Source organism: Staurois parvus, unplaced genomic scaffold (genome assembly GCF_062004578.1).
Source record: "Staurois parvus isolate SC_StPar_1 unplaced genomic scaffold, SC_StPar_1.0 ptg000387l, whole genome shotgun sequence".
Lineage (NCBI taxonomy): Eukaryota > Metazoa > Chordata > Amphibia > Anura > Ranidae > Staurois > Staurois parvus.
Genome location: NW_028318183.1, coordinates 8,309,935 through 8,454,113, shown reverse-complemented (window position 1 = coordinate 8,454,113; position 144,179 = coordinate 8,309,935). Strand labels below are relative to the sequence as shown.

The window sequence follows — 144,179 nt, the reverse complement described above, 5'->3', positions numbered from 1 at the left end:
CAATACAGCAACTTTACAAGAAGACCTCAGTAAAATAAAGGAGTGGGCAACTACATGGCATATGAGATTTAAGGTGGAAACATGTAAAGTAATGCACTTGGGGGCTAAAAATATGAATGCAAGTCACTCACTAGGGGAAGAACCTCTGGGAGAATCCAGGATGGAAAAAGATCTGGGGGTCCTAGTGGACGACCGACTCAACAACGGCATGCAATGCCAAGCTGCAGCAAGCATAGCTGGCAGAATATTAGCATACATGAAGAAGGGAATTTACTCAAAAGATAAACTATAATCCTGCCACTTTACAAAACTCTGGTTCGGCCACATATGGAGTATACCGTCCAGTTCTGGTTACCAATCCTCAAGAAGGATGCACTGGAACTGGAGAGAGTCCAGAGAAGGGCAAACAAGTTATTAAAGGGGACTGGAGGATATCAGTTACTAGGAACGATTACAATCACTAAACTTATTCTCCCTGGAGAAGAGACGTTTGAGAGGAGAAATTATAGCGATATACAAATACCTCAGTGGTGATTCTAGCATAGGAAATAAACTAATCAGTTTCAGGGACTATAAAAAAAACACAGGGTTACTCAATGAAATTGGAGGAGAAGGGATTTAGCCTTTAACTGCAGGGAGGTAAGGATGCAGAACTCACTTCCACACTCAGTGGTGTCAGCAGGAAGTATTGATAGTTTAAAAAAAACTCTTAGATGGGTATCTTAGTGAACACAATATACAGGGATATTGGATAGGATTTTTGACATGAACCCACACACCCACACAGGCTAAACTGGATGGATCTGTGTCTTTATTCAGCCTTACCAGCTATGTAACTTTGCCTCTGACCCTTTGTTTAGCAGGTCCTGTGGCTTAGTTAAGGATGGCCTCTACAAACAAAAAATAGAGTGTCTCCAAAGAGGAAGGTATGTGACTATCCTATCTGGAGAAAAATGGGGCAAGATCTAGGCCAGCTTGGCAGAACCACTGTCCAATCCAGGTCCCTTACTGAGATAATGTGTAAGTTAGTCTATAGCTGGGGTAGGCAACTTTTGAGAGGTGAAGATCTACCTAAACAGCATAGAAGAGAACAAAAGATCAATGGGGTGCGACATTTTTTTTTTTTTTTAAGAAATTAACCAGCAAGTAAAAAGAATGGAGGGCATAAAGAAAACTTAGATAATATATTAAAACAAAGGTCACTGTAAAAAAGGAAATTTAGCCTACCTTAAAAGCTTCAGTGATAAACTTAGTGTTCAGTTTCAGTCACATTTTTGTTCATGTCTGGAGATCAATTGGTCAGCTCCATTATCCTTGTGCAGGAGTCCATTATGAAGGCAGAACTGGTACGGCAGGCTGAGTTGCTTAACTAGTTTCAAGCCTGGATTTCCTCAGTGTTAGGATATAGGGCAGTGTTCAGGGTCGGTAGTATGTATAGCTGTGTACAGGGGTCAGTAGTATGTAGGGCAGAATACAGGGATCAGCAGGCACAGTACTGGGGGCAGTAGTTTATTGTACAGAAGTAAATTTCTCATATAATTGGAACAGGGAATCTGCTGTGACAGATCTACCTGTTCTGGGTTTCTGATCCATGTAAGTTCTCTTTAATTTATTCTACCTAATGTCAGCCACAAATGACCCCAGGTCTATAGGCTTAGAAAATTAATAGAAAACTGTCTTAACCCCTTCGTGCCTAAGGGTAAAGAAAATCTTAACACCTAAGCACAATTTTGCACCTTTGACATGTGTTAGCAAAACCGTACATATCATCACAACTACTTTGTGTATCCAGGTGGATTATATCTTGTTTTTTTCAGGACAAATTAAGCTTTCATTTGGTGGTAAATGGTAATGGATATCTCCTGATTTGTTTTTATTACCAAAGGAAAACTGTCCCAAAATAGTAGAAAAAACCCCCATAATTTTAAATTTAGATGTATATCTCTTGCTACTACCATAACCTACCACCAAAGAACACCCAAAATAATTTCTCCTGCACCTGTCGACCGCAGTGACACCACATACAGTCATGGCCGAAATTGTTGGCACCCTTGATATTTTTCCTGAAAATCAAGTATTTCACACAAAAAAGGTATTGCATTAACACATGTTTTGCTATACACATGTTTATTCCCTTTGTATGTATTGGAACAAATATAAAACAGAGGCAGAAAAGCAAATATGACATAATGTCACACAAAACCCCAAAAATGGGCTGGACAAAAGTATTGGCACCCTTAACTTAATATTTGGTTGCACACCCTTTGGAAAACATAACTGAAATCAGTCGCTTCCTATAACCATCAATAAGCTTCTGACACCTCTCACCCGGAATTTTGGACCACTCTTCCTTTGCAAACAGCTCCAGGTCTCTCTTATTGGAAGGACACCTTTTCCCAACAGCAATTTTAAGATCTCTCCACAGGTGTTCAATGGGATTTAGATCTGGGCTCATTGCTGGCCACTTCAGAACTCTCCAGCGCTTCTTTGCCATCCATTTCTGAGTGCTTTTTGACGTATGTTTGGGGTCATTGTCCTGCTGGAAGACCCAGGATCTTGGACGCAAACCCAGCTTTCTGACACTGGGCCCTACAGTGCGACCCAAAATCCTTTGGTAATCCTCAGATTTCATGATGCCTTGCACACAGTCAAGGCACCCAGTGCCAGAGGCAGCAAAACAACCCCAAAACATCATTGAACCTCCACCATATTTTACCGTAGGTACTGTGTTTTGTTCTTTGTAGGCCTCATTCCGTTTTCGGTAAACAGTAGAATGATGTGCTTTACCGAAAAGCTCTATCTTGGTCTCATCTGTCCACAAGACGTTTTCCCAGAAGGCTTTTGGCTTACTCAAGTACATTTTGGCAAACTGTAGTCTTGCTTTTTTATGTCTCTGTGTCAGCAGTGGGGTCCTCCTGGGTCTCCTGCCATAGCGTTTCATTTCATTTAAATGTCGACGGATAGTTCGCGCTGACACTGATGCTCCCTGAGCCTGCAGGACAGCTTGAATGTCTTTGGAACATGTTTGGGGCTGCTTATCCACCATCCGGACTATTCTGCGTTGCAATCTTTCATCAATTTTCCTCATCCGTCCACGACCAGGGAGATTAGCTACAGTGCCATGGGTTGCAAACTTCTTGATAATGTTGCGCACTGTGGACAAAGGCAAATCTAGTTCTCTGGAGATGGACTTGTAACCTTGAGATTGTTGATATTTTGCCACAATTTTGGTTCTCAGGTCCTCAGACAGTTCTCGTCTCCTCTTTCTGTTGTCCATGCTTAGTGTGGCACAGACAGACACACAATGCAAAGGTTAAGTGAACGTCTCTCCTTTTTATCTGCTTTCAGGTGTGATTTCTATATTGCCCACACCTGTTACTTGCCCCAGGTGAGTTTACAGGAGCATCACATGCTTGTAACATTCTTATTTATCCGCAGTTGTGAAAGGGTGCCAATACTTTTGTCCAGCCCATTTTTGGAGGTTTGTGTGACATTATGTCGAATTTGCTTTCTTTCCTCCCTTTTTTTGTTTTGTCCCAATACACACAAAGGGAATAAACATGTGTATAGCAAAACATGTGTTAATGCAATACGTTTCGTGAGAAATACATGATTTCCTGGAGAAATATCAAGGGTGCCAACAATTTCGGCCATGACTGTATGTGTATGTTAGTTGTTGTTTGTAGCCGTAGTACAGTCCACAAACAATAGTGCACAATTTGCTTTTTTTATCCTGCCACTAACTGACACTGATACTAATTTAAAAATGTAAAAAAAAACCCTGACCAAAAAAACACAAAAAAACTGAGACTGACCCTGAACTTTGATCCTGACCTTGACCTTTGACCATGACCTTGACCAAAATGCTAACCCTGGCACAGACCTAAATCAAACCTTGATCTAGGTATTTTTTGTTTATTTTTTTATTATTATTTTTATTTATTTTTTACACACTTTTTTTTTCTCTCTGAAAGGACAGTGAGAGACACAATGTATCTCTCTTCTCAATTCAGAGAGAGAAAACAAGGGGGTGGGCTTCACAGTGACTGATCACTGTTGTATCCAATCAGAGGTTATCACAGCAATCAGGTGACCCAGAATCGGGAGATCTGGGTCCCGATCGTTAGAACGGGCCGCGGGGCTCTCAGTGACACTCCAGTCTTTGTGCTGGCAGTGTGCCATGTGATGCGCTCCCAGCAGAAACACGGGTACTCAAATTAGCGGCCCCACAGAAAAAATTCCAGTTCTGTGAAGCAGCTAATTTGTATGCAGTCGGTGACAAGGGGTTAATGATTGTATTTAGAGAATAGTGATTAATGATTCATACTCTGAACAGTCTACATTTATTAGTGGTGTACCCCAAGGTTCAGTGTGTCTCCAGGGAGAAACTTAATATTACCCCTGTACAAATCATTAGTAAGACCTCATCTGGAATATGCAGTTCTGTTTTGAGCACCAGTTTACAAAAAAGGATATTGGGGAACTGGAGAAAGTACAGAAGTGGTATGGAGGAGCTCAGCTTTGAGGAAAGATTAGCTGAACTGAATTTATTCTCTCTTGAGAAGAGATGATTAAAAGGGGATATGATCACCATGTATAAATACATAGGTGGTCCATATACAGTATTGAACATGATGGACAGTTATTCACCTTAAGATCATTACAAGGGACTAGAGATGGGAAGGCAAAAAAAGGCTGAAAAAATGGGGATAAAAGTTTTTTTTCAGTTTTTATTCCAAGGCCGTATTGTTTTCAGAAAAATTGGGGAAAAAAAAACTAAAGAAGTGTGGAATATGTTCTTTTACAATGATAAATAATATGTATTCAACCTATATAACATGAAGACCTTAATGAAAGATTTCTGAGACCTTATATAAAGTCTTAAATTATTGCAAGTTCTCTCAGCTGAAGACAAGAAAATCCTGAAATACAATTCAAGTAGCACTGTGCTTCTCAATGCAGGTCTCAAACAAGAGAAATATGCATAACGTCCACTAGTGGGCACTGCAGGGGAAGTCTCCAGTTTAGTTTACTTGTGGGCGCTATCTTGTACCTTCTACAGTTGGGTGATTGTTGGGATGCAGTAGATGATGGAGTCTGAAAACATTTCCACAGTGAAATTTCTGCTGAGAGCAAAGCTGCAATTTGCAAATATTGTAAGATTAAATATTCTTTTCCAAATGCTACAAGGATGACAAACACATCCTTGCATGCCAGTCAAACGACTGTACAATACCTTCATTTATAGATAAAATGACACCTGAAAATCAGGAGAAAATGGATCATGTTCTTGCTAGAGTAATATAAACTTATGGATCAGCATTCTCAATAACTGCAAATGCATATTGGCAGGAAGCTTTTAAATTATTAAACTATACCTGTTCTCATGTATAGTTAAAATGTTATTAACATATACAGTCCTTGTTTTTGCATTTGTGTTAAAAAAATACAATTTTAAAAAGCAAGTTTAGTTTATTTACTGAATAATCTGTACTTTCAAGTATAAGTCTAGATTCACACTGATGTGGTGCAGAATTCACAGCGGTTTCTGTGTGAATTCCACACCGCATCACAATCACACCCTGTTCATGTGAACCGCTGCAGGTTTGTATGGTAAGTTAACAGCAGCCAGAAATCGGTCCGCAAAACACGGTACGATGTGCAGAATCAGATCGCATGGGTGTGAATGCCCATGCAATCCGATTCTAGTGGAGACCAAAAAAAGGGTCCTGCACCTTTTTGGTGCAGATGCGGTGTGATTTGAGCCATACAAAATATATGATTCAAATCTCACCGCACAGAATTTGCATGTATTTGCCCAGGAATGTGGTGCGGTCCTGTGCGAATCACATGCAATATGTTGCACAGCACAAGTGTGAACCTAGGCTAATACTTTTATATACTGTCCACTGCATTTCATTTTTCCAGTGTAATAAAACGACTTTCAATTTGTAAAACTACTCCACACTGAATTTGTTTTTTCAATTTCTCCAAAATTTTAATTTAAAAAAAAAAAGTTTTTCCCATGGCTTCAAAATTTCCAGAAATTTTAAATCTCTACAAGGGACAAAGAAACACTATGTCTGGAGGAAAGGAGATTTAACCTCCACACATGGAAAGGCTTCTTCTGAACCAGAGCTGTGAAAATGTGGCATAGACTCCCTCTAGAATTAGTTCTGCCCAACTCAGTATATTGTGTTTTAAAAAGACAGATGCATTCCTGAATGCACAAAATATAACCGAATATTAAAAGAGAAGTATTTTTTTTTAAATCATACTTACCTAGGGATGAGAACTTAGTGATCAGACATGGCTGATCGCTCAGTTCTTCCTTGCCTTTGAACAGAGAGTGGTGACTGTTAGTGATCATTGTCTGCTCTGCCCCCCCCCCCCACCCCCACCCCCAGTGCTCACTGGGGCTCTAGGCTGTGGAAGGGGCTCGCTGAGATTTTGAGCCAGGTACCAGTCCAGACATCTGGGTAGATCCTGACTTTAAGAGTTCATAAGAGTTTTTTGCTTTCCTTTGGAATAAATGAGGGTAGGGTTTTGTATATGGAGCTTTTAATTTTTTTCTATTAGTTGAACTTTTTGTAAACCTATGTAATTATTGTTTGTATTGCTATTACAATGCTTATGTTTTAAACTGAAAGTGTATGCTGTGACTATAGAATTCTTTAAAAATATTTCCTGTCCCAGTAGGTAGGCAGGTAATCTCTTGTTCATGGGTTGTTATGGAGGTTAAGAGATTCCATCCATTGTAAGTTAAATAGTAATGAAGTTGAAACAATACATTTTTAGAATTTCCTCATTGACATGCAAAGGCAAAATTCCATGAGAGAAGCTTGAAGAAAACAGCTGACTTTTCCTTTTGGAAAATGCAGTTGCTTGGCAGTCATGCCTATTTAATGGTGTCAACACTTTTTGAATACGTGCCACGGAACACGTATACAAATAAGAATTTCTGACCTCACTTGCTGCTTGTTCTAGGTCAGTCAAGGTAGTAAAAGAGAAGTGCGGGATTTAAAAAAACAGTCCTACACACTTAGGTGGATGCAGCATTGGTCCAATGCTGCATCTGTACCTTTCCACCTATACACCAAGAACTGAGTAAGCAGAGAGCTTACACCAAGTAAGCAGAGAGCTGGTGACTGTCAATCACCGGCTGTCTGCTCTGCACCTCCATTGCTCACTGGAAGCGGGAATGATTGAGAGGCTGGGCTGGCTGCCAGTCAGGAATCTGGGTGGATCCTGACATTAAAGTTGGGATCGCTCCAGAGTCTGGACCACCTGATTTAAACCAAGGCAAACTGTAATGATAAAAATCTTCTGATTCCTGCTGCAGCTCTGAATGGCTAGGTGCAGCTGCTGGCTCTGCTCACTATAATGATAGGTCGCAGCTATTCCTTGGTGAGAATGACATGTCATAGTCCAGCAGCCTCCTATGATAGACTCGAAAAATCCTGACCGCCCTATAGCAGAAATACTGCTACAGGGCGGCATGGGTGTACAAAATCACATATATATATATATACATGATTTGTGCTCCCGTGGTTTTCCTGCCCCTCCCAGATAGCGTCAGATTGCCTAACAGTACACCAGTCATCACATTTAACCCCTTGATTGCCAGAAGCACGCTCATGCACAATAAACCTCTATTGCTAGTGTAGTGTCTGAATGGATCAATTTCTTTGATCAGATGAGCACTATACCAGCGTTCACATTAGTATAGCATCCCCAAAAAGCAGCGTTAGCGGGACCAGCCCCGGCAGCTGCCAACACCTGCGTTTAGCCAGCCCCTACGCTTACCCCCCCTTCTCCCCCAGCAAGTGCAGTGTCAGTGGGTCACTGTCACTTGATACATTGCACACAAAACCGCAGTGTTTGCAGAATTAGGCCTGATCTCTGTTAGCACTTGTCGGTAAATTTTGAGGACTCTCATATGCAGCAGAGTGCCAGTACTAGTGCCGCGCTACCTTTTGGTGAACTGGCGAGTACCAGCAGTCTAGAACATCTTGGTCTTTCACATACCTCTTAGATTGTAAGCTCCCAAGATCAGGGCCCTCCTAACCCTCTTGTATTGAACTGTATTGTTGCTGTACTGTCTCCCATTATACTGTAAAGCGCTAGCAAACTGTTGGCGCTATATAAATCCTGTATAATAATAATAATATCAACACTGCAGTATGACTTGGTGATGTGGCGAGTCCCATAAGTCCAGTACAAGCCGATGCAGTGACGAGCACAAGTATTGTCCCACATCCACCAAGAATTCGCACACAGGCCCATAGAGCTCCTAGTATCCTTCCGGATGTGCTTGCAAATCCCGATTGACAGCCCACAAATTCTGCAGCACCTGTACTTCCCCCATTCACTACCCAATCCAGAATTCAGGTGGAAATAGCAAATATAACTACTCCCCTTAATTTCTGGAGCTGTTTTCACAGAATATCTGTATGCGTTGATCGTGGATCAAAGCAATTTATATGCACAACAATTTATCGCCTCATTACGGTTTCCGAATTTACATTTTTTTTGGGCCTAACCCTCAACATGGGCATTACTAAAAGAAATTAATTGCGGTTGTATTGGTCCGCAGACCCGATTCATCATATGCCGTGTTCTCTGCAGCCATGGCCAGACATAGATATGAGAGTATAATGTGTTTTATGCATTTCAATGGCAATACACTCTGTCATCCTCGGGGTGACCCTGAATTTGATTGGCTCCACAAAATTCAGCCCCTCACAAATCACCTTAACCAAAAATTTGCAGATGTCTATACTCCCCAGCAAAACATCTGCGTTGATTAGTCCCTGATTAATTTTTCTGGCCGCCTTGCATTCAAACAATTTCTCCCCAGCAAGCGCATGTGGCAAAGTGTGACCTAATGTGTGCCCACCATTAGAAGGGGGTGGATGCAGGGCAGTAAATTCTAATGGTGGGCATACCACACACTTTTTCTGGCAGAGATTTCTTCTCTTTTTTTCATTCAGTCCACAGGCTGCATACAAAAAAAAAATATAGCATATACACCCAACAAGGACCAGAGACGTACTGGTAAATCACTGGACTTTGAATGGTTATAGCAGGATGGTGCCTACAACTGCAGGCATCATCCTGGTATTGTTTTTTTTAGCCGGCAAGCAGTTTTCATGTAAAAGCAATCCTAGTGGCTAATTAGCTGCAGGATTGCTTTTACAAGCAGCGGGATATGATGCTCCCCCTCCCCCGCTGCCTTCCACGGCCTTCTCGGGCAGTCCCGTGCCATCGGGGGAACCTGAGAATGCAGCTGGTGTTTCTGCCAGCTGACCATAGAGCTGATTGGAGACCAGAATGGTGCCATCACTTCAGTTTCGCAGGATATAAACAGCGCCATTTGTAAATTGGGAAAGCATCTGATCACACCGATCTTGGTTTGATTAGATAATGTAAGGGCAGAGGAGATATCTAGAGCCTGATAGACCCCATATTTCTCAAAAAAGAATATATGACAATGCCCATTGAAGTTATAGTGGATATTTGCACTCCCTGTGATAGCATTAAAAGTGATCGAAAAAAAAAATTGAAAGGTACAGTGTAAAAATAATTTAAAAAACCATAAAAACCTTCCCCCTTCCCATGCACGCACACCTGTGTGCACAAGCATTGACCCTGTGTCAGTATGGAAACAGCAGTTGCACCATACATGTGAGGTATCACCGTGAACGTCAGATCAAGGGCAGTAATTCTAACACTAGACCTCCTCTGTAAATCTAAAATGGTAGCTTTTAAAGGCTTTTAAAGCATTGCCTATGGATATTAAAAATGTATGCATTTTGTCGCCATTGCATGGAGCATGCGCAGTTTTAAAGCATGTCATGTTTGGTATCTATTTACTCGGCATGCCATCATCTTTTATATCTTACCAAATAATTGGCCAATATATTGTGTTTTTGTGCATTAAAAGTAAAAAAAGTGTATTTTTATTTTAAAAATTGCTTTTGAAAAATCGCTGCGTGAGTACTATGTGCCATAAAAAATTGTAGTACCCACCATTTTATTCACTGGGGTGTCTGCTTTAAAAAATGTATAATGTTTGGGGGTTTAAATTAATTTCCTAGCAAAAAATACTGATTTTTTTCATGTGAACAAAAAGTGTCAGAAAAGGCTTGATCTTCAGGTGGTTAGAAGAGTGAGTGATGTGTGGCATAAGCCTCTAATGCTGGGCATAAAATACCCCCACCCCCCAAAACGACCCCTTTTTCAAAAGTTGACACCCCAAACTATTTGCTGAGAGGCATGTTGAATCAATAGAAGAATTTATTTTTTTACCACAAGTTTTTGGAAAATGACAAAAACGTTTTTTTTTTTTTACACAAAGTTGTCACTTAAATGATTTACTGCTCACACTATGCCATGGGTATGTGTGGAATTACTCCCCAAAATACATTCTGCTACTTCTCCTGAGTATGGGTATACCACATGTGAGAGACTTTTTGGCAGTCTAGCCAAGTACAGGACCCCAAAATCCAATAAGCACCTTCAGGCTTTTAAAGGACTTTATTTCCTCATTACACTTTCTGACTACTTATCACAGTTTCAGAGGCCCTGAAATGCCAGGATAGCACCTAACCCCCCAAATGACCCCTTTTTGGAAAGTAGACACCCCAAGGAATTTGATAAGAAGTATGGTAAGTATTTTGCAGATCTCATTTGTTGCCACAAGTTTTTGGAAAATGAAGAAAAAAAACAAAAACAGTTTTCTATTCTTTTTTTATATTTCAAAACCTTGTGAGAAAATATTAGATCTGCAAAATACTCACCATGCCTCTTTTTAAATTCCTAGGGGGTGTCTATTTTCCAGAAAGGGTCATTTGGGAGGGTTTGGTGTATCCTGGGATGTCAGGGCCTTCAACACTGTGATGAGTATTGAGGAAGTGAAATGAGGAAGTTACGCACCTTCAGGCTTTCAAAGTGATCATTGGATTTCAGGCTCCTGTATATGGCTAGGCTCCCAAAAAGTCTCACAGATGTGGTATCCTCATAATCGGTAGAAGTAGCAGAATGTATTTTGGGGTGTAATTCCACATATACCCATGGCTTGTGCAAGAAATAAATCATTTAAATGACAACTTTGTGTAAAAAAAAATGTTTTTGTCATTTTCCAGAAACTTGTGGTAAAAAAATAAATCTTCCATGGACTAAATATGCCTCTCAGCGGATAGCTTAGGGTATCTACTTTTCAAAAAGGGGTCATTTGAGGGTGTTTGTAGATGCTATAACTTTCACACAAAGCAATAAATATACACTTACTGGGATTTTTTTAACCAAAAACATGTAGCAGAATACATTTTGGCCTAAATTTATGATGAAATTTTAGTTTTTTTGGATATTTTTTTATGACCGAAATGAGAAAATATATATATATTTTTTAAATTTTTCTTCAAAAATAAAAAGTGCACAGGTGATCAAATACCACCAAAAGAAAGCTCAATTTGTGTGAAAAAAATGACATAAATGTCATTTATGTACCATATTGCATAACCACGCAATTGTCCGTTAAACTAGCGCAGCGCTGTATAGCAAAAAAATGGCGTAAATTGCAGTATCTATACCATAGTTTGTAGACTCTATAACTTTCACACAAAGCAATCAATATACACTTATTGGGATTTTTGTTACCAAAAATGTAGCAGAATACACTTTGACCTAAATTTATAACTAACTTTGAGTTTACTATATATTTTTTATAGCTGAAAGTAAAAAATATTGTTTTTCTTGTTTATAGCTTGAAAAATAAAAAGCGCACAGGTGATCAAATGCCACCAAAAGAAAGCTCTATTTGTGTGAAAAAAGGACGTAAATTTTGTTTGGGTACAGCATTGCATGACCACGCAATTATCGGTTGAATTAGTGCAGCGCCGAGTAGCAAAAAGAGGCCTGGTCATTAAGGGGGGTAAATCCTCAGGAGTTCAAGTGGTTAAAGGTTAAGTTCACCTTTCAAAAAACAAATTCACATATTTTTGCAGGTAAAAATGTGCATCCATGAACAGCAGATCATGGGTGCAAAGCCTGGATCCTGCATACTCTCAGTCAGCTGTCTACCAGTACTTCCCGTATAGGCTGACAATTACTGAATAGCAGACAGAATCAATGAACTATGAGAGCCCTCATCAGCACTCTCACAGTTCATTAAGAACTACAAGTCGTCTGCAGCAGCGGTCAACGGTATTTGTAGATCATTCGTTCACAAGAAATTGAGCCCCGCACAACCATACTGTTTTCAAGAAGTGACAATGGGTATGGGAAGAAGATCCCCCGCCTGCTGTCACAGAACAAGGAGCACTAGCAGCCGGAGTTGGTTTTATAGAAGATGTTACACCCTAAATATTGGTGTAACATGTAACATGCTCTTAAAGGTGAACATAGCCTTTACGTTTTTCTTAAATATGCCAATTTACAAACAGCTAGAGAGATCAGGGATGGCTTGTATAGAATATGTACGTACATGTTATTATCCATAGCTTGCACACTGGTGCACAATAAATAAGGTGCAATATGCCTCAGTTATAAAAAATAACATACAGTATCTCAAAGAAGTGAGTACACCCCTCACATTTTTGTAAATATTTTATTATACCTTTTCATGTGACAACACTGAAGAAATGACACTTTGCTACAATGTAAAGTAGTGAGTGTACAGCTTGTATAGCAGTGTAAATTTGCTCTCCCCTCAAAATAACTCAGCACACAGCCAATAATGTCTAAACCGCTGGCAACAAAAGTGAGTACACCCCTAAGTGAAAATGTCCACATGACTTGTTAGTGTTACAATGTCTCAGGTGTGAATGGGGAGCAGGTGTGTTAAATTTGGTGTTATCGCTCTCACGCTCTCATACTGGTCACTGGAAGTTCAACATGGCACCTCATGGCAAAGAACTCTCTGAGGATCTGAAAAAAAGAATTGTTCCTCTACATAAAGATGGCCTAGGCTATAAGAACATTGCCAAGACCCTGAAACTGAGCTGGAGCATGGTGGCCAAGACCATACAGCGGTTTAACTGGACAGGTTCCACTCAAAACAGGCCTCGCCGTGGTTGACCAAAGAAGTTGAGTGCACGTGCTCAGCATCATATCCAGAGGTTGTCTTTGGAAAATAGACGTATGAGTGCTGCCAGCATTGCTGCAGAGGTTGAAGAGGTGGGGGGTCAGCCTGTTAGTGCTCAGACTATATGCCACACACTGCATCAAATTGGTCTGCATGGCTGTCATCCCAGAAGGAAGCCTCTTCTAAAGATGATGCACAAGAAAACCCGAAAACAGTTTGCTGAAGACAAGGAAACTATGGACATGCATTACTGGAACCATGTCCTGTGGTCTGTTGAGACTAAAACTTGTTTGATTCAGATGGTGTCAAGCGTGTTTGGCAGCAACCAGGTGAAGAGTACAAAGACAAGTGTGTCTTGCCTACAGTCAAGCATGGTGGTGGGAGTGTCATGGTCTAGGGCTTCATGAGTGCTGCCAGCACTTGGGAGCTACAGTTCATTGAGGGAACCATGAATGCCAACATGTACTGTGACATACTGAAGCAGAGCATGATCCCCTCCCTTCAGAGACTGGGCAACATGATAACAACCCCAAACACACCTCCAAGATGACCACTGCCTTGCTAAAGGGGCTGAGGGTAAAGGTGGTGGACTGACCAAGCATGTCTCCAGACTTAAACCCTATTGAGCATCTGTGGGGCATCCTCAAACGGAAGGTGGAGGAGCGCAAGGTCTCTAACATCCACCAGCTCCATGATGTCGTCATGGAGGAGGACTCCAGTGGCAACCTTTGAAGCTCTGGTGAACTCCATACCCAGAGGGTGAAGGCAGTGCTGGAAAATAATGGTGGCCACACTAAATATTGACTTTGGGCCCAATTTGGACATTTTCATTTAGCGGTGTACTCACTTTTGTTGCCAGCAGTTTAGACATTAATGGCTGTGTGTTGAGTTATTTTGAGGGGACAGCAAATTTACACTGTTATACAAGCTGTACACTCACTACTTTACAGTGTAGCAAAGTGTTATTTCTTCAGTGTTGTCACATGAAAAGGTATAATAAAATATTTATAAAAATGTGAGGAGTGTACTCACTTCTGTGAGATACTGTATATGAGTATGGAATGCTGATGGCTATTCTATCAAGTAGTTGCATGCATGTTCAAGGACAAAGTAATGGAATGATTTCACTTTTTATTTTATTTACATTGAAGACACAATTAATACTTGCAATGTGAGGACGTGCAAGAAGTATAATCAGTACATAGCACTCCAGTGATGTCATGACAAAATTCTGCTGTTAATGAGAACAAATTGTGTTGGTTCAAGTGAAGTGTCCATGACCTGAGCTGGATAACTTCATAAGACAATTATATTTGCTGATAAAGGAAATGTATAGGGAAGGCTAAACAGTTATATTTGGACAGTTTCTGCTTTAAAGATCTCCCAGGGTTATTGCATTTTCTGGATCATCTTGTGGGATCGGAAGCTTTATGAAGTCATGAGAAATATTTGTAATGTAGGATTCCTGCTGTGGCAGGAAGGTTCATTCACAGTTGGATACATGTGATGCTATACACAAACCTCACTGGCTTCAGACAGACTTTGTTTTCTGGGTGATTCATGTAGCAGTGCTTTAATTAGGCTCTCGATTGAACACGACACAATACATGTACTCAGAGCAATATTGGCTACTCCTGCCTGCTTCCACTTTCTCCCTTGTATTCCAAACATCAAAACTCTAAATTTAAATCATATTACCATCTCTTTCTTTTTTTAAATGTACTGTTTTATAAAGAAATACCAGTGCTAAAATCTTATCATAGAAAAATCTACCCTTGTCAGTTCATATGTACAGATAGGCTGTGCTTGCTTCTGTGCAAGGACATGCGTAGATGTTTCTTTCAAACTGATACCATTATTGTCTTTGCACTTCAATGGTTTTTATTAATTTTTAAAGAGTTTAACACAGGAGCAACAAATCATGCCCATGCAGAGGCTATCAATTGCACATAAAAAATTAGAAATAACAGTGCTCTAACACCAACAGTGCAAAAGGTGCGCTCACGCAGGGGCTATCAATGGCACATAAATGACAAAAACAGTAATATAACACCAACAGTAACTCAAACTAAAGGCAGCTATCCACTGCCACACCAAAAACAAACAAAAAAAGAAAAGGAAGGAGGCCATTATTGTCTTTTACATAATAGGTAGGGGAGACCTATATATAAATATATGAATACACTTTGAAAGGATTGTATAGCTAAAATATAGTGCAGGAAAGTACTAAATGTTACCACAGTAGTATTGGGGGCAGTAATTAAATAATTTCTAAAATAAAACAATTATTCATGGCCTCAACAGTAAAATGTTCATTGTGAGTGGAAAACAGTTCTGCAGAAATATTTATTTTTGTCAACTGAACATCTTAGTGCAAAAATGAAGTTAAACAACTTAGTAAATTGACACTAAGAGCTTGTAGATAGGTGGCATTTTTTGAGTGTCTCTTTTGGAGCCTCAACATTACTATGTGTATGCCTATTTGAACACTTTATAAGAGCGCCAGCATTATTTGCAATTGATGAAACTGTCTGCTACAGCCATTTTTGGGGCTTTTGACTGCATTGGCACTGATCATGATTACAACTCAGCGCTTCATAACTTAGAAGGAAAAGTAGCTATGTATGTAGATGACATGTTCTTATTTCTACAGGATCCTGGCCCCTCCTTGTGCTCGGCTCTGTCGTTCCTGGAAGAGTATTCTGTTTAATCATGCCTTAAAATGAACTGGGACAAATCCCAAATTTTACCAACTGACTCATTCCATTGGGGGATCGGGATGTAACCCTACTTCTCCAGTGGATATCAAGAATCAAATACCTAGGTACACAGCTGACAAACGATATTACAGACTTTGTTTCCATCAATTTCCTACTGCTTCTACAAGTAGCTAAGACTAGATTTGAGACTTGGAGGTCGCTAACCCTGTCCCATATCAGAAAAGTGAACTAAATTAAGATTACACTACTTCTAATATTCCTACACGTCCTTGCTCAAATCTGGCTTCCATTGGCCCTTTTTAAGCAGCTAGATGCAATAATGTCCTCTTTTCTATGGAACAATAAGGCCTCTCATCTCAGCTTAGCCACTGTAAAACAATCCCCGGCCTCTGAAGGATTTGCATTCCCCATCTTTTTACAGTATTTTTTAGCTGAACAACTTAATCATGCACATAATTGGTTGATCCTAACCAAAACCAACATGTCAGTGGTGTAGACAGCAATTTTAAGCTTGTATGAAACGCTTCAGTTGCTCATTTATAGAGGCTGTTAAGCACCATATCCTCTTACTCGAAACATGAAAGCATGGACAAGAATCAGGATGCTCCCCCTGTCCAACATTCATAAACGATACCCCCAAATCCCTCTCTGGAACAACCTGCATTTTCAACACCTCTTTCAGATCCCTGAGCCGATTATTTGGTCATTGTGAGGAATTAAGATCTTAGGAGACTTGTTCCTAGATGGTAAATTTTCTTCTTTCAGTACCTTGAAAATGAGATACTCCCTTCCCTGATATATTCAAATACGACATGCTTGTTCTGCTCAGTTTCATTTAGCCTCTCTTAGTTTAAGGACAATGAGCATAGAATCTTTCCTGAGAAGTAAGGTTCCTTCCACTGTATACAAGGCCAATTCAATAGCCTGTATAACAGGGCCTGGTCATGTGTAGGGAAAAATGGGTCCTCTCCACCTTAGATAATGATGAGTGGGATGATATTTGAAACTACATTACATTATTTGATCTTGGCTAGAGATTGACTTATATAATTCAATTCAAGATTGTACATTGTTTTTTTACCTTACCCTAGCTAGGGTGGGGAGATTGTAGGCTACTCTGTCTACAGAATGTTAGAGGTGCTCTGCTCTCGGTGAAGACTTCCTCCATATCTTTTGGACTTGTCCAGCTATTCATGACTATCGGATACAGGTCCTACACTCTATACAGTCGCAGCAGTCATGGTGCCTCAGGAGCTTGGTCATTGTTTGTTTGGCCTTGTATACTCCTAGGCTGCTGGGTGTCAGGGAGCGAGGAGCTAGACACAAAGGAGGTGCAATTAAAGGTAGGTTTATTACTTTTGAGGACACTTCTCTTTGGGAAAATGGCGTGTGGTGGATAGATGTCCGCTCTGTTCCGACGCTATGCTCGCGCATGCGCGGTTACAGAGACTACGCCAATATGGCGTCTTTTTTGAGGACATTTCACCTTGGGAAGATGGCGCATGTTAATCATGCATGCATCACTCCCCTATTTAAACAACACAGTGGCGTCGGCAGCTGATAGCCAAATACCCGTTGACAAAGAGCTATTGCTCGAAACGCGTCTGGGTCAGGCTTCAGCTGATTGACGCATGCACCGCCGGCACCACGAGGGGCCCGGCGGTTACTACACATAGGGTCAGTATTCCTTTTTTGCTTCTTCCATACCTGTATTTGCTATATGTGGGAATAAATGTACCCTTGAGACATACTGCACTATTGGCCTCCTTTGCTTTCTTCTGAGCTCCTGAGGGAGCCAGGTATCTTGGAGAGTGGTGATAATCAAAGGAGGAGGCTGATTACAAGGTTTTGGACTAAGAAGGGGACCTGACCAGATCTGACCAGACCCTGGAGGAGGGATTGGAGATCTTATATATGAGAGAAAAGCGCACAAAGGTTGCGCATTTGGTGAGTGCGCAATTTGTACCCCCATTTTTCACCGTGCACACAGTCGGTGTTGCCTGGAAAGCATCAGAACGTTTGAAAGTTTAGTCACATCCTCACATTGAACTCCTGTTTGGATATTATCCTTTCCTCACGTCTACCAGACACATCATTAGTGTTTATTATCTATATGCACTATGTCACCTTGAACTTTTATGTAAAATCATTTTTATTTATTTGTATATTAGCGCTGCACCTTTTATATACTGTCTATTGGGAGGTCTTATATGGTGCCTTTGGTGTACAGCTGCTGTGTTTTTTCATGAGGCGCTCGCTTATTTATATATTTCAAGTCTGTGTTTTTACCTATTTTTAGCTGAGCAGCCTTCTTTTGGACATAATGGCAGACATTTTTGAAATGAGGTCAATGAGACCTTGTATACCTGATGATGTATTCACTATTAATGAGGAAGCTGATGACATAAAAGGGATGTTTATGCAGCTTCGTAATCTAACCTCAGCGGAGGTCAGAACCCTCTGGGACATATCCTTTCTAGATAGGTACATCAAGGAACAGATGGTTCCCCGTTCCCTTAGATGGAATATCTCCCCTGAAGTAGGAGATGTGAATGATGTATCGGAATGGTCTCAGTACTTTAATCTAGCAGGCCTGGATATGCTTAAATTTCTAATTTTACGAAAGAAGAAAAAGTTGAATTTTTTGGATATAGAAATTAATAAGATAAGAGAAAGATTGGTGCCATTTAGAGAAAAGGAAGAATACAAATTAGAGTCAAATAAGCTTAAACTTTTTCTTGATCATATAGAAAAAGAACAGAAACTTAAAAAACGTAAGAAGTACACACGTGACCATAGAGACTATGCAGATAACAAAATCTTTAAATGGCAAACAAGTGCAGAGGAATTAGGAGGTGGTTTTCCAGTACCTATGGACACCACTCCATATACACCTAAACCTAAGAGGAAACAAAAGGGATGGCAGGGCCCTAAAAAACAGCAACAAGCACTTTATAACCAACATCAGCCACCTGTTAACACACGAATTAACTCCAATGTACCTGTCTCTAATTATTTCGAACCCTTGAGACATGTAGCAGACGATAATGTTGGGTCCAGGGGTTATGAATGGTATCCCAATCAGGGATACAGAAATAATCAATTTAAAAAACCTAATAAACCGCCTCATAATAATAATAAGAAAATTCCTAAGAATAATCAAGGAGGAACGTATGGACAAGAAAACAGGATGGCACAGGGTCCTAGGACACCTAGGAATAATGGTGGATGGCAACAATACACCTCACCACATAGGAATAATGCATACCACCCCCCTATGGTAAATAATGTGTCGTATCAAAATGATAACCGGAATATTGCCCCGGTTCATTTTTTAGGAGAGGGGAGCTCACGCAAAAGAAGCGTTCGAGCAGAGGAAAAAGGGGAGGAAAGAGGGTCAATAGACCCAAAAAAGAGGAAATTCTGAAGGGTAAAGGGATTTTTAATCTGAGTGGTAAGGTTTTGACCCCACAGGAATTGGACCTCCTTGATAAGGGATTAAAATATGCACCAGATAATAAGTTGGATAAATTTCGCACATATATCGATCTACATAAATTTGTTAGATCGATATCATTAAAGAAACATTTTTCCTTAAACCCCATATCAAGAAATACTTCAAATACAACAACGTATTCCAATTTGCATAATGCATCTTTGTTTAATCCTCCTCCGCAGTCACAACATTATATAAATGCTTTCAAAGAAACTACATTGAAAGATTTAGCGGCAGTTAAGGTAAAAAATTATAATAATTTTGAGTCAAGTAAAGCTATGGATTCCTTACTAAGTCGGAAAGATTTGGTTATAAGACCCGCCGATAAGGGAGGGGGGGTTGTAATTCTGAGCAAGGATAACTATATTAAGGAAGTCTATAATATTCTTGAAGACAGGGATACGTATTGTCCTTTGTCAAAAAACCCTTTGAGAGTATATAAGAAAGTTCTAAAAGACATTATAGACAGGGGTTATCGGGATAATATAGTAAATAAGAAGGAAAAAGAGTTCCTATGTCCTTTAGCCCCAAGATTACCAATAATGTACATTCTCCCAAAGGTGCACAAAAATCCTGAGAATCCCCCGGGTAGACCTATTATCAGTGGAATTGGGTCTTTGTGCTCAAAAGTCGGTGAATACATCGATTATTTTTTACAGCCGCTGGTACGGAAAACTCCCTCATATCTGAGGGATACTAAACAGGTCCTGCAAGATTTAAAAGACCTTTCTGTAGATGATGATACATTTCTGGTCACTGCTGATGTTACGTCTCTCTACACCAGCATTGACCATTCAGAGGGCATGCAGGCCGTCAAATTTTATCTCGATGAGTCGGTTTTAACAGGTTCACACCAGAATTTTATTTTGACATTGTTGGACTTCGCCATGACCAGAAATTATTTCTGGTTCGATGGTTCCTTTTATCTACAAACAAGGGGTGTCGCTATGGGAGCTAAGTTCGCTCCAAGTCTGGCCAATCTATTTATGGCCAGATGGGAGGAGGATGTCGTGTATGCCAGAGATTGGCCGGAGTTATATTTTTACAAACGATATATTGACGACATCCTCCTGATATGGAAAGGAGACGAACAAGCATTAATTAATTTTTTTGGGACACTCAATAATAATACCCTGAATATCAGACTAACATTTGAATACAGCAGGACCAACATCAACTTTTTGGATTTGACATTAATGAATTTGGACAATAAGATCGTAACCTCATCTTTTTTCAAATCAGTAGATAGGAATGGGTATATTCCTGTTAATAGTTGTCACCATCCTCTGTGGCTTTCAAATATACCAAAAGGACAATTCCTTAGAATAAGGCGAAATTGTACCTCGGTAAATACTTTCCTATCCCAGGCTGAGATTTTGAAGAATAGATTTTTAGAAAAGGGATATGAAGAAACGCACCTTACCCAGATTATCCATAATGTAGCAGATATGGATAGAGAGGCACTATTAGCGGGTAATACTCTAAAGAAGCCACAGAAAGTCTGTCCTTTCATAACTACATTTTCCAGACAATACAAAATGATTTCTAAAATAATAAACCAGAACTGGAAAATTCTTAAAGCAGATCCAATTCTAACCAAGATTCTGCCAGATAAACCGGAAATAATATATAGAAAGGCACAGTCTTTGAGAAGTCTTATTGCCCCAAATATTATCAATCCTCCGCAGTCTGTATCTTTATTTGGTGAAATAAAAGGTTTTTTTCCATGTAATAAGTGTATCATATGCACTTGCAATGGTAAAAGGAAACGAAAAGTTGAGGATTTCACCTCTACTATTACGGGAAAAACCTTTAAGATCAAGAATTTTATTTCCTGTAATAGTAGGTACGTTGTTTATCTTTTACAGTGCCCCTGTAAAAAACAATATATTGGACGCACGACCAGGAAACTTAAAGATAGACTTAGGGAGCATGTTAATAATGTGAAGAGAGGTTTTAAGGATCATTCACTTTCTATGCACTATAGAACACATCATAATAGGGATCCATCATCTTTGATGTTTGTAGGCATAGATGTAGTTCAACCGCATTGGAGGGGCACCAATAGGAAGAGAGCGGTGTCACAGATGGAAACCAAGTGGATTTTCCAAATGGACTCTATGCGACCCAAGGGGCTTAATATAGAGCTAGATTTGAACTGCTTTATAGATAATAGTTAATTGGTAGGTGGTAGTAGAGCCTCATTGTATTCATATTTTAATCAGATGTCGTGCTTTTTCTGTATTTATGTATATGCCAATTTTGGCACTTTTCCTTCGATTTCTGGTTGTGGCGAAGTCTATGGTCTTTTCTTTTAAGTATTTTTATGAATTCATGAATTTTAGGCTAGTTTTTATTTTGGGATAATGCCCATTTCTGTATGGTATTCTCCCATATGTTTTATTTGAGAGACATTGTTTTTAATTTTAATTTATGTATCAGGTATTTTTACCATGTAATTTTACATATGACTACATATATGGTGTCACCGGAGGGTAACATCATAATTGGATGTAAAACATTCAGCATTTGATGAGTGGGATTGTATTTTAGATGTATCCATGATGACTTATCATTGTTGTACATGTGATCATAGTAATATTGCTGCCAGATTAGGCATAGAGGATCACCTAGGGTGCAAGTTGCCATGTGTTGAGATATGGCTTGAGAAATTTAAGGACCTGTTTAATAAAGTCCGCTTTTTGGTGTATATACTAATATTGAGGCAATGCAATATACTGCTGACGTATAATGTCCTTTATATTGGTACTCAGTGTACTGTGTCCCCATGGCAACAATTTCCCCTCGGTGATCGTATTCAGATCTCCGCCCTGTTCCGACGCTATGCTTGCGCATGCGCGGTTACGGGGACTACGCCAAAATGGTGCCTACTTTTGAGGACACTTCTCTTTGGGAAAATGGCGTGTGGTGGATAGATGTCCGCTCTGTTCCGACGCTATGCTCGCGCATGCGCGGTTACAGAGACTACGCCAATATGGCGTCTGTTTTGAGGACATTTCACCTTGGGAAGATGGCGCATGTTAATCATGCATGCATCACTCCCCTATTTAAACAACACAGTGGCGTCGGCAGCTGATAGCCAAATACCCGTTGACAAAGAGCTATTGCTCGAAACGCGTCTGGGTCAGGCTTCAGCTGATTGACGCATGCACCGCCGGCACCACGAGGGGCCCGGCGGTTACTACACATAGGGTCAGTATTCCTTTTTTGCTTCTTCCATACCTGTATTTGCTATATGTGGGAATAAATGTACCCTTGAGACATACTGCACTATTGGCCTCCTTTGCTTTCTTCTGAGCTCCTGAGGGAGCCAGGTATCTTGGAGAGTGGTGATAATCAAAGGAGGAGGCTGATTACAAGGTTTTGGACTAAGAAGGGGACCTGACCAGATCTGACCAGACCCTGGAGGAGGGATTGGAGATCTTATATATGAGAGAAAAGCGCACAAAGGTTGCGCATTTGGTGAGTGCGCAATTTGTACCCCCATTTTTCACCGTGCACACAGTCGGTGTTGCCTGGAAAGCATCAGAACGTTTGAAAGTTTAGTCACATCCTCACATTGAACTCCTGTTTGGATATTATCCTTTCCTCACGTCTACCAGACACATCATTAGTGTTTATTATCTATATGCACTATGTCACCTTGAACTTTTATGTAAAATCATTTTTATTTATTTGTATATTAGCGCTGCACCTTTTATATACTGTCTATTGGGAGGTCTTATATGGTGCCTTTGGTGTACAGCTGCTGTGTTTTTTCATGAGGCGCTCGCTTATTTATATATTTCAGGTTTATTATACAAAAACAAGACAGAGTCTATGCAAGTCCAACAGCAACAGCGGATGACTTGGTAGAACAGTAGCCAGGAAGGATGGTCGCCAGATCCGGGGCCAGAAGCCAGGAAGGATGATCGCCAGAGCCGGGGTCAGAAACCAGGAAGGATGGTCGCCAGAGCCGGGGTCAGAAGCCAGGAAGGAGTCTTGCCAAAGCTGAGTCGGTATCCAGGAGAGCAATGAGAAACTAAACAGGAGCTGCTGCTGTGCAACAGACAGGACACGAATGCAATGCACAGCTACAACCAGCAGACTTATATGTGATAAGCTGCCACCTCCTGGGGGAGGAGCCGCAGAGGGCTGAAAGCATAAAGGATCCCACAATGCTTTGCAGACACCTAAGATGGATGCCAGCACATGGAGCAGCACAAGCCCTGAGGAAAGTTAGGAGCTTAACACTGGGAGGGCAACCAGAACCCTGCTTGGTATTTTACCTTCCTATGCCAGGAAAGCCACGGTCCTTCATTGGAACCACCAACTAGTGATAAATGGAAATTGATAGTGAATAATGTTCTTACCTTAAAAAGTAAAAAAAGAAAGTAAGGCATGTCACACTCATATAACCCAGTATACAAAAACATGTAAAAGTGTTACATATTTACATAATAAATATTGAATCACCACTCTCACACTGCACTTTCATGTGTCCGTGTGATAAACAACTAATAGATTGATAATCTGTCCATAACAAAAAAAATCCCAGATCCCCAAATGCAAGAACAGTCCCACACTATGCAAGTTATATATAGTGCCTTTTGCTTCCACTTTCTTGCAAAATCACTCCAAACTGTGCTCCACTACATGATTACAAAGTGCACACTCACCGTAAGTATCTCTTAGGGTCAAAGAGCGCTTTTTCTATATAGTTTAGTTATTCAGATGGGTAAATTCCAAATCATGCCCCACACCAATGGTCCTTCACAAGAGTGCCATATCTCCTCTCTCACAGAAAGTACCCATTCAGCACCAAGGAAATAAAAGTACTTTCATAGTGCAGTATTTATTGTATAAGAAGATATATGTAACATAAAAACAAACTTACACTCACTTTTGCAGGTGCCCAATACTTCAGCACCAATACATCGAGCCTGCAGTTCATTAACTCTGCCACTCTGCTGTCTAGAGTCGACGTGCATTTCAAAGCCCACAACCCATCTCCGGAAATAACATTACTACATATACTGGAAATTTCAGACGTAGTCCCGCCTCAGAGCGTTTCATCATCACATCATCTTTAGTAAGCCAGGCAAAGATCCTGCAGAAACCCAACTTTGTTAGGTAGTCAAGAAACTGGCTATCACATTTTGAGAGACCCTAATATCTGCTTGTTACAGTTAAAAAAAAAAAAAGTTTAAAAACGTTTAAAAAAACATACATAATAAAAAAGTATTAAAAAAAAAAGTTGTTGTTTTATTGAGTTACTGTTTTATTGTTAACCATTGTTCTTTTCTTTGCAGGAATGTCATTCAGCTGTAGCACCGATCTGTTTAGTCTGACAGCAACAGGGTATTTTTCATCCGCAGTTAAAAAACAGAACATATATTTCTAAGCATGGTGGCCAGTGGGTGGATCACCCCTATACTTCGGCATATATATTTTACAATATTTTTTGGCACGGATTTCAACAAAAAGGTGGTTTTATTGAGTTTCTATTTTATTGTTAACCATTGATGTTTTATTTGCAGGAATGCCATTCAACTGCAGCACCAATCTGTTTATTCTGACAGCAACAGGATCTTGCTCTCGGAACATACGTAAGTGTGTGCAGCACTGTTGGATGAGATTTTTCATCTGCAGTTAAAAAAGAACATATGTGTCCAAGCATGGGAGCCTGGGATGGTCAGTGGGTGGATCGCCCCTATGCTTCAGCATATATTAAAAAAAAAAAACAATTTTGGCAGAGAATGTGATAACACCAATCTTGGTGAGATCAGATGATTTAAGGGCAGAGTTGATATCTAGAGTCTAAGAGACCCCAGATTTCTCAGAAAAGAATACCTGTCACTGCCTATTGCTATCACAGGGGATATTTACATTCCCTGTGATAACAATAAAAATTAAAAAAAAATTAAAGGGACAGTGTAAAAATAATTAAAAATAAAATAATAATAAAAATAAAAACTATAATAATAATAAAAAAAGCACCCTAGTCCTTCCGCGCATACATGCAACGGTGTTGACCCCATGTAAACAGTGATTGCACCATGCATGTAAGGTATCGCCGTGAATGTCAGATCAAGAGCAGTAATTCTAGCACTAGACCTCCTGTGTAAATCTAAAATGGTAGCCTGTAAAAGCTTTTAAAGCGTCACTTATTGATATTAAAATGTCGCCATTCCATGGGGCGTGCGCAGTTTTAAAGCATGTCATGTTTGATATCCATTTACTCAGCATACCAACATATTTTATATTTTAACAAACAATTGGCCAATATATTGTGTTTTTTTGTATAAAATTATTTTTTGGAAATGTGCATTTGAAAAATCCTTGTGCAAGTACTGTGTGACATAAAAAATTGCAGCATCCACCATTTTATTCACTAGAGCATCTGCTTTAAAAATATATATATAGAAAGAGAGATAGGTCGGGGTATTCTCAGAACAGTGGAAAAGGGGAGAGGTGTAGGTGGAGGCGACGGGCAAGGAGGAAAAAGGGGCAGAGAGAAAGAATCCCTGGTAGAAACATCGAAAACAATCACCAGGAGTCAGAGACGGAAATAAATAACTCTCTTACAGGCCCCTCACTTTGCAAGCTTTCAGATATGAAAGTTATTAACCCTTCACACTTCGATCTGAAGGAGAGACATTTAAATCTACTCTGTAAAGGTCTGTCCTTCTCACCCACTAATACAATGAATCACTTTGAGGTATACAAGGATGTCCATCTTTTCCTTAGGATAGTTTATCTAAGATCAGAGCACCAAGGAAGACAGGAGGGGAATATTCACAAAGAATCTAATGTATCTACATTACAGGATAGTGAACAGGAGGCTATTGAAAACCTTATCTCACTGATGGAGGATGATTCCTTTGGGTCACACGCTGAAGTGAATCCTGGCAATCCATGGTTAAGACAGGCTTGTCTACCAATAAGTTCTAGGATGCCTCAGATTTGAAAAAATTGATGGCTGGGTGTTTTCTTGGATCTGGTTCAACATGATCTGTCCTATTTGGATTGGAGACTAACTGGCATGGATAATCTCTTGAGAGATGAGAGGCAGGCTTTGAGAGAACTCAAGGAAGCACCTAATCTAGTGATCAAACCCAGTGACAAGGGTGGAAATGTGGTACTGATGCCAGAAGATGCATACGAGCATGAGGTTAAGAGGCAACTCCAAGATACATCTACATATATCAAACTAGGGAGGAATCCTTTTCCTCTCTTGATCTCGTCTCTTAATCACAAACTGTCCCTGCCATGTGAGGAGGGTCTCATCACCAAGAAAGAATGGGGCTGCTTAAGAGTAGAGGTCTATAATAACCCCATTATATATATTATTCCCAAGGTACATAAAAGGTTGGAAAACCCACCAGGAAGGCCCATTATCTCAGCTATCAGAGGACCCCTGGAACAAATTGGGAAATACATTGATGTCCTAATCAAATATATGGTGATGGCACTCCCGTCACATGTTCAGGATATTAGAGATGTTTTATCAAAGATTGCCCAAGTGGAGGTACAATCGGGGACCTTGTTGGTGGGTATAGATGCAGAGTCCGTTTATACCTCCATCCCCCATAATTGGGGGATTGGTGCGGTAGCTCACTTTTTAGAAATGAACTACCCGAATATTGGAGCCCAAAATAAATTTCTAATAGAACGGTTGGATTTTGCTCTTAATCAAAATTTCTTCCAATATTTGAGCACATCTTATCGCCAAGTTCGAGGGACCTCAATGGGTGCCCCATGGGCACCAGCATATGCCTGCCTTCACCTGGGCTAGTGGGAGGAACAAATTATTTATCCTTCTTCGATGCACCTTGGCCATGGTTCCCTGTGACTTGAGGGCACTGAGCAGGAACTTCATGAGTTCATGGTTGAATTCAACAGTAATAATTGGAACATCAAACTGACATACACCTTTGACCGTAGGGAAATTTCGTTTCTTGACCTCCTGATATCCATTAAGGGGAATGGTTTGAAAACTAAAACATATCGGAAATCCACAGCTGCCAATTCTTTGCTCCTGGCCTCCAGTCATCATCCACGTTCCCTGATTAGAGGAATCCCAACTGAACAATTCCTGAGTATTCTCAGAAACTGTACTAGTGGTGATGATTAAAGACAGGAGGCAGAAGATCTTTATAGGAGATTTTGTGAGAAGGGATATTCCCATGGAATTATTACCCGTGGAATTATTAGACAATCCTGAAAAAAAAGCTTTGCGTAAACGGGAGGAGCTATTCCATACACACACTGACAATGTGTCCTCTCAAGATCATTCCCCTGTACGTATCGTCACCCGCTATGGTACCCAGTGGGAAGAGGTACGGGCAATCTTAACAAAGCACTGGCATATACTAACTCAGTCTCCCTAATGGTCGCAAAAAGAGCTATGAACTTAAGGGATAACTTAGTAGAATCAGAATTTAGACAGACACCTGTGAACACCTGTGAAAGGGATCTAACTCCACTTAAGGGTATGTATCCCTGTGGACGGTGCCATATTTGTAGGTTTGTTGAACGTACAGATAGATTCACAGATGCAGATAGACAGAAGGTTTATCACATTAAGCAGTTTATGAACTGTGCAACGATACGAGTGATATACATGCTTGAATGGCTCTGTAAAAAAATATATATTGCGAAGGCCAAACATCTGTTACGAGTACGTATAGGTGAACATCTGGGTAGCCTTAGCAACAAGAATGATAGAACCCCAATTGCAGAACACTTCGCAAAGTTCCATAACTCATCCCCTACAGGACTTAGGGTTCAGGCAATTTATGTCCTAAACCTCTTCAAATGCAGGGGTGACTTTGATACAATCCTTCTGTGAAAGGAGGAGTGGATTTTTAGACTAGGATCCTTAGCACCTAGGGGACTTAATGTTGAATTTAGTCTGCAGGTTTTCCTGGAATCATGATGTTATGGTCTTACCTTTGTCATTGATTTATTCAATGGCCTCTATGATCATTTGTTAATTAAGCTTGTTAGGTATTCTGTCTCTTAACATTGGTCACTTGTTCAGCTGTTTGGTTCACTGGCAAAAAATATATAAAAGATGGGGCAATACATGCCCTGATATGATAGAGTGATAATCTGTTTGATTGGACATGGCTCACCTTCTACTTTTTAATTACAACTGACAGTAGTAGCAGGCTATAATTGCTGAGATGACACCTATTGCTACGGTTATTTTTGGCTAAATCCAGAATTGACGATTTTGTCTCTGTATAAAAGTCTTCTACATCATGGCCACAGCATCCTGAAGAAGCTCATGTGACTCAGTGGGCAAAACTTACTCATGTCACAGTGTAGTGACGCCCGCGTCCCTGGCATCCAGGCTTCTCACAGCTTTGCCATCCAGCCACGCCACATCGGACATGCCACTGCAATCTCATGCAGACCTACACTCCCACGGACTACCACATGGTATGCCTTGCTATCTAAACCACACAGTGGGAGGACATTGACTTATTCCAGTGATGGCTCTCGGAGCGGTGTGTGGATTCCATTTTGACCAGGTTGTTATTATATTGGGGTGTTCCCCACAGACTCTGATTGCTCTGCTGAGCCTCACTCACCTGATGTCCCTACTTTAACTGCTTGTATGCAGTGAATGGCCATGGCCAAACATCTATACTCACCCACCTGTTGGTCACTGAATCCCTGATTGTTGTGTTCAGGATATTATGCCTGCTCAATCGCCCATTGAGTGATAACAGCTTGTCACCTATATTGGCACCATTGTGACAATTGCTACCACTTGTTGGTACATGAGGATTATCCCTCACAGGAATATATGGGTCTGCATTGATTGCATTTGATCTCTTGAAGGTTTTATGCACTGCCTTATGAACATATTGCCCTACCTCCGCTACTTATTTGGCCAGAATTGATGAACTCTTATGTCTATATCATTACTATTTCCCTACAATATAGACAGTCTTCACCTCTGATCGATCTCATCTATTAGATTATAACAGGGCCTCATGGCCCTTAATTCATCTATTTTCACATAGTATGTTCCGTGGGTGTGGAGAGTATCCCTGTATGCCCAGGAAGGTGTTTTATTACATGAAATTGAAGAATAAATCAGACTAACCTTCACTCGGAACTTCAGGATCCCTTAATACCTGAGATAGATGTCGTCATTAAAGCGGAGTTCCACTCACTGTCAAAAAATAAAAGTCAGCAGCTACAAAAAATGTAGCTGCTGACTTTTAAAAAACAGCCACTTACCTGCCCCTCGGTCCCATGGTGTATCCCCCCGCAGTCCGTTTCACCGGCTGTCCTGTGTTCCAGGCGCCGGCATCTTCAGTGTGGGCACCCGGCTGTGACAGCTTGCGGTTTCACAGTCGGATACCCACTGCGCTTGCACGAGTAGCGCTGTGCTTCATGAATGGTCCTGTAGTCTTCTGTGTCTCAAAAGCCTACAGGGAGGGCGGGAAGACACCTTCCGCTTCCGATCGCCTAGGCGATCGGACCAGAAGTGGCAGTGGGTACCTTTCAAATTTGGGAACCCGCTCCCCCCCGCCCCCCAAAGGTGCCAATCCTTAACGGGGAGCGGGGGAGCAATCCTTAAAGTGGAACTTCCCCTTTTGGGTGGAGCTCCACTGTAAGGGACTTTGCAAACAGCATAAAAAATGAAGTATTTAAACAGAAGATGGCATATCCTGTCTCTGGAATATATATTGTCAACAGTATTATCCCAAGGGGCCTTAGAGAGAGGGTTATTCCCGCTGAACATTTACATAGTGACAGGTTCTTGGATAAATGGAAACAACAATGTATTTACCATGGGTTAGCTGTTATGCGATTAATTGTTGAAGAGGAAAAAACCCAATTACCAGAACTCAAAATTCAAATTGAAGAGAGCACTAGATCACTTGAGCCGCACAAGGATAATCCTGAATTTATAAGATTAAATGACCTCCTTAAGAACAGGAGATAGATAAGGTCCAAAAAAACTTGCGAACTACAAAACAAATAAAATTTAAAAGGGACTTGGATGACTGGGCCAGTGGTGAAGTATTTGATTTAACCAATCAGCATGGATGGAGTAGATCACGGCGATGCCGTTACTGCTCACATGTGGTATCCCCATACTTGGTAGAAGTAGCAGAATGTATTTTGGGGTGTCATTCCCTAACGACCTGCTAACCGCCAAAGCTAATGGCCACTACTCTGTCCTCCTGCTCCTCGACCTCTCCGCGGCCTTCGACACAGTCGACCACCCCCTCCTCGTTTCTAAGCTGCACTCCTTTGGCATCAGGGATGCTGCTCTCTCCTGGTTCTCCTCCTACCTATCCCAATGCTCCTTCAACATTACCTATAACGCTGCCATCTCCCCCTCTCTGTTGTCCCCCAAGGCTCTGTCCTCGGACCCCTCCTCTTCTCCATCTACACTTCCTCCCTTGGCAAACTGATACACTCCCACGGCTTCAACTATCACCCCTATGCTGACGACACACAAATTTACCTCTCCACCCCTCACCTCACCCCCTCACTCTCCGCCCGCATCGCCCACCTCCTGAACGACATATCAGACTGGATGTCGCTCCATTTCCTCAAGTTAAACCTGTCCAAAACTGAGCTCCTAGTTTTCCCCCCAGCCTGCGCCCCCCCCCATTCTCTCCATCACGACTAGCAACGCCCCCATCAATCCCACCCCACACGCCAAGGTCCTGGGTGTCACCCTGGACTCAAACCTTTCCTTCCAACCTCATGTCCAATCACTATCAAAGTCATGCAGGCTCCACCTCCGCAACATCTCCAAGATACGTACATTCCTCACCCCAGACACTACTAAACAACTCGTACACTCCCTCATCATCTCACGCCTGGACTACTGCAACTCCCTTCTCACTGGCCTACCCAAACACATGCTATCCTCACTCCAGTCTATCCTGAATTCAGTGGCTAGACTCATCCACCTCACCAACCGCTCCACATCTGCCACCCCCCTCTGCCAATCCCTTCACTGGCTCCCGACTGTCCAACGCATTAAATTCAAATTACTAACTCTGACATACAAAGCCATTCACAATGCTGCCCCAAACTACCTAACTGACCTGATACCCAAATACCACCCTACCCGTGCCCTTCGCTAATCACAGGACCTCCTACTCTATAGCTCCCTGGTCTCCTCCTCCCACGCCTGACTGCAGGACTTCTCCAGGACTTCCCCCATCCTCTGGAACTCCCTACCCCAATCCATCAGACTGTAACCTACCCTCCTCACCTTCAGGCGAACCCTGAAAACCCATCTCTTCAGGGAAGCCTACCCCACCCTCACCTAACAACCGATCTCCTCCACTCCTCCTACCACCCCATCCCCCACAGCCACTTCCTCCTGTACCACTATCCCCTCCCTCCTAGATTGTAAGCTCGAAAGAGCAGGGCCCTCAAACCCCTCGTGTATTGTATTGTACTGTATTGTCTCATGTTCTGTCCCGCTAGCTAATGTACAGCGCTGAGCAAACCCTTTGGCGCTATATAAACACTGTATAATAATAATAATAATTCCACATATACCCATGGCATGTGTGAGCAACATACCATTTAAATGACAACTTTGGGAAAAAAAAACAAAACGTTTTTGTCATTTTCCAAAACCTTGTGGAAGAAAAAAAATCTTCAATGGACTCAACATGGCTTTCAGCAGATCGCTTAGGGTGTCTACTTTCCAAAAAGGGGTCATTTGGAAGTGTTTGTACTGCCCTGGCATTTTAGCACCTCAAGAAATGTGATTGGCAGTCAGAAAGTAAAAGCTGTATAAATTCCAGTATCCATACCATAGTTTGTAGATGCTATAGCTTTTACACAAACCAATAAATATACACTTACTGGGATTTTCTTTTACCAAAGATATATAGCAAAATACAGTTTGACCTAAATTTATGATGAACTTTGAGTTTAATTGGATATTTTTTATAACAGAAATAAGAAAATATAATTTTTTTCAAGTTTTTTGGTCTTTTTTTGTTTATAGCGCAATAAATAGAAAAACCCAGGAGGTGACCAAATACCACAAAAGAAAGCTCTATTTGTGGGGGAAAAATAGACATAAATGTAATTTATGTACAGCATTGCATGACCACACAGTTTTCAGTTAAACCAGCACAGGGTATTTAATAGGGTCTTAAAAGAAAGGTGTTTCTTTTATGATGAGGGAATTAAAGGAAAAGAAATCAAAAAAACTTTTATAGAAAAAATGAAGGATGATAATGGAGAAATGGTATACTCCACCCCCGATATCACTCATAGGTTCCAAAAATATTATAGTCGGCTTTATAAAGTGAGTTCTAGAGACCCCACCCAAAAAAGAGGAGGAAATAAGGGAAAAGAGGCTAGAGTATTTAAATGAAGTGAAATAGCGACAGAAAAATTAGAATCCCTAGAGAGACCTATTACCACAGAGGAAATTAATATGGCCTTGAAAAATATAGCTAAAGAGCCCGGGACCAGATGGATATATGGCGGGTTATTATAAAAAATATTGTGATCTTCTGGTTCCTAAAATGTGTAGCTATATGAATGCAATAGGAGAAGGACTGGAAATGAGAGAGGAATCACTGCAGGCCCATATAACGATCATACCTAAAGAAGGGAAAGATAGCACACAGTGTGCCAGCTATAGGCCAATATCCCTATTAAATGTTGATACTAAATTGTACGCTAAAGTGTTGGCAACCAGACTAAAAGATCTGATGCCGGAGTGGATACACCTGGATCAGGTGGGATTCATCCCTCGAAGAGAAGGTAGAAATAATGATTTGAGATCATTGTTCCTCTTACAGAAGGTAAAAAGAGAGAAGTTGCTGGCCTTGCTCCTGTCAATAGATGCCAAGAAGGCTTTTGATAGGGTTAATTGGGGTTTTATGATGGATACACTAGAGAAACTGGGGCCAAAAATGCTGAAGTGGACTTTATAGCAACCCATCAGCGGCGGTCAAGGTTAACGGGTCCCTTTCCCAGTTTTTTAAAATGTATAATGGTACCAGGCAGGGTTGCTCAGTCTCCCCTTCATTGTTTGTTATATCCTTGGAACCTATCCTGGAGAGGGTAAGGAAGTGTGCAGATGTAACAGGAATAAAGATGGAACAAGTGGAGCATAAAGTGGATGCTTATGCAGACGATATGCTGTTTTATATAGTAAATCCAAGAATAACATTGCCCAACTTAATGAAATTGTTAAGACAATAAAGGGAGATATCAAATCTGAAAATAAGCCTGGCAAAATCACAAATGTTAAATATTAATATTCCAAAAGTGGAGAAGCAAAAGTTACAAAAAGAATTCACATTCACATGGAGGGATAAAGAAACAGGCTATTTAGGAATAAAACTGACCCCTTCAATGAAAACCCTTTATCAGGCAAACTATATTCCATTACTAAATGAAATAAAAAGAGAACTGGGGAGGCTGTCAAAAGGTGGGGCTTCCTGGATAGGTCATATAAACTTGGTAAAGATGGTGATAGTACCAAAAATATTGTATAGGTTTCATATGCTTCCAATATACAGTTGTGTTCAAAATAATAGCAGTGTTGAAAAAAGTGAATAAAGCTCAAAATCCTTCTAATAGCTTTTATTTCCATACACACAAATGCATTGGGAACACTACACATTCTATTCCAAATCAAAACATGAAGAAAAATATATCAAATTTGTGTTGTTCCTCTAAAAAAATTGAAGAAAAGTGAATATTAGACTGTTCAAAAAAATAGCAGTGTTTGTATTCTTCTTTACAAAACTCAAACATTCACTATATAAACTGAAAAATGTTTGAAGATTTTGTTTGCTTTGAATCACTTAATTAATATTTAGTTGTATAAGCACTGTTTCTGAGAACTGCTGTACATCTGTGTTGCATGGAGTCAACCAACTTCTGGCACCTGTGAACAGGTATTCCAGCCCAGGATGATTGGACTACATTCCACAGTTCTTCTCTATTTCTTGGTTTTGCCTCAGAAACTGCATTTTTGATGTCACCCCACAAGTTTTCTATTGGAATAAGATCCGGGGATTGGGATGGCCACTCCATAACGTCAATCTTGTTGGTCTGGAACCAAGATGTTGCACGTTTACTGGTGTGTTTGGGGTCGTTGTCTTGTTGGAACACCCATTTCAAGGGCATTTCCTCTTCAGCATGAGGCAGCATGACCTCTTCTAGTATTCTGATGTATTCAAACTGATCCATGATCCATAAATAGGCCCAACACTGTAGTATGAGAAACATCCCCATATCATGATGCTTGCGCAACCATGCTTCACTGCCTTCACAGTGTACTGTGGCTTGAATTCAGTGTTTGGGGGTCGTCTGACAAACTGTCTCCAGTCACTAGACCCAAAAAGAACAATCTTACTTTCATCAGTCCACAAAATGTTGCGCCATTTCTCTTTAGGCCAGTCAATGTGCTCTTTGGCAAATTGTAACCTCTTCAGCACATGTCTTTTTTTCAACAGTAGGACTTTGCGGGGGCTTCTTGCAGATAGATTGGCTTCACATAGGCGTCTTCTAATTGTAACAGTACTCACAGGTAACTTTAGACCTTCTTTGATCTTCCTGGAGCTGATTGTTGGCTGAGTCCTTGCCATTTTGGCTATTCTTCTATCCATTTGAATGGTAGTTTTTCGCTTTCTTCCACGTCTTTCAGGTTTTGGTTGCCATTTTAAATCATTTGCGATCATTTTAGCTGAGCAGCCTATCATTTTCTGCACTTCTTTATATGTTTTCCCCTCTCCAATCAACTTTTTAATCAAGGTACGCTGTTCTTCTGAACAATGTCTGGAACCACCCGTTTTCCTCAGAATTTCAGAGAGAAATGCACTGTAACCAGCATGTACAACATTTGCTGCCTTCCTTCCTTAAATAAGGGCAATAATTGCCACCTGTTTCTTCAAAGAATGAATGACCTCACTAATAGAACTCCACACTGCTATTATTTTGAACATGCCCCTTTCAATTAGTGATTCAATTACACAGAATCAGCAGCATGCATGTCATGACTGTTGGGTCTGGTTGGATTTCTATTACTCTACTACACCTGCTAGTAAATTATTTGCCATGTAGAAATATCATTTCTACCAAAAACAGTGATTGATCAGGTTAGTGATGTCTGACTGCTATTATTTTGAACACAACTGTATATCCCAGGATTCTTCTTTGTTATAAAACAGAAGATGATAGGTAGGTTTATTTGGGCAAACAAAAAACCTAGAATTAGGTATGACACATTGAGTAGAGCGAAAGGTAATGACATGAGTAAGACACAGTTAGGAAAGATGGTTTGGGTTCCACATAAGTTTTGCTCACTTGATGAGAACACTAGCTCACTGACAAAGAAAGTTTTTAGTATTTGGGACAAATTGCATAAACAAAAAGAATGGAAATATAATTCGGGTATGATTCCCTTGGTGGGAACGGAGTTCTTCCCATCGGGGAAGGATAATATCTCTGGGAAATAGATTAAAAATCAGAATACATGTTTAACCACATGCCACCCAGCCACTGTAGAAATACGGCGGCAGGGCAGCACGGCTGGGCAAAAGCACATTTTAAAACATGTGTCTTGTAAACAGGTAGGGGGCGCGCGCGAGGCGCGCCGCCGCCCTACCTGTCCCGCTGATCACGGTCGTGGATGTCAGTCGCCGGGTCACAGCCGGTCATTACCGGCTATGTCCCGGCGATTAGCGGCAATCAGTGACAGAGAGCACAGCTGCAGTAGCTGTGCTTTCTGTCAGTTCCCTGACAGCTCCTGACACGCTGATCGGGACAAAAGAGTTTATCTGTCCCGATCAGTGGTGTTCCCTGCAGTACACACCCCCGCCCCCTAGTAAAACAGTCCCCTCACACAGTTAACCCTTTCACTGCATAATAAAGTTAACCCTTTCCTCCCCAGTGCCATTAATACAGTGTCTTTTTTTTGCACTGATCACTGTATTGGTGTCACTGGGGATGTCAGTGACCCCAAGTCAGTTCCCCTCCAGTGTCAGAATGTCCGCTTCAGTCCTGCAGTCCTGCGATAAGTTGCTGATTGCCGCCATAAGTCACTGATCGCCACCATTATTAGTATAAAAAAAAATTAAAAATCCCAGTATCTTTCCTGCCATTTGTAAACGCTATAACTTTCACGTAAACCAATTAATTTACATGTATTGGGTTTTTTTGTAGCAAAGACATGTCGCAGAATGCATTTTGGCAGAAATTTATGGCTAAATTTGATTTTTAAATTTTTTTTTTACTGGACAAGTTTTATAGCAAAAAGTCCAAAATATTGTTTTTTTTCCTCAAAATTGTCAGCTTTTTTTTGTATAGCACAAAAAATAAAAAATGCACAGGCGCTCAAATACCACCGAAAGAAAGCTCAATTTGTGGGAAAAAAAAGGATGGAAATGTCATTTATGTACCGTATTGCATAACTTTCAGTTTACTATATATTTTTTATAGCGGAAAGTAAAAAATATTGTTTTTCTTCAAAATTTTTGGTCTCTTTTTGTTTATAGCGTGAAAAATAAAAAGCGCACAGGTGATCAAATACCACCGAAAGAAAGCTCCATTTCTGTGAAAAAAAGGACATAAATTTAGTTTGGAAGCAGCATTGCATGACTGCGCAATTATCAGTTGAATTAGTGCAGCGCCGAGTAGCAAAAAGAGGCCTGGTCATTAAGGGGGGTAAATCCTCTGGAGGTCAAGTGGTTAAAGGCCAACCACTGACTCCATGTTTTCCCAAAAAGGGCAAAAATTTTGAAGAAAAACAATATTTTTTACTTTCAGCTATAAAAAATATATAGTAAACTCGAAGTTGGTTATAAATTTAGGCCAAAATGTATTCTGCTACACGTTTTTTGTAAAAAAAATCCCAATAAGTGTATATTGATTGCTTTGTGTGAAAGGTATAGCGTCTACAAACTATGGTATAGATACTGCAATTTACGTCATTTTTTTGTTATACAGCACTGCGCTACTTTAACGGACAATTGCGCGGTCATGCAATACGGTACATAAATGAAATTTACATCCTTTTTTTTCCCACAAATTGAGCTTTCTTTCGGTGGTATTTGATCGCCTGTGCGTTTTTTATTTTTTGCGCTATAAAAAAAAAGGCTGACAATCTTGAGGAAAAAAAACAATATTTTGGACTTTTTGCTATAAAACATGACCAGTAAAAAAAATGTAAAAATTAAATTTAGTCATAAATTTCTGCCAAAATGCATTCTGCGACATGTCTTTGCTAAAAAAAAAACCCAATACGTGTAAATTAATTGGTTTACGTGAAAGTTATAGCGTTTACAAATGGCGGGAAAGATACTGGGATTTTTTATTTTTTTTATACTAATAATGGCGGCGATCAGCGACTTATGGCGGCGATCAGCGACTTATGACGGGACTGCGGGACATTCTGACATTGGGGGGTACTGACTTGGGGTCACTGACATCCCCAGTGACACCAATACAGTGATCAGTGCAAAAAAAAAAAAACACTGACACTGTACTAATGGCACTGGGGAGGAAGGGGTTAAGTTTATTTTTCAGGGAAAGGGTTAACTGTGTGAGGGGAGTGTTTTACTAGGGGGCGTGTACTGCAGGGAACACCGCTGATCGGGAGAGAGAAACTCTTCTGTCCCGATCGGCGTGTCCTGGAGCTGTCAGGGAACTGACAGAAAGCACAGCTACTGCAGCTGTGCTCTCTGTCAGCGATTGCCGCCGATCGCCGGGACATAGCCGGTAACGACCGGCTGTGACCCGGCGACTGACATCCGCGACCGTGATCGGCGGGACAGGTAGGGCGGCGGCGCGCCTCGCGCGCGCCCCCTACCTGTTTACAAAACACATGTTTTAAAATGTGCTTTTGCCCAGCCGTGCCGCCCTGCCACCGTATTTATACAGTGGCTGGGCGGCATGTGGTTAAAACAACTAAAAGATACGTGGATCTACTCGGAATTCAAGTAAATTAATATTGAGGGGAACCTGTATGAGTGCCCATGGAGAAGAGGGGACAGGAGAAAGGGAACACAAATATAGATTGATAATGATGAAAATTAGAAACTAGGAAAGTGGTGCGGTTTTGGAGTCTTGTGAAAAATGCGATATGAGTTATTTGGTATGTATGGGAGAAGCTTGTTATTGCATGTGTTTTCTTTTTCCCAACTTATGTTTATTTGATGTTCTCTTTCTTTTTTTTTGTATTCTAAAGGAAAAAAAACCTAATAAAAAAAAAACAGCACAGTGCCGTATGGCAAAAAATGGCATAAATTCCAGTATCTATACCATAGTTTGTAGACGCTAGAACTTTCACATAAACCAAATAATATACACTGTTTTGCCAAAAGAATTGGGACACCCTTCCAAATCATTGGATTCAGGTGTTCTAATCACCTTCATGGCCACAGGTGTATAGCATCAAGCACCCAGGCATGCGGACTGCTTCCACAAACATTTGTGAAAGAATGGGCCACTCTCAGTAGCTCAGTGAATTCAAGTGTGGTACCGTGATAGGTTGCCACAAGTCCATCCATGAAATTTCCTTGCTACTAAATATTCCATATGTTAGTGGTATTATAACAAAGTAGAGGCAACTGGGAACAACAGCAACTCAGTCCATGAAGTGGTAGGCCACGTAAAATGAGCAGGGTCAGCGCATGCTGAAGTGCACAGTGCGCAAAAGTCGAAACTGTCTGCAGAGTCAATAGTTAAAGACCTCCAAACTTCATGTGGCCTTCAGATTAGCACAACAACAGTGCATAGAGAGCTTCATGTTATGGGTTTCCAGCGCCTTGCAGCTGCATCCAAGCCTTACATCACCAAGTGCAATGCAAAGCATCAGATGCAGTGGTGTAAACCACGCCGCCACTGGACTCTAGAGCAGTGGAGACGTGTTCTCTGGAGTGACAAATTACACTTCTTTGCCTGGCAATCCAATGGATGTCTGGGTTTGGTGTTTGCCAGAATTGTACTTGCCTGACTGCATTGTGCCAAGTGTAAAGTTTGGTGAAGGGGAGATTATGGTGTGGGATTGTTTTTCAGTGGTTGGGCTTGGTCCCTTAGTTCCAGTGAAGGGAACTCTTAAACCTTGAGGACAGCCTTCCTAGAAGAGTTGAAGGTGTTCTAGATGCAAAGGGTGGGCCAACTCAATAATGAAGCCTACGGGTTAAGACTGAGATGCCATTAAAGTTCATGTGCATGTAAAGGCAGGCGTCCCAAAACATTTGGCAATATAGTGTACATGTATTGGGATTTTTTTTCTACCAAAGACATGTAGCAGCATACATTTTGGCCTACATTTATGAGCCTGAAAGTGAAGCCGAGTATATGGCAACATATTGCAGGAAGTTACCATTAGTTCCTGAACTCTCATGCAAAGCAAATGGTTAGGTGGCTCCTGGACTGTAGTGTCAAAATGTGGGAGTGAAGTGACAGATCTTTTTTGGGGGAAAGAAGACCCTGGACAGGGCATTATCCAAGATTAGGCCTATATACTCCAACCAATGAGCTGGATATAGCACTAGATTCTGGAGATTTGGGATCGATCTGAATTTCTGCAGGGTCTGCTTGTTCATTGAACCAGCAAACACAAATGCTCCTGCGCTTGGCGATGGTAATGCACTAGGCCTGTGCGCCCTCTGTTTGTTCTTTCCTCATTGTTTGCTTGTTCATTGGCTGACAACATCTGAATGGAATTTTCCTTTAGTAGGAAGTCATCCTTGTATCCAACAACGGGAATGCCACGAGAGCAAGGCAGAGCTAGGACAGGCACTGGTTCAATGGAGTGAAAACAAACATTTGAAAGTAGGCATCCTTGATGTCCACAGAGGTCAGAAATTCCTTGGCTGAAGGGAAGCAGTGACTGACCTGGCAGCTTCAATGTGGATATGTGTAAAGTAAAAATCTACCCCCCACCCAAAAAAAAAAGTTTTTGTTTTTTTTTTTAACTTAACACCTACTCATTACGGGGAATTTTGGCTTAGGTACAGTACCAGCACTTTCTTGTGTACTTACGTAAAAATAACATTGTAGATTGATTTTCTTCTCAGCAAAATTGACGGATTCAATTACTGTATTTAGAGCTATGGGGAAGGGGGACATACCCATATGTTGATATCTTAGCTAGAATTATGGGTAGACTGGTCTGTCACACACTTTATGTAATTCTTAGGTCTCAGCAGTACACAACTCTCATATACTCTGTAAATTTTAGACATCATTATTCCTCGATAAAGAATATACTATTTTGTTTGTATACGTAGGACCTCTATTGTATTAGTTACATAGATATGAAGCTCCAGCTCTGCCCCTCACAATCTATTCACAACATACTGTACAGTCTGCACTATCTTCCTATATGATATTTTATGAATACCATTATATAGTTTCTTACCATAATATGATGGATCTTGGTCACCAGCCAATGATTTGATGTTTTTACCTATGTAACAACAACATTTTGAAATGTTATATCCCTTTTTTGATTGTTGTAACTAAAAAGTCCCACAAACCCACTGATTGTTTATATGCTTCACAGTAGATTGGGGATGTCAGCATCTTTTTCAGATTTAAGTCACATTCCAATTTCAAAAGTATTGTTTCTCACAAAACCAGAGAAAAGACATCTGTTCAACTACAGACACTAGCAAAAAAAAAACCACAGGCTTGCTCAGAGTGGGGAGGGTTATATTAGGGTTGTCCTTACAGTTTGTTTACCAGTCCAATCACCTGAAGGAAGCTGCATAACCCATGGTCTAAGACAGGGACCTTCAAACTACAGTCCGTGGCATATCCTCAATGTGCACAGACCAAGGATTCACATCAGCAGAGACTGCCTATGGTCTCTGCTTTGACCTGATGTAAGGGAGACTCTGATGAGGATCCTGATGCAAGGAGGTGAGCAGAGACTCTAATGGGGGATGGATCTCCAACAACAGTATTCTCCAGCACATAAGTGTGATAGCCTGGTAGGGTATAAATGGGTACTCCACTACACAGAGGTAGTCATTTGCTGCCGTCCAGGACTGGGGATGTCCTGTAGCCACTAGAAACACAAACAGAGAAGTTTAGTGTAAATTCTACTCACAAGCATATGAATAAAACTTGCTCCTCAAGCCACTTGTCTATGATTCAGTACTTCCAGACTCAAACAATCTCCAGAATATAGGAGGAACGTCACAGGGGCTGATGCATTAGGAATTTCTGTGATGGGGACCCTGATGTAAGGAGTGACTCTAATGGGGATCAGGCTGTAAACAGGGGCTCATTTATTTATAAAACTGATTTCTTCATTCCACAATTAGTCTGTAGGGTCAATATTGAGTTGGCCCACCCTTTGCAGCTTCAACTGTTCTGGAAAGGCTGTTCACAAAGAAACATGAGATCCCAGAGGTTTTCTATTGGATATAGGTCAGGCGAGCGTGGGGCCATTCAATGGTATCAATTCCTTCATCCTCCAGGAACTGCCTCCCTACTCTTGCCACATGAGGCTGGGCATTGTCATGCACCAGGAGGAACCCAGGACCCACTGCACTAGCATAGGGTTTGAAAATGGGTCCAAGGATTTTATCCCACTACCTAATGGCAGTCAGAGTGCCTTTGTCTAGCCTGCAGAGGTCTGTGTGTCCCTCCATGGATATGCCTCCCCAGACCCTCACTGACCCACCACCAAAATGGTCATGCTGAACGATGTTACAAGCAGCATAACATTCTCCACAGCCTCTCCAGACCCTTTCACATGTGCTCAGGGTGCACCTGCTCTCATCTGTGAAAAGCACAGGGCGCCAGTGGTAGACCCGCCAATTCTGGTATTCAGTGGCAAATGCCATTTGAGTTCTATGGTGCCAGGCAATAAGAACAGGGCCCACTGGAGGATGTTGGGCCCTCAAGCTACCCTCATGAAGTCTGTTTCTGATTGTTTGGTCAGAGACACTCACATCAGTGGCCTGCTGGAGGCCATTTTGTAGGGATCTGGCAGTGCTCATCCTGTTCCTCCTTGCACAAATGAGTAGATACCGGTCCTGCTGATGGGTTAAGGACCTTCTACGGCCCTGTCCAGGTCTCCTAGAGTAACTGCCTGTCTCCTGGAATCTCCTCCATGCTCTTGAGCCTGTGCTGGGAGACACAGCAAACCTTCTGGTAATGTCATGTATTGATGTGCCATCATGGAGGAGTTGGACTGCCCATGCACCCTCCGTAGGGTTCAGGTATCACCTCATGCTACCACTAGTGACACTGCCCCCAACCAAATGCAAAACTAGTGAAAAACAGAGGCGTAGGGAAAAAAAATGTCAGTGGTCGCCACCTGTAAAACCATTCCTGTTTTGGGGATAGTCTCATTGTTGCCCATCTAATGCACCTGTTAATTCTATTAACACTAAAGCAGCTGAAACTGATTAACAACTCCCTCTGCTACTTAACTGACCAGATCAATATCCCAGGAGTTTAATTGACTTGATGCTATACTCTGATTAAAAAGTGTTCCTTTAATTTGTTTGAGCAATATACAGTTGTGTTCAAAATAATAGCAGTCAGACATCACTAACCTGATCAATCACTGTTTTTGGTAGAAATGATATTTCTACATGGCAAATAATTTACTAGTAGGTGTAGTAGAGTAATAGAAATCCAACAGACCCAACAGTCATGACATGCATGCTGCTGATTCTGTGTAATTGAATCACTCATTGAATGGGGCATGTTCAAAATAATAGCAGTGTGGAGTTCTATTAGTGAGGTCATTCATTCTTTGAAAAACAGGTGGCAATTATTGCCCTTATTTAAGGAAGGAAGGCAGCAAATGTTGTACATGATTGTTACAGTACATTTCTCCCTGAAATTCTGAGGAAAATGGGTCATTCCAGACATTGTTCAGAAGAACAGCGTACCTTGATTAACCACTTGCCCTCCTGAGGATTTACCCCCCTTAATGACCAGGCCTCTTTTTGCTACTCGGCGCTTCACTAATTCAGCTGATAATTGCGCAGTCATGCAATGCTGCTTCCAAACAAAATTTATGTCCTTTTTTTTTCACACAAATAGAGCTTTCTTTCAGTGGTATTTGATCACCAGTGCGCTTTTTATTTTTCACGCTATAAACAAAAAAAAGACCAAAAAGTTTGAAGAAAAACTATATTTTTTACTTTCAACTATAAAAAAATATAGTAAACTCAAAGTTAGTTATAAATTTAGGCCAAAATGTATTCTGCTACATGTTTTTGGTAAAAAAAAAAATCCCAATAAGTGTATATTGATTGCTTTGTGTGAAAGTTATAGTGTCTACAAACTATGGTATAGATACTGCAATTTACACCCTTTTTTTGCTATACAGCGCTGCGCTAGTGTAACAGACAATTGCTCGGTCATGCAATACGATATATAAATGAAATTTACATCCTTTTTTCCCCACAAATTGAGCTTTCTTTCGGTGGTATTTGATCGCCTGTGCGTTTTTTTATTTTTTGCGCTATAAAAAAAAAAAGGCTGACAATTTTGAGGAAAAAACAATATTTTAGACTTTTTGCTATAAAACGTCCAGTAAAAAAAAAAATTTAAAAATCAAATTTAGTCATAAATTTCTGCCAAAATGCATTCTGCGACATGTTTTTGCTACAAAAAAAACCCAATACGTGTGAATTAATTGGTTTAGGTGAAAGTTATAGCGTTTACAAATGGAGGGAAAGATACTGGGATTTTTAATTTTTTTTTTGTACTAATAATGGCAGCGATCAGTGACTTATGGCGGGACTGCGGCAGACATTCTGACACTGGGGGGGAACTGACTTGGGTTCACCGACATCCCCATTGACACCAATACAGTGATCAGTGCAAAAAAAAAAAACACACTATACTGATGGCACTGGGGAGGAAGGGGTTAATTTTATTATTCAGTAAAAGGGTTAGCTGTGTGAGGGGAGTGTTTTACTAGGGGGCGGGGGTGTGTACTGCACAGAGATACACTGATCCAGACAGAAACTCTTCTGTCCCGATCAGCGTGGCAGGAGCTGTCAGGGAACTGACAGAATGCACAGCTACTGCAGCTGTGCTCTCTGTCACTGATTGCCGCTAATTGCCGGGACATAGCCGGTAATGACTGGCTGTGACCCGGCGACTGACATCCGCGGCCGTGATCGGCGGGACAGGTAGGGCAGCGGCGCACCCCCTACCTGTTTTGAAAGCACACGTTTTAAAACGTGGTTTTGCCCAGCCGTGCCACCCTGCCGCCATATTTCTACAGTGGCTGGGCGGCATGTGGTTAAAAAGTTGATTGGAGAGGGGAAAACATATAAAGAAGTGCAGAAAATGATAGGCTGCTCAGCTAAAATGATCACTAATGCTTTAAAATGGCAACCAAAACCTGAAAGACAGAAAAGAAAGAAAAAAAAACTCATTCAAATGGATAGAATAGCCAAAATGGCAAGGACTCAGCCAACAATCAGCTCCAGGAAGATCAAAAGGTGGTCTAAAGTTCCCTGTGAGTACTGTTACAATTAGAAGACACCTATGTGAAGCCAAGCTATCTGCAAGAAGCCCCCGCAAAGTCACACTGTTGAAAAGACGTGCTGAAGATATTACAATTTGCCAAAGAGCACATTGACTGGCCTAAAGAGAAATGGCGCAAAATTTTGTGGACTGATGAAAGTAAGATTGTTCTTTTCGGGTCTAGTGGCCAGAGACAATTTGGCTTGAGTTCAGTGTTTGGGGGTTGTCTGACACAGTACACTGTGAAGACAGTGAAGCATGGTTGCGCAAGCATCATGATATGGGGATGTTTCTCATACTACGGTGTTGGGCCTATTTATCGCATACCAGGGATCATGGATCAGTTTGAATACATCAGAATACTTGAAGAGGTCATGCTGCCTTATGCTGAAGAGGAATGCCCTTGAAATGGGTGTTCCAACAAGACGACCCCAAACACACCAGTAAAAGTGCAACATCTTGGTTCCAGACCAACAAGATTGACGTTATGGAGTGGCCAGCCCAAGCCCCAGATCTTAATCCAATAGAAAACTTGTGGGGTGACACAAAAAAAATGCAATTTCTCAGGCAAAACCAAGAAATAGAGAAGGAATGTAGTCCAATCATCCTGGGCTGGAATACCTGTTCACAGGTGCCAGAAGTTGGTTGACTCCATGCAACACAGATGTACAGCAGTTCTCAGAAACCGTGCTTATACAACTAAATATTAAGTGATTCAAAGGAAAGCAAAATCTTCAAACATTTTTCAGTTTATATAGTGAATATTTGAGTTTGTAAAGAAGAATACAAACACTGCTATTTTTTTGAACAGTCTAATATTCACTTTTCTTCAATTTTTTTTTTTAGAGGAACACAAAATTTTATATATTTTTCTTCATGTTTTGATTTGGAATAGAATGTGTAGTGTTCCCAATGCATTTGTGTGTATGGAAATAAAAGCGAATAGAAGGATTTTGAGCTTTATTCACTTTTTTCAAACACACTGCTATTATTTTGAACGTAACTGAATATATTTTACACATACACACACTACATGTCCCTTGTACTGAAAAGTTTGGCGAGCCCTTGTGGTTCAAGACTGAGCCTGTAATACACGATTAAGAAACAAATACTTTCCTAAAAATGACAGAAGCTAATGGCTACCAACCCCTCTAAAATGATGGTGCTGGTGATTAAGTTTGGCTTTATTAATAAGCACCTTAAAATATTGGTATGCATACTACACAAATAATTAGCCATGATGGTGAATAGCAAGGTGAGATTTCTAGGAGTTCCATGATTCTGTAATTATAACGCTTGGTCAATCACATACTGAACTGAGCGCTTTAAGTTCAGTAAAGTTACAGCAGTGCCAGCTGCAGACTGAAAGACAGTACTGCATACCAAATAATAGACAATTGTAACATAGTAGTTTAGCTACCAGACACCTATTTTGAATGCAAACCTTTTCAGATGTCTTCTGGCACACAGGGTCTTCCTCCAGGAGTGGCCAGTCAACAATGCTGCAGAGAACTGCACTAATGTCAGCCATCAGCACTGCTCTCTGCATTGAGATGTAAAACATGTTTTGGATCTTAGGCCATACACACCCAAGCTCATTATTTGAGAGCTAATCCAAAATATTGGCTAAATGTGCCACACTCATATTTATAACATACTACAAAAAAAAAAAAAAAAAAGTTTAAAATGGGATTTTCAAGGCACAAGTATCTCTATATAAAACTTCCTTTTATTGATATAGAATTTTGAAAATGTTCACTGTACTGAACATATTAAGTTTACATAAATCTTCATAAAACCAATAGACTTGGTTTCCTAGACTTAGTCCTCTTTCTCAAGAGCCAATGTAGAGTTGATCAAAAATTAGTAAATGAAAAATACACACATTACAAACAAGTCTCAATGTGAGGAGGTTTATCAAAACCAGTTACACGTACATATGTCAGACTGCAATTACCGTGGCATACATTAAGGGGAGAAAAGGATGAACATCAACACATCATCCCTTGTGGGGGGCATAGACACAGGCCAACATCCCACCTGGATTGTATACTAACAGTTGTGCCCCATCTTCCCAATATGTAAATTTAAAATCGCATAAGGTTTTCCATAATAAAAAGATTTAAAATGTAATTGAAAAAAAAAAGGGAGAATATCATACTCCCCTCAAAAAAAAAAAAAAAAAAAAAAAAAATTACCTCCATGTGTCTTTTAGAATATATTCTCTTTAAAATACTCTTAACCTCCACTAAACTATACAGTCCATTACCTTCAACAGCAATCACAATGTAAGGGAAGAACTTGGCTTGAAGTCCACAGACTTCCCACGGTTCTAGAGACAACAAAACTCACCCATGCAATAGGAAGATATTGAATAGAGCCCAGGACAATAAAGGAAAAGCAAAGGAGGATCTCAAAGATTCCAAATGGTATCATATAACATATAGTAACTGTGCTGTTAGCTTCTCAAAAGATAGTGAAACAAGCTGGACAGCTCTCGCATGCACCTGGAGGAAGGGGCGCCATAGCCAATTAGCACTCCTGCTCACCAACAATATGGCTGCTGCCAGCACCCAAGCAAATGCCCATGTCCACGCACTGGAGTGGCAGCCTGAGACATGGGCATGTGCCTGGGTGTTGGCATTCACATGCCACCACCGCCTGTGTCTGATTTATAGGGCTTCCGGCAGAGCGAATAGGCATGGACACAGGCTGTGTACAATTCCCATATCACTGAATGGTTCTATGTAGATGTTTAGTCCAACCTGGGGTGAGCAAGAAAGGGTGGCTATATTCACATACACAAGGTGGGCAAGGGAGAATGAACAAAGCTATCCTAGAACAGCAGAAAAAAAATTGCATTTGAGAGATGAAAAAGGAAAAAGGGAAGGTACATTCTAGTTATATGGTAGATTGGTATAAAAGGGTCTGCTGCCAATAGTAACCACTGACAACCTAGAACATTAGCTGTTAAAAGGTCACAAGCCTTCTTGGACACTTATTTTCAAAGACCTTAGTTTGCCCCCACTGGGCAGGAAGAACAGCAGCTGTCAAACATCACAGTTGTGGTAGTATTGTAAACCCAAGCCACTTATTTGGCATTGGTCTTGAATCTAGCACCGGTAGCTGTGGGGGAAGTATAATGGGACTAATGTGCATTAGGTCATCAAGGACTAGTCTATGCTAGTAGGAATTAGTAGTGTCAGAATTACTTGTCTGATAATGTTATGAGGCTTGTACAGAACAGTTAACATTTTATTAAAAAATAAATAAATTAAAAGCATAAGTACACAAACCCATACATTATAGCATATATTTTGCACAGTGGTACAATGTATAGAAAGACTACATACATGTCCCAAATCTCTGCTGAACCATTGACTATCACACCATCTACACAGACGTCATGTAAGAGGTTTTAAACTTTGTGCACTTTTGGGTACAGCAAACAATGCAGGTCTTAAAGGCTCAAGGTTACAAATAATGTTACCATGTGTCGTGGTGCACCGCAAAACGTGTTCGCAAGGTATGTTGGGGTGCCAACAATGAATGACACCACACAAGAAAACGTGTTTTTTTATTTGCTGCAGCACCATGTGAAATGGTGCACACATTCCCCACATATCACCCAAATGTGAAGTTTCTCTTCTTTACACAAGTGGGGACTTTTATACTGGGTCTGAACAGACTAAAGAGGGTAGTTTTGTTTTAAAGGAAGAAAGAATGGATTTGAGGACACAGTCTTCAGTCTCATTACAAGCCCCACTCACTACCCTGAACAGGAAAGTACTCTGGCCACCTGGGAGTTGTCTTGTTCCACTGTATGATTTACATTGGTGGCAGGAAATGGGTTAAACACCCAAGAACCCCAATAATTTAGACAAACTTTTTTCTAGATCCATTTCACATGCACACCCATAGAAGAACCAAAAACACGTTTCAAACCTCGCACAACCCAGTTTTACCCTTGCCTTTTCATTTACTCCTATCCCCTGCCCAGGATGCAGCCTCACTCAAACCTCTCTATTTCCCTTACCTGCTCTTTACAGAGGAACTTCAACCTTTGACAGTTTAAAATGTTTTTCCCTTTAACCCATTCTTCTACGGTACCCATAAAAGTCTGATACATCCATCTCCCTTTACTTCCTGGAACTCTGCCTAGAGTCTACCTCCTGGAACATGTGGCAGGAACTTCCTAGGATGCATTTGTGAAGCCAGGGGAACATCACCAGGCCAGTGGTCCAATACTGGAATATGTATATGCAATTACCATATTGGTTCACATTGTTTGCAATCCATATTCTGGATCACACCAATTAACCTGTTACTCTGAAAAGTGATACGCAATCACAACTCCTGCAGAATACTATGCAACATCATTTAACCACTTGCCTTCTGGGCACTTCTACCCCTTTTCTGCCCAGGCCAATTTTCAGCTTTCAGCGCTGTTGCACTTTGAACAATTGCACGGTCATGCAACACTGTACCCATGACAATTTATCATTTTTCCCCCACACAATGCTTTCTTTTGGTGGTATTTGTGCGCTGCTGGTTTTTTTTTTTTTCCTTCAAATGTACTTTTGTTTATAGCACAAAAAATAAGTGTTTCTATTATAAAATTTTGCAAACAGGTAATTTTTCTCCTTCACTGATGTGCATTGAAGAGCCTGCACTGATATGCAACACTGCTGCGTAGCACCACTAGACACAGGTGGGTGGGTACTACTAGGCACTGATCATCAGTGCCTGTCGTCTCAATTGACGGTTATACTACATTTACCACGGATTTGCTGTGTCAATGGTGGCATTTTACCATGTGATCAGCTGTGTCCGTGATTGGCCTTTTGACACAGATCAGAGAGATTGCTGGGGGCATGTTCAGGGAGGACGTCCTTTGACGCCCTCCCAGAACTGGACAACTGCATTGTAGCAGTCGTTCAGCTATAGCGCAGGCACTGCACTACTTTAACTGGCAACTGCATAGTCCTGAAACACTACCCAAATTAATTATTTTTCACTACCCAAATTAATTATTTTTCACACATCAGAGCTCTTTTGGTGGTAATTTGATCACCACTGGGTGTATTATATAAACAAAAAAATGTTTTGGGAAAAAAACTAAAATTTTCTACTTTGTTATAAAACAGCCAGTAAAATCAAAATGTATTCTACCTTTTTATCAAACCTGGGAAGGGGAGAGTAAAATCAGGAATCCCTCACACTGGTATACAGTGGAGAGAGCAGTTCATGAATTGGAAACCCATTAAAACACAGCCAATAACAGATCAGTATCAAAAGCAAGCTAATCACATGGTACAGGTAGCCAGGTAATTGCTGTGGGCAAATCACAGATAATGTAAACAACCTGTCATGAATAGTTTCCTATTCATGAACAGCTTGCTTACCTTTGTGATGGGATCATTATGACCAGTTCTTGCAATCGCATGATACCAAGTTGCCGTATACCGTAACAGTGATCCACGGTACACAGGAGGGGTGCACTGCATGCTCCTAAACAGGTGCAGGCTCAATCACATACTAGAACTATATCTATACATACAAATACTTTTTCAAGGGTATGTATATCCCTTAACCTCTTGCCGTCCGCCTGCTGTTTATAAATGGCAGGGCGGTGGCAGTCCAAGGTCGGGTTGCCGTTCCTAAACGGCACCCGCCTTTTCTAGCTGTGCGCGCTCCCTAGGAGCGCGCACCACCGCGATCCGGTGTCCGCTGTGTCCTCCGGACACAGTGAAACACCGATCGTCGGACGGGACCTCTGCACGAGGTCCCGGTCATGTGATCACTGATTGGCGAATCAGTGATCACATGCAAAGTAGTAAGCAAGATGTCACTTGTGACATCATTGCTTACTACGTGTGAAATCTGTGAATGATCACAGAGGTCACATGGTACAAGGCTATTCACAACAGCCTTGTACCATGTGACAAGCTGTGACCAATCACAGCTCACTCAGTATTTCTCAATGACTGCAAGAATGCAGACAGAGAGAAAGAGAAATGATTGCTTTTACATCCTATATGGGTGTAAAAGCAATCAGTGTAAAAAAAAAAAAAAAAAATCTTCATCAACCCCCACAAGTAGTACAGTGTCACCATGGTGACACTGTACTGCTAGGGTGACAGTATGTAAAAATAAAAAATAATATAAAAAAAATAAAATAAAAATGTAAAAAAAAAGTTTAAAAATTATAATGTTTGGTTATAAACTAATTTGGATTTTTTTTTTACTAAAAAAATAACGGAATAAATTTTGGACAAGATTTAGGATGAAATATTATTTATTTGCAACATTTTAGAAAAAAAAAATTTTCAAAATTTTTGGACTTTTTCATTTACATAGTAAAAAAAATAAAAATCCCAGCGGTGAATAAATACCACCAAAATAAAGCTTTCTGTCTAAAAAAAATGGTAAAAAATTCATATGGGTACAGTATTGCATGACCGCGCAATTGTCATTCAAAGTGTGATAGCGCTGAAAGCTGAAAATTGACCTGGACAGGAAGGGGGTAAAAGTGTCCGGACAGGAAGTGGTTAAAATGTTGTCATGTTACAACCAAAAACCTAAATGTATTTTATTGGAATTTTATGTAATAGACCAGTGGTTGGCAAGCCGCGGCTCACGAGCCACATGCGGCTCTTTACACAGTTTAATGCGGCTCTTCTGTGTGCCGGGCACCCGCTCCCCTCCCTCCTCTCGGGCGGCCGCCCCAAAAGTCAGGACTCTGCAGCTAGCCCAGCAATGGGCAAACTACAGCCCGGCGGACCTTTTAATCCGGCCTGCGGAGCGTGGCAAACATTGGCTTTCAGGATGTAGGCGGGGCAGCGTGACGAACTCCTCTCCTCTCACAGTCCGCCCTGAAGACCAGAACGGCGTGGGAACACGGCGAGAGGAACGCGCGGAGCAAAGGTAAGTGAATTGACACAATATGGGGAATGAATTACTATAGGGGGGATGTATTTTCAGTTTTAAAAATGTGGCTCTCAAAATAAAATTTCAATCGTGGTTTTGGCGAGATTTGGCTCAGTTGAAAAAAAAAAAAAAGGTTGCCCACCACTGTAATAGACCAAAACACAAGTGGCACATAATTGTGAAGTGGAAGGAAAATGATAGGGGGCTGAATATAAATGCATGGCACACTTCACACATTTTTGTAATTTTTGAAAACCATCTGAGCCAATACTTTGTAGAACCACCTTTTGCTGCAACTACAGCTGCAAGTCTTTTCGGGGATGTCTCTACCAGCTTTGCACATCTAGATTTAAATTTTAGCCCATTCTACTTGTAGCTAATAGCTCAAGCTCTGTCATATTGGATGGAGAGTGTCTGAACAGCAATTTTCACGTCTTGCAACAGATTCTCAATCGGATTTAGGTCTGGGCTTGGACCATTCTAACATTAATATGCTTTGGTCTAAACCATTCCATTGTAGCTCTGGCTGTATGTTTAGGGTTGTTGTCCTGCTGGAAGGTGAACCTCCGCGACAGTCTCAAGTCTTTTGTAGATTCTAACATGTTTTCTTCCAAGATAGCCCTGTATTTGGCTCCATCCATCTTCCCATCAACTCTACCAGCTTCCCTGTCCCTGCTGAAGAAAAGCATCCCCACAACATGATGCTGCCACCACGTTTCATGGTGGGGATGGTGTGTTTAGGATAATGTGCAATGTTTGTTTTCAGGCCAAAACGTTCAATTTATATGACCAGAACACCTTCTTCCACATTTGCAAGAAGCCATGTGGAGGATACAGCAAACTGCAAATGGGACTTATGGCTGCTTCCCACTCTTCCATAAAGGCCAGATTTGTAGAGTACACAACTAAATAGTTGAGCTGTGGATCTCTGCAGCTCCTCCAAAGGACAAGTGGGAGAATCTGCCCAGAGTTACCATGGGCTTCTTTGCTACTTCTGATTAACCACTTCCTGTCCACCCTATAGCAGATTTACTGCTACAGGGTGGCACAGGTGAGCAAAATCATGCACACATGATTTTGCATTCCCAGGTAGGGGGCGTGGGCGAGCCCTACCCGCACCGCCATTCGCATCCTCGGCTGTCAATTACCGGGTCCCGGCCAGTGATTACTCGCTGGCACCCGGTGATTGCTGAGCATCTCTGGCTGTGTTTCTGCTTCACTGTAGGCATACTCCCGTCACACAGTTGCAAATGGTACACAGTTAACCCTTTCCTGCCCAGTGCCATTAGTACAGTGTCAGTGCTTATTAGCACTGATCACCATTTGTGTCACTTGGGATGTCAGTGACACCAAGTCAGTTTCCCCCCCCCTCCCCCCCACCACCACTACTAGTAAACAAAATCCCAGCATATATACACCGCCATTTGTAAACATAATTTTCACGTATTGGGATTTTTTTTTTTTAGCAAAGACATGTAGCAGAATACATTTTGGCTTAAATGACAAACATGTCCAGTAAAATTAAACAAATTTCAATAGCAAGAAGTCAAGTTTTTCCCCAAAAGGATGATGGATTGAACAGTGCTCCGTGAGATGTTAAAAGCAGGGTAAGGTTATAGTACCAAAAACAAAAAAAAAAAAAAAAAACCAAAAACACCACACACGTAAGGTTTTCTGGTTTTATATCTGCCCAGTAAACTGAGCCATTTTTTGTTCTACCTTATTGCTGGTAATTTTATGAACAGAATATCACACAAAATTATTTCTTGTATTCTTTATTAAAAAATACTGCTGTACACATGAAAACTGTAGGAGAAAAAAACAAAACAAAACATGGGTAACATCTGTGTTTGGAGGGGGGGGGGTTGGGGGGGAAGACACTAGAACTTAACATAGGTGCATTATAAAGTCCTTGACAATACAGGATGCACTCCAGGGCATAAATTTGTACCCTCATGTAATATTTACAAGGCAAAAGAAAAAAATTACAAATATACAAAATGTAAAACAAAACTCGCATGATTTGTTTTCTCTGTGCTTTATCTCTGTTAAAATGGAGGGATGCAGTCATCCCTTGTATGATAAAGTTACATTGCTTGGGTGTCTTACATTATTTGCCTCCAGGTTTTATTACAATTTGGGAGGACATGTTATCTTGGAAAAATAAATTGCATCCATAAAAACTGACACCACCCTACCAAAAAAAACACAAAGAAACTTGTGGGAAATTCAAGACTTTTGCTATAAAGTCTTGAAAAATGTGACTGCAACAAACCGGTGTGAGCATTAACCTCCTGAATTTTTTTTTTTAATTTTTTTTTTGCACTTTAACATTTTAGGCAATTGGTTACATCAGGATTTAGTATAGAGGGAAAAAAATGTAAATGAAAAGGCGTTCTTCTAAAACATAGTAAGCAAATGCTGGTTTACTACCATTAGAAAGCCCTGTTACCTAGTTTTGGTCCCACAAGTAAAAAAAAAAAAAAAAAAACACAAGAGAAGCAACCAAATGGCTAAGGATATTTGTATACTACCCCAATGGAGCTTGTAATGGTACATTGTTTCCAATTATTCCAGTATCCACTTGTATGGGATTGGGGGGGGGGGGGGAGAGGAGGGGGGGGTAGGCCAAAAAACCCAAAGATAAAAAGTAGTTTGTACACTGTCCTTATCCCTGCGATTCCCAAACAAAAATGCAGTCTGCTTATAAATTAAGCATATTTTTCTAGAATACAAGTATTTGTTTTGTACAAAAATTGCAATATGATTTGTCAAAAACATATAAAAAGACAGCTGCTTTTGTTATCTCATATACAGAAGCTAAAGATAAAAGACAGTTCTTAAACTCCCCTTAACAATGGTGATTTACTGAGTCCTTGTGGTATTTTGTAACAATTTCTCACAAATGGCAATTTAGATTTTTGGAAAGGAAAAAAAAAAAAAAGTTAAAAAAAAAAACAAAACATGAATTTACTTCCATGCTGAAAGACTGACAGCACCCAGATGATCTGTAATCTTTAAATCCTGCTATTAGAATGAAGACACTTCCACATTCTCCAGCATTTTGATGCCCAGTTCTCAAACTCCTCTCCAACACAGGTTCCTGGTGGGTACACCTTAAAGCTTAAAACAAAGTACAGTGGAGATGTTATGGACACAGTTATGAATCTGTTAAAACTTGAGTCAGCTGTTCGGATGTAACATCTAAAGTCTTGAGATTGGTTGGGAGCATCAGTGTCGCATTCAGTCATCTTCTGGCATAGCACAACAAGATATTAAAATATATGTATTTATAGATTCAGTGCTAAGAGGTTACAGTTACGCCTCTTCTACCAAGAAATAAATCCTATATATTTGGCAGTCTTAATTTTTTTTTTTTTTTTTTACCATTATAAAATTCACTCTGTGCCACAGCTTTCAAGATGGAGGAAAAAGGGAACTCTTTAAGACCATTCTTCTGGGGAGTTCAAACAAAATTTCTAAACCAGATACCAAGCTGTAATGTCCCCTTGTGTTCACCAAGAGGGCCTGTCACCAGAAGAACATTGCATCACATTCATTAACAGTGTCTCTGCATCCAGTGTAACACTAGTAAAGCTGTGGTTCTGACAATAAAACATTTACGTGATGTATTCCTGAAACACTGTGGCTATCAGAGCAACAGACCATACAAAAAAAAAAAAAAAAATTGCATAAATGTTTAGGACAAGCAGGAGACCTATGTACATCTTGCAAAAGGCGCTGGTTGTGTTTCTAGAGAAGACAAAGTAGCTCGTTGAAGGTGTTTTGATGGTTCTTGGTGTTAGACAAAAATATGCTTCAATGATGGGAGAACATGGAGTTGATCCTATGCGCCCAGATCAGTCTCTTAAAGAATGAGGTTTGCACAGCATAATTCTACAAAGGGTTGACAAGAAAGGGTTTATGGAATTGTTGTACCACCTGGTCCACTTGTGATATGATGGACAAAAAAAAACAAACATTTTGCTGTTAGTGACGATCACACTGTGCCCCTGAATTTAGGTTTAAGAACAAAAAGGAAAAAAAAAACAAAAAAAGAAAAAACAGCTTTTTCCCTTCAATGTCAGAATCTTCAAATTAAAAAGTAGTGCATACAAGTGGAAAACAAAATAACAGTAGGAACGTCATGCACCGGATGCAGTTCCTGAATTTAAAAAGAAACATCTTCACAGATAAAGCCTCCGTTGGCAGCCATAGCGCATGGTTAAACTCAAACAACCTTCTCTTCAAGTAACAGTGTACCTGACTGAAGTGCAGCAGCTTTTGCTCATCTGTTTGATTCCCAATAGTGAAATGAGATGACGAGGACAATTCAGCTGTAGTGCAATTTGCTATTGGTTTATTTCCTCAATGTTCTGCATGCGTTAGGCAAGTACTACAACTGTCCATTCGCGGCTGCCACCAGTTCCTGAAACGTATTTTCAAAGCAGCGTTTTAGATCACTGTAAGTTACCACAAGTACGCTCTTCTCATCCCTGGAAATTAGACTAATTTTTTCCGGCACACCAGCATCCAACTATAAAACAAAAAAAGGTGGGGGATGCTATAAATAGCATACAGACAGCAAACATAATTCGATTAGATGTATACAATCACAAATGCCAAAATGCTTTACCTTGTTAAGACAAGAGACGATATGACTAAGGTCAATCCAGGGCGTTCCTGCTTCTGTCACCTGATGGAAAAGATGATCCCTAAAGAGTTTCAGCAAGTATCTGTCCCCTGTTTCTGACCAAGCAGGATCTTTTTGAAATCTAAAAAACGGGAAAGAAAACAACAAAAAAAACCCCATCAACAGGAAATGTTCTGGTGAGGATATAAATATTTACCATCTATACATTTTCATACATTTTAAACAACTGGGGGCAGGGTATGGACATTCAGATATTTACAAACTCTTAAGCAGCAGTAAAAAGGCTTTAAAAACAAACCCTCGCTGACCTTTATAGCTGTAGAGCAATTCATCCTTGGAATGCCTATTCAGCAGCTCAGCTCCTCCTGCCAGCAGTGAGCTTGCAGAATGACAGCATTCTAATTTATAATGTCAACAGCAGATGCACAAAATTCCCAGTCCCTTCTTGAAGAACTTCACTGCACCTTCTGTAAATTGAGGAGGAACTTCTATGCAGTATCTACAGCTACAGAGGTCAGTGATTCATGCCCATAGCCTGGCCACAGTTCTACTTTGAGTATATGCAAAAGTTTACAGCTTTAAATCTCAATGAAGTGACAAACCCTAATGTGGGAGAATTGTTTTTCATCTCTGCAGATTAACAGGTACAACTTAGGTGATGTAGTTTTCTAAACATATGTAGAAATCCAAAAGCTTGTCTGTAATTTCAGCTCTTCCCTTTTTCTGAACTCACACTGCAGACCTCAGCAAGAAGAGCTTTGAAAGCCGATTGGACGGAAAGGATAACACCCCCCCCCCCTTCACATAGCTCCAGCTGAATGACAGTCTCAGCTCTGTTGTGTGCCACCTCCCATCACCATTTCTCTTGGGGGTCAAGAAAATGTGTCAGACGTGACTCCTGCTAAGAGCACAGGAATGAAGCAGCAGATTGAAATGACACTGTGCTCTTTGAGACACGTATACACTATAGAGGGATGTGGTTTCTGTAGTGAGCTGTCCTTTTTAAAGTGGTTGTAAACTAATATGAAATATAAAGTCCAGTGAATGGAGAGATCTTTGTGACCCCATCTCTGCCTTTTGGCAGATGTTACACATGCCAAGTAAGAAGTCTCACAGCACTGGCTCTTTTCAACACTGCATAAAAGTGTAAAGACCCATCCTAAAATATGCAAAGATTGTGCAACTTCAGTTTAAAAGCCTAGAGAGAGAAAAAAAAAAAAAAAAAAAATTAACCAGCCATGATTCATCAAAAAACTTAATCCCCTTTGGGCACACTGATTAAATTTTAATTTAGTCATACATACAAGTCTAAGGCTGGCTGGTCATGCATTATACAATTTTCCTTTAGATTTACCAAAAATATTAGAATTTGAGGGCAAACCTAATCGTTGACGGTAAATCTAAAGGAAATTTGTGGCTAGGTAAGCCAACTATGCAGCAATGGGGTGAGCACAGTACAGAATTCAAGGTGCCTATATGATAAAACGTTTGTGGAGAGTTTAGAAAGCTGGTTTCAAGCACTATCCTCCCTAAGTAAACGTAAAAAAAAAAAAAAAAAAAAAAAGTTCTACAGCACTCAAAGTATACGAAGCTTTGTGCTGAAAGAATACAGCAACCTTATAGCCAACTATATTAGTCATTGTGTGCCAAAATGTTAAAATGTAAACTAAACTCCGCTCCTTTAAATTAACCAAAAAGATTTACATTAAAATTTTTATCTATGCTTAAATGTGAAACGAAATCGACCGAGGGCACTTTATTACTGTGCACAGACTTACTCTGGTCTCTCATTTATTGTTCCCAACTTTGCCAGGAGCCTGAATAAACGCCCATTTTGAACCTCCTGAAGAGAAAAAGGGTTAATGAAATCAAGGGTTAAAGATACAAAAAAAGTATATATTTTAGCTTTAAATTTTTATGTTCTACTGCTTTGTACAGGGGAGGTGGTGTTTAGGCTTGTCAGTCAATGTACATTCAGTGGCCATGATAGTGGTCCCAGATTACACAAGACTGCAAGAATGCAGACTAACCACTGCAAACATCTAGTCCTGCAGGAGTGAGATTTCCAAGTATGGAAAAATTTAGATCCATATATGTGCAGGCTGCTCATATAGAAATAGATCTACTAAAAAAAATTCACTCGATCAGGCTCACTGACAGCACTGATCAGTATTCTGATGGCGGGGTAAGTCTCCCCGCTGTTTGAATACAAAGGCTCAGTGGGGAGGATTCCCCTATACACATTGATGGTGTGGATGGGAGAATAGTCATTTTTTTCTGTTCAACCTACTGGTTGAAAGAACAAAATTACTCATGTATGGGCTGCTTTATGTCAGGTTGAGGACAACACTGAGCAGAAAATCATGCCACTGCTGCACTGAAATCTAAGCAAACAGGATATTAGGAGCGCACTGGAATTCTGGCTGATCAGTGATTTTTAAAAGCTAAAACCTGGGGAAACATGCAGATATCGCAGAGATTTCCTGACTATTTTGTTTTTACCATACACACTTAAAAGCATAAATTCGAATATAATAATCTGAATTAAACTCAAATTTCATAGCTTTGATTCATGTTACTATACAGGTGTGAGCACAGCTTAGTTTCCAAAAGGATACAATTCCCAAGTTGTGCTGACAACCTGTGAAGATGTGACAAAGATGAATTTACCTCCTTAACGTTCCCACAACTGACAGCAAATATTAAATATCAAAAACGTCATTTGAAAATTGAGAATCACTTCTCCCACTTCATGGAAAATACAAAACTTTCAACTTGGAATAGTTTTAAATAACCATGTGGCCATTTTGGTTTTTAGTATGGGTCATTGTTGCAACCCTCCTGGATCTCCCAGCTGGGTGGTGTTTGGAGGTATAGTTATAATATAATGTAAAACATTTAATATGTTCCACCCAAGGGGATTGCTCAGGTTCACATTCTGCTAATCAAAATTAAACATTAAGGCAATTTAAGACTGACCATTGTTTTTGCCCTCATCACCTGTTTGTATAGAATAAAACTACTGCAGAGGTGGAAAAAAAAAAAAAAGCATTCCCCACAGGAATCCCATTTTGATTTTTTTATTTTAAAAGCAATGGCAAATATTAAGCTATGGTCAGTAGTATCTCCTTTTCTGAAGCTTTATGAAACAGGGAAGAAAATCACCTTGGCCAGGTCCTCCTCTATGATATCATTGCGCATTTGTGCAGCGTCCAGCTGAGTGTAAAACCTAGCACCGATCATTGGCATGATGTCATTTACACTGCGCAGACGGTTTTGGTCTGTCAGTAAGTACCTGTAGATTTAGAAACATATGCAAGTACGGTCAATAACAATTTCCATTAAAAAAAAAAAAAAGTTAGGACATATCAATTTTAGGAGTGTAGCCAATACATGACACAAAAAACAGAAGTAACTTTCCTACATCAGTTTCCAAGCAGAACTATACTGATGAAATATTGAAATATGAAAAATGCAATATTTTCGATCTAATCTAACTACATTGTGCTTGAGATTTTCAGACTGAAATGTAACGTCTGATCTTCATTTCATACTTTCCCTGCAACCTACACATGCCTAAATCACACAACAATTCTCCAGGGTAAGGTGAGATGCATGTACACCTTATTAAATAGTCTAAGTAGGCTGAAGTGGACTGTTCTCTCCACTGCCTGTGAACCTAGAGTAACACCCCTGGAAATGTTTGCTTGCGTAGCAGAGTTTGGTAGATCAGGTAACAGGACTTTGGCACCATAAAACAGGTCTTAACATACTGCATCATGCATGCGTTGACACGTTACAACATGCTGCAGGGCATGGTAACGGCCAAAGCACTACGTTACCCAAGCACTGCAGGTGTAGTGCAGTCCAGTGAGGGAATTTGCATCCCAATTAAATGCATGGGCTGGCATGGTGTGAATGAGCCCTTGCTGTTAAAGCCAGCTACGTTAAAGTAAAAAGCTAGCCACAAGGCAACAAGCAAGCCTTACAAAATAAGATTTTTTAAGTCAGAGGAATAATTGATGTTCACAAGTTCCATGGCTTTCTGCAGATTCTCCCGCTGAATACCCGCCAGAGAGTTGCAGGATAATGCCAGTACCACTTTTCCCAAGGAGATCAGGTCAGCTTGCTGAAAGAAAACCAATATACTGGATAAGTCCTAAAAGGAACACTGACATTTTTACAAAAATGATACATTTTTTTTAGGTTTATATAAAAAAAAAAAAATAAAAACACAAAACAAAACAAAACAAAACCATTTAAATTTTCCATATACTATAGAAATTAGTCCCGTCAGGGTTTTTTGTGTCTACATGCCATAGGGATAGAAACACTGGGGTTTCAGCTGTCTTGAGCCACTTTAGGCGTCGGATATGTGGCTGCACAATTATAAAAATGCCAAGGCATATTTTCTCAATTTATTGGAGCTCAGGTAGTTTATAGTTGGGGAAATTTTACAGCACGTAAAGAATGGTTACATACTGCTTTAAGACTACTAGCACTTAGTTTTGCAGAGTAAATATGACCGAATCAGAAGAAAATTGGTATAAGCAAGAAAGCTGCTGAAAATGTAGAACTACGCACAGAATAGAACAGTATATAGCAAGGCATAGTATTAAAGGACTTACTTGATACTGAGGCATCAGAGCAACAGGATTACTCTGACTACCATCATAGGTTAAAACATCAAAGATTCCAGCACAGTTGACATGTAACCTTAAAGGGGGGTAAACAAACGGTAAAAACACATTGAACTTAAAGAGTAACATTGCAGGGATTTCAACTGTCTGACATTCCTGATATGCATATGCCAGCTACAACTAAAACTTTTATATTTAGATCAGTAATGGCAGTCCCCATGCTTCTCTGGAAAGGTTCACTTTAAGCATAGCAATGATGCAGCATTGAAGAGATCAGCGAGGAATTCATTAGTATTTCCAGATAAACGCATGTACCACTAGGAATGAAGGATTCCCTATCGATTTCAGAATCCCTGATCCATGAAGAAAATCCTCCAGAGTTACCCTGGTGCAGGGGTGGACTGATAACTCATGGGGCCCCCAGGCAATAGGGGCTCATGGGGCCCCTGTGTCCTTGCCCACACTCAAAGCCTATATAATAACAAAAAAAAAAAAAAAAAAAAAAAAAAAAAAGTACCAGGGGCATTTCATGGGCCCCCCCTACTGATCCTGGGCCCTCGGGCAGTGCCCAAGTGCTCGAATGGTCAGTCCACCCCTGCTGTGGTGCCAGCTGGCCAATCACCTACCTCTTTGCATAACACCAGAATAAGAGGTGAGCCAGAAAGGGAGATGAAAGTCCTGAATGACTGCTGAACTTTTTGGATGAAAAAAAAAAAAAATCCTATAAAAACATTACAAAATTTGAGTCACAACATATATACCTGGTTTTCCCAGTGATGAGAATTTTAGACGGATCCATAACACGACATGCTAGTCCTGCTGTGTGAATGGTTCGCAATGCCGAGCTTAACTGGACAATATATGCCCAAATGAGGGATTCTGGTAACAATCCAGCATGTTGACGAGGCAATGGACCATCATGTTGGCCTGTAGAAATTTTAAAAGCTACATAAATACCATGCACATGCAAAATGCTATTGTGACTTCATCTAAACTGCACACGTTTATAAAGCAATTGAAATATGTAAAACAGCTCCACCAATGCCATCTTGCAGTGGCTTTGAAAAACCACCAAAATGGACAGCAGATTGCTGGTGACATGATGGGTCACGATAATCTTTGCTGAACTAGTACTTTTTGGGTCAGAAATATTAGGGTCCTACTTACAAATCTGATTCCTTGCAGTAGCACCTCATCACCACAGGTCTGGAGAATGAATATCTATATCCCTCAAAGTCAATTCAACTCTAGGGATATTGATCTGGTCAGTTAATTTCATTAACACCAAAGCAGCTGAAACTTGATTAACAACCCCCACTGCTACTAAACAGGTACACTAGTAGATGGGCAACAATGAGAGGACCCCCAAAAACAGGAATGTTTTACAGGTGACCCCCAAAAACAGGAATGTTTTACAGGTGGAGGCCACTGACATTTTTTCCCTACTCATTTTTTGACTTTGACCCTACCCAAATGCAAAAACTAGGGAAAGTGTCACTATTGGTAGCATGAGGAAATGCTCCTTTGTGCAAGGAAGAACAGGATAAACACTGCCAAAGCCCTACAAAATGACCTACAGAAGGCCTCCGGGGTGAATGTCTGACCAAACAATCAAACAGACTTCATGAGGGTGGCCTGAGGGCCCAACATCCTCTAGTGGGCCCTGTGCTCACTGCCCAGCACCATAGAGCTCGATTGGCATTTCCCATTAAACACCAGAATTGGCAGGTCCACCACTGGCACCCTGTGCTTATCACAAATGAGAGCAGGTTCACCCTGAGCATGTGACAGACATGAAAGGGTGTGGAGAATGTTATGATAACATTGTACAGCATGACCATTTTGGTGGTGGCTCAGTGATTGTCTGGGGAGGCATATCCATGGAGGGATGCACAGACCTCTACAGGCTAGACTATAGCACCCTGACTGCCATTAAGTATTGGGATGAAATCCTTGGATCCATTGTCAGACCCTACACTGGTGCAGTGGGTGGGGGTTGGTCCTGCTGCATGACCATGTGCCTGGCCTCGTTTGGAGAGTATGCAGGCAGTTCCTAGTGGATGAAGGAATTGATACCATTGAATAGCCCCCATGCTCGCCTGACCTAAATCCAATAGAACACCTCTGGGATGTCATGTTTCGGCCCATCAGATGCCGCCAAGTCGCACCTCAGACTGTCCAGGAACTCAGTGACCCCCTGGTCCAGATCTGGAAGGAAATACCTCAAGACACCATCTGTCTCATTAGGAGCATGCTCAGACGTTGTCAGGCATGCATACAAGCACGTGGGGGCCATACAAACTACTGAGTACCATTTTGAGTTGCTGCAATGAAATTGCAGTAAAAATTGACTACCTGCTTTATCATTTTTTCAGTCATCTGCAGGTCGATTTTCATTTCCATCAGACACCCCAAAAATCAAATGATAGGGCATCCTTACGTTCCTAATATATTACCTAGTCCATATCAGTATAGGATATCCTGCATGATATTTTTCCCTATTGAGATCTGATGTGTTTTCAAAGTGTTCCTTTAATATTCATTAAGGGTTTGTTTACACCTGCCTTGCTCTGAAGGTGCATTTGCAGTAGAGTGCTTTTCACAGCAGTGTAGGCACTAACTGCCACCTCTCAAATGCCTCTTACAGCTGAACGCAGCCATACTCCTACATAGCACAAGGGAGCATAATCTCTGCCATGGCACAAAGCATAGTGGCCGTGGCATGTGTACACACCAATCCAGCTGCCTTAACCTTGAGGGGAGCAGAAAAAAAAATGCAGCACGGCCATTTTACTGCACCCCCCCCCCCTTGCAAACAAGAGCAGATCTGGCAGACAGCTCTCCTTCATAGATAGTTGGGAGCATTCAAGTGTTAACACCTCCCCTCAGTAAAGTGCTGAATTGTATTGAATGCAAAATTTAAAAACCTATTTGCTATTGGCTGTGGCAGGTGAACAGAGAAAGGAATAAATGGAAGTAGATATCATAGCCACAACTCCTGACAAATGCATGATGCCAGTAGGAGTAAAACCACTAATACCTGGCAAAAAAATTAGATTGAATAAAACCACCATAATGGCAATTGTGACTTGGGTAGATCATTAAGCTATATTGACATTACCCCACTTTCTCTTGGTAAAATAGCCATCTGCACTGGGATCATTAAAATGCCTGCTCATCATGGTCTCCGCTCCAGCATGGAAGTCATATGCAAAAACCAAGGCTTGAAGAAGAGGAAGAGGGGAAAAAAAAAAGGGAAAAAAAAAAAATATATAAGAATATGAACTCCTATAAATCTTTTTCACTAAGCAGATTACACAAGATTTTTTTTTTTTTTTTTTATAAAAAGCATAACCAAGGTAAAATTTTTACATATGCAGCTAAACCTACTTTGTTTGAAGCTGTTCAGCAAAATTGAATTTACACGCATGCTGCTGTTGCCAAAATGTCAAGAGCTGTCTATACAGGCTCTCACAATGTTTCGGTAACAAACTGACATCACAGTACAGACAGGCTTTTGCTTGCATCAGAACTGCTTCTCTCCCCTTACCAGTCCATGGGAATGCAAAAGCAGCCAGATGCAGGCTACATGAAGGTTAGGAGGAGGTCAGCTGCAGGTGAAATACACCTGTCCGTGAAATCTGAATGATATCAGAAATGTCAAGATGCATTTGTCCACTGACAAGCCCATACATGGTGCCCAGTACAATTTTATTATGCAGTCCATAATTCCTTGCACTGGCCAACTGTTGTGTAGAAGTGTTCATTTTTGGGTACACTAAAATAACAGTGCTAAAGCAGATTAGTTATACATTAAATCTTGCTGTGAAACACAAGGATGCTAATTGTTTGAGGACACTGTACTAAACGTTTTATAGAAGCATTGAGAACAAGCTTGTGCATTTATATAAAAGCATCATGCAATAGGATTGTTAAGTGCCTGAAAATATGTTGGGGGTGAAATTCCAAGCATTTTCTTGTACCCAGGGAGCCACAATCAGCATGCCATACAAATTAATAGCAGCACACAGCTGTACTCAAGTAAACACTGACGTTTTGCAGTTGTGAAATATGTTGCACGAGTAAACGCCCATGCAGAGAAGCATCGGCATTTAGAAGCGTATGCCTATTTAAAAGCCATTTACTATCTGTGCACATGAGGCCTTAAAGAAATTCAGAACTGAAAACAATTGTAAAGGCTTACCTGGTCTGTGCCATGGTTTTGCACAGAGCAGTCCCAATCTTCCTCTTCTTGGGTCACCTGATGGCGCTCTTTGCCCCCTTCCCTCTTGCCGAGTGCCCCCATAGCTCCCGCTCACTCTGGAGGCACTTGTGCATGCTCGCTCCCAAGCCACCTCAGTGTCCATAAGAGAACACAGGTCAGCTCTGCCTCTCCCCCATTGGTTGCAATTGACAGCAGTGGGAGCTAATTGCAGCCGATGCGGTGTCTCAGCCAATGAGGAAAGGGAGACCTGGGAGACCCTGTGCTCATTGCTGGATTGAGATGGGTCTCTGGTAAGTATTTAGAGGGGGCTGCTGCTAGCAGAAGGTTTTCTATCGTAATGCAGAGAAAGCGTTAAGGTAAAAAAACCTTGAGCCTTTACAACCACTTTAAATTTGTATATAGCTGTGCCTTTAAAATTGTTATTTGAAAAACAAACACATACAGCAAGAAGCTACCTGCAGGCAAAGGATGCTTTTTGTTCTCCATTTTTGTTAATAGTGGAGGCATCCTCCTGGCGCATGTGCAGTCCTGACAACATTCTGGTATCTATAAAAAGGTTAAGGAGCAAGTAGCTCAGTGCCAAACTGACAATGCAGTGCTCACAGGACTTTCTCCCTTTTGTCACATGTGGGCAGGGCCGGTAAAGTGTAATCAGAAAGCCCTGAAGAAAAATAAAAATGGCAATGCCGTTACAGAGGCAAGTGGGACAGGGTGCGTGGGGCAATGGAGCCTTAACAGTGCAATTCTACAGGTTAATGTAGAGATAGCCAAATTTAGTGCACTGTAAATGTTTCCAAAATGGTTTCAAGTGCATTTGGTCCACATTAAACATTTCATATTTTCTAAGGTATTATGACCAGGACCAGTTCAGTCATGTCAACAGCAGAATTGGCCTCACAGGTCTGACAAACAACCTTGTTTTTTCTGTGCACACAACTTAAAAGCTCAAAGTCCCCAGCACAATTAATCAATTTCATTAGAAAGGAACACTGATAAAAAAAAACTTACAATGCTCTCCAAATGCTTTGGTTGTAAACATTTCTCGTAAGGTAACGATATTCGAATGTTGGACTTTTTTCCATGTATCCACTAAAGACATGCATTTTGTGTTCACCAGACGAAAGCCTAAGAAAAAAAAAAAAATTCAGCACTGGAGAATGTGGAAAAGGCTTAGAGTTGGATTAGGATCAGGGGCGGACTGACCATTTGGAAAGTGGCACTGCCCGAGGGCCCAGGGTCAGTAGGGGGCCCCCATGAGATGCCCCGGTACCTTTTTCATAGGCTTTTTTGAGCTTGGGCAAGACACAAGGGCCCCATGATCCCCTATTGCCCAGGGACCCCATGAGTTGTCAGTCCGCCCCTGATTAGGATATAATAGTAACCGCAACAGTGATACAAAATCTAAAAGGCTCCAGACCCTGAAGTGTGTCCAACAGTGTGTTATTCTTTGAGAGTTTTTCCCCCCCTTACTTTGTCCTTTTATTGCACCAATCACCGAGAAGATTTCCCCTTGAATCCCACACACACACACACACACACACACACACACACACACACACACACAAAACCCCACACACACACACACACACACACACACACAAAACCCCACACACATCACTCTGGCTGGAGTGTTTCATGTGTACTCTTTGAACAACAATACTTTCCTGGCACTATACAGATGAAACTGCTGGGAACACAGCCTTCGGCTATTGCTGCTCATTTTCACCTAGGTTAACCTCTTGACGCCGACGTAACACAAATATGCGGCCTCACAGAACTGGGCTGTGGGGACACATTTGTGTACCCGTCTTTGTGCTGGGAGCGCTCCCAGCACAAAGACCACAGTTTCACAGAGCACCGGGTTCTGTTCTAACAAAAAAAAATATATATATATATAAATTCACCTGGATGTACAAATTTGTGATGATATGTACGGTTTTACTAACACATGTAAATGTTTAAAAATTGTGCTTGGGCATTTAGATTTGTTTTACCCTTAGGCGTGAAGGGGTTAAACAAGCTTGGTATATCCAAAGTGAATAACTATTACTGGTAAACTAGGCTGGGTTAGTTCCCAAATCTTTTGTACTGCAGAAGACACTAGGCTGTGTACAGGATATCAGCTTCTATTAAGTCGCTTCAGTAGATAAGACTTGTTCACTTTAGGCCCCTTTCACATGAGTGCACTGATCGGGTCTGCTTATCAGTTTTTCTGGCGCATCAAATCGGACCACCCTTTGCTCTCTATGGGGAGGCAGATAAAAACCAGACATTTTTGTTTCCATGTATATCCGCCTGCATCCAATCTACCAAATACATTTTGGCTGGGGATACGTTTACCATCCATCTAGCATATTGAATGACAGTAGATGTAATTATGGGCCAGTGGGATGTAAGCAGCCTGTCCAGAGAACAGCGTTTGACATATCTGTCTGCTCTGCTTGTGCAGAGCAGACACAACATCCACCTGCTTAGTGGGGATCAGCAGATAGGTCCCCCGCTGAGCAGGTGGATCAGCTTGGAGGGGTCCTTAACTTCAGAAGGAAGGGCTTTAAATTAAGATTATAAAAAGGCAAGAGTGTGAAGGACAGCATCACAAATTTGGTGTTCTGATACCATAAACTGATTGTAAAAGCACAGGGGGGGAAAGGGAAGGGTACCATTTCCACCCATCAGGTGGTGTCAATTAACCCTGAAACATTTAAAACAAGTTGCATAAATTTACCTCAAAAGGTAAACATTGCTAAGTAGCACATTCTCACCATGAACTCTTCTCAGACAGTAGGTCAGATCATCCTTGTTGTTTACAGCTTTGTAGCATGATGTAATGTATCCAAAGTTGCTTGTCTTATGTATTCGGTTAGGAGGGGGCAGTGGTTCCAGTGGAAAAAGGCTGTGGTAACTGTCAACCTCTGCAGGTACACCTATTAAAAGTCAAACAAAAAGAAACTCAGCCATTACTGCAACAAACCGTATTTTTGGTATACTTCATAAATTCTGAACTTCTCAAAATAAAAAATTCCGGGTTGCCACATTACAGCAAGGCAATGTCAAAAGCTGAAACCCCAAAAATTCATAAAAAGCAATATTGCACAGATGTAGTAAAATAGTTTTTTTTGGCCAAGACACTTTAGGCTAGATTCACACCTGACCGTAGCAGGATCTCACATTCCACCTCCTTGTGCATAGGGCAGGTCAGTCACTCGAACAGGCTGCATGACAAATGCTCCAAAGAAGCTCCGGAAGCTTTGAGGGGAGCGTAATGAACTGTTTCACACCACACTTCTACACAGCAAAGTGTGCGTTTTCATTGCACTATGCCAATCATTCCAGAAGCACCAGGTGTAAATGGAGCCTTTAAGCCATTGCAATTGTTTCATTGAATCGGAGAATGAAAATTGTCAGTAATTCTGTTACTCATGTTACAAAATCAAAAAAAATTAAATCCTCGACCAAGGCCTCATGCACACAGTGTTTGCCCAGCTTTTACCACCTTTCCGCTGGCAGGAGAAAAGCAGCACCAAAGCACTTTAGCATTTAATTGGGCATTACGGCCATTGAAATGAATGGACACCTTTGGGTGTGTCAGACATTTTTTCCTGCCAAAATGCTGCCGCTTATGAATGCCATGACAGTGAGTTTTTTTTTTGGTCTCAAACACCTATGTGTGCATGAAGAAGAAGAATACTGGAGAAACTTACCTGGCATATCTGCTTGATCAATCTGAGCCATTGTTATTAAGTGACGATTAATTAACTCCTAAAGAGAAAAAAAAAAAAAAAAAAAGAAGCTGGGTAACACTGGCACCAAAAGGTTTTATTCTCTGCAAATACGCAAGTTTTTTTTTTTTCTAATACGCTCAATATTTTTTCTGGTTGTTTTTGGGAAATAGACGTATGAGTGCTGCCAGCACTGCTGCAGAGGTTGAAGGGGTGGGGTGGTGTTGGGGGGGTGAGGATGGGCTGTCAGTGCTTAGACCATAAGCTGCACACTGCATCAAATTGGTCTGCATTGCTGTCGTCCCAGAAGGAAGCCTCTTCTAAATCTGATGCACAAGAAATCCCGCAAACAATGTGCTGAAGATAAGCAAACCAAGGACATTACTGGAACCATGTCCTGTGGTCTGATGAGACCAAGATAAACTTATTTGGTTCAGATGGTGTTAAGCGTGTGTGGCGGCAACCAGGTGAGGAGTACAAAGACAAGTGTGTCTTGCCTACAGTCAAGCAAGGTGGTGGGAGTGTCAGTCTGGGGCTGCACGAGTGCTGCCGACACTGGGGAGCTACAGTTCAGTATGTCACAGTACATGTTGGCATTCATGGTTCCCTCAATGAAGAGCATGATCCCCTCCCTTTGGAGACTGGGCCACAGGGCAGTATTCCAACATAACAACCCCAAACACACCTCCAAGATGACCACTGCCTTGCTAAAGCAGCTGAGGGTAAAGGTGATGGACTGGCCAAGCATGTCTCCAGACTTAAACCCTATTGAGCATCTGTGGGGCATCCTCAAAACAGAAGGTGGAGTGCAAGGTCTCTAACACCAAACAGCTCTGTGATGTCGTCATGGAGGAGTAGAAGAGTGCTCCAGTGGCAACCTGTGTAGCTGTGGTGAATTCCATGTCCAAGAGGGTTAAGGCAGTGCTGGAAAATAATGGTGGTCACACAAGATATTGACACTTTGGGCCCAATTTGGATATTTTCACTTAAGGGTGTACTCTTATTGCCAGCGGTTTAGACACTGGCTGTGTGTTGAGTTATTTTGAGGGGACAGCAAATTTACACTGCTACAATGTAAAGTAATGAGTGTACAGCTTGTATAATTTCTTCAGTGTTGTCACATGAAAAGATAAAATATTTACAAAACTGAGGGGTGTACTCACTTCTGAGAGATATTGTAGGTTAACAGAATAATCCCCTCCCCCCAGCAACATACAGTCACCTGAGGAAACCTACCAGGGCACCCCATTCCATAATGAAAGGCCAATCCGTACCCATCCTGGCAGGCATGCCACTAGGGACATGACTCCCCAGATGGGGGATCAATGCCCTGGAACTGTAGAGCACTCTGCAACATACAAATGGACAGGTGTGTCCATTACAGGGTCCGGGTACCATTTCTCTTGACAGGAAATCTTAGGCTACTGATCTGGATAATGTAGTTATTCTTTAAAAAAAAAAAAAAAAAAAAAAAAACCCCGTTCTTGCGTTCATTGACGGACACAACGTCTTTAACCTTAATGAAGCAGGTATGTCCCCAAGCAGTGCCAGAATGAGAGGGCAACCAAAGTAAAAAACCCCAGGGCAACAGGCCGCTACTCCAAACGACCCCAAAATGGGAGGCCCAGGAGCCCTAAACAGCCACCTACAAACACTTGGTCAAAACTAGCATCAATTTTAAATAACTTCGTAAACATGTGTACAGATGACCAGGTAGTCACCTTGCAAGCCAGAGAAACAGACGCCCAATTTTGGAATGCCCAGGAGGTGTTAACCACCCTAGTGGAGTGCGCCGTAATCAGGAAGGGAGGCTCCGGTCCCTTACCAGCATATGCCTGAACCACCATTTGCCGAATCAAATGAGAAATGGTGGTAGAAGATGCCATCAGGCCCTTCGGACCATCCCCCAAAGACGAAGAGAGTCTGACCTCGAAAAGGCAGCAGTTACAGACAAGTACACGTGAGTCGCTCGGACCACATCCAGGGAATGCAAAGTCACCTCTTTAGGATGAGTCTGTCGAGGACACAGTAAGGGAAGAACATCCTCAAATGAAAAATTGACCACCACCTTAGGCAGAAAGGAAGGGGAAGGTCGAAGCACCACTTTGTCCTGTAAGTTGCCTTATATATGGTTTTACACAAGAACAAAGTTGCCAACTCCGACACTCTCCGAGCTGAAGTGATAGTGAAAAAGGCAACGAAAGCATAAAACAAGATTTACCGAATGGCCTCAAGTGGAGACCTGGTCATAGTGGGATTTGAATTTGGTGCTGTCTGCTCTGCAAAGGGGAGTGCACAGGGACCATGTGACGAACCCCCTGAATGAAAGTATGAGCCAAAGAATGCATAGTTCAGGACCGCTGAACGAAAAACAGCCAGAGCAGGGTCTTGACCCTTGACTGTACTCAACGTAAGCCTTTGATGCACACCCCATTCGAAGGCCAATACCCCAGCCACAACAAAGGAACACAGATGGAACCCCAAGGCTTCGTGCCACAAACCGTAGAACCTTTTGATTGAGGCGGGAAGCCAGAAGATCCATGTGCAAGTCCCCGGGCAAATGCAGAGCTGAAGCAACACTTCCGGATGTAGGGACCACTTGCCCTGATAGAGCGTCTGACGGCTGAGATAATCTGCTTCCCAGTTTGATGCCTGAATGTGTACGGCAGACAGAGCCAAAATTAAACTAACCAAGGTCCTGGCCTTATTGAGACAACGGATCACATTCTGCAATGGGCAAACACCCGAGGTTTAGAGGCCAGACCAAAATAGCAACACCACGCATTGATAATGACCGTCCGACGGCAAAACAAAGAAACGCTGATGCCCCTCTCAAATGGGGATGAGCAGGTAAGCGTCCTTGATGTCTGAGGCGGCCAGGATTCCATCTTGAACTTGTACACATGAAGACATTTAAGGCCTCGAGGTCCAGGACAGGGTGAACACCATACCCCTTGGGAACAGTGAACAGGTTGGAGTAGAAGCTGCAAAAAAAAATAAAAAAAATAAAAAACCTCCAAATCAGGTACTGGGACGACCATTCAACGGAGCAGCAGTTCCTGCACAGCCCCGTACAGGGCTTGCAGGCGACCTGGCTTGTGCCACCTGCAGGGGCCTTAAAGGGTCTGGAGCCCTTGGCTGCAGAGCCAGAGGGGAGAAAAACTGATATAATCGAGGGGGGGGGGGGGGGGGTGATGGCTCTACTTACCAATTCAGCAGAGCGTGCATGTGAAGCTCCCATGGCAGACCCTACTCTCCACTGAAGTGGGGGGCTGTCGACCAGGGGTACACTGACACGTACCAGTGCCCGGTAATATGCGTCCCCACGAGGCGTTTAACTCGCTGGAAACCCTGGTCCATGGGGCATGGTCACAGTTGACCAAGTGCAGAGCTGGTTGTCTGCGTGCACTTGTTGGTCAGACTGGGGTGACCACTGGATCTAGATTATCCAGCCCAACTGTTGACTGAAGATCTCTGCAGGAACAAGTCCAGGAAAAAGAAAAAGGAAAAGCTGTGGGACCACAGATCCCAGTAAAGCTTCACATCCATACTCTTGAGACACTAGGCAGGAAAGACTGGAGACATACATCAGAGGGGGTTTTATACCCAGAGAGGACTGCCCATAGGAGGTGCAAAGTCATTTTTTTGCCTAGTGTCATACTCCTGTAGGCGGGGCTATAAAACCCTGCTTTGCTAGGGTTAAAGAAGACGCTGTGTCCATCAATAGACGCAAAGAAAAAAAAAAGTGGTTAAATGGAACCCATTTAATACAGTAACAAACTATTAATTTACAAATTATGTTTTTTGGCATGAATTTAACTTGTTCATAGCAGCCCTTGACTCACTAGCGCCTTTAACCACACGCAACATCAGACTCCGACCGCTCCAGCCCTGGCAGACTGATCACACCAAAACCCTCAAACGACGCAGTCGTGCCCTGGAGCGACTATGGCGCAAAACAAAATCCCAACAAGCTTTCACCTGCTACAAATCTGCCTTCCGCACCTACACCTCCTCCCTCCACGCAGCCAAACAAGCCTACTTCCTGACCCTCATCAAGGCCCTCTCCTCCAATCCTCGCCGACTCTTCTCCACCTTCAACTCTCTACTCTCTCCACCCCCACCTCCACCCAGCACCTCACTCACCGCCCTTGAGATTGCCAATCACTTCAAAAACAAGATTGACACAATTCGCAAGGACATTGCCGCAACTCACACGCCCTCTCAACCCGTCCCCTCTCACACAGCTACCCCCTCATCCCCCCTCCCCCTCACCCGCAGGGACTTTGTCACTGCTCAAACTCCCTCCGACCCCGTTCCCCCTCACTCAGCTACCCCCTCATCACCCCTCTCCCACGGCCCCACCACTGCTCTGACCTCCACTCCCACCCCACCCTACATTCCTCATACTGAAGCTCCCCCAACACTCCACACCTTTGACCTTACTACCATTGAGGAAGTCTCCAAGATCCTCTCTGATGCCCGCCTCACCACCTGCCCCCTCGACCCTATCCCCTCACAATTCCTACGACCTCCCTCCCCCTCCATCCTACGCTCCCTCACCCACATCTTTAATCTCTCCCTCTCCTCCGGTACTTTCCCCTCCCCACTGAAGCATGCACACATCACCCCCATACTTAAAAAGCCCTCCCTGGACCCCAATGACCCGAACAACCTCAGACCCATCTCCCTGCTCCCACTTACATCTAAACTCCTCGAGCGTCTCGTCTACACCCGCCTATGCTCTCACCTCAACGACAACAACCTCCTCGATCCCCTACAGTCTGGCTTCCGCCCCCTACACTCCACCGAAACCGCCTTACTCAAACTCTCCAATGACCTGCTAACCGCCAAAGCTAATGGCCACTATTCAGTGCTCCTACTCCTTGACCTCTCTGCGGCCTTCGACACAGTTGACCACCCCCTCCTCCTCAAAATACTACACTCCCTCGGCCTCAGAGATTCTGCTCTCTCCTGGCTCTCATCCTACCTGTCACAACGCTCTTTCAGCGTTACCTATAATGCTACCACCTCCCCCTCACTCCCCCTCTCTGTTGGGGTCCCTCAAGGCTCTGTCCTTGGGCCCCTTCTCTTCTCCATCTACACCTCCTCCCTTGGCCAACTCATACACTCTCACGGCTTCAACTACCACCTCTATGCCGACGACACACAAATCTATCTCTCAACCCCCCACCTCACCCCTTCGGTCTCTGCCCAAATCACACACCTACTGAGCGACATATCAGATTGGATGTCGCTCCACTTCCTTAAACTGAATCTCTCCAAAACCGAGCTCCTTGTCTTCCCCCCAGCCCGAACCCCACCCCCCATTGACTTCTACATCACATCCAACAACGCCAATATCAAACCCGCTCTGCAGGCCAGAGTACTTGGTGTCATTCTGGACTCCAACCTATCCTTCCAGCCCCAAGTCCAATCTTTAACAAACTCGTGCAGACTCCACCTCCGCAACATCGCCAAAATCCGCACGTTCCTAACCCCAGAAACCACTAAACAGCTCATCCACTCCCTCATCATATCACGACTCGACTACTGCAACTCCCTCCTCACTGGCCTGCCTCGCTGCTGGCTATCCCCGCTTCAGTCGATCCTGAATACGGCTGCCAGACTCATTCACCTTTCCAACCGCTCCATTTCCGCCACCCCCCTCTGCCAATCCCTCCACTGGCTTCCGATTGCGCAACGGATCAAATTTAAAATCCTAACACTGACGTACAAAGCTGTCCACCATACTGCCCCGAACTACATCACTGACCTAATATCCAAGTACCGCCCAGCACGCACACTCCGCTCCTCACAAGACCACCTCCTCTCTAGTTCCCTGGTCTCCTCCTCCCATGCCCGCCTCCAGGACTTCTCCAGGGTGTCACCCATCCTCTGGAACTCCCTGCCCCAACCCATCAGATTATCACCTACTCTCCTCTCCTTTAGGCGCACCCTGAAAACCCATCTCTTCAGGGAAGCCTACCTCACCCCCTGCTAACTTGCTGACCTCCTCCACTCTTCCTACCACTCCATCCCCCACAGCTATCTCCTCCTGTACCACTATCCCATCCCTTCTAGATTGTAAGCTCGAAAGAGCAGGGCCCTCGATCCCCTCATGTTTTGCATTGTATTGGTATTGTTCTGTCACATGTTCTGTCCCCCTTTGTAATGTACAGCGCTGAGTGAACTATTGGCGCTTTATAAATACTGTATAATAATAATAATAATAATAATAATAATAATAATAATGTAGGGATTGAAATAGTTCAGTCTCAGCGTTTGCTGCCAATACACGACTAAGCAGGGCAATAACGTCACAATTGGATATAGCAACTTTACAGGAAAACCTTGCTAAAATAGGGAGGCGTGGACAGCTATATTGCAGATGAAGCTCAATGTACGAAAGAAAAAAAAAAATAATGCACTTGGGAGCTTAAAAAGAATAAAGGTTACAAGCCAAGGGGAGAACCTCTGGGAAAACAAAAATTGGAAAAAGATCTGGGGGCTCTAGATGACAGACTCAGCAATAGCATGCACAGAACAGTCCAAGTCATTGAAAAAAGGGGTGAAGGAACCTTGAGAAGGCACATTACTATCATTTAAAGAAAAACTCACAAAAGAAATTCAGTAAAGACTGCTTTCGGACATACCTGCCTGAGCTCATCGGCCATGAAGAAGGAAGGTGCATTTGCTTTTGGCTGCATGTAAGCCACATGAGGAGCAGCAGGAGGGTAAATGTGATAATTTGGGAACACCTTTTAGAAAGAAAAAAAAAAATGCCTAGCATTAAAGGACTCATTCATCTGGAAAGGTACAACAGTTTTAACATGCATTTTTTGAGAATATATCTTGCAGTTTGAACATACGACTCCAGAGTAAACAGGTCTTTTCTTATAGAAAACCCAAGACAACACAAAATGAATGCGTCCTAGCAATTGCATAATTAACACAGATTTATAGCATTCTGTTGAATCATTTTTTTAATAAATTCCAAAGTGTACCTTTTTTTCCCTGTGCCGAGGCCAGACAATACTAGAGATAGCAGGGCTGTATTCCTTCCCAACAAGAATGCAGAACAATTACACACCTTTCAAGCAGCTGCCCCTTGACCACTATTACATTGTTTATCACCACTCATGTGCGCACACCAGTTCTCATGACAAGCTTTGATTGCTTCTGACATGTTTTTAGCCTATTCATGGACGAGGGTAAAAAAACCCTTAATGCCCAGACCCAAATAGGCATGGGTTTGTAAAACTGTACATGTGATCACAACTACATTGTGTATCCAGGTGGGTTATACCTTAGTTTACCACCAAAAGAAAACCCAATTTTGATCTGAAAATAACATCCCTTTTTTTAATCATATGGAAAATTGGCTCAAAATAGCAATGTACAGCCATTTTTTTTTCACCAATACCATAACCTACCAAAAAAACAACCCAAAATAATAATTCTCCTGCTCCTGACAATCGCAGTATCACGTTTATTTGTATGTTCCCCATTCTTGGTAATTTTCCTTTATATTTTCGATCCCCAAATTGATTTTACTGTTGTGGGTTTAGTAACACTTTAACAGTCTGTATATGCAGTAAAGCATGCTTTTTATACTAAATGTAATCTATGGGGTTAATCCTCAGCATTGTGTGAAAAGGCTGTTTGATCCTGACTTCTCTGATCCTCCCCTTCCAGTGGCCCCCTCTTATCTCCTGATAAGACATTGGGTGGAGTCACTCTGCACATGCTCAGTTTAGTGTGTATTGCTAGGGTTTTTTTTCCCTTGGGAGAGTGCATGTGATCCAGCACAGGGCCAATTTGCACTGTCCAAACAGAGGTCAGGGGTTCTGCATCCTAAAGAAAGAAAGCTCCTACAAGCTAACATTTTCTCAGCTCGACACTGAGTCAAGACTGCTCTAACTGCTGAGAAAAGGTATTTAGCCGTTTATATTTACTAAAATAATTGCATTTCAATGTTCTGTGTACTGCGGGAGATCAGATATAGTGATTGCAGGGTCCTGGATTTAGTAACCCTGCATCGCTCTTCTAGCAGGAAGAAAGATGTTAAAATGCATCTCTCTAGAGAAAACAGGGGTGAGCTACACAGCGACTCATCACCAGTTGACCAGGTACCAGGAGTGCCAAGTCCCAATCATTCGTAAGAGACCTGGTGCTTTTGGTGGGAGTGCACTGGAGCACGCTCCCAGCACAAAACCCATGCAGTGCCAAGGTTTAAAGCCTACCTCCTAGATACTGCATATACCTGTTACTGAGTTATGGGGTTAAAGGGCACTTTAAAGAGCAGCCCTGTCAAAAAAAAAATCCACACCACAAACAGGCAGCTGCACAAAAGGAAAATACTGACCTCCTCTCCAGCAAGTGTCAGTTTTTTGCTCTTTAACTTCTGCCATCTGTCACTTCTGGGGTGTGTAAGATAGATTGTGGTCAGCAGGAGGAAGCACAGTGACTAGCAGCAGAGTCCTGTACTGATGCAGCAGCCAGCAAAATATACCACAGCACCCTAGAAGGGGACATAATCTAGCAGTGGTGAGGCTACCTCTCACACAGAGCCCTGGAGAGAGAAGTATGCATTCTCTATTATAGGGTGCGACTGCCTCATGTTATTGGGTGGGCGCTGTGGAACAGTAGAGCACATTAAAAGGCCTTTACTGCCAAACTAATCTTAGAGTTCATACTTCGCGCATTTTCATGAATACATTGAAAGCAGTATTCTGATCCTCAGACCTTCCAACTAAAGAAAACTGGAGACTCATAATTAGTACTGTCCTCTTACCCTAGGTTCACACCTAAGCGGTTTCCACAGCGTTTTGCAGAAACGCAGCACAGTCCATTTAACATTATTGCCTATGGGACATGTTCACATCTGCACATTTTTCACCCAGTGCATTTTTTGGAAAGGGTCAGGGACTTTTTTTGAACGCAAAAATAGCATTTTTGGCTCTATAGTCTTCAATTGAAACGCTGCAGAAAAGCATGTAGTGCATCTTTGCTGCATTTTACATCTGTCTAGCAAGAGAAAAAAAAAGGAAGAATATTTAAAGTGATATTGCTTTATGCGCATACCATTCCCGTGAGAGGTGCTGGAGTGGTGTCCGTGTAGAAATAGGTGGTTCCCCCAACAGTCTCCTTCTGGATAACCTGTCCTGCAGATGGGGGCTGAGAAACGGAGTTAGTAACTGGTGTTGAGGCACTAGTCGGCACCATGTAAGTAGCTGGGTTGGGTGTGTGACTTCGCCGCCGTGGGGCAGGAGAAGTATGTGGTGTGATATTAGGGGAATGCAGAGGGGAGGACCCAGCAGACAGCGACATCCCTAAGAAAAAAACACATGGTCTGAGTCAATCTTACAGTAAAAATTGAAATCCCACATTTAAAAACCAAAACAAAAAAAACAGCAATAAAAAAATAAAGGGATTACAATAAGTAATAGACTGTCTTCTTACATAGGACCATTCTTAAATTTTTTTATCTACATACGGCAACTTTCACCTGAACCACACTAGACTATTTTAAAGTTAATTTTCATAATAAAAAGTGCATGTAAAATTGAATCATCTGGACAAAACACTGATACAGGAATATTACTTCACTTGTTCTCTGCGAAACACAATATAAAATCATCCACCAAGCCCATTATACTTTCTCATTTAATTTGGCTGTTGCTGCTCGCCCAACATGTCCATGGTGTGACTACACTCGTCCAACACTCGTCTCTAATGCACTGCAGAACTCAATCCCAGAAAGTAATCAATTATACAAACGTCTCTATTTCAAAGGATCCCCATGCTTGGTCTCTTCAGTTACCAAGACCCTGTAAAGACGGAACCTCCTAACACTCTTCCCCAATGGATACATCCAAGGCGCTTCATGGAGCATTCCTTTACACCTGCTAATTTAGCTGCTCATATGGAACCCTTCCAATATTCAGATTGGTATCTCAAAGCTAAATTAACCAATACTTTGGGTAAACTTTAACTATCCAACTCCCCTTATAGCCCCACCCCACAGGTACCTTCCTCCCTATCCAACAGTGGAGTTCACACTCCTCATTAAGATTTCTAGCCAACACAATACTCTTCCTCAAATGTATTCTCCGATAAAGATGTTTTGTGCAGGCTTCCACAACCAAGCTTTCGTTCCTAGAAATTCTCAATTTTGGAGGTTGGGCTTTTTTTTTTTACTGCCATGTTGTATAATTAATGTTTGTTTCTGACAAGGTTTCTTCCCCATTTCAATTGCTGTACTGACTTTTGTCTTTACATGTGATGGTTCATAGATTGTATGTCAAGATGTTCTCTTGTACTTGCATAAAATTCAATAAAAATATATTTAAAAAACAATCTGCATGTGATAGTTTACAGAGATGGTGTACATTCAGTATAAAACTTTTTGCAATCCCCTTAAAAAACACAAAAAACATGCATACCCAATAATGTAAAGAAAACCTAAGCAACAAAAAACCATTTCTCTCAACTAGTGGAAACTTCCAGTACTTGCCATTACAGATGGAACCGAAAGGACAGTTTTAGGGCATGACAGTAAAAGCCTGCCATAACTGCCATCTGCAAAAATGCTTATAAAAATAGCTCTCAGGGGACCATGACACAGCTGGGTCTGCAGGCACATCTGGCCAGGCTCATTGCAGCATCCTTTAAAGCTGAACACATGGAAATGAACCGTTCCGTTAATGTTTGTAGGTGTATGTAAACTTAAACGCTGGCTGTAGATGGATGAAGTTGTGGCCGGTTCAGCAGGATTTGGCCAAATTTCCATCCATCTATGGCTGCACCCCTTTATAAGTTGAGATCAACTTCTCATGAACAGGCTTGTTGGAAAATGTTGCTTTGATCGGCACAACTAGCAAATCGGTTGCAGTGTATTTCAACGATAGTGGGGAATCTTGCTGTCAGACTGATGACAGCAGGGAGGATTCCCACATCCACCTCAAATGGCCTGCTGGCTGAAACAAAAAAGCCATGCATGAAAAGCTAAAGTCATTACAAGCAAATATTACCTGAATCAGATATCCCCTGGTGGTGTTGAAAGGACCTCAACACCACCTTATCTTGGTGAAGAAATTGAAAAGGTTCCTCTGGGACTTGCTGAGTCCAAGTGTCTGCAAAAGCCAGTAGAATTACCCCAATTCACACAAGTGCCCCTTTACCGTGAGGAAGGTTTGTCTCCAGCACTGAAGACTCGAGTCCAATACTTATGGAACTGGGATGCAGGCTTCTGCATCAAGCCAGAGGCTGGTTGCTTAAAGGAGAGGTATAGCCAAAGTGAATTTTGGCTATACTTCTCCAGGGAACCACAGGAGTGCAGTTTGTGCTGCACTCATGTGACCAGTTGTCAAACAGTGGGCTAAAGCCTGCTGTCAGCTGACATCAGTGCTTGTCCAAGCTTTAAAAAAAAAAAAAAAAAAAAAAAAAAAAAAGAAAAAAAAACCTCAGGTTTCACTCAGAATGTTGGACCAGCAGGTGGCTCATACTCACTCCGTGCACTGCTGAGAGCCTGAGCCAGCCACTTCCACCCCCTCTCCAGCCCAGCGCTCCACTGAGTGTTGAAGCAGAGAGCCCACCACTCTCTGCTCGGAGGGGAGAGCTGAGTGATCAGCAGTGCTCATACAGTTCTCAGTCTTAGAGCATGTGGGGGACAGACGCAGCATCAGATGGATGCTGCATCCACATAGGTAAGTTTGTCTTTATTAACTCTTCCATTGAATCCAGAATGTGGCACTCATCGCCTTTGCCTTCTTAAAGTGTTACTAAACCCACAACAGTAAAATCAGTCTGTATATGCAGTAAAGCATGTTTGTTCTACTTGTGGAACCTAAGGGGTTAATACTCTTCAACAAGAGGGGTAGAGAGGCTCAAACTGCCTTTTTACACAATGCAATGACCACCTGATACAGATTGAACCCGTGGTCACATACACATGCTCTGTTTGTGTATTGCTAGAGAGTTTATTTTTTTCTTGGGAGGGTGCATATAATCAGCACTGTCCAGACAGAGGGTCAGAAGATTCACATCCTACTAGAGCAGAAAGGAAACTCCTCCTACAAGCTTTAACAAGTGCTCTGCTGAAGTTACAAGCCTGCCAACTGCTGATGAGAACAGGTATTTAGCAGTTATTTACTAAAAATAATTGCATTTCTGTGTGTGTACTATGGGAGACCAGATAGAATGAAGGGGCAAGAGTGCTTTTCCTCAGTCTGTCTGAAGGCATCCAAGGATAGGCCAAACAAGCATTGGCATGAAAGAGCAGCCTCTCATTTTGCTTTTCTGCTAACCAACACTTACTGTATGTGAGTGTATCTCAGCTGCATAAGAGCTAGGGGATTGGGTTTGCATATTTAAGCCATGGGATCCTCACCAGAACCTCATGTAGTCTTTCAAGACATCCGCTGAAAAACTCATGCTCTAGGAAAAACAAAAAAAACAAAAAAAATAAATAAATAAATAAAAGTCTTCTAGAAGCTGCCAAATGGCAGATTTTCTAGATCCGATTTTCTGGAACAAAAGCACACCTTTTGTCCAGACTAAAAGGGCTTGGCAAACTCCCACTGCAGCCACCATAGGCTACAGAGCCATGCAGGACAGAGACGCAGAGAGGTGGCCTTAAAGAAAGGCTTACAACTTCTTATCCATGGAGGTCTTTAAAGACCAGGACCTCATCCACCAGGACCTTAAAAGGTCTTACTAGTATGGGAAAAAAAAAAAAAAAAAAAACCCCACTGGAAAGTTCAAGGTTTTAAACTCCTCCATGGGTTACAGATGAGCAAAAATGTATTGGTGTTAGAAAGCCTTTCCTGGGTCCACCCCACCAGAGGTCTAATAAAAAGGCAGATATAGGAGGAACAAATTCCACGAAGACGATCTTCAGAGACACACCCATCACCCAAGGACGCTAGCACAAATCTTGGGCTTAGCTGAGCTGGGAAGGTTAAGTCTAGCAGAAAAAAAAAAAAAAAAAAAAGGAGTCCTATGTTTTTTGGCTAAGTAGTCATGAATATCTATTTGATGCACACTTTCTATCCAACATAATGATCAGCATACCACATCTGCTATGTAAAAAAAAAGAAGACAAAAGATAAATCACAGTGGAGACTGTCATCATCAAGTGGAGAAAATACGGCGCAACAGTGACATTACCAGTTTTTGGAGGGACATCCAGTTCTTGGTAAAGACAAGAAAACTGGTCTGGGAGGCTGCCAAGAGACCTACAGCAACATTAACCCACTTGCCTACCAGGCACTTATACCCCCTTATTTACCAGGCCAATTTTCAGCTTTCAGCGCTGCCGCACTTTGATTGACAATTGCGCGGTCATGCAACATATGAAATTTTGATCATTTTTTTCTCACAAATAGAGCTATCTTTTGGTGGTATTTAATCGCCACTGGGCGCTTTACATTTTGCGCTATAAATAAAAAAGGTGCAAAAAATTAGAAACAAAGAAACTTTTTTTTCAATTATAAAATTTTTCAAACAGGTAATTTTTCTCCTTCACTGATGTGCGTTGATGAGGCAGCACTGATGGGCATTGATAGGCGGCACTGAGGCAGCACTGATAGGTGACACTGATGATGGGTACTGATAGACGGCACTGACTGGCGGCACTGCTGGGCACTGACTGGCGGCACTGCTGGGCTGCACTGGTGGCGGCACTGCTGGGCTGCACTGGTGGCGGCACAGGTAGGAGACACTGCAGAGTGGCACAGGTGGGCGCACTGCTGGGCACAGGTGGGCGCACTGCTGGGCACAGGTGGGCGCACTGCTGGGCACAGGTGGGCAGAACTTGCGGGTGGCACTGCTGGGCACCGATCAGGGCACTGATCATCAGTGCCCTAATGATCGGTGCCGATCCTCGCTCTGACAACTGCCGGTTCTCGGCAGTACTTTCCTCACGCTGTCAGATCGTGAGGAAAGTGCAGCCGAGAACCGGCAGTTGCATTTCCCTCTGATCAGCGTGTCATTGGACACCGCTGATCAGGTGGTAAAAGGCCGCTGTGATTGGCCTTTTACCACATCACGTGATCAGCTGTGTCTGTAGGACACAGCGATCACGGAGAACGCCGGGTGCGCGCCTCCTGGGGCGCAAAGGAGAGCGCGTTCTGGTGGGACGTCATATGACGTCCACCCAGAACTGGCCGGCCGCAGTGCAGCCGTCATTCGGCTATCTGCGGCCGGCTACTAGTTAAGGAGCAGCAGGAATATCTGGCAAGTACTGGCTGTGTGGTATGTGTGACAACAATCTCCTGTATTCTTCATATGTCTTGGCTATGGGATAGAGTGGCAAGACCAAAGCCTTTTTGTACTAAGAAAAACATCCAAGCCTGGCTAAATTTTGCAAAAACACATCTGAAGTCCCCCAAAAGCATGTGGGAAAATGTGTTATGGTGTGATGAAACCAAGGTTTAACATTTTGGCCATAATTCCAAAAGAGGTTTGGCACAAAAACAACACTGCACATCACAAAAAACACCATACCCACAGTGAAGCATGGTGGTGGCAGCATCATGCTTTGGGGCGGTTTTTCTTCAGCTGGAACTGGTGCCTTAGTCAAGGTAAAGGGAATTATGAACAGTTCCAAACACCAGACAATATTGGCACAAAACATTCAGGCTTCTGCTAGAAAGCTTAACATGGAGGAACTACATCTTTCAGCATGACAACGACCCAAAGCATACATCCAAACCAAGGAATGGCTTCACCAGAAGATTTAAGTTTTGGAATGACCCAACCACAGCCCAGAGCTAATCCGATCAACAATCTGTGGGGGTGATCTGAAGAGGGCTGTGCACAGGAGATGTCCTTGTAATATAACAGATTTGGAGTGTTTTTGCAAGGAAGAGTGGGCAAATATTGCCAAGTCAAGATGTGCCATGCTAATAGTCATTTTGGGTATGAGTCTGAGTGCTGGAATAAAATAAATGTGCTTTAGCAAAGTATTAGCACACTTAGGCAACCATATTTTAGTTTATTTTTACTTCCCTCCACCTAAAAGCTTTCAGTTTATTGTTAAACTGAGTTGTACAGTTTATAGGTTACATTAAAAAAGGTTGAAAAAGTTCTGAAATGCTGCTCTCTCCTCAGTGCAGGCTAGACCGCTTCTGATTGGTCAGCACAAATCAAAAGCAGTCTAGCCAGTATGATCATCTCTGCAAGGAGAGGAGAGTCAAGGGTATTTCAAATCCCCAGACCTGCGAAGCAACTCTCCTCTCCTTGCAGGGATGACCGTACAGCCTTGACAGTGTGATTGGTCAGCACCGTGGCAGTGCTGACTAGTCAAAAGTCGTCTAGCCTGTACCCTCATGCAAGGAGAGGAGAAAGCTACTGGCATTTCAAATCCCCAGCTTTTCATTCTGTGATAGGATGGGATCAGTGCAGGGCGATTTCCCCCACCGCTCCTGTGTCAATTCAGGCTATAACAAGCCTGGGCTCACACAGGAGCAGCGGGGAAGCCCCATGTGATTTGGACATTAAACTGCATTCCTGTTTAAATCTTATGCTATTCTTTTCGGCGCAATTTGCATCCCTTTTGTACGGATACAAATCACACTGCAAAGTATCGGCACTCTATTGGCGAGTACTTGACCAAAAGTACCGATACTTGTACTTGCCGATTCAAATAAAAAAAAAAAAAAAAAAAAAAAAAAAAAAGGGCATCTGTGCATCCCTAGTTAAAACAAGGCTCTGCATCACTTTCTCTTACTAACAAGTGCTTTGTACATAAGAGTTTTCCCAACTTGCAGAATAATATTTTTAAAAACGTGTAGAGTCACATGCACCAATGTGTTAAACTGATCTAGGTCCCATCTACCACTCAGTGCTGTGCAGAAGAAAGCTTAAGAAATTACAAGTATAAATAGCAATGTAGGGACAGACAGACCTTGTCCTTGAACCCTCATATTCCCTTTGCCAGTGTTCCCCTGCTGTTCCTCCGTTGCAGCCAGCGCCAGAAGCCCCACTGTTGGACGCTAAAGCTGGCCATACATGGATTGAAATATGTCCAGTTCAGCAGGGACCAGCCAAATTTCAATCCATGTATCAAGCAGGCTGGTTGTACACAAATCGATCTATGGTACCTGTGTACAACCAAACTGTTGGGGCTCTCTTCCCCCCCCCCCCCCCAGCAATGGGTGCAGCCAGCTATAGCTGGTGTTCTGACGGCAGATGTCTTCCTTGTGTCAGAATACATGGAGGATCAATGCACGGACTGGTTTGACGGGCATCTGTAATTCACTTCCTGTAACACCAGCTGAGGCAGTGGAAGGAGTGCTGGGCAAAGTTAGTATAAGGGGGTTGAGGACAACAGGGGCTTTACACCAAAAAACAATATACTGCCTGTGACTACGGACATGCATGCTCAACCTCAATTAATACCAGTGTACTCAAAAATAGCATAAAAGATCATAAATCGCCATATTACTATGAAATTAGAATGAAACCCTACAATATGAACCCAAGGCTCAAAAAGCCCCTAAAGCTTCCAGACTGGCTAATATCACTGAAAAACAGCATAGCTTTCACTTCAACCACTTTCATTTACCTAATGTCACAGCAAGCCCCAAAAAAGGAGAAGTGAGGGTTTAGATCACTTAAAACAAACAAACATACATGACATGAAAACAAAATGTTCAAAAACAGTACAAAGTTATTTTGAGATTTGGAAAAATGCACCTGAAGTGAGAACATGAACATGGTGTACAATACTTCACTGCATGAGAACCTCTACACATACAGTAGGGCAAAAAAGTATTTACTCAGCCACCAAGTGCAAGTTCTCCCACTTAAGATGAGAGGCCTGTAATTTGCATCATAGGTAGACCTCAACTATGAGACAAAATGAGAAAAAAAAAATCCAGACAATCACATTGGCCGATTTGGAAAGAATTTGCAAATTATGGTGGAATATAAGTCTTTCCAAATCAGCCAATGTGATTATCTGGATTTTTCTCATTTTGTCTCTCAGTTTAGGTCTACCTATGATGCCAATTACAGGCCTCTCATCTTTTTAAGTGGGAGAACCTGCACAATTGGTGGCTGACTAAATACTTTTGCCTACCAAAAACTGAAATATTGGGTTTTAAGTGGTGACTGAGGTGGGAAAATGCCATTTATAATTTTGCATTTGTTTTTTGGGTCTGCACACCTATTGTAGCTAGCGCTAGTTAACCACTTAAGGAACACCCTATAGCAGATATACTGCTACAGTACAGCCCCTGTGCACAAAATCACAAACATTTTAGAATTTCCAAGTAGGGGGTGCACGCCCTACCCGTGCCACCATTTGCGGTTTCGGTGTCAAACAGTCCATCAGTTTGGGTACACTGCTCTAGATGGCTGAGCAGAGCCATCCAGAGCAGTGTGCTTACAGTTAAGCACCCCCCCACGCCCTAAATTGCAGTATCTATACCATAGTTTGTAGACGCTATAACTTTCACACAAAGCAATCAATATGACTCCCAGACCCCAAAATTGTTATTCAGAAAATTGCAGGGTGCTATGACAGGGGGTGGAGAGTGATCTGGGCGTCTGGCATGATACAGCCCTCACATGGCTAGGCTGAATGCTCTTAAAATGACGATACTGATCCATCTCCTGCTGATATTCTTTAGCTGTTTATGTTGGTTGTTAAAGACTTAGTTGGCATGCTCCTTCACAGATGTGAGGATGGGGGCTTGGGAGTTCCAGGTATATCCCTTTACTATAAAGCTATGGCCCTAGCTCTTATCTTAAACTGGACGCATACCGCAGACAAAACATGGGTCCCTTTGAAAGAGTATAGCCGGTAGAAATTTGGTTGGGGCCCCTAGGGTCCCGCATGCACATTGACTATCCAGCTGGACTAGCCCCGTTACGCTTAACACGCTGAGGGTTTGGGATCAGGTTAATAGGTCGGGTGGCTTCTCCCCTCCGCTCCTCGCACCACTGGGATGTTTCCCTTGGTTCTTACCTGGCGAAGACGCATCCTTTAAAGTATGGGGTGGAAAGGGGATTGTCAGATGTCAGACCCTGGCCCTGTCCAGGAGTCTGCTGCTCCTGGATAGCCTGCGCAGGTCTGTTGGGTCGTTCCCCCGTGGATTTTTGTCATTACCATCAGATTCATGATTTATTTCAGAGGTTGCTACCCAGGGTGCAAGCCCAGGACTCTGACTTAATACAGGAATGAGAGGCTGAACTAGGTTTCGACCTGGAACCCCTGGCAATTGAGGAAAATTATTCATATGACTCATGCCTCGTCCATCAGTTCCAAAACACAAGAGTCGCGCTATAAGTTTTTATTAAGGTGGTACAGGACGCCTTCCCAGCTAGCCAAGATTTTTCCCTGGGACTGATGAGATGTTGGCGGGGGTGCCCTCAGGAAGGCACCTTCCTGCATCTTTGGTGGTATTGCCCCAAGATTCAAAAAAGTTTGAGGGATCTTTTTCCCTGGATTCAGAGACAACCCTTCAGCCTACTGAATTCACCTCTCTGCACTAGTTTCATGGTATCCCTCCCACACTCAAAATCTATAAACAGTGTTACCCCACATCTTTTGAATGCCACTAAGAGCCTAATACCACGCCTCTGGAAGCAGAGTCGGTGCCCTACTGTAGCGGAGTGGAAGAGGTTGATAGGATCTATCAGGCAGAATGCAGGATCCATACTGTCAAAAACGGTCTTGAGAAATGACATTACATTTGGGCTGGATGGTTGTACTACTCTACGGAACTAAAGGACCTGGTTGATCCTCCTCCAGGTACGGGCTCCCTATAATTCTGGATCCTCCTTGTGTCCCCCGCCTCGAGTGCCAGAACCCCCTCCCAGATGGTTCCACTCAGTTTGCCTGGGACCCAGAAATTCTATTGCTGGCATACCGTGCGGTAGGTTTCTCTCGAGTTCTGTCTCCTAAATTGCCCCGAGCCCTCAATCCTGTGTTGCTATTCCTATTCTACTGGCCCTATGTGGCCTTGGCTATCTTTTCTTTTTGCATCTCTCCCTTCTCTCTCTCTTCCCTGTCTTGTTTCTTTGTCCCTGCCTTCTTGCATACAAGTACTGAGTTTTCTGCAAATGCACTTTGTGCTATATAATGTCACTATTGTTTGAGTTTGAAGCATGGAGCATATCTGATATTCGCCTTGAGATTGGCTGGCCTCGTGTAGAGATGTAGCTCCTGCGTGGTGGTTGGATCTCTTGGCGATAAGTTTTGCGCGGTTTCTTGCGGTCCTGACAGTGGGCGGGGGGGTATGTGGCATGGTATCTGTATTCTACCATAGGTTTGATTTAGATCTGTATTACATCATTGTACGCAAGCTCTGTTGTGTACTTCCTTAAAGCTCTGTGTGCTTCCTTAAAGACTGAGACAGAGAAAAGGTATCATTTTGTCTTTACTATTGCTTTACCCTTTGTCTATTAACAGATTTAAAAAAAAAAAAAAAAAAAAAAAAAAAAAGTTAAGAGGAAAGGTTTTCCCCAATTAAACCATTTGTGAAAGTCTCACTCAGCCTTCACTCTGCAGTTGGTACTGCAGATGCCACTCAGTAGGTGTTTAATCAAATGTATTGTATCTGAACACTCCATTATTATAGTGTCCTTTTATCATGCAGCGGTAAATGACAGATGCTCAGTTCTGACATTCCCAGTAGGATCAGTTCTCCTCTGAATTCCTTTTTATGAAGCGGTGTAGATCGCTTCTCTTAATGACGAGAGAAGCTATCTACAAAACGCTTTGAACACTAAAAAACAGCTGCTGTTTCCGTAATCTCGTGAGATTACAGTGAGAGGTCAAACAGTTTACTAAGCAGCGGTAAATTACCATTGCTTCCTTAGATTCTGGAGTATCTGGAGGGAGAACACAGATTGCCAGTGAAGCGCTGACATCACTCCTTCATACACTGGCAGTTTGTGTGCTGAGATGATCAGCAGAGAACATGTTCTCCGCTGATCAGGTTTCCTAAACGATCTGAGATCAGCAACGATCCTCAGGATCACCACTGATCTCAGTTTCATAAAAGGACACATTCCAATATTGTTTTAAAGTTTGTGCATGTGTCAGCATACAGCAAAAAAGGTGAAGTTATCTGATACATCACAAACTGCAGGTGGAAAAGGGGTCAACATTCAAAAAAACTCTTCAAAATGCTACCAATTTAAGCACTCTAAACAATACATATAAATATAGGCAAGGTAGGTCCTCCACACCTCTGAATGAGATCATGGGACACAGCCTTCTAGCAAACATCTCAGCCAAGTTTACCTTTTGTAACCTGTTACACACTCATACAGGTTACGCTCAGACCGCTCCCCTGCTTTCACAGCTAGCAGGGTGATCCCCCCCTTGCTAGCTGTCAAATATAAAAAAAAAAAAAAAAAAAGCTGTGCGGGGCCCTGCCCTCATGGCCACATCACTCATTCACAGTCATCTGTGAATGAGAGACTACAGCAGCTGTCAATTTGTAGTCCCTCAATGAACTACCACAGCACTGAAGTACCGTGGTAGCTCATTCATTCTTCAGGTCAGAATACTACATCCCATACGGCAAGCAGATATTCTGACAGGTCTGCAAGAGACCTGCATAGCATCAGCATTCTACTGATCGCAGGTGCAATGCTTTCCAGGCTCCTGCAGACAAATGCACTTTTTTTGATGCAGGTAAAAAAAATGTGCATTTATTATGGTTTTCTAAAAGGTGAACTTATCCTTATGTAAACATGAGCATCAAGCGCTACCCAGAAAAGCCTCAGTAATAATTTGAAATGGGGATTTCAGATTACTATGAACTATGCAACAAATCTGAAAACAAATCCACAAACTTTTTAAGTGGCCACTGGAGCACTTGGCTATGAAGGTATGCATGCAACTAGAATCAAAGCGTAGGGAAAGGCTTCTTTGTAAATTAATTAAAAATATTTATTGCCATAACCATGGATATGGCTTATTTAAATCCCTAAAATCAATACAAAAGGGTTCGGACTGCACTTCAAAATCAGCTCTCTTCTCTATTAACTGCTATTAAAGTGAAATAGTACGCAAAAACTTGTTCTGCAAAACTCTTCCCAAAAAGGTGTAGCTGACTTTAATATGAGAATTTTTCCAAGGTGGCTCAACAAGTTTGGTATAGGACAATTGCTTTAGCTAGTCTTCAAAAACAGGTTCTGTATAGCTTACAGGTATATGTCAGTTGTCCCACTTCATGATGAAACTGACACCCATCAAGAGATGGCCATTGGAAATTGTGATTGTAAAAATGCAGTGATTGGTGCTGGTAAGCTTGGAAGGTACCAAAACAGAGAAGGCCCATATAATTTTCTGTCACGCTAGAGAGAAGCCATCAAGCGCTCCTCCATCCTCATTTCCTGTACAACTCACATGTGTTCTGCTCAAACGTGTACTCCTACATCAATAATCTGCTGTTAATTATATTGTGTCCTCCTTTTACTGCTGTAGATAACACTGGTGTTGGACATATACCATTTAGCCACTTGCCCCCCTGAGGCTTTACCCCCCTTCATGACCAGGCCATTGTTTGAGTTACGCTGCTGCGTTACTTTAACTGACAATTACGCAGTCATGCAACGCCGCACCCAATATAAATTTACTTTTTATTTCCCCCCACAAATTGAGCTTTTTTGGTGGTATTTGATCGTATGTGCGTTTACTTTTTGCACTATAAGCAAAAAAAAAAAAAAAGTTAAAAATCAAATTTAAGCCAAAATGTATTTTAGGCCAAAATGTATTCTGCGACATGTCTTTGCTAGGAAAAATCCCAACACCTGTAAATTAATTGGTTTACGTGAAAGTTCTAGCATTCACAAATGGCGGTACAGATGGGATTTTTTTTATTCTACTAGTAATGGCGGTAATCAGTGACTTCGTGGGACTGCGGCGGACAGTCTGGCACTGGGGGGAGCCAACGTTGTGTCACTGACATCTCCAGTGACACCAATACAGTGATCAGTGCTTAAAAAAACCAAAACAACCAAACCGCACTGACTGTACTAATGGTACTGGACAGGAAGGGGTTAATGTGAGGGGCAATCAAAGGGTTAACTGCGCTGGGAGTGTTCTACTGGGGGGGGGGGGGGGGGGGTGTTCCTCCCTGTCAGCTCAAGCACACCGATCACGATTGGCTGTACTGTGCACAGCCATCCCAAGCAGTGTGCTCGAGCCGACAGGGACACGGAGATGCTCGGTAATCACTGGCAGGTAATTACCAGCCGTGACCTGGTGATTGACATCCGCGGCTGTAAATAGCAGCGTGGGTAGGGCGCTTGTGCGCACCCCCTACCTGGAAATGCAAAATCACGTATACACAATTTTGCGCACAGGTGCCGCCCTGTAGCAGTGTATCTGCTAAAGAGTGGTCCTTAAGCAGTTAATGCAGCAGCCAACCGATAGAATCTGCATTTTATGTAACACGTTTTGCAGGCCCATTTATCATAGTTGGAGATCAAGCTTTCCTTCTTCCCTAAAGACAGGGAAAAAAATCTGATGGCTGAAAAATCTTCATTGAGGGCTTGTTCACACCAAAACAAAGTGCAGCAAGTCTGCATTACATGTGCATGTCCCACGCCATGTTTAAAATGCACTGGGTGTGCAATTTGATGTGGGTATCAATTCAATCCTAACACTCTTGCAAATCATGCACTTTTGGAAATTAGAACATGGAACACTTTGGATGCAATTCAGTGCAATTTCAAAATTATTCAAGTGAATAGGCTGAAAAATTGCACAGCACCGAGTCTCAGGATTCAGGTGTGAAATAGTCCAAAAGCAACTGGTCCATTTCCTCAAGTAGCCCTTTACAATTTTTCAAACCCAAAGATTACATCTCATCCCTGACGTCTGCGAGATGCTGGGTATGCCACACGTATAAGTCATTTCAGAAGCTGATGACCAATGGAAGAAGGTAAGGACCTGGACGATGCATCGGAGGAGATGGTGGTTCTGACAGATGTCATTGCTGGACAGTACAAAACAAACAGGATTTGAAAGTAAACTTAAGTGAGATTTGTACTCAACTGCACAAGTATCGACAGTCAGCATGTTTAAATGCCATATAAATGTAGTCTGCCCTATCTAAAAACACAACAACTAGAATATAAAGTGGAAAATGACTATCATTTGGAAAGATTTTAACAGGTGTCCAGATTGGAATATTTCCCCACCTAGCCTAGTTTGGGTGACAACGGTAAAAGGTTTGATTTCACATCACTTCCTGTCCCGCTGATGGTTGTTCAGACAAAAACAGAATCGTGTCTTAACACTTCCATGCTTTAATAAAAAAAAAACGAAAAACAAAAAAAAAAACGCAAGTTTTGGCTTTAAATACTACTTCTGCGTGAGCTGGGACATTTTTCATAGAGTTTCGGCAGCCATTTATTCAGTCATTTCCAGGAGTAAACCATTTGCAGCACTTTAGGTCTTTTGGATATATTTTGATATCATTGAAATTGCACCCTGATAACAAGCAAAGTTTTAAAAGTACAGCATTAAAAAAAACCCAACACCAAACAATTTTTAGCGATTCTAAACTTAAAAAAAACACTAATGTATTTCCACAAACTATGGAGCCAGATTCTTATAAAACTAGTATTTTTACCTGGAGCAAGGGCAGCTGAAGTAGGCCCTCCCATAGAGGGGTGAGAGAACAGCGCTTGGGAGAAGGCAGACATGTTGGACTGGGACATGTTACCCAATCGCGACGTTGATCCTCCTTTGGGAATAAACTCGCTGGCAGTAGGGTTAGGAGTCTGCAAAAGAGGTTTCAGCTACCACATTAGAAGTGTTAACCTTAAAATGCATAAAAAAAAAAAAAAAATGCACACATCCACTTCCTTTTAGGTACAGTTTAAGTTCTAGAAAAGAGCTTAATATTAGTGGATCCAAGCATCCACTTCACTGATATAAAATCAGCCCTAGTCTGTTTGCTAGGAAGGTATTTCATTAACGCTTGTTTTTTGTTTTGGTTTTTTTAAACACACAAAAACAAAAAAAAACAAAAACCCACACACCACACTTGTACCATATAAACAGACTAGCATTGATGAATTACTCAAAGAGTCCAGCCTCAGCAGCCAGCCAATTTTAGACAGGTTCACATGGCATGCTCTTAGGTCTTGAAGACTCCCATATGCAGCATAATTAAAGTAGAACTATAGGCAAAACTTATTTTAAATAGAGCAAGGAAAGGTTATAACCCCAATCAGAATTTATTCCTTGCCATTTGTGTCCTATTGAGATTTCTCTTCACTTAATTTCCCATAGCTACATAGGAAGTGACAGGAAATCCCTGAAAATTAGGGGAATTCCTTGGGGACCCCCAGGAGACCAGAACTAGTGTCCCCTTAGAAGATTTCCCCACTTACTTTTCTGGTGACAACCATTATCATTGAAGGTAAAAAAACCCAAATTTTGGGTTAACAGGACAAAGGTGAATCTCCTTAATAGGGATACAGACAGCAATAAAAACTAAAAAAAACAGGCATTCTAATCAGTCTGCAATCTATTCAAAACAAAACAGTTTTGCATTTAGTTATACTTTATGCCTTCTTCAGTGCCAACAACATTAAATTGGACTTTATGAAATTTGGGGTAAACCGTTAAATCAGATTATAGCTATAATTTGATACAATATCCCAATCAAATGCGTTTCCCTATCCAGTGTGTGTATTTGACCACATAGCCTCCTGAATATGTATGGCAAGGGCCCAGTCAAAGATGCATCAAGAAAGACACCTACAGTGGGGCAAAAAAGTATTTAGTCAGCCACCAATTGTGCAAGGTCTCCCACTTAAGATGAGGCCTGTAATTGGCATCATAGGTAGACCTCAACTATGAGAGACAAAATGAGAAAAAAAAAAAAAAAAACTCAGACAATCACATTGGCTGATTTGGAAAGAATTTATTTGCAAATTATGGTGGAAAATAAGTATTTGGTCAATATCAAAAGTTCATCTCAAATACTTTGTTATATATCCTTTGTTGGCAATGACAGAGGTCAAACGTTTCCTGTAAGTCTTCACAAGGTTGGCACACACTGTTGCTGGTATGTTGGCCCATTCCTCCCATGCAGATCTCCTCTAGAGCAGTGTTTTAGGGCTGTCGCTGGGCAACACGGACTTTCAACTCCCTCAAAAGGTTTTCTATGGAGTTGAGATCTGGAGACTGGCTAGGCCACTCCAGGACCTTGAAATGTTTTACGAAGCCACGCCTTCGTTGGCTGGGTGGTATGTTTGGGATCATTGTCATGTTGGAAGACCCAGCCACGTTTCATCTTTAATGCCCTTGCTGATGAAAGGAGGTTTGCACTCAAAATCTCACGATACATGGCCCCATTCATTCTGTCCTGTACATGGATCAGTCGTCCTGGTCCCTTTGCAGAGAAACAGCCCCAAAGCATGATGTTGCCACTCCCATGCTTCACAGTAGGTATGGTGTTCTTTGGATGCAACTCAGCATTCTCTCTCCTCCAAACACAACGAGTTGTGTTTCTACCAAACAGTTCTATTTTGGTTTCATCTGACCATATGACATTCTCCCAATCCTCTTCTGGATTATCCAAATGTTCTCAAGCAAACTTCAGACGGGCCCGGACATATACTGTCTTAAGCAGGGGGACACGTCTGGCACTGCAGAATCTGGGTCCCTGGCGGCGTAGTGTGTTACTGATGGTAGCCTTTGTTACGTTGGTCCCAGCTCTCGGCAGGTCATTCACTAGGTCCCCCCGTGTGGTCCTGGGATTTTTGCTCACGGTTCTTGTGATCATTTTGACCCCACGGGGTGAGATCTTGCATGGAGCCCCAGATAGAGGGAGATTATCAGTGGTCTTGTATGTCTGGCATTTTCTAATTATTGCTCCCACAGTTGATTTGTTCACACCAAGCTGCTTGCCTATTGCAGATTCAGTCTTCCCAGCCTGGTGCAGGTCTACATTGTTTCTGGTGTCCTTCGACAGCTCTTTGGTCTTCACCATAGTGGAGTTTGGAGTGGGACTGTTTGAACTTGTTATCAGTATAAAAGACACCTGTCCACAACCTCAAACAGGTGCCATTGATACAGGTAATGAGTGCAGGACAGAGGAGCCTCTTGAAGAAGGTACAGGTCTGTGAGAGCCAGAAATCTTGTTTGTTTGTAGCTGACCAAATACTTATTTTCCACCATAATTTGCAAATAAATTCTTTCCAAATCAGCCAATGTGATTGTCTGGCCTTTTTTCCCTCATTTTGTCTCTCATAGTGGAGGTCTACCTATGATACCAATTACAGGTCTCATCTTTTTAAGTGGGAGAACTTGCACAATTGGTGGCTGACTAAATACTTTTTTGCCCCACTGAAATTGTACAATAAAGTGCAATGGACTGCATTACTACATAAAAGGGCAATTTAGATTTTTGCATACATTGAGTTACTTTGTTTCTTCAGCAACCCATTCACAACACAGGAAGTTAACAAATCTGCAGACTAAGGCCTCAACAGAAATGGTTTCTTGCAGGAACTCAATGCCGAGCAAACCAAGGTAATGGCAACCAAAAATCCCACCTTGTGTGCAAGAAGTGAAAACTTCAGGAAGGTTCAAAAAGATTGCAAAACAGATAAGACAAAGTTAAGGTCCCAGAGGGATCAAGTGGGACTACCCAGGGAGAAGAATCTTTGGACACCTTGCACAAAGGCTAATGATTGAGAAGTGATAGACCTGTGAAATAGAACAGCCAAGGCTGAGATCTGTGGGTTTAGGTACTTCAAGCCAGAGTATCTCCACAGCAGACTGCAGAAAAGCCAAAATGCACCTCATAACATTGTTTGGAGTTATACTTTGTCTCACACAGGTGAAGCAAGTCTTCCATGTACAAGTACCCATCTTGGAGTAGAAGAACAGTCAGAAATATCCCCATCTTCCAGGACTGGAGCTTTAAAAGCCATATCAAAAAAAAAAAAACACAAAAAAGATGTCCATATCTGTCATCTCCCACCACAGACAAATCTCTGGAGTTGAGTTCTTTACTGAAATTGTTCAGATTCAGCTGCTGACAGCTGAGAAAAGTCTGCCATTCTCAAACTGCAGAGAGGACCAGAATGTGAAGTTCTGTCCAAGACAAGATTGGGTCCACTTCTGTCAGCATGAATTTTTGCTTGATAAAGTATAGCAGAGCCATGGCATTATCAGACATTGTTGGAAAGCCCTCATAGGTAGACCAACATAGGAGAGCCAGCCACATCACAAGTTCTAGGATGTTGATCAGCAACTTTTGCTCCAACAACCATGCTCCCTAAAGTTCTCCAAAACTTATATCCAGCCTGAAAATGGAAGGATTTCTCAGCATCTCTAACTGCATGTATACTGACCAGGCCAGAGTATCCAGTCTTCGGAGTCCACTACGGAAAGCAAAAGACTCCAGATGTCTGTCACATACAACCAGGAAATTGAGTTGCATAACACTAGAGAGAAACCGGGCAAAAAGGGACAGCATCAACGGCAGCTATCATTTCTACAGCACCTGCATGCAAGTCTAGGCATCAGATGCAAAGCCAACTCCTGGTGCTACAGCACCCAGCCAAACCTCTTGATCTCATACTGTCTGCTGATGTCAGTTTGAGCTGACTGCTCCCTGCGCAGTAGGTGGGTCACGTATTCCACAACGGCAACATCCCACAGCTTGGATTCTGGGTTTTAAGGACAAGTCAAAAAACCACAAATTGAGAGTTGCAATTTTCCACTGTCTATCCACTTACACGAGAAGTCTTGCAGATGAAGTAAAGCAATTACCACCAAAAGGTGGACACCATCCTGAGCCTATATACTATTCAGAAATTTGTTAAGACCCTTGAAGACAATATGGCTAATGTCTCCTCTTGGCAGTAACTAGTCCTTCCACAGCACTGTGCAGATACCCTTGAGCACAAAGTGTTGAGGGGGAAGCAGCCTAAATGCCAGTTTGTAGCCTCTGCAATTTTCAAAGCCAAGTTGCCCGCCAAGACCAGTAGAGGGGTACCCACCACATCATTCATCCACCTACCTCTCTGCCTGCCTAAAGCCATGGCTAACGGAGGTTAAAATAGATAGGCCCGTGCCCCCCCAGAGAAGCAGCCGCCCAGCTGACAGGAGTATCTGCTTAAGCCAAACTCCTATGGGGCATTTACCCCCAGTAGTCTGTACCTGCATAGCCTGCGAGAACTAGCAGGGCTGGAGGCAGAAACACTATCTGACTGTCTCCTAGACCAGCATGATCTGACCGCTCCCTTTCCCCATTGGAGTAGCCTCAGACAGCTGAAAAACATGTACTGTGCATGATTAAAAATGATACAGGTGTTATCACATGTGCAGCATGCCTGACCACCCTCCTTGATCTCTGCCACCGCTGCTTAAAAACCCATACAGCAATAAATGTTTAGCCCACTGTTATCCTACCTGTGCGCTGCTGGTGCCTGCTTCCCTCAGTCCACAAGAGAAGCTTCCATGAAACCCTGTTCTCTGGCTCTTGCCAACCTGTGTAAACAGCACCCAGGAGAAGCACCAACCCGCATTCCCTTCCTCTAGGAGGTGCAGAGACCAGAACCACAAGTCTCCACGTGCAGCAATGACGTCACAACCTCTGAAAACTGGCGCCCAGAGAGCACTGCTCCTCCCCCCAATCCAACCAGGAAGCCACAGCCAACTGCAGCAGCACCACACTGCCCATGTCCTTCGCCGTGCTCTTTAGAGAGGCGGGAGCGGGTCTGCTCCAAACCTCTGGAGGGAACCTGTGGCCCCGCAAAAGCCTCCAGGAAGGCCCCTGGGCCATGACACACACACACACACACACACACACACACACACACTACTGTTCCTTCATGCAAGATGCCCCCTGGACAAATGACTGGCCATGTTCCTGAGGGAACACATTTAAAGAGCTAGAGGCAATGTGTCATGTCCTGGTAGGAGGAGCTCCCATCTTTTAAGGGCTGTCCCAGGAGTTGACCAGGGGGGAAAAAAAAAAAAAAAAAAAAAAAATGGTCTAGAAGTCCCAATGCAGCCAGAAACAGTCAGGGGTAACTACCACTAGCTCCACTATATACAGAGGCACTCCCCATTCTAGTTACAAGTATTGGTCCGTGTAAAGTCACATGCAGGTGCACTCCCAAGCCTGACACTGTGGCTGTGTGTTTACAAACAGTGCAGCTTGGCCAATCACCCCCCCCCCCCCCCAGAATATGACTGACAGCAGAAGCCAATGGCTCCTGCTGCTCTCAGAGCCTCCTGCGATTGTAGAAGGGAGCAGCACAAGGGCAGAGTGCAGGATCGATAGAGGACTCAGGTGTTTAGTAGGGGGGACTGGTATTGGACATTTTACCATAATGCATTTGTCTTTAACCTTGCTTCAGAGGGCAGAATACCGTAATCTTGGTGCTATGTCAAGCCATTGCTGTTTTAAAGGTTTTGCACAGAACTGTGCCAAGTGTGTACCCTACACCAATAAAAAGGTCAAAGGTTGGTAGCAAGGTTCTAGAATATTTTTGAACCAAGCACACAAACCTAAAATGGACAAATTGAAAAAGCTAGCAAAAGGGGTATAAAAGAAAACTCAAACAGGTGCCAATGTGAAAAACAAAACCTACCTTTCGTCTTTGAGAAATGCTGAGACCAGCAAAGTCATTAAACAGTGTGGAAGCTGGAGAGCCTAAAGGATCTAAAATGGACAAAAACAGAATGATATTGTTAATGGAGGTCTCAGGGCTTTTAAATTTTATATTCAAGTTGCACTTGTCAGGACCACCTGTATCTGGACAATTTGCTGCTCAATTACAGCCTCGTTTCTCTATTAAAGAGGATTTTCAAAGCACAAAAATGTATGTTCATAAAGGTCCACAACCAATACAAGTCCAATTTGCAGAGAATAGGAGAAAGTTGTAGTCAGGCACATCGCTGGATCAAATGAGGACTTGGGTGTTTAGAGAGTGGCCAATACATCTATTGGGACATTTTTACCTTAAAAATGCAAGGAATGAATTAAGGAAAATGTTTTGACTTTAGAACAATTTTAAGGTGCATGGTCTTCATTCGATTTCTTACCACACTAGGGGCCTAAGACTTTAAAAGCACAGATTTATCTCCCAAACTGGTTTCAACCTGTGTCCATGCACATTGTGCGGTTTATATCAGCATTTAGAGGCAAGAAAAAAAGCCCCAGACCTTCATTTGGCAGGGAGATAACTGGCATAACTTATATGTAGACACATGCAAGTGTGTGCGCAATTCATTCTAGTTACTAGAATAAATTAACATTTTAGCAAACGAGTATATGTAATTGGGCACCAAAACATGACTACGCGGGAATATTTAATACACCCATGTGCAATAGCCCTTAGTTCCAAAACAAACTGCATTAGTCCCCTTTCATACAGGGCGGACCAGTCAGTGGATCTGCTTTCTTAGCAGGGGATCTCTCCTCTGATCCCCAGTAAGCAAATTGATGACAGGTCTGTGCCTGCTCCAGAGTGGACACAGACACATCCTGCTGTTTTCTATGGGGAGGTCGGATGAAAAATGGACCGCCTGTTTCCACCTCACTGTCATCTGATCCAATCTCCCCATCCATCTGTTTTTAGCGTACAGGATCAGACGCTGGTGGATGTCAGTGGACACGTTAGCCAACGCCCGCCGGGCAATAGAACACTATGGATGGTCTGATCCAGTCAAGCTGAGAAAAATGACAGTTGGACCTGATCGGACTGTCAGTATGAAAAGGGTCTCAAGGTAAAAAGTTTAGGACATGCTCTGCACCCCTCCCCTTCTTGCTCACTCCAGGACCAATCCAACACTGCCTGGCTGTAGTCTTCTCTTATGTCAAGATGCACACAGCCCAGCTCAGGATCAAGCCTGAACATCTGCCCACATAGCAAGTGGCATACTATGGGGGCAAACAAAAGGAGGAGGCAAGAGTGCCGGGGGGGGGTTGTTTGTGATCACCCCAGAAGGTTTAGGGCTTTGGGGAAAACAATGCTTTACCAAACTAATCTTGGAGTGGAAAGGTTTAACCACCGTTTACAATTGGGACATTTTCTCCTCAATCTGTTTCTGGGATTCAAAGAAATTATAAAAATTCTTGCCATTCCCCCACTATTAAAAAAAAAAAAAAAAAAAAAAAAAACACACCACACACCACAGGCTTTAGATGGAGTGAGCATTTGGACAACTAACATTCAATCCAATGATAAAAACAGCAATGGAACATAGCCAAGAAAATAAACTATATATTGCTTTTTTTTTATATAAAAAGGTCTTAAAGCCACTGATTAAGGACCAGTGCTAAAAGATAAAAGCCACAGGGTTGCTTTAAAATTATGTATAAAATTACTGCTGCCTACAGGCATATTCCACAGCTTGCTCAGTTAGGCCTAGTTTACATAGGCAGTTGAGCCGCATTTTTATTCTCACCTCACCAACCTGCAAAATTCTCTCCCTCCCTACAAAGCCACCATATCACTTCCACCTGAAGCCGACAGTCAGATTTACATACATTCATAGGAGTAAAACCTCCTGTTGAGGCTGACATGACATACATTAGTGGCAATAAAAGATTAAATACAAGCTCATTTCAATGTGGTACTCTAAAATAATTGGTATTCCTTTACTGAAATATGCTGCAATAAGCAATTCTGATCCATACTCGATAACATTTTTCTTACCATGACCTGTGTATGGCTTGGCACTGTCATTGAGAAGGCTTGGAGAACTGCTGCTGTTTGTCATTCGCTACAAAAGACACAAAACAAATTAAGTACAATTACCAAAATGACATACTAGTATAACAGGTAGAATTAAATCAAAATTTATCCCACCTCTCAAACTTCAGCAAATGCATTTGAATTGGCTCTGCATTTAAAAATATTGTGCACTTGCTTTAACTAGTCATTAGTAGTTCTAATCCCTGTGCTATTTTCTCCAGACAACTGTGCTGGCTGGCAGCCAGGAAAGGAGGGGGGGTTAGTAAAATCCAAATCCCCAGCCCAGCAGTACAAGCACTGGGAGGCTTGAAGCCTGGGGGGGGGGGGGTACGTTTGGGTTCAGCAGTACCAGTGTGGGTTGCCATGGTTTGGGGGGAGGGGGGGGCGGGGGAGGGTAGAGAGTGGTTCAGTAGTGTGGGATGGCTGGAAAAGGGGTGGGATAACAGTACCAGTGGTAGGTGGCTGGAGTATGGGCAGGGTATCTGGAGGATGGAATGCACACCAAACACATCTTCGCCTCCGCAGGCGGCATGAAAAAAACTGGCTTTTAACTTCTTTAGCTGGCTCCTAGATCCAAATGCAAAATTTATCAAGCCCTGGATTACCATATCTACACATGCATTATTCCACATACCTTGTCCCTACTCACCAACATGACAAGCAGCTTCTTGTTCTGGGTCACATGCATGCCTAGCCATTTCATCATAAATATGTGAATGCTAGTTTCCAGCATGGTAAGCTCTGGTAATTTCGTTCACCTGAACCAGCACTAGACAGACCCAGGGATTGTGGGATATGTAGTTTTACGGGAAGTGATGGTTCTTAGACTACAGAGGTCATGCGCTAACCTGTGCACTGCCATGGCACATATGTTTCAAACAGTAATCTGACAGAAAGATATGATTTACCCTACTATAGACAACTATAGGCTGCTTATAGGCCAACAAAGGAAACCATAAAACTACATACTCACGGCACATCTTACTGTATATGCAGGTGGAAAATAAGGTGCAGGTAAAAAAGGTTTGTAATGCCTTTACAAAGTGACAATAAGGAATGCTTTATTAAAAACAGCCAAAAAAAGGAAGGATCAGCATGACAAGTAACTAGCATTTCCAGAAGGTGGTCAGTAAGGGCATTCCAAAGCCCCCCCCCCTCAACTACATTCAGATCCACTATACCACATGTTACACTTAAAGCCAGATCCAATTTAAAGTGTCTGACTGCTGTCCTTACCCCTGGACTAGACGAAAACATTTCTAGAAGTTCTTTGACAAAATGCCTGTGCGAAAAGTACCTAAAAAAAGGCGTCATTGGTACAGTGCAAATCTCAGGGGAACACACAAAAAGCAGCATAAACAAACTTCACTGGCCAATATCAAAATTTATAAAAACAGAATTGTCACATGCAGTATAATACAGGGATGTTCAATTCTTATTGCCAGACACCCAGGACATGCAGTTCCAGGCAGGTAGTTTTTGTTTAACCTTCAGCCCTGCTGTGGGCAAGCAGCAATGCTCATATGTCAGGTGGAAGCATTTGGGTGACCGCGCTGCTGCCCGATTGCTTCCACATAGCCCACTATGGTGCCAGCCTCCACCCACCCGCCGTCTCCTAGGCTCCACTTGCCCATCTGTAGGCCCGGGACCAGTTTGGTGGCTGCTGGCGTGTACAAGGGAGTGAGGCGAGCGGACACATCCACTCTCCCCCACCCTTCTTGTCCTGACTCAGAAGTGATATGAAGTTGCTTCCAGGTCCCCGTTGACAGAATCCCAGCCATTGAGGCCAGGAAAGGATAAAATGCAGTGCGATTAGCTTTCTTTTGCATTTTTTTAGACCCTGATGTCTCAAAAAAAAATTTTAAAAAATCAATACTTTTCACCAAAAATCACCACATAGGGTTTATTTTTTCAAGTTAAAAAGTTACACCCAAGCATATAACACCCCCCCAAAAACATTTCCCCACATATGTCCGCACACACGTAAAAGCGCTATGGCATGAAAACGACGATTGCGATACACGTTACATATCGCCATGCACACCAGAATGAGAGCAATAATTGTAGCACCAGACCTCCTCTAACACTAAACTGATGACCTATAAAAAGGGGCTTTAAAAGCGTCACCTATAGCAAATATAGGGTTACTAAAGTTTGTTGCCATTTCATGAGCGCACGCAAATTTAAGCTTTGACATGTTGGATATCTATTTACTTGAAGCAACCTAGTCTTATATTTTACTAAAAACATTGGATAATGTATTGCTTGTTGTGCCCTAAAATTAACTTTGCAATAATACCGTGTGACATAAGAAATTGGAACTCATTTTATTCTTTAGGGTCTCAGATTTCAGAAAATATGTTTTGGAGTTGTGTAATCTTCAGGCCTTAAATAATTTTTTTTTTTTTTTAAAAAACGTGCAAAAAACGCAAAAGCGGCTCTGGCAGTGAAAGGGATAAAGGATAAGCCCAGCACTCCCCTTTCCTGACGAGCACCCAATTGTTGGTCACACTGCAAGGCCTCTCCCCTCCCTGCTAATTCCCGGGTGCGGGGCTGGAGACAGGCAGGGAGGGGAGGAGGAGATAAACATTTAATATTTTTCAACATTGCGCTGTCTATGTCACCATAAAGCCCCTTTTGTTTTTAAAAGCCCCGGACATTACTTACAGCAGATTTAAAATACGGTTTTGGTTCAAATTAATTTTTTTTTTTTTAATCAGGACAAGTAGATTGTCATAAGGGAAAAGTAGACTGGGGAACCGATTTAGTCACTGAACAAATAGTTTTCAAAAATTTCCACACCCCTGATAATATATTTTCCTATAATCTTGGTAAATTTTGAAGTGAAAAATTTGCCCAACTTAAAACTGAACTCTAGGGAAAGTAAATGCTCCCATGCAGTTGGGCTACAAGGGGTTAAAATGCTCATTTAGGCCTATATAGATATATGAATTATAAAGTGAAAAGGAGCCACAGATAGTATGACAATGGAAATCGGAGGACAAAATGATACTCTGATAATGGTCAATGATATGGCATATAACATGATGGTAAACAATATTGCTCCCACCTGCCTATATTCTCAGTTCAAAAAAATACCCTCATTGCAAGGTATAAGCAGCAACACAGAATGTGCTGAATTGGGAGAGGCATCTAGCCATCACCCCCAATCGCTCATAAGGGGTATCCCCACTTTATAATTCATATATCTATATAGCGCATGATCCCCATGGGTATAGCATTCCAACTGAAGTGCCGGGACCTCAGTGCGAGGTGTCACTCAGGACGTCATCTCTATCCTTCAAATCTGTTGGTGGTGTCTGTTCCTTTCTTCCCTTTTATTTTTGTAAGATGTTTTACATGGTTGTTACGATAATTCTGCAATAAACGGTTGAATTGTTTTTTTTCAAAGAAGCCACAGTTTGTCCTCATTGGGACCCCTTGGCCTAAGGGATCTCTTTCCCTTGGTCTTTTTCTTAGGATCCACAAAGTCTGAGCCAGCAGTTCCTGCCCCATCCACAGCCCTGTGCTCCAGTGAGCGCTGGGGGAGGCAGAGAAGATGGCGATGAATGAATCGCCGCTCTGCCAAGAGCAGCAGTTGTGTCAGAGTCTCAGCCTTAGAGCCGGCGGGGGATAGATGCAGCATGGAAGTGATTCTACAGCTGCACAAGTAGAACTGAAAAATTATTTTCTCTCCTATCCCCAAACTTCACTTTTAAAATGTCTGTACACACCTCAAAGATCAGCTTCAGTTTATTCTACTACCTGCATTCGAGGATAATTTGCTTCCGCAGGACTTCCAAATCCATTCATTCCGATAAAGCTGGTGCTGAAGTAGGAATCTGTCAGACTGGTATCTGTTAAAGCTCCGTCAATGCCAGGAACTGGAGAGCACATTGATGAGAATGGAAAAAAAAAAAAAATCATAGAAAACATTAAAGAATTGAACAAGTACAGTACACTGCACAAAAGAGGACCAAATTAAGACCAAGGGAGTTTCAATAAGACTATCCACTAACAGGGACCAATGTATGGAGATTAACTTTAAAGATACCATTTAACCTAGTTAGGCAATTAAAAAAAAAAAAAAAAAAAAAAAAAACCCCCATCAGTGCCCGAATGTGTTTGAACAGCTCTCTCTAATACTCTGCACAGCAGCACTCAAAAGGTAAAGGCCACGGAGGGTTTTGTGCAGTCCGTTTGAACATACAAAAAAGGTAGGTTCAGGACCAGGCTACATCATTAAAGGACTACTGTCAGTATATGCACATTAGGCCATTCTTCTAGATTGCAGCTTTACCTTTACACCATGTCCCAAATTATGTAAATGATATTTCTCTCATTTACCTAAATTGATGTAAATAACAGTCAGCATAATTCTCATGTTATCAACTATTAAGAGTACAATTCAAATTTTATTGAAAAGACCTCCTAATAGTATTTTTTTTTTAAACATAAAACACTTCCAATGCACTGTTCCAAATTACGCACAGCAAGTTTCAAAACACTTTATAGGTTGTAAATAACTGAAAATTGTCATTTGTTGTGTTTGCAGCATTTTTACTGAAATCAAAAGCGATTTCAAACTTTTAACATTTTAACTTTTTAAACATTTTAACAGGTCACGTTACATTGTAACATAGGACCCCTTATTTGATAGCAGCTTCACAAGTCTTGCATCCATTGAACTTGTGAGTTTTTGGACAGTTTCTGCTTGAATTTGTTTGCAAAATGTCAGAATAGCCTCCCAGAGCTGCTGTTTGGATGTAAACTTCCTCCCACCCTCATAGATCTTTTGCTTGAGGATGCTCCAAAGGTTCTCAATAGGACTGAGGTCAGGGGAGGATGGAGGCCACACCATGACTTTCTCTTTTATCCCCATAGCAGCCATTGATGCGGAGGTATTCTTTGCAGCATGAGATGGTGCATGGTCATGCATGAAGATGATTTTATTATGGAAAGCATAGTTCTTCCTTCTGTACCAGGGAAGAAAGTGGTCAGTCATAAACTCCACATACTTTGCAGAGGTCATCTTTACACCCTCGGGGCCCCTAAAGGGGCCGACCAGCTCTGTTCCCATGATTCCGGCCCAACAAAAAAAAAAAATGACTCCACCGCCTTACTGACATCGCAGCCTTGTTGGAACAGGGTGGCCGTCCACCAACCATCCACTACTCTATCCATCTGGACCATCCAGGGTTACACGGCACTCATCAGTGAACAGGACTGTTTGAAAATTAGTCTTCATGTATTTTTCTGCCCAATGCAGCCGTTTCTGCTTGTGAGCATTGGTTAGTGGTGGCCGAATAGAAGGTTTATGCACAGTTGCAAGACTCTGGAGGACTCTACACCTTGATGTCCGTGGGACTCCAGAGGCACCAGCAGCTTCAAATATCTGTTTGCTGCTATGTAATGGTATTTTAGCAGCTGCTTTCTTGATCCGATGCATGGATCTGGCAGAAATCTTCAACGTGCCTTTATCTGCACGAACCCATCTGTGCTCTGAATCAGCCACAAATCTCTTAATAGTGCGATGATAACGCTTACGTTTTCGTGAAATATCTAATGTTTTCATACCTCGTCCAAGGCATTGAACTATTTCACTCTTTTCGGCAGCAGAGAGATCCTTTTTCTTCCCCATATTGCTTGAAAATGGTGCTCTGCTTAATAATGTGGAACACCCTCCTTTAGTAGTTTTTCCTTAAATTGGGCTCACCGGCCAATCTAATTATCACAGGTGTCAGATTGTTTTCAGTGATCAAAAGAGCCCTGACACACAATGCCATCCATGAGTTAAACTGAAAAACAAAATATTTCATCTTTGTGACACTTAAATAGAATTTGCATAATTTGGAACACTGTAGGTTTAAAGGTTTTATCCAAGTTATTGTGAAATTGCAACAATTCTGAAAGACTTGCGTTAACACAAAGCCCAGCAACAGTGCACTGTCACTGCTGCAGAGGCTTCCATCTCCCCCCCCCCCCCAGTCTGCCTTTTGGATTTGCAGGTGTTAAATGGCTGAGCAGCGACCGATTATTATTATTATACAAGATTTAAATACCGCCAACAGTTTGCTCAGCGCTTTACAATGCCATCACTCCCGTGCATGTGCACAGGAGCCACAATCATGCTCTGAAGGACCAGCACAGGTATGCCTCTCCGAGCATATGCACCAGTGATGTCGCCAGCTGCCAAGTTTTTATCTCCCCTAAACAGTACACATTTAGGTGATAATAAAAAAAAAAAAAAATAGAATTGCTTCCCCCCCCCCCCGTTATACTTAGGTGGATGCAGCAGCGGTCTAATTCTGCATCGGTCCCCTGCCAGCTCTAAGTGAGAACTCCGCGATCACATGTTCGCACAGCTGTCTGTTCGGCCCAGCATGCCCACTGGAGCATTGGCCTGTGGAGGGGGAGGGAGCGGCTGGCTCAGGCCCTCAGCAGCTCACCGAGAGGCTGAGCCAGGTGCCACTCCACACTGGGGGTGGATCCCAACTTTAAAGTCAGGATCTTTCCCCAGCCTGGACCCACTGACTGATGGTCAGCTGACAGGGGGGATTCTGCTTTGGCTGTACTTCTTTAACCTCCTTAGCGGTGTTCCCGAGTGTAGCTCGGGGTAGAATTACTATACCAAGAACGGTAACCCCGAGCTACACTCGGGCTTACCATGCAGCGTTCTCTGGGGGTCCCTGCAGCACTTACCTTGTCCTTCGCTCCCACGATGTGTCCCCTGCAGCGTCCCCATCCATCTCCTCCGGCGGATGCCGGCATCTGACTTCTGTGTTCCGGTCCCCGCGACGTCGGAACGTTCGGGCGGCGGAACCGGCGGGAAATTTGAATTTTCGTCAGACACTGAAAACGATTTTGCGACTTTGCTCAGCGATGTGCGAATTTGCCTCTGTATTTCAAATTTCAGTGTTTTTGGTTTGATTATATTATTGAATTAAATTGATTATTATTATATTATTATTTTTTATGATTATTAATTAAATTATAATTTATGATTTTGTGTTTCAAGTTTTATCATATCCGGAATGTTTAATAGACTCTTGTTCGGACAGATTTCAGTGAGTTATTCCTAAAAATTACAGCCTACAATTAAAAACGACATATTTCCATGCAAAAAAATGGTACCGCTTTCAGCACAAAATTCCTGACATGATCATACCGCCAGGGAGGTTAGTCTAGTACAGCTTTATTAGAAGCTTCCCTGTAGGTAATCAAAATCCAGAGTCTAACTTTAATTTTAGAAATACAGTAATTTCCTTTTAAAGAAGCCCTTTTGTATGATTTTAATAAATACCATACTTCTCTTAAGAACCGTAATCAAACAAATTATACAATGCTTTCATGAAAGGTTTTGTAAAACATTTGTTACACTGAAAAACAACTAGTAAAATGTAAATACTTAAATTAAGATGTTACTGAAATAAAAGCCAAAAGGAAATTTCAAAATACAAAAAAAAAAAAAAAAAGGAAGTAACACTGATTGGATCTACAAAATCACTGATAAAAGATAATGTATATACTTCTACATTTCTGAACCTAGGCAATCATTGTAAATAAATCAACCTCTAAAATTACTCAACCCCTTAAAAAAAAAAAAAAAAAATTAACAACTTTCTCTTAACTCCCCACCATCCCCGGGAAATGCAAGGGATGATTGTAACCACACTGCAACTGCAGACCCTTATTCATTCCACTTTGATGAAATTCCTTTTCCTCCATGGCAGCCAAGCCAAACTCATCTCAGAACACTACCAAAAAAAGGAAAATAAAATTTACTCCAGTAAATGAATGCAATTTAAAACATTTTACATTTTTATAAACAAAAATAAAAACCCCTACACAAAAAAGGAATTTCAAAAAGCACCATGGAGGTACCCAACAAAAACAGCACACAACACTGCCTACTTGTGGGCTGACTATAGAACTCAATAGGTAGAGATCAAATGGAAATTGGCAGTTTAAAATCACACAAGTCTGGAAATTGTGGAAAGAAAGTTTCAACCAATTGCTTTTAAATATTTAAGCATTTTTTTCCCATTTTGAGCAATATGCATGCTAATGTTTTACCTCTGTTCAGAATAAACAAAAATTATGTACAACTTTGTGGCTCCCCTTTGAAGTGTATTTCTAAGCAGAACCTAGAGGAAATCCAAGAATTCAGAGCTGACACCCATTAACAAAAAGGGAGGTTAAATCTTCCAGTGGGGACACCCACATCAAATTACTCTTGGAGATTTCTTCTAACTTCTAGTTTTGCATCCTGGGAGGGCAAATAAATCTCCCAAACCATACTCAAAAAAAAAAAAAAGAAAAAAAAAAAAGTGGAACTGAAAGCTGACAAATTCATGAACTTGGCAGTGCTGGCTGATTGATGGCCCTCCACAAAAAGTACTCCATTTTCAAATTCACTGGTAGGATCAACAGGTAAATACTATGTGCAGAACAGTTTACAATGTTAGATTGCTTAGCGACAGCAGAATGTAATATGTGGGCAGATTGATTTTGGGTGAAATTCCATTTTACCCTTCAGTTGAAAAAGTTTGCAGATAATGGTCCTTTAAAAAAAAGGCATGTGTAAGATCAGATGAAGAGTACAAAAGAGTCCTTTTAAAAAAAAGGCATGTTTGTGCAAGCATTACATTTAGCCACAATTTTTAAATTCAATTTTTTTTTTTTTTTTTTTTTTTAAAGAACTCAGGGGGGAAAAAAAAACCAAAAAAACCCCAAAAACTCATTTTCCCATGCAGTAGGGCTGCACCTGACAATCACACCCATAGACCAACTCTGGACAAGAAGATACCAGGAACTGTCCACCTCTGGATGTAGGAGTGCAGCTTTCCAGAAGATTGTAGGAGTGCAGCTTTCCAGAAGATTGAAGGATTGGGTAGGTATAGCCTTCTAGTGAACCCTAGACAAAACAAGCAGTTAACCCATGCAGTGTGAGCACAGCTCACACATATGCCATCATTTAAAGTGCCCCAAATAAAGTTCAGCTGTTCTAGTAGGTCTTTACTGACATTTTCTTTGTCGCATCCTACAGCAAAAGCCATGGTCCGCAGAGAGCTTCCAAAGCATCAGGAGGGATCTCATTGTTAAAAGGTATCAGTCAGGACAAGGGTACAAAAATATTTCCAAGGCATTAGATATACCATGGAATACCGTGAAGACAATCAAGTGGAGAAAATATGTTGCAACAGTGACATTACCAAGAACTGGACGTCCCTCCAAAATTGATGAAGACAAGAAAACTTGTCTGGAAGGCTGCCAACAGGCCTACAGCAACATTCAAGGAGCTGCAGAAATATTTGGCAAGTACTGTCTGTGTGGTACATGTGACAACAATCTCCCGTATTCTTCATATATCTGGGCTATGGGGTAGAGTGGCAAGATGGAAACCTTTTCTTAAGATAAACATCCAAGCCCAGCTAAATTTTGCAAAAAACACATCTGAAGTCTCCCAAAAGCATGTGGGAAAATGTGTTATGGTCTGATGAAACCAAGGTTGAACTTCTTGGCCATAAATTCCAAAAAAATATGTTGGGCACAAAAACACTGCACATCACCAAAAGAACACCATACCCTTGTGAAGCATGGTGGTGGCAGCATCGTGCTTTGGAGCAGTTTTTCTTCAGCTGGAACTGCAGCTTTAGGTAAGGTAGAGGGAATTAGAAACAGTTGGCATAAAACCTTCAGGCTTCTGCTAGAAAGCTGAACATTAAGAGGAACTTAATCTTTCAGCATGACAACCCAAAGCATACATCCAAAACAAAGGAATCACCAGAAGATTAAAAGTTTTGGAATGGCCCAGCCAGAGCCCAGACCAGATCACTCCACAGATTTTCAATTGGATTCAGAAGAGGGCTGTGCACAGGAGATGTCCTTGCAATCTGATAGAGTGGGCAAAGATTGCAAAGTCAAGATGTGCCATGCTGATAGACTCCCACCCAAAAAGACAGTGCTGGAATAAAATCCAAAGGAGTTTCAACAAAGTATTAGTTTAACCTCCTTAGCGGGTCTCCCGAGTGTAGCTCGGGGTAAATTTCAATACCAAGAGCGGTAACCCCGAGCTACACTCGGGCTTACCATGCGGCGTTGCTCTGGGGGTCCCTGCAGCACTTACCTTGTCCTTCGCTCCCGCGATGTGTCCCCTGCAGCGTCCCCGGCCATCTCCTCCGGCCGATGCCGGCATCTGGCTTCTGTGTTCCGGTCCCTGTGACGTCGGGACGTACGGGCGGGAAATTTGAAATTTTTTAAAAATGTCATTTTTGCTGTCATTGCGGTTTCAATGCATTTCACTTATATTTTGTCCCTACTGCTTTGTCCTGTGCGCTGCCTACATTTTGACTGTTCTTTCTGCCTGGAAACTTAGAAACGTCCATGGCGTCCAAAAAGCGTCCCTTTACGTCAAAAGCGGTTTTAGAACAGCGATCGTAAATCAGAACCACTTGCAGAATTGAGTGATAATGATTTGTGGGGAAATTCGTCAGACACTGAAAACGATTTTGCGACTTTGCTCAGCGATGTGCGAATTTGCCTCTGTATTTCAAATGTCAGTGTTTTTGGTTTGATTATATTATTGAATTAAATTTATAATTATATTAATTTTTATAATTTATTAAATTATAATTTATGATTTTGTGTTTCAAGTTTTATCATATCCGGAATGTTTACTAGACTCTTGTTCGTACAGATTTCAGTGAGTTATTCCTAAAAATTACAGCCTACAATAAAAAAACTACAATTTCCATGCAAAAAAAATGGTACCGCTTTTAGCACAAAAAAAAAAAAAAAAAAAATCGGAAAGAATCATACCGCCAAGGAGGTTAAAGGTGTGCACACTTATGCAACCATATTTATTTTTCATTTTTACTTTCCACCTAAAAGATTTTAGTTTGTTGTTCAACTGAGTTGCAGTTTATTAGGTTATATTAAAGGTGGAAAAAGTTCTGAAATTATCTTTTTACCTCACAGAAACCTGACATTTTAACAAGGGTGTGTACGTATGCAAAAAGTTGTTTGGAGCTCTGACAGTCACATGAGTACTCTGCTGATGCTGCCACTGAAAATACAGAGTTGCTGCAGGTTGTGTGTTCTAACATACTCACTGCATAGCATGTGACCTGAACTGAATCACAGCATGACTACAGCCGACTAAAGATTCTGCTAAACCCAAAAAATGAATACACTGCAAGATGCGATGGCTGCATATTTTGCTTCAGACCAGGTAACTTGTTTCTGGAACAAATGTCTATACTGTGAACAGTGTTTTGGGATCCAAATAGCTGGGTATCTGACTACACATTTATCTGTACGATTAAGAGGCATACTCACCCCTGCCTTCATGGTGGCGCGGTTTAAATTTTTAGTCAAGAGTAGCAGTCACCAGTGCTACTGCACTTTGATCACTAAAATACTAACCAATTCTTTTGTTGTTCAACAATGCTGTAAATAAAATTGTAATTTTAAGAACTGTCTTCCCTTGGGACCAGTAATGTCCTTTCATTTTTTTTTTTTATGTGGTTAGACATTCCATACTATCCTAAACCAAAAGGCCTCCAGACTTCACAAAAGCACAAACTGAAACTTTAGAAATTACAACTGTGGGCAAACTACAGTGGCCTGGAAATCACCAACTCAACATTAAGGAAGCCAATAATCACATTACTTGCATGATCCATGGAAAAATGGACACCACACTGCATGATCCATGGAAAAATGGACACCACACTGCATGATCCATGGAAAAATGGACGCCACACTTCATGACAGTTAACTACACCAAAATTTGGCACCCCTGGATAGATATTCTTTGCCGGCAGATTTGGACTCCACTCTGCTTGAACCTTAGTGCCATGATACTAGCCACCCACCTCAACCACCAGTAAACCCCCCCCTCCAATATTCCCTTCTTCCCTCCTCCCCACCCCTCTTACATTTTCTTCACTACCTATGAGCCGCCAATACCACTGCTGCACTTTTCTGCGTCAATCTGTTGCGAATGTGTACGCACTTTTTTGAGCTCATGCAAGTCCATCTTTTAGCCTACTTACTACTGTCCCAAGGCATTTTGCATTACAAAGGCTGCTGCGCCAGCTGATATGTACAATGTATAATGTACAGTGCTGAGCAAACCTTTTGGCGCTAAATACTGTATAATAATGTTCGTAATCTAACATTTTTGCTAACTGATAAAACACACAAAGGTTACATCAGTTCACACTTCAATTCATATTTTTTTTTTAGTTGTTACAGAAACAAGATTACATACACAAGAAAAAAAACGCTGGAAAAATTCTGCGGAATGGACAATTGAAAGCTTTTTCGTTCATTCAAAAACCAACTGTTTGTACTGTGCATGTGACAAAACAAAGTACAAATTTTTTTGACTACTGTATGGCCAGCATTTGATAGAACGTCATCTTCTTGGTCCTGGCAACTGCTGTCTCCAGTACAGAAAGTGGTTGCAAAGCCAAAATGTTTTGGGTTGTTACAGAACAGGGAGGTAAAAAAGGGAAAAGGTTCCAATGAGCAAGCCCTGGTTCACACTGAATGGGGACTTTGAAATCATGCTATTTCAAGTGAAGAAGCGCAATTTCAAAGCTTCAGGTCATTGCATTTCAGGTACAACTTGCCTGACATCTGCACAGATGTCTAAGCAAGTCGCACCTGAAATCACTAAAAATAGTGCAGGAACTATTCTCAAAATCAGTGCAACTCCAATAGTGCTGCACCAATCTGAACGGTTCCATTGCCAATAGGGTGTAACTTGTCATGCAATTTTAAATGGTCAAATCACATGACAAGTCGCACTGATGTGAACCAGAGATGAATCTGTTTTAGTGATAACTGAGATAGGTTAACCCCTCACATGAAAAATCTGGCTACAGTGTGAACTGTCTGCAAGCCTTGTGCCACCCTCCTGCCTGACATCTAAAACTGAAAATAGAAAGGACAGTGTATGGTCCGCTTTAGTTCCTGACAGGGATCTTCGATTCCTTACTCTAAACGTGTGTATAAAGCCAACTCTTATTGATAAACACCTAAAGGGTTCTAATCTGTCTGGGTGGTAGAGAGATTGTGGGGCTTTCCTTTCTAGGTATGCAGTGTTCTAGAAGAGCAGAGGCTCGCTCCATAATACTGTAAAGTCCATGGTTTTAGACTGGAAAGGAAAGTTTTTTGTTTTTTTTCCTTTTAGCACAAACACCCGGCAATACTAGGAGTTTGTTAGAATCCCAGCCACGGCACAACCTGCCTGGAGTTTGCTTGTCCTCCCTGTGCGGGTTTCCTACAGGTACTCGAGTCCTCCCACACTCCAAAAAAGACATGCTGGTAGGTTAATTGGATCCTGTGTCTAAATTGGCCCTTGTATGTATGAATGCAAGTTAGGGACCTTAGATTGTATGCCCCTTGAGGGTTAGGGACTGATGTGAACTTACTATACATGTAAAAGCGCTGTGTAAAATTGACAGCACTATACAAGTACCTGAAATAGAAAACAAAAAGTATGTTTAGGTATCCACAAACCAGAGAATACATGCTGGGACAAAGCACATTGTGCTCCTAAATTCCCCATTTGCGCTGGCAACAGTGCCTTTACTGCACCCAGGTCAGAAGCAGCACAACCTTGAATGTGTGACGTCATATCCGGCTAGTGGAACGCATACTGATGCGGCGTTCCATGGCCATCTTTAGTGTGGGAAAAATGAACTGAATTCTCCATTGCCAGTTCTTCACTGCCAATGCTGATTAAATTGTGTCTGCTTAGCCGGAAACGTCAAGAGGGCTGTTGGAGCCTGCTTAAAGGAGTCTTGATTTCTTAAAAAGGCTTGTTACTCAGTTTTTAAATGTGAGTGCATTTGAAGCATCACTTTATTAAAAGTTTTTTTTATACAGTGTTATGCTATTTGGTTTCCTTTCTTTTGCATTTTCATCCATCCATGAGCGAGCGTTCGGATGATCTTAAGGGGGAATCATTAGCGGCAGCTTGGGAGGCTTTTGTCCATAAAAGCTGGTCACAAATTTATTGAATCACTCTTATCCATCCGAGAGTTTGGAGGAATCACCAATCAGTGGTTTGGGAGGCATGTGAATCCATGGAAGTTGGTTTTGAAGCCACCTAATGTGAGTGCAAGGAAGGTCTTTTAAGAAATATTTTCTTTGACCCTCATACAGTATTATACTATTGGCATTTTTCTTTTATGTTGCCCTATGTGGAATCACCCTGAAAGGAGAGCCAATCAAGAATAGTTAAAGGGAGAAACAACATCTGAGGCAACTACACTCCACCTCTAAGCCCGTTTTTGTTGCTCAAAGCTATATCAGCTTGAGAATCCACACTATTTGGAGAGTGTGGAGCAAAGGATTTAGCACAGATTGTGTGAGCATGCTGGAAAATTTATGATGTTTGTATTATAGATAAATTGTTTTTTAGTCACTAAAGTTTGGGATACTGGACTTTAATTTGGGACTTTGCTTTTTTTTTTAAATCTTATCTGCACTGATACTATGTGAGTTTTGTTTGATGTATAGTCAGCTCCGCAAGCTGTAATACAGAACATTGCCTGCCTTCTAGCCCCCCTTCCACCCCTTTCTTCCCCACTCTACAAAAGACTAGATTGATTTCCTTATCAGGAACACAATACTGCTGCCCTGACTCCCAAAGAATCTGCCCACACAGATAGAGAAAAGTGTCTTGGGAGATGTAGTTATTGGGTGTGCAGGAACTGACCTCTGAATAGCTGTCCCTGCAAGCTTTGAAAAGAACTAGCCCGGGTGAGGACAGCACTGGATAGGCAAGTGTAACTATAGCAGCTGCAGTATTTGTAGCTGCCAACTTAATATTTTCGTGGAGACTGAAGCTCCTCTAACTATTGCAGATTCCTACACATTTCTGCTTTGAAGAAACCATGTCTGCAAAGTAACGTGAATGGGAGAGACTTTAATTAACCACTTAAAGCATTAGTTTTCATGTTTGTCTGCTTGAATGGTCTCCATCTTTAATAGCACTGGAATACCACTACAGTTTTCTATGTATAAATACTTTTGTAGGTCCACTCTTCAGCCTCTGTCATTCGCCTAAGCAAATGATGTAGGATCCTCTAATCCCCTTAACACCTGAGATAATTTCAAAGCCAGGAGATACAGCTGCAAGGGAAAATTGCTGGAGGGCGGAAAGGAGCAGATAGGGGAGGAGTTCTGAGACCATTGCTGCACACATGCAGGGCTGTGCATGCACGAGGTCTCTTGCCAAACTGGGCAAGTGCAGTTCCCACTGTAACACTGAGCACACGTGATCTGCGCTGCTGTACTGCGCATGCGCGCAATTTGCCTTTACTAAGGTAGGGGATGCAACAGTTACCAAGAAGTAAAAAGTCGATGGATTCAGCTGCCCAAAGTCAACATGGCCACGGTGGCATTACAGAGTTACTGCAGTTCCAGGCTAAATTTTTCAATTCAAATAGCAGATTTTGATAAATGAAAAGGCTAAATCATGTTAGCCACATTGTTATATGCTGCTTATTCTTCTAAAATGTATCAAGTTTAACTAAAGTTCCTCTTTAAGGACCAGGCTGTCACTTTGTTCACAGGAAACAATTAGTTTTTCTACTCGAAAAGGTTAAAGCCCAAATTTTTTTTTTTTTTTAAGCCGAGGCCATAGAGAATTGGTGGGTTTTGCAATTTATGTCACATGGTATTTGCGCAGTGGTTTTTAAAACACTTTAGGGGGAAAATACTTTAATGTTAATGCAAAAAGCATTATGTAATCCATTTTTTATAAGCTATAAATGTTGTGCAAAGTAAATGGGTACCAAACATGTCATGCTTTAAAATTGCACAAGCTTGTGAAACGACAAATGTTACTATCCATAGGTGACTCTTACAAAGCCTTTACAAGTTACCACTTTAGATTTACAGTCTGGTACTAGAATTCCTGTCCATGATCGGACGTCCACGGTGATACCTCATGTGTGGGACGCTCACGCTGTGTGAGTGAACAAAGCAAGCATTACTCTTTGCGCGCAATCACGGGAAGGGACACTAGGCTTTTTTCCCTGGGGGACATTCCTTTTTTCTGTCCTACACACTTTAAAAAAAAAGATAATTTTTTCCTGTCAAAGAAAGTAAAACATCCCTTCTGGCAGAAAAAAATAAATAAAAAAATACATGTGACCGGTACTCTTATGGAGGGATCTGAGGTCTATAAGACCCCAAATCCCTCCTCTGCACTTAAAAGTTCAAATCCCACCAAGATTCAGGTCATCGCTTCTGGTTTATTATATAAAAATGGAGCCAACAAAGCTGGTTCGGTCTTTGTTCACTCCATGACAAACTGGTGGCAGCGCTGGCTGGTTGATCAGTATTTCCAGTAGGACAGGAGATCTTGTAAAAGCGGTGAAGGTGGTAGTGATGGGGACATCCACTGCTTGTAATAGCAATCAACCTGCTAATTAGCTGCTCCAAAAGCCATTACAAGAAACTTGTCGGCTGAAAACTGTACCAGGGTAATGCCTGCAGCTGCAGGCATCATGCCGGTACAACCACTACACGACTGGTCGGCAGGTACGCGACTGGTTAGCAAATGGTTAATCAGGTAAAGCACTTGCAGTATTCTAATGAGGAAAGCTGCAGTGTCAGCATCCTTTGGAAGCAATAAGCTCTTGCTGCAGAATATTGTATTGCAGAGGATGCCTAAAAATGTGACTGGCATCTTAGTGCTGCCTTCTGGGAAATCAGTGAGGGGGGGGAAAAAAAAAAAAAAAAAAGGAAATTACATTTCTAGGAAGTTCTGTATACCAATGGCATATGAAACTCTTCCAGATTGATATACTGCATTGAATTTTCCAATGCAATTTACAACGCTGCGGATTGAAAAGCAATTACATGGCTTGTGTAAATAGGGATGCTCAATTCTTATCGCCCGACGCCCAGGACATGGAGTTTTTGTATTTACCTTTAACCCTGCTGCGGTTAAGCAGCAGGGATCATTGGTCAGGTGGAAGCATTCAGGCGGCAATGCTGCCGCCCGATTGCTTCCACACAGCTTACTATAGTGGCAGCCTCTGCCCCACTATATGTCCCGAGATCCGCTTGCACATCTGCAGGCCCGGGACTGGTTCAGTGGGTGCCAGCAGGATGCCAGTATAGGGGAGGGAGGAAAGCAGACATCCGCTCACCTCCCCTTCTTGTCCTGACCCAGAAGTGATGCAACGTCACTTCTGGGTTCCTGTTGACAGATTCCTGGCCATCAAAGCCAAGAACGAATGTAATGCAGGGGAGACAAGCAGGGTCTGGATGTCTCAATACAGAGAACTTAATCGCAAAAAAAAAAAAAAAAAAAGCTAATGTGCAAGTTAAAGTTTACAGGCTTGGAAAAAATCCAGTATGTAAATGGATAGAAAACTGGCTAAAAGATTGTATCAGAGTAGTGGTTAACGATTCATACTCTGAATGGTCTAGGGTTGTCAGTGGAGTACTCCAAGGTTCAGTGTTGGGACCCTTACTTTTTAATATATTTATAAACGATATAGGGTCTGGGATTAAAAATCCCATTTCAGTCTTTGCAGATGACACCAAGCTGTCCAGTGGAATAACGTCCTTACAGGATGTCTCCAATTTACAAGCCGACCTCAATGCACTGTTTAATTGGGCAACTATGTGGCAAATGAGGTTTAATGTTGATAAATGTAAGGTTATGCACTTGGGGGCTAAGAATATGCATGCATCATACATACTAGGGGGAGTACAACTGGGGGAATCAATGGTGGAGAAGGATCTGGGAGTTCTGGTAGATCAAAGCTTAATGGCATGAAATGCCAAGCTGTGGTTTCTAAAGCGAGCACAATCCTCTCGTATTAAAGTGGTATAGACTCCAGAGATATTTTACCTCTGTACGAATTAGTAATACCACCAATTCACAAAAGAACATTGGGGAACTGGAGAAAGTACAGAGAAGGGCAACCAAACTGAGGCATGGAGGAGCTCAGCTATAAGGAAAGATTAGAGGAACTGACTTCTCTTGAGAAGAGATTAAGGGGGATATGATCAACATGTATAAATACATCAACTCTGTGTAGTTATTCACCTTGAGGTCACCACAGAGGACAAGGGGCACTATGTCTGAGGAAAAGAAATGTATTCTCCAAACACGGAAAGGTTTCTTTACAGTAAGAGCTATGAAAATGTGGAACTCCCTCAAGAGTTAGTTTTTGGCCAGCTCAGTGGATTTCTTAAATTAAAAAAAGAAAAAAAAAAAGGAAAAAAAAAGCCTGTATTCTTTCTTGGATACACAGAACATAACTGGTTACTAACATTTATAGATAAAAAGTTGAACCAGGGAATATCAGATTGCCTCTCGGGGGGGGAATAGAATCAGGAAGGAATTTTATTCCATTGCAGGAGCAAATTGTATCATCCTTTGCTGGGTTTTCTGCCTTCCTCTGGATCAATGGTTAGTATATTATACAGGATTTATATAGCACCAACAGTTTGCACAGCGCTTTACAATATAAGGGAGACAGTAAAATTACAATACATTTCAGTACAGAAGGAATATGAGGGCCCTGCTTGTGGAGCTTACAATCTAAAGGCAGGGGGAGGGGATACAAAAAGGTGATAGCTGCGGGGGATGATCTGGTGGAGGTGATTCAAGTACAGTTCTTAGGTGGAGGTGGGGTAGGCTTCCCTGAAGTGAGTTTTCAAAGATCGCCTAAAGGCAGACAGGGTGGGGACTGCCCGGACATGCTGTGGTAGGGAGTTCCAGAGGATGGGAGAGGCTCTGGAGAAGTCCTGGAGGCAAGCGTGGGAGGAGGGGATGAGGGAGCTAGAGGAAGATAGCATGGGAGGAGCGGAGCAGGCGATTTGGGTGGCATCTGTGGATGAGGTTGGTGATGTAGCTAGGGGCAGTGTTGTGGATGGCTTTGCAAGCTGTGGTTAGTATTTTTAATTTTATACGTTGGGTTAGTGGAAGCCAGTGAAGGGATTGGCAGAGCGGAGCAGCAGTCGCCGATTGGTTGGTAAGGTGTATGAGTCTAGCAGCATTCATAATAGACTGAAGGGGGGATTGCCTGTGTAACTGTAGACCAGTGAGGAGGGAGTTGCAGTAATCGAGGCGGGATATAACCAAGGCGTGGATAAGTGGTTTTGTGGTGTCACTGGTCAGGAAGGGGTGGATTTTGGAAATGTTCAAGGTTGAGGCGGCAGGATTTAGCCAGTGAGTGGATGTGGGGCCCAAAAGGAGAGGTCAGAGTCTAGGATTATGCCTAGCACCCTGGCATGAGGGGAAGGACCAATGGTTGTGCTGTTGATCTTAATGGTAAAGTCGTGAGTGGGGGGGATCGGGGGCGGAGGAAATATTACAAGTTCAATTTTTGAAAGATAGAGTTTAAGGTAGTGATGCGACATCCATGCTGATATGTCGCTTAGTAGATTTGTGATACGTGAGGAGATTGAGGGGGTGAGCTGGGGAGTGGAGAGAGATCTGGGTGTCATCAGCATAGAGGTGGTATTGGAAGTCATGGGAGGTTATCAGTTGGCCCACGGAGGAGGTATACAGAGAGAAAAGAAGGGGCCTGAGAACAGAACTTTGGGGTACCCAAGAGGAAGCGGCGCGGAGGAGGAGTTGTATGCGACGCTGAAAGTGCGCCGAGAACCAGGAGAGAGCAGAGTTACGGAGGTCAATGGAGTGGAGTTTACTGAGAAGCGGTGGTCGACTGTCAAAGGCAGCAGAAAGGTCAAGAAGTACAAGTATGGAGTAATGGCCGTTGGTTTTAGCAGTTAGTAGGTCATTAGTGAGTTTTAGTAGGGCAGTTTCTGTGGAGTGTTGTGGGCGGAAGCCAGACTGTCAGGGATCAAGAAGGTTGTTGTCGGTGAGGTAGCAGTTCATATGGTTGTGAACAAGCGCTAGAGAAGCTTGGAGGCAACAGGATCAGGGAGATGGGTATACAGTTAGGTCCATATACATTTGGACACAGGCGCAAATTTCACACTTGTGGCTCTTTGTGCCACTAGAGTAAATTAAAATTTAACAATTCAAATGAATTTGAAGCGCAGACTTTGAGCTTTAATGCAAGGGGTTGAACAAATATCAAGTACAAATTTTAGTAACTACAACCATTGTTATTCACAGTCTCCATTTTTCAGGGGCTCAAATGTAATTGGACAAAATGAATATAATCATAAATAAAATGTTCATTTTAAATGTTGAGAATCCTTTACTGGCAATAACTGCCTGAAGTCTGGAGCCCATGCAATCACACTGACTCAACCATGTTTTACAGATGACGCTGTTTGCTTTGGATCATGAGCTGTTCCAAGCAGTCTCCACACTTGTCTTCCCTTTATTCTGGTACAGATTGATCTTAGTTTCATCCGTCTAAAGAATGCTTTTCCAGAACTGGTCTGTTTTTTTTTTTTTTTTTTTTTTTTTGGCAAACCCTAATCTGGCTTCTCTTCGTTAGGCTTATGAATGGTTTGCACCTTGTGGTGAACCCTCTGTATTTGATCTCGTGAAGTCTTCTCTTGATTGTAGACTTGACAATGATATGCCCACCTCCTGGAGAGTGTCCTTCACCTGTCTGGATGTTGGAATGGGTTTCTCTTTACCATAGAGGATCCTGCGATCATCCAACACTGTTCTTTATGGACGTCCATGCCTTTTTATGTTGCCGAGCTCACCAGTGCATTATTCTTCCCTCAGCATGTACCAAACTGTTGATTTGGCCACTCCTAATGTTGCTACTGAGGGATTGGTTTCATTTTTTGAAGCCTTACAATGATCTTTCACTTGCATGGACAGCTCCTTTGAATGCATGATGTAGGTTCCAAGCAATATATTCCAAATGCAAAATACCACACTAAGGGCTCGTTCACACTTGACTGTTTTACCAACGCTTGCCAAACGCCCCTATAGCGTTTGGCAAGCATTGGTCCGGCGTTTGCGGAGCGTTTGACGCTCGGCAAACGCTCCGCAAATGACGCATGCGCGGTTCACCGGCGGTTGCTAGGCGTTTTCCGAGCGTTAAAAACACCCCACAAACGCCTATAATGAAGTTTGAATGTTGTTGCTGGCCATTTGTGGAGCGGCACCATAGACTAGAATAGGAGGCTTCAACGCCTCCTGACTCGACCAGAGGCGTCCGTTTTGCTGCGACGCTAACTCTCCCGTTAGAACAGCACCATGTGTTCCAATGTGCAGAATTGTCAGAGGCGTTTGGGAAGCGGTAAAAACGCTTCCCAAACACCTCTCTGCCACCTGCACACAACGCTAGTGTGAATGTAGCCTTAGAATCAACTCCAGATCTTTTACCTGCTTAATTGATTAAATAATAACGAAGGAGTAGCCCATACCTGGCCATGAAACAGCTTTTGATTCAATTGTCCAATTACTTTTGGTCCCTTGGGGGGGGGGGGGGGGATGGCTACTCTTAAGAGCTGTAATTCCTAAACCTCTTCTCTAATTTGGATGTACATACCCTCAAATTAAACCTGAGTGTGCAGGTTTAATAGCCCATATCCATTATATAACTGCAGCTTGAATATGTTTTGTTAAATACCTAGGAAAAAAAAAATTTAAATTGTGCCCGTGTCCAAATATATGTGGACCTTACTTTTTCTTGATTATAAAGTTTGTTGAACTGGATGGACTTTTGTCTATTTTCAGCCAGACATTAAAATGTGGTTGCATAAGTGTACACCACTTATAACTGGGGATGTAGCTGTGTTCAGAATTAAGCAATCACATTCAAAATCATGTTAAATAGGAGTCACACACCTGCCATCATTTAAAGTGCCTCTGATTAACCCCAAACAAACTTAAGCCGTTCTAGTAGGTCTTTCCTGACATTTTGAGTTGCATCCTACAGCAAAAGCCATGGTCCGCTGACAGCTTCCAAAGCATCAGAGGGATCTCATTGTTAAAAAGGTATTAGGTGTCAGTTTATGACACAGAGAATAGCTGCGATTCAACAGATCTCAGCTATTCTCTGGTCATTCACAGTTTATGACACTCAGGAGATCATGTCAACCCTTCACTGGAGATCTGTGTTCTCCCTCCAGATTCTCCAGCCCAGAGCTGGAGAATCAGAGAGACCGCAAACTAAGCAGCGATAATTTACCTCTGCTTAGTAAACTGATCTTTTACTGTAATCTGGAGAGATTATAGTAAAATGAGCCGTTTTTCAGAGTTTGTAGACCGTTTTCCAACGTTTGGAGACCGTTCTCCCTTCGTTCGGAGAACTGCTTCATAAACTGCATTCACAGGAGAACTGTGTTCTCCGAGAATGCCGGAGAACTGAGCAGCGATCTATTACCACTGGTTCATAAACGGACACCTTAGTTAGGAGAAGGGTACAAAAAAAAAAAATTCCAAGGCTTTAGCTATACCATGTAACAATGAAGACAGTCATCAAGTGGAGAAAATATGGCCCAACAGTGACATTACCAAGAACTGGACGTCCCTCAAATTGATGAAAAGGAAACTGGTCTGAGAAGCTGCCAAGAGGCCTACAGCAACATTAAAAGGAGCTGCAGGAATATCTGGCAAATACTGGCTGTGTGTTACATGTGACAATCTCCTGTATTCTTTATATGTCTGGGCTATGGGGTAGAGTGGCAAGACTGAAGCCTTTTCTGAATAAAACCATACGCACAGTGAAGCATGGTGGTGGTGGCAGCATCATGCTTTGGGGCAGTTTTTTTTCACCTGGAACTGGGGCCTTAGTCAAGGTAGAGGAAATAATGAAGAGTTCCAAATACCAGTCAAAATTGGCACAAAACCTTCAGGCTTCTGCTAGAAAGCTGAACGTCAAGAGGAACTTCATCTTTCAGCATGACAATGACTCAAAACATACATTCAATACATACAATCAACAAAGGAATGGCTTCTCCAGAAGATTAAGAGCCCAGACCTGTGGGGTGATCTGAAGGGGGCTGCGCACAGGAGATTTCCTTGCAAAAACACTCCAAATCTGTCAGATTGCAAGGGCGAGTGGGCAAATCTTGCCAAGTCAAGATGTGCCATGCTGATACTCATACCCAAAAAATACCCAAAAAGACAGTGCTGGAATAAAATCAAAAAGGTACTTCAACAAAAGTATTAGTTGAAGGGTGTGCACACTTATGTAACCATATTTTAGTTTATTTTTACTTCCCTTTACCTAAAAGATTTCAGTTTGTTGTTCAACTGAGTTGTACAGTTTATAGGTTAGTTAAAAGGTGGAAAAAGTTCCAAAATTATTATTTATCTCAAGTCTCACAGAAACCTGTGTTTTTAACAGGGGTGTGCAGACTTTTTAGATCCACCATTTATGTGATGCAACCTCATCTTTTATATTTTACAAATTGTATATTTATTGCTTTTTGTGCGCTAAAACTAAGTGTATTGGTTACTGAAATTTTATGATAGTGTGACAAATTGTAAACTACCGCTATTTCTTCTCAAGGGTCTCAGATTTGAGAAAAATTATGTTTGGGGGTTGTGTAATCTTCAGGCTTTAAATGTTTAAACATGTGCAAAGAAATGCAAAAACAGCTCTGGCAGTGAAAAGGATGAAGGATAAGCCTGACACTCCCCTTTCCTGACAAGCACTCAATCGGTGCTCATTACACTACAAGGTTTCTGTCCTTCCTGCTAGTCCCTGGGTGCAGTTCTGGAGACAGGCAGAGTGCTGGGGAGGAGATATACAGCGCAATGTTAAAAATATTAAACGTTTAAGTCGCTATAAAGCCCCTTTTGTTTTTAAAAGCCCCAGACTTTATGTAATGCAGATTTAAATACGGTTTTGGTTAGATTTTTCTTCTTTATCGGGACAAGTAGATTGTCATGAGGGACAAGTAGATTGTCATGAGGGACAAGTAGATTGTCATGAGGGACAAGTAGATTGTCATGAGGGACAAGTAGATTGTCATGAGGGACAAGTAGATTGTCATGAGGGACAAGTAGATTGTCATGAGGGACAAGTAGATTGTCATGAGGGACAAGTAGATTGTCATGAGGGACAAGTAGATTGTCATGAGGGACAAGTAGATTGTCATGAGGGACAAGTAGATTGTCATGAGGGACAAGTAGATTGTCATGAGGGACAAGTAGATTGTGACACAGATTTAGTCCCTGGACAAGTAGTTTTTCAAAAATGTTCACACCCCTGTGTAAACACCATTTTTTGCTTTTTCCTCCCACAAAAGTGGAGTTACCTTTTAAGCTTTGAAAGCTTAAAGCCGATTGGCTTCCATGCACAACTGCTTGAGATTTTGTCTGTTTCAATCCTCAAATTCCCTTTGCCACTTGCACTCCGGAACATTTACCCCCCTTCATGACCATGCCATTTTTTGCTGTTCGGCACTGAGCTATTTCAACTGGTAATTGCGTGGTCGTGCAATACTGTACCCAAACAAAAATTTATGTTTATTTAGAAAAATATATATTTCACCTTTGGTTATTAAAAAAAGCCAATAAACTCAAAGTTAGTTATAAATTCAGGCCAAAATGTATTCTGCTACATGTCTATTTGCTTGGTTTGTGTGAATGTTATAGCATCTAAAAACTACAGTATATACAGTTAGGTCCATATATATTTGGACACAGGCACAATTAGTTTTTTTTCCTGGTATTTACCAAAACAGTCAAGCTATAGTTATAGGATTATGGGCTGAAAGTGCACACCGGCTTAATTTGAGGGCATGTATTTACATCCAAATTGTCAGAAGGGTTTAGGAATTACAGCTCTTAAGATTAGCCATCCCCCTTTTTTCAAGGGTCCAAAAGTAACAACTGAAACAAAGCAGTTTAATGGCCAGGTGTGGGCTACTCCATTATTTCTTAAACAGGTAAAAAGGTCTGGAGTTGATTCTAAGTGGTATTCGCATTTGGAATCTATTGCTGTGAACCTATATCATGCATTCAAAAGGAGCTGTCCATGCAAGTGAAACAGACCATTGAAAGACTTCAAAAACAAATCCATCAGAGAGATAGCAGCAACATTAGGAGTGGCCAAATCAACAGTTTGGTATATTCTGAAGAAAGACCGCACTGGTGAGCTCAGCAACATAAAAAAGGCATGGACGTCCATGGAAGACAACAGTGGTGGATAATCGCAGGATGCCCCTCTATGGTAAAGGAAAACCCATTCACAACATGGACAAGTGAAGGACACTCTCCAGGAGGTGGGCATATTATTGTCAAAGTCTACAATCAAGAGAAGACTTCATGAGAGCAAATACAGAGGGTGCAAACCATTCATAAGCCTGAATAGAAAAGCCAGATTAGGCTTTGCTAAACATCTAAAAAAGCCAGACCAGTTCTGGAAAAGCATTCTTTGGACAGATGAAACCAAGATTAATCTGTACCAGAATGACAGGGGGAAAAAAAAAAAAAAAAAAAAAAAAAAAAAGTTTGGAACAGTTCATGATCCAAAGCACACGTCATCTGTAAAACATGGTAGAGGCATGACTTCTAGTGGCACTGAGTCATTTGTGTGGCAGAAGCAGCCGGATGAATTCTGCAGTGTTTAGAGTTACTGTCAGCCCAGATTCAGCCAAATACAGAAAAGTTGAGTGGACAGCACTTCACTATACAGATGGACAATGATCGAAAAAAAAAAATAAAAAAAACCCCACCCAGGAGCTTTTGAAGGAAAAAGAATATTCTGCAATGGCCGAGTCAATCACCTGATTTCAACCCAATTGAGCAGCATTTCACTTGCTGAATGTAACACTAAAAGCAGAAAGACCCACACAACTAAGACAGCTGCAGCCTGGCAAAACATCAGAAAGGAGGAAACCCAGTCTTTGGTAATGTCCATGGGTTCCAGACTTAAGGCAGTTGTTGCCACTCAAGGATTTTCAACAAAAACATTAATAAAAATTTTATGTATCGTTATATTAATTTGTCCAATTACTTTTGGTCCCTTGAAAAAGGGGGGATGGCTACTCTTAAGACCTGCAATTCCTAAATCTTTCCTCCAATTTGGATGTACATAACCTCAAATTAAACCTGAGTGTGCACTTTCAGCCCATATCCATTATAGAACTATAGCGTGAATATGTTTTGGTAAATACCTGAAATAAAATGGAGCCAGTGTCCAAATATATATGGACTTAACTGTATATCGGAATTTACATGGTTTTTACTTTGACTGCTTATCTTTGCAAAAAAAGGGGTCATTTGGAGGGGTTGCTTTTACTATTCTGGCATTTCATGGCCAACATTAGAAGCTTTTGCCACACATCAACTATTTTCTGACACTGTTCAGATGGGGGGGGGACCCACACTGCTAGAAAATTACTATGAACCCCCAAACTTTTAAAAGCAGAGGCCCTAGAGAATACAACAATGGGTGTTGAAATTTTTTACGTTACATAGTATTCGTCCAATTTTTTTTAAACGCAAATCTTTTGGGAAAAATACACTTTTTAGAACTTTAATGCACAAAAACACAATATATTGCCTGTTTGATAAACTATAAAAAGATGTTACGCCGAGTAAATGGACACCAAACATGACATGCATAAATATGCAATGGCAAGTACATACATTAATATCAATAGTTAAAATTCTTTAGAAGCCTTTACAGGTCACCAATTTATATTTACACAGGAGGTCAGTGCTACAATTACTGCCCAATCTGACGTTCGTGGTGATACCTCACATGCATGGTACAATCTGTTTACATACAGACACTGGACCAATGCTTGCGTTCGCCTTTGCACATGATCCCAGGAAGGGGCAGGAGTGTTTTTTTTACACTGTTCCTCTTTTTTAATCACTTTTATGGTTATCACAGAATCTAAATATCCCCTGTAATAGCAATAGGCAGTGACAGGCACTGAGAAATCTGGGGTCTATTAGACTCTAGATCTATTGTCTGCCACTAAAACAACTGATCACACCAAGATCAGGGTGATCAGATGCTTTCCCAATTTAAAAATGGGTCTGTTAAGTCTGGAAATGATGGAATGTTTGTAGCTTCCTGGTCTCATATGCTGGGCATATATGAAACAGCAGAGAACAAGGGCAAGTGATGAATTGGGTCTGTGGACCAATATGACCGCTGTGACTGGAGTGAGTTTTGGGGGTGGGGGGACCCCTGTGTCAGCTCATGTTCCCTTCAATATGTTTAACCCACCCTGTGCCTGTTAAGGGGTACAGGGTGTGAATGTGAATGTCATGGTATTGTGTATTGGTGTGGGGATTGTTCTCTGCCATGTGCTACATCCCATTGTTCTGTGTTTTGGTTGGTTGGGTGGGTGGGGGGGGGGGAAAGTTTCCTGTAGCCCTTCCCACCGATAGGGCGGGCTGATGATGTGCTTCCTGTCCCTGGTTGTGTTTGCCCACCCTGTGCATAAATAAAGGAGTTGACTTCCTGTCTTAAGAAGAGTCTGGTGCTGTCCATTTCCTGCATGATCAGCAGGTGGTGTCCAGGGATTTGTGTTCGGACAGGGAAGCTGGAGTATAACGGAAAAATACCCAAGTGCGGTCTGGGACCGGTTTCGTTACAACAGCTTTTCATTTTTTGTAATGCCCATGTTGAGGGTTAGGCAGAAAAAAAAAAAAAAAAAAGTTTTACATTCAGAAACCGTGATAGGTTTCCATGCAAATTGTCTGGCAAGAGTGGATTTTGGGTGGGCGGCGATGTATTGTTATGCGTATAAATTGCTTTGGCCCACAATTTATACAAATCTTCCATGATAAACAGCAGCGAGGGGCAAAACAGCAGCGAATGAGGCCAATCCTGCTAACACTGCTTTTGGGGACACTATACAATGAGGGCACTAGTATATTTCTGTTCATGATCATTATACTGATCTGTACAAACACTATACAAGTAATGGGAGTGATCAGCAACCTATAGCATGAGATAGTGTGCAGGCAATGCTAGCTGACCCTGGCTGGAAGGGGCGCTAACTGACCCAAACGCTATCTGATGTCACTAGTGGCAGGAATACAGTGATCAGTGAAATATTCTATATACTGACTCTGTACTAATGGCACTGGCTGGGATGATCAAAGTGTTAATATGGACAATCATAGGGTTAAATGTGCCAATCTAACGTGTGCATGTAAAATGTAGTACTTTTACTCTGTCATTTCTCTCTCCTCTGGACCGACTGCCCCCTTCATCTCCTACATCCAACTCTCAAGCTCTCCAAGCCTCGTTTTGATACGACACATTCTAGGTCTTACTTCCTGATCCTATAGATTGAGCTGCTGCTGGAAAGCTGGATGTCTCACCTGGATCTTAATACACCACACAATGAGTCTAACCATTTATCTAGTAAGTGCAATTTATCTATTGTTCACTAATAGTCTACACTGCACTTAGAGGCGCCTTCCTCTCCTTTTCATGTTTACTGCATTAGAACCTTGCTTCCACTTCAAGAAGAGCTGCCTCAGTGTTATTGCTCCCATCCATCCATGATATCCATCTGGTACCTTTATCCTACAGCTACAGAGGTTGGGCTCCAACAAGCGTGCCCTATATAAAATATACAATAATTTACTCTGGTAACCTGTAGAAATTTTTAAAGCGTCACTCATGGAGATTTTTAAGCACCATAGTTTGACGCCATTCCACGAGCATGTGCAATTTTAAAGCATGCATGGTTTGGTAGCTATTTACTCGGCGTAACATCTTTCATATTTTACAAAAAAAGGGTATATATTGTGGGGTTTATTGCATTTTTTTTTTATAAAGTATTTTTTCAAAATTATGAAAAAAATGTCCATTTTGGTTTTCGGCCAAGCGCATCCTGAATTTTTCGGTTTCAGCACCAGAATTTTCATTTTGGTGCACCACTAATTGTATGCTAAACTTGCCAAGTTATAGAATACAAAATGGAGCGATTCTTCTAATTCTAGATGGCATAAAATAATTTTTTCAAAACAACGTCAACTCACTGAACAGTAGCAAAGGTCATATTTGTTCTCTGCAATCAATGGCCGATAGCTCTGCAGTTTGCCCGCAATTACTACACAGGTGCTGTGTCCAGAGTTGGTGTCTTAGTTCTGGCAACCCAAACTAGCTGCGGTCAGTTGTACGCAGCCATAGCACAGTTTTGGTGCATCTAGCAGCAGTGTATCGGTCTCTGAATGTAGCAAACTATCTGCACCCAACTGCCCTTGTGAATAGTAAAAGCTGAACTAAACCCTCCTGTTCTAAACAGTCAAGGAAGCTGCCAGTTTAGATTTTTTTGATCTGCAGTTGCCATTATGCACATGTAAACAATTTAATACCAGTTATTTGATAACTTGATCGTTCGGGTCAGAGTGCAGGCATCTGACATGTCTTAAATGTAACCATTTAGGGAAAAGGTTAAACTGATGGGTTTAGTTCTTTAAAAAATAAAGATATTAGCCAATTGACTGCGAAGCATACCTGCTCTAGTTTTGATATGACCAGTCTCAAAGCAGAACTATAAAGTAAAAATATACTTACCCCAATTCAAAGATCCCTTACTGAGATTTCCTCCCTGGCTTCTTCCAGGTGCCAGTCTTTGGCCATCTTGATTGACCAGCACGGGATAACCACTTTCATGCATGCACAGGAATTCAGTCTGTCATTCTGGCACAGTCCCAGAATTTACACAGCACTGCACATGCACAGCTCAGTGTACATTCTAAGAAAAATTGAGCAAGCAGGTAGATTTATTTTATTGCAGAAGAGACATTGCACATCTCTTCTGCAATAAACAGTCTTTTCGAGCAGGCACACTATAGAAATTGCTCTGGTCCATAAAGGAGTATACTGTTATGGAGAGCTGAAGTGGATACCCAAGAAAAAAAACCCCCAGAATTCGACTTACCGGTAACTCCTTTTCTATGAGTCTTCCAGGACAGCCTCCTTGAGACAGAGCACTCCTCCCTCCAGGACAGGAAACAGGCAAGCACAGTACTTTGAAGAGGGAGGCCTGGAGGTCTGCCTTTAGTTTTACTCAAGAACCATAGGAAGACATGAAGGCTCCATGCACACAGGGCGTTTTGATAACGCTGGTAACATTAGCGGTGTAAAGTCACATTAAACTATTTACCAATTTTTGCATTAGCGTTTAGTGGCGTTTTCCTGCGTTTGTTTTTGGGCATTTTTTTTACCTAAAAAAATTTGTGTCACAGTTTTGCGTTAGAGCATTTTTACAGCTAAAAAACTCCTCTAGAAACACTAGTCCTGGGGTTTTTTTTTTCCAGCCAAGAAACGTTGATTACAGTCTATGTGTGCATGGACACATAGGATAAACATGCTGGGAGGTTTACTATCTTTAGGAAAAAAAAAAACAAAACGTCAAGAGCCAAACAGCAGCTGTAAAAACGTCAAATGCGCATGAGGACTAAGACCACCATTTATGCATAACCGTACAATCTTAGGGTGGGAAATCCCAGCTGCCCTGGAAGACTGGAGAAACCCAGTAACTCCTTTTCTACGAGACATCTTCCAGGACAGCCTCCTTGAGACAATAATCAAGAACCTACCCACTAGGGCAGGACTACTGCCTGGAGGACTTTACGCCCAAATGCCTGATCCTCGCCCAATGGAGATCTAGGTGATAATGCTTCACGAAAGTGGAAAGCTGGACCAGGTGGCCACCTTACAGATCTATTCTGGCAAGGCACCAGCTCTCTCTGCCCAGGATGCTGACAAGGATCTGGTTGAATGTGCATTAACAAATGGGGGAGGAATTTTTAATAAACTACACAATTCCGTGATAGCCATCCTAATCCATCTAGCTATGCAAAAAAGAATAATCCGAATTCCTGAATTTTTTGAATCTACTAAGATGGGCCAAAATGCTCCTAACATCCAATAAACTTAATTTTTTTCTCCTCCCTGCTTAGAGGAGTAGAACAGAAGGTCGGCAAGACAATATCCTGAGACCTATGAAAGGCAGAAACCTTCGGGAGAAATCCCGGATCTGTTTTGAGCACAATTCTATCCTCAAAACAATCAAAAAAGGGCTCCCTAACGGAAAGCACCTGTAATTCACTTTACGGGCTGACGTGATTGCCATCAAGAAAACAATTTTAAGCGTCAAAAATTTAAATTGAAGACTTCTCCAGGAGGTTCAAAGGGACAAAAGACAGAGGATTTTAAAACCAAAGACAGATCCCAAACTGGACAAGACCTGACTGCCACCAGCCTGGACTTGGAAACAGCCCTGAAATATTTTGTTATAAATGGGATCCTGCTGGAGGGAAATCTGAAGAAAACAGCCGAAGCCTTCACCTTTCAGGTGCTAACCGAAAGGCCCTTGTCTGCCCACCACTGGGAGGGCCCCATCCCTTACCTAGCAACCAGGAGTTGCATTTTCTCCAGACCTTAGCATAGATTGCGCTGGTGACTGGTTTGCAGAAGTTCACTAATGTCTTTATAACTGTCAGAAAACCCCTGAGCTTTCAGAAGACCCCCAAGCTTTCAGAAGTTGTTCAGGAGCCACGCTGCTAACCTCAAGGTTCTAACCCGAATGTAGCAGGGGACCCTGAGAGATCAGATCTTCCCTCTGCCTGAGGGCTTTGTTTTTTTACTACAAACACGAGAATAACACAAGACCTGGACCAAAAAGATTATCGCCAGTAAAGGGCAAGGCACAGTTTGGATGCCAAGTCCCCTCCCCAGGTTTTTAACCATAATGCCCTTCTAGCTGAATTCACTAGGGCAGAGGTTCTAGCGTCTAGCTTAACGATTCGGCCGAGGCATCTGCAAGGAAACCAACTGCTTTAAAACAGCAAAAGGAGAGGATTTCAGGATTTGCTGCCTGGGAGGTCCTTGCCAAGAGAAGCGACTAACTTGGTAAGCCAGCATTCCAGACTTCTGGCGACCCAGGTAGCCGATAAAGCTGGCCTAAAGCTGATGGAGGTTGAATCCCAGGCCCTGCGGAGTAAGACTTCGTCCCTTTTAGCCATAGGGTCCTTCAGGGCCCCCATATCCTCAAATGCCAAGTCCATCCTTTTAGAGACTTTAGATAAGGGGTTGTCTAATTTTGGAACTTTGTGCCATGGCTGGGATCAGTTATCCTCCAAAGGAAACCTTTTAAGATTACTTGAAAAAAGGGTTTCCTCCCAGGACTTTCCCATTCCTGCTTAATGGTATCAACCAGGAAACTATGGACGGGAAAGACCCTAGTGTTTCTAGCATGTAAACCTTGATACATGAGGTCATACTTAAATAGGCAAACATGCTCTTCCTTGACCTCTGAGGTTTTGTAGATAGCTTTAAGGAGGTCATCCACATCCTCAAGAGGCAATTTGTACCTGGAAACTCCACCATCCTCCTCTGAGCCTGAATCTGCTGGTGAGGAAGCAAGGGAACTAGGTTCCTTCACCAGGTCCTCCTCCCCTCTTAATGCATCTGATACCTCAGTACCCGTCGATTGGATCCAAGGACCAAATAGGGATCTAAAAGATTTTAATGCAGACATATCATCCTTAATAGAGATGAGAATTTTATGACAGGCAGAGACTCCTTAATTAGGCTATCCACACAAGAGCAGCATAAGGGTCCCCCCCCCCCCCCCCCAAGCTGAATCCAATTTAGCCACACAAACTGCACACTTCTTCTTGGGGGTCTGACTCTGCATCTTGTCCTGGGTTTTAACCTACAAATAAGAAAAAAAAAAAAAAAATGTAGAAAATAATCAGCCCACAGCCCCACATCCAAACACCACTGTACTGGGGGAGCAAGAAAAGGAAGTGTGCCCACCATCACCTGCACTCAGACTGGGGAAAAGAACAACCCCCATGGATCAGCAAGAGGGATCAGAGTCCCTAAGCTTAGCCAAGAGGAGCCGGTGCCTGAAGGACCAGGGTCCGCTTGAGAAGTGCCAGCGCCTTCCATCTGTACCTCGTGGTGTGGAGCTGCAGCCTCTGTTGGTCTATACACCGCACCAGCCACCCGACTAGATGCCTGCGCCGCTATGGAGACCGGAAACATGAGTCTCCAGCGCCCATCAATGAATTCACTGTGACCGGAACTTCCGGTGCTTGGGAGCACACCTATCCGGAAGTCACAGCTACCCGCAAGACCTCCCCAGTGGTCACACTGTACATCGGATGCCGAGCCCAGAGACCCCCGGGAAGGTGGACGGGTATCAAAGGTCCTGGACCCTTCCGTGCTAGGCAGACTCCTACTGTCATCCTCCACTGAGGCAAGGAACAACATCAGGAGCGCAGCCCCACTTCCCCTGGAGGGATCGCGCTGGGCAGGAAGAGGCAAGCCAGACCAAGAGCCACCAGCAATGCCTAAGGCCCAGGGCTTCCAGACAGTCCATTCCTTGTAGACTGCACTCATTCTTCCAGAGGAAATGCTAAGCTGAAAAAAAGAGGCCTGTAGGTCCGCCTTTTAAAGTACTGTGCTTATGAGTTTCCTGTCCCGGAGGGAGAAACACTGTCTCAAGGAGGCTGTCCTGGAAGACGTTTGTAAGAAAATGGGCATTGAATTTGATTTCTCTCCAAACCCTATCAAAAGCTTTCCAATATATATGGACAGGGCAATGCTCAGAAGCCTCAGAAGCAGAGTCCAAAACCACAAAAGGTAAGAAACATGAGCCACCCATGGGTCCCCTTTGCCTCCAGCAGGAACAATCCCATGGTCACCACAACAAAATTTCTCGAGATTTACTAAGGGCAAATAGACTGCACTCTGCAATGGCATTTGCTCCAGAGCAAAGTAAAGGTTCTTCTGTGAAATGCTTATATTGACATACACATTTTTAAGACACATCCCCCAGGAATATCTTTCAGATTTGACCAAGTGTACTATACCATAAATTATCCTTTGTTAGATGCAAATTGTACATATCCACTGACTGTAGTATGAACAAGGAGCTTAGGTACACCTGCTCAGCAGCAGCAGCTGTGCAATGCACATCATAGGAGTTGATTTACTATATAGACTGCATTTTGGTAACAAACAGCAATAAGGCTGCTCTTTCCTGTAGACATGAAATTTCTCTTCTGCAATACCAAGCACTTACCTGCCTGCTCGCAGTCATCCACTGAATGCACAGAGCTCAGCATGCATTCCCGGAACACTCCGGCTGTACTGGAATGACAGACTCCCATGCAAATGCGTGAAATGATGTAGTTATTCACCACAGGCCAATCAACATACCAAAAACCCAACACCCAGAAATAGCCAGGGAAAAAAAAAAAAAAAAAAAAAAAAAAAAAAAAAAAAAAAAAAAAAAAAAAGGAGGACAGCGGCTGCCGAGGGATTTAACTGCCACATCACTAGAATGAGGTGATTTTTCTTGTTCACATGATTGATGTGCAGAGCCGGTTTGCAGTGTGATTTGTAAAAGTTAGTGGTGCACTGAAATGAAAATTCTTGGACCAAAACCAAAACTTCAGGATGCATTTGGCCAAACACCAAAATGGTCAAAAAAAAAAAATTTATTAATTGTAATCGACTAAAATGAATATGCATTTTCAGCACCTTTTAGCCAATAGGCTGCTTTCACATTGAGCAGTTTTTGTAGTTCTGCGTTAACAGCACAAGAAAAATGCATCCCTTTGAATTCAATGTAAACTATGTTGCGAAAAGTATTGGGACACCCCTCCAAATCATTGGATTCAGGTGTTCCAATCACCTCCATGGCCACAGGTGTATAAAACCAAGCACTTAGGCATGCAGACTGTTTCTACAAACATTTGTGAAAGAATGGGTCGCTCTCAGGAGCTCAGTGAACTCAAGTGTGGTACCGTGATAGGATGTCCATCCTTGAAATTTCCTAAGTACTCCATGGTCAACTGTTAGTGGTATTATAACAAAGTGGAAGCAGCTGGGAACAGCAACCCAGCCACCAAGTGGCAGGCCACGTCAAATAACAGAGCGGGGTCACATGCTAAAGGGCACAGTGAGCAGAAGTCGCCAACTATTTGCAGAGTCAATAGCTAAAGGCCTCCAAATTTCGTGTGGCATTCAGATTAGCACAACAGTGTGTAGAGAGCTTCATGGAATGGGTTTCTATGGCCAAGCAGCTGCATCCAAGCCTTACATGACCAAGTGCAATGCAAAGTGTCGAATGCCGTGGTGCAAAGCACGCTGCCACTGGACTATAGAGCAGTGCAGACGTATTCTCTGGAGTGATGAATAACGTATCTCTGGCAACCCGATGGACATGTCTGGGTTTGGAAGTTGCCAGAACGGTACTTGCCTGACTGCATTGTGCCAAGTGTAAAGTTTGGTGGAGGGGGGATTATGGTGTGGGGTTGTTTTTCTGGGGTTGGGCTTGACCTCTTCGTTTCAGTGAAGGGAACTCTTTAAGGCATCAGCATACCAAGACATTTTGGACAATGTCATGCTCCCAACTTTGGGAGCATCTTGGGGATGGCCTCTTGTTCCAACATGACTGCACCAGCACACAAAGCAAGGTCCATAAAGACAAGGATGAGTGAGTTTAGAGTGGAGGAACTTGACTGGCCTGCACAGAGTCCTGACCTCAACCCAATAGAACCTTTGGGATGAATTAAAGTGGAGACTGCGAGCCAGATCCTCTCATCCGACAATTGCCTGATCTCACAAATGAGCTTCTGGAAGAATGGTAAAACATTCCCATAGACCAGGGGTGGCAAACACGCGGCTCTCGGCCAAAATGAATGCGGCTCTTACTTCTTTGTTCTTTGATCTTACCTGTTCCTCTATCCAGCGGCGCGCTGTCTTCCGGCTTCTGTAGTGTGGGCACTGGGCATGACAGCTGGGTGCCAAGTGCGCATGCGCAAGAAGCGGTGCTTTTTGTGAATGGTAAGGCGGTACCTGGGACACATGACAGATCCCAGAAGCCCCCGGACCAATCACAAAACGCAAGTGCTTCTCGCTCATGCGCACTGGGCACCCAGCTGTCATGCCGAGCGCCATTACAGAAGCCGGGAAGACAGCGCGCGGCTGGATCGAGGAACAGGTAAGATCAAACAAAAACTCTGCGGAAGTAAGAGTGGGTACCTGTCAAATTCAGGTACCCGCTCCCCACCTCCCAAAAGATCAGCAGTCATCTGTGCTGTCCGCAGTCTCTTGTCATCCCTGTGCTGTCCGCAGTCTCTTGTCATCCCTGTGCTGTCCGCAGTCTCTTGTCATCCCTGTGCTGTCCGCAGTCTCTTGTCATCCCTGTGCTGTCCGCAGTCTCTTGTCATCTCCTGTACTGTGTCTGCAGTCCATTAGTTCAGAATTTTTTTTTTCCTGTTTTCTGCCTCTAAAACCTAGGTGCGTCTTATGGTCAGGTGCATCTTATGGAGCGAAAAATACGGTAATAAGTGTTATGGTGAATAATATGGTTTTAATTATGTGTTTTTGTGTGAGTGTTTGTCTGTTTTGGCAGGTCACTGCGTGGTGTGGCTCTCTGACTTTCACAGTTTAAAATTTGGCTCTTTGTGTCTAACTTGTTCGCCTCCCCTGCCATAGACACTCCTAAACCTTGGACGGCCTTCCCAGAAATGTTAAAGCTGTTCTAGCTGCCAACTCAATATTTAACCCTACAAACTATGACTGGGATGCCATTAAAGTTCATGCATGTAAAGGCAGGCGTTCCAATACTTTTGGCAATACAGTGCATGTCTTCACACGGATTCCGTTGCACTTCCCTTGTGTTAAAAATCCAGCTTTTCGCATTTTTGGTGAATATTTGGAGTGTAATTTTTTCTCTTTTTTTTTTTTTTTAAGTTAAAAAGCACCTGCCCATTTAAGCCTGGTTCCATACATACATAAAAAGCACTGAAAAACACAAACTGCATTGGTGTGAACCAGGCCTGAAATGCATTGAAAACACATAAAAAACACACCTCTTGCATTGATGCAGCAACAAGTTGGTTAAAAAAAGAAATGTTAAAAAAAAAAAAAAAAAAACGCAACAAACACACAGAACGCAGTGCAAAAAGCACTGCAAAATGGACATAATGCAAACTGCATTGAAGAACCAGGCCAGAAATGCATTAAAAACACATCAAAAATGCACAAGTGTGTTCTGAATCTGCCCAGCAACAAGCTGACCCAAAAAAAGTAATACATCAAAATCACATAAAACGTGCATACAAAAAACGCAAAACACTGCAAAAATGGAAAAAACAAACTGCATTGCATTGAAATCCAATCGCAAACACACGCATTGCGTTTTGATGCATTTTCTAGTCACATGACCTATGCAAAAAGGCATCCTAAACGTGGTAAAATTGCAGTAAAATCACAAGGTTTCAGCCGCCATTATCGGCACCTTTTTTCCTATTGGCAAAATGCTGATAATATTTTCAGCTAATACATTTCAGCCGCCGGTATATCAGTGCATCCCTAGTAAAAGTCTGATGCGATTTTCTTCAGCGGTTCAGGTGCGATTGTAACGCAAATTGTTAAAGTGTATGACATTGGAAATTGCACCTGAACCGGACAGAAAATTATACCAACTGCGGCCGGCCCCCACATACATGAACTGCCTCCATAGAAAAGGATTTTGGTTCACAAGACCTACAAATCAGATGCGGTTAAAAACACATCCAATTTGCACATATGTGAACCCATGTCTTAAATGTAACAGTTTTAGAGAAAAAGTTAGTTGGTGGGTTTAATTCCAGTTTGCAGTGGAATGAAAGTCAATTTAACGATTTCTCAAAACAGTTACATTCTTGGCATGCCAGGAATGTTAACGATCACAGGTGCTTGTACACAACTGAATTGTCAAATCATCAATCGGCTGGTGTCATAACTGATCACATGTGCAGCACCATGGAAACGGCAGATCAAACAGAGGCTATGAGGGCAACTTCCTTGGCTGTAAAGGATAGGAGGGTTTAGTTCTGCTTTAAAAGGGGCAAACCAGCTGGGATTCAAACATACAATATGGCCTGACTGATGTATTGCAAACAGATCTTCACGGCCTGGGAACACCTACAGAAAACAGGATCGGTTGTAGTAGAGCTACAGGTTGCGGTGTAACTCGTAGTCCCGCATGAGGCAGAGTGGAAAGCAAAACTGCAATTCCTCATTAGATGGGGATACACAGCCATTGTTGTATAGCCAATGTTCTTCCCATGAACGTGCAGTGTGGGGCGCTGGGCTATCGCGGCTCTTCTCAATACAGACATAGATGAATCCAAACCACCAGCTATGATTTCCAGATAGGCGTCATACAGATGCTGGAAAATCTGCTGTACTGAGGGAATGTAATGTGTGCAAACCTGAGACTGCCCTACACCTGACTGTTAATATATGCTGGGACCCGTAGTTCCAACTCCACTCACTGCCCTGATATGCTGGGATCCTGTGTAACCCTCAAGCATCTGACAGCAAGTGCTAGGCCCTGTAGTTCACACTCATGATATGCTGGGGCTCCCCAAACTGACGGTGTTCTCACCTTCCATGGTACAGACTGTAAATACAGCATTCTGTACACAGCTATGAACTGGGGAATGCTGGTAGATGGAAGCTTAACTTAGCAGAACTTGCCCATAGAGTTCTCCAATGGGGAACTCTAATCTTCCATCTTAACCCTGTAGACCCTCACCCCCAGACCAGCAGGCAGGCTGCACCTAGCAGTCTGTCACCCTCTTAGCTGGGACTTGCAGTTCCTCATCCTCAGACAAGCAGGCAGACCAACACTTGCAGTCCCCCACCCTCTGAGGTTAACTTCAATCCTAGCATCTCACAATTGTGCGTTTTGTTAACATTTCCCACACTACACTGCCCTACTAGTGGTGCACCAAAATGAAAATTCTGGTGCCAAAACCGAAATTTCAGGATGCACTTGGCCAAACACCAAAATGGACGGTTTTTAAAAATCAATATATTTTTAAAAAAAAAAAAACACACTTCTGATTAAAAAAAAAAAAAAAAAAATAACTATATACCCCAATTTTTTGTAAAATTGGAAAGATGTTACGACGAGTAAATTGATAACCAACAGGTCATGCTTTAAAATTGCACACGCTAGTGAAATGGCTTCAAACTACATTACATAAAAATCTGCATGGGTGACGCTTTAAACATTTCTACAGGTTACCAGTGTAAAGTTGCAGAGGAGGTCTAGTGCTAGAATTATTGCTCTTGCTTTGACGTTCATGGCGATACCTCACATGTGTTTTGAACAGTTTACATATGTGGGGGTGGCCTACATATGTGTTCAACACTACATGCAAGCACGGGGGGGGGGGGGGGCACTTTAAATTTTTTTTTTTTTCTACACTGTTTCTTAAAAAAAAAAAAAAAAAAAATGTTAATCAGTTTTATTCCTATCAAAAGGAATGCATGCATCCCCTGTGAAAGAAATAGTGACAGGTCTTTATGGAAAGATATGGGGTAAATAAGACCCCACATTTCTCCTCTACAATTTAAAGCATTCGATGGGGGGGGGGGGGGGGAGCCTTGTTTACAAGGCACATGAACCGGTAGTGACATCGCTCCGGTCCCCCAGGGGCAAAGAGATGAGTGGAGGCCATCTTTTCTCCACTTATCTCTATGCCCAGCGCTGGGATCGTACAGTGGTTTCTCAGGTAAGGCTGAGAACCACCAAGCAGCAGGTGGCGGGGTTATTTTCGGCACCTGTACCAGTGCTTATTTCCATATCGCCCAACGGCCGACAGGGGTGTTTTCGGCCGAAACTTCAGTGCACCTGTGCTTTTAGGGCATTGAACTGGGGACTTTCTTTCGCTCACCCTCTGCCTGCTATGTGTCCCGAGCTCCGCTTGCCCATCTGCAGGCCAGGGACTGGTTCAGTGGGTACCAGTAGAGAGGGAGGAGAGCGGACACGTCTGCTCCACTCCCGTTGTCCTGACCCAAAAGTGATGTCAATCCCAGGTTCCCTTTGACAGATTCCCAGCCATTGAGGCCAGGAAAGAATGTAATGCTGTGCAGTGTGCACTGCATTACATTTAGTGATGCACGGGGGAGACATCGGGTCTTTCAGACCCTGGATGTCTCAAAAAAAAAAAAAAACCTATCACCAAAAAAACCCATCACATAGGGGGACAGTTTGTCCCCTACGTGATAAGAAAAATAAATACAAATACATTAAGTTACACCCAAGCCCCCACATATGTATGTATACACACACACACACACACACACACAAAAACGACCATTGTGATACACATTACATATCACCATGCACGCCAGAATGAGAATAATAAGTCTGGCACCAGACGACCTCCATAACACTAAACTGATGACCTATAAGATGCTGTAAAAGAGTCACCTATAGAAAATATAGGGTACTAAAGTTTGTTGCCATTTCACGAGCGCACACAAATTTAAGGTTTGACATTTTGGATATCCATTTACTCAATGCAACCTAGTCTTATATTTTACAAAAAATTGGAAAATGTATTGCCTTCTGTGCCCTAAAATTAACACAAGTATTTTTTACTGAAATTTTGCATTTCCTAGACCTTTCTGATAATATCATGTGACATAAAAAATTGGAACTACCATTAATTTATTCTCTAGGATCTCTGCTTTCAGAAAATATATCATGTTGGAGTTGTGTAATCTCCAGGCCTTAAATGATTTAACCTCCCTGGCGGTATTCCCAAGTAGCTCGGGGTAAAATTTCAGTACCAAGAGCGGTAACCCCGAGCTACACTCGGGCTTACCATGCGGCGTTGCTCTGGGGGTCCCTGCAGCGCTTACCTTGTCCTTCGCTCCCGCGATGTGTCCCCTGCAGCCTCCCCGGCCATCTCCTCCGGCCGATGCCGGCATCCGGCTTCAGTGTTCCGGTCCCTGTGACGTCGGGACGTACGGGCGCCGGAACCGGCGGCAAATTTGAAATTTTTTTTAAAATGATTATTATATAGTAAAACATTGCTGTTTCAATGCATTTCACATAGATTTTGTCCCTACTGCTTTGTCCTGTGCCCTGCCTGCATTTTGACGGTTGTTTCTGCCTGGAAACTTAGAAAAGTCCATGGCGTCCAAAAAGGGTCCCTTTATGTCAAAAGCAGTTTTAGACAAGCTAGAGAACAGCGATAGCAAATAAGAACCACTTGCAGAATTGAGTGATGATTTGTGGGGAAATTCGTCAGACACTGAAAACGATTTTTCGACTTTGCTCAGCAATGTGCAAATTTGCCTCTGTATTTCAAATTTCAGTGTTTTTGGTTTGATTATATTATTGAATTAAATTTATTATATTTTTTATGATTATTTATTAAATTATAATTTATGATTTCGTGTTTCAAGTTTTATCATATCCGGAATGTTTACTAGACTCTTGTTTGGACAGATTTCAGTGAGTTATTCCTAAAAATTACAGCCTACAATAAAAAACGATATATTTCCATGCAAAAAAATGGTACCGCTTTCAGCACCAAAATTCGAAAATAATCATACCGCCAGGGAGGTTAAATGTGTGCAAAACACGCAAAAACAGCTGTCAGCAAAAGGGATGAAGGATAAGCCCGACATACCCATTTTCATGATCAGCACCCAATCGGTGCTCATTACACTGCAAGGTCTCTCCTCCATGCTAGTCCCCAAGTGCGGTATTGGAAACAGGCAGGGAGATGAGGAGAGAAACAGCGCAATGTTAAAAATATTAAACGTTTAAGTCTCCATAAAACCCCTTTTGTTTTTAAGTGCCTCCCGCCAACCATATAAGGCAATGACGGGAGGGTGGTGGTTCTCTTGTTCTGGGAGGATGTCCTATGACATCCTCCCACCCTAACTGCGTGTGCGTGCCCTCGGGGATCAGTGGGGCGCTGTGTCCCTAGGGCACAGCGGATCACCGATTACCGTGATGTGATCAGCTCTGTCATGTGATCATCTGTGTCCAATCACAGCTGATCACATGTAAATAGGAACTCCGGTTATGGACAGTGCTCTCCTCCCGCTGACAGCTCCTGAGGAGAGTCGGTAATCAGCATTACTCAGAGCAGACATCTACACTGATCATCAGTGCCCTGAAGATCAGTGTAGCACCATCAGTGTCACCTGTCAGTGCCTACCAGTGCACATTAATACCGCCTACCAGAGCTGCCTTTAAGTAACCATCAGCGATACCTGTCAATGCCCACAAGTGCCACCAATCAGTGAAGGAGAAAAAATTACTTGTTTACAAAATATGACAAACAAACTTTTTTTCAAGAATTTTCAGTCTTTTAGTTTGTTTAGAAAAACTAAAAACCCCAGAGGTGACTAAATACCACCAAAAGAAATCTGTCTCAAAAGATAAAAAGGTTGTTTGGGTACAGTGTTGCATGACTGCGCAATTGTCAAAGTGCGACAGCGCTGAAAACTGAAAATTGGCCTGGGCAGGAAGGAGGTAAAAGTGCCCGGTATTGAAGTGGTTACAAGCCCCAGACATTACTTATAACAGATTTCAATATGGTTTGGGTTCAATTTTTTGATTAGGACAAGTAGATTGTGATGAGGGGGAAGTGGATTAGGACCCCAATTTAGTCCCTGGACAAGTAGTTTTTCTTCAAAATCTGAGACTTGCAGATGCTCACTCTCTGACCTAACAGGCCTCGCCGTCCACCACACTCTCTGACCTAACAGGCCTCGCCGTCCACCACACTCTCTGACCTAACAGGCCTCGCCGTCCACCACACTCTCTGACCTAACAGGCCTCGCCGTCCACCACACTCTCTGACCTAACAGGCCTCGCCGTCCACCACACTCTCTGACCTAACAGGCCTCGCCGTCCACCACACTCTCTGACCTAACAGGCCTCGCCGTCCACCACACTCTCTGACCTAACAGGACTTGCAATCCCATCACTCTCTGACCTGTAGGCAGGCTGGGACTAGTAGTCCACCACCCTCTAACATACTACACCTTGCAATCCCATCACTCTCTGACCAGCTAGCGGTCTAGAACTTACAGGTGCTCACCCTCTCACCTAACAGCATTTGAAGTCCCCTCCTAGTAGATGTAGGTGTTAACCCCTTCCTCCAATCACTCACCGTAGTCGGTGGCCATCCTCTGCCCGTCCAGGGCCCCCAGCTCCACCTTCTTGGCCCCCGGGGTGAGAACAGGCGGGGGCGGGTAGGCGGCCAGGCTGTTGCCATGGAGTCCCAGGGGCTCCTCATGCAAGAACTGGCACTCGTCCCCGTAGAAGCACGTCTTATCCTTGGCGTAGTAGCGGCAGAACTTGAGCTTCACCCCGGGAACCCCCACCGCCGAGGGGGCCGGGCTCAGTCCGCTGTTCATGGCCCGGGTCCGTGCACCATGGAGGGGAAGAACGGGGGGCCCCGTGTGGAGGGAAAGAGGCCCAGGGCCTCAGGCTGGACTCTGGGGGTGATCAGGAATCCTCCCCGCCCCCTCCGTCTTCTTATTTTTCTCTCTCGGCTGTTTTCCTATTTTCCTCTTCCTGAGCCCAGTCACTTCTGCGCATGTGCGGCCCGGAGGATACTGGGAAATGACGGAGAGAGGCCTGTCAATGCCCGCCCGCCCGACGGAGTCTCATTTATCATGGCCGGGGAGCCCAGGGGGGGGTGTGTGAGGGGCCGGCGCTTCACCTCACCTGGGCCCGGAAATGACGAGTAGGAGTTCTGTGGGGCCCATTGAGTGCTCTGTGTGTACTGACATGTATTTTTTTCTGGTCA

The 144,179-nt window shown here is 42.3% G+C and overlaps 1 protein-coding gene across 1 annotated transcript; it reads right to left on the bottom strand.

Moving 5' to 3' along the window:
• Positions 1-53,480: 53,480 nt before the first annotated feature.
• Positions 53,481-143,978, bottom strand: PAN3 (poly(A) specific ribonuclease subunit PAN3). The gene is made up of 18 exons (XM_089685841.1): positions 143,538-143,978; positions 104,435-104,553; positions 100,631-100,697; positions 98,561-98,631; positions 92,569-92,719; positions 78,047-78,294; positions 75,616-75,720; positions 68,942-68,999; positions 68,003-68,164; positions 66,249-66,365; positions 64,137-64,238; positions 61,777-61,942; positions 61,004-61,091; positions 60,365-60,504; positions 59,541-59,670; positions 58,154-58,218; positions 56,358-56,496; positions 53,481-56,258 (listed from the first exon to the last, which is right to left on the bottom strand). The coding sequence occupies exons 1-18, from the start codon at positions 143,782-143,784 to the stop codon at positions 56,118-56,120; spliced, it is 2,316 nt and encodes a 771-aa protein (XP_089541967.1). The 5' UTR covers positions 143,785-143,978; the 3' UTR covers positions 53,481-56,117.
• Positions 143,979-144,179: the final 201 nt, after the last annotated feature.

Coding starts and splice junctions, on each gene's coding strand:
- PAN3 (XM_089685841.1), bottom strand. CDS start 143,784: ATGAACAGCGGACTGAGCCCGGCCCCCTCGGCGGTGGGGGTTCCCGGG. Junction 61,092..61,776: donor CTCATCACTGGGAAAACCAG/GTATATATGTTG, acceptor CCCCCCTTTAAG/GTTACATGTCAACTGTGCTG. Junction 56,497..58,153: donor ACAATAAATGAGAGACCAGA/GTAAGTCTGTGC, acceptor CCCGTTTTTTAG/ATTTCAAAAAGATCCTGCTT.